The sequence below is a fragment of the Sycon ciliatum genome, chromosome 2, assembly GCF_964019385.1.
Source record: "Sycon ciliatum chromosome 2, ocSycCili1.1, whole genome shotgun sequence".
Taxonomy (NCBI): Eukaryota; Metazoa; Porifera; class Calcarea; order Leucosolenida; family Sycettidae; genus Sycon; species Sycon ciliatum.
Genome location: NC_088644.1, coordinates 41,294,171 through 41,435,250, shown reverse-complemented (window position 1 = coordinate 41,435,250; position 141,080 = coordinate 41,294,171). Strand labels below are relative to the sequence as shown.

The 141,080-nt window shown below is 47.6% G+C and overlaps 10 protein-coding genes and 1 long non-coding RNA gene across 13 annotated transcripts; 7 read left to right on the top strand and 4 right to left on the bottom strand.

Moving 5' to 3' along the window:
• Positions 1–6,456: 6,456 nt before the first annotated feature.
• LOC135810134 (uncharacterized) lies at positions 6,457–12,169 on the top strand. Its single transcript, XM_065323599.1, has 7 exons — positions 6,457–6,876; positions 7,256–7,306; positions 7,723–7,808; positions 8,340–8,559; positions 9,613–9,815; positions 10,324–10,388; positions 11,437–12,169. The coding sequence occupies exons 1-7, from the start codon at positions 6,771–6,773 to the stop codon at positions 11,642–11,644; spliced, it is 939 nt and encodes a 312-aa protein (XP_065179671.1). The 5' UTR covers positions 6,457–6,770; the 3' UTR covers positions 11,645–12,169.
• A 2,224-nt stretch (positions 12,170–14,393) lies between these two features.
• Positions 14,394–37,031, top strand: LOC135810132 (uncharacterized). The gene is made up of 15 exons (XM_065323597.1): positions 14,394–14,719; positions 19,434–19,772; positions 21,065–21,397; positions 22,000–22,199; positions 22,752–22,926; positions 24,312–24,749; positions 26,661–27,133; positions 28,959–29,136; positions 30,112–30,225; positions 30,851–31,113; positions 31,903–32,099; positions 33,052–33,092; positions 33,988–34,084; positions 35,187–35,298; positions 35,570–37,031. The coding sequence occupies exons 1-15, from the start codon at positions 14,626–14,628 to the stop codon at positions 35,912–35,914; spliced, it is 3,399 nt and encodes a 1,132-aa protein (XP_065179669.1). The 5' UTR covers positions 14,394–14,625; the 3' UTR covers positions 35,915–37,031.
• A 1,283-nt stretch (positions 37,032–38,314) lies between these two features.
• On the top strand, positions 38,315–44,277 carry LOC135810131 (progestin and adipoQ receptor family member 4-like). Its single transcript, XM_065323596.1, has 4 exons — positions 38,315–38,713; positions 40,940–41,040; positions 42,235–42,689; positions 43,084–44,277. The coding sequence occupies exons 1-4, from the start codon at positions 38,551–38,553 to the stop codon at positions 43,190–43,192; spliced, it is 828 nt and encodes a 275-aa protein (XP_065179668.1). The 5' UTR covers positions 38,315–38,550; the 3' UTR covers positions 43,193–44,277.
• A 570-nt stretch (positions 44,278–44,847) lies between these two features.
• Positions 44,848–66,923, top strand: LOC135810129 (glucose-6-phosphate isomerase-like). The gene is made up of 22 exons (XM_065323594.1): positions 44,848–45,199; positions 45,292–45,382; positions 45,862–45,930; positions 50,083–50,151; positions 50,738–50,788; positions 51,108–51,132; positions 56,214–56,272; positions 56,903–57,049; positions 57,759–57,830; positions 58,848–58,892; positions 59,514–59,567; positions 59,871–59,931; positions 60,618–60,661; positions 60,987–61,022; positions 61,170–61,253; positions 62,172–62,204; positions 62,529–62,655; positions 63,239–63,315; positions 64,287–64,415; positions 64,846–64,921; positions 65,547–65,613; positions 66,322–66,923. Exons 1-22 carry the CDS (start codon positions 45,090–45,092, stop codon positions 66,446–66,448), a joined length of 1,653 nt encoding a protein of 550 aa, XP_065179666.1. The 5' UTR covers positions 44,848–45,089; the 3' UTR covers positions 66,449–66,923.
• On the bottom strand, positions 53,875–55,865 carry LOC135810130 (uncharacterized). The gene has a single exon (XM_065323595.1). It carries the CDS (start codon positions 55,863–55,865, stop codon positions 54,276–54,278), a length of 1,590 nt encoding a protein of 529 aa, XP_065179667.1. The 3' UTR covers positions 53,875–54,275.
• A 512-nt stretch (positions 66,924–67,435) lies between the features above and the next one.
• On the bottom strand, positions 67,436–70,566 carry LOC135810128 (dnaJ homolog subfamily C member 10-like). Its single transcript, XM_065323592.1, has one exon. The coding sequence runs from the start codon at positions 70,561–70,563 to the stop codon at positions 68,023–68,025; it is 2,541 nt and encodes an 846-aa protein (XP_065179664.1). The 5' UTR covers positions 70,564–70,566; the 3' UTR covers positions 67,436–68,022.
• Positions 70,567–76,846: 6,280 nt separating this feature from the next.
• Positions 76,847–86,566, top strand: LOC135810133 (SUN domain-containing ossification factor-like). Its single transcript, XM_065323598.1, has 19 exons — positions 76,847–77,050; positions 77,134–77,164; positions 77,900–77,997; positions 78,276–78,829; positions 79,075–79,217; positions 79,597–79,664; positions 80,011–80,118; positions 80,467–80,511; positions 80,711–80,771; positions 81,102–81,219; positions 81,621–81,698; positions 81,945–82,209; positions 82,664–82,738; positions 82,883–83,644; positions 83,791–83,887; positions 84,185–84,289; positions 84,518–84,755; positions 84,982–85,079; positions 85,810–86,566. Exons 1-19 carry the CDS (start codon positions 77,004–77,006, stop codon positions 85,957–85,959), a joined length of 3,141 nt encoding a protein of 1,046 aa, XP_065179670.1. The 5' UTR covers positions 76,847–77,003; the 3' UTR covers positions 85,960–86,566.
• A 1,841-nt stretch (positions 86,567–88,407) lies between these two features.
• Positions 88,408–91,297, top strand: LOC135810127 (uncharacterized). Its single transcript, XR_010552277.1, has 2 exons — positions 88,408–88,732; positions 90,594–91,297. It is a non-coding gene; the product is annotated as an uncharacterized LOC135810127 (long non-coding RNA).
• A 1,752-nt stretch (positions 91,298–93,049) lies between these two features.
• LOC135810126 (calcium-dependent secretion activator-like) lies at positions 93,050–119,231 on the bottom strand. The gene is made up of 25 exons (XM_065323591.1): positions 117,979–119,231; positions 116,455–116,535; positions 115,398–115,616; positions 114,522–114,590; positions 114,263–114,318; positions 113,343–113,454; positions 112,813–113,025; positions 112,081–112,198; positions 106,889–107,086; positions 105,110–105,246; positions 104,554–104,741; positions 104,049–104,150; positions 103,589–103,655; positions 102,492–102,624; positions 101,257–101,378; positions 100,820–100,976; positions 100,302–100,443; positions 98,915–99,070; positions 98,343–98,460; positions 97,458–97,523; positions 96,702–96,770; positions 96,223–96,306; positions 95,256–95,360; positions 94,487–94,591; positions 93,050–93,941 (listed from the first exon to the last, which is right to left on the bottom strand). The coding sequence occupies exons 1-25, from the start codon at positions 118,828–118,830 to the stop codon at positions 93,807–93,809; spliced, it is 3,804 nt and encodes a 1,267-aa protein (XP_065179663.1). The 5' UTR covers positions 118,831–119,231; the 3' UTR covers positions 93,050–93,806.
• A 753-nt stretch (positions 119,232–119,984) lies between these two features.
• Positions 119,985–140,409, top strand: LOC135810124 (uncharacterized). 3 transcript variants are annotated; one of them, XM_065323589.1, is made up of 19 exons: positions 119,985–120,128; positions 120,268–120,365; positions 120,521–120,703; positions 122,158–122,287; positions 123,860–124,133; positions 124,553–124,639; positions 125,186–125,366; positions 126,049–126,150; positions 126,802–126,827; positions 127,092–127,230; positions 128,570–128,950; positions 129,156–129,573; positions 130,190–130,257; positions 130,887–130,946; positions 131,326–131,580; positions 132,135–132,204; positions 137,450–137,527; positions 138,089–138,144; positions 139,142–140,409. In XM_065323589.1, the coding sequence occupies exons 2-19, from the start codon at positions 120,297–120,299 to the stop codon at positions 139,511–139,513; spliced, it is 2,949 nt and encodes a 982-aa protein (XP_065179661.1). In that variant the 5' UTR covers positions 119,985–120,128; positions 120,268–120,296; the 3' UTR covers positions 139,514–140,409. The 3 variants fall into 3 exon arrangements, with proteins under 3 accessions (XP_065179661.1, XP_065179662.1, XP_065179660.1); XM_065323590.1 differs by having other exon boundaries at positions 128,567–128,950; positions 138,092–138,144; XM_065323588.1 differs by having other exon boundaries at positions 128,567–128,950.
• LOC135810980 (E3 SUMO-protein ligase ZBED1-like) lies at positions 132,607–135,214 on the bottom strand. Its single transcript, XM_065324349.1, has 3 exons — positions 134,733–135,214; positions 134,092–134,461; positions 132,607–133,802 (listed from the first exon to the last, which is right to left on the bottom strand). Exons 1-3 carry the CDS (start codon positions 135,138–135,140, stop codon positions 132,607–132,609), a joined length of 1,974 nt encoding a protein of 657 aa, XP_065180421.1. The 5' UTR covers positions 135,141–135,214.
• Positions 140,410–141,080: the final 671 nt, after the last annotated feature.

Here is a 141,080-nt window from a genome sequence, read left to right as displayed (position 1 = left end):
CTGAGCTGGTCGCAGTTATACTGTAAACCATTGATCTCAAGACAGCACTTCAGTAGTGGATCTGAACAATACAAATTGATACGTAAGCACCTGGTGCCGTCGTCAGAAGCCACCAATGGCCAACAACTTTTAAACAAGTTCCGTACCAGAACATGCCCAAATTCAGTTCGAACTTAGCTACGTATATCTTGAGGTGGTTCGTCGTGGGAGGGTGAGATCGATGAAGTAAAAGCTACTAAGCGTAGTCACTCTGGAAGCAGACGATCTAGTATTGTTCTACCCTGGGCGATACGGTCTGTGCAGCTGCCGCATCGGTGTCCCTCAACACACCTACCTCCCGCCAATATTGCCGCCATTGGAATACTCAGGAGTCAGGATTGACGTTGATCGATTCCAGGGATATCCAGGACAGTAGTTTTCCCAGTAGTGGATTCTGTTAGTCTTCAGTCATGATAATTATATGTTCATGTGAACGATCACTTCGGCCCTCGCCTAGGGTGTCAGTCTATTTAGTCTCTGGCCAACGTACATTCTGGCCAACGTACATTCTGGCCAACGTACATTCCCTGTTATTGTTCGTGTTTTATAGTTACTGCGCAGTACTGTGCACATGTGTACATGCTAGCTACAATAATCATAATATTAAACTATTTTTGGTTTTTATTGCTATAATCATCAATGCAGGCCAGCTTTACACCCGGCTTTTTGGGGGGGGGGGTTCCCGCCTCCCCGTTTTAGCAGAATAGATCACGTGCTTCGGGCGGAACAGGCACATTCCCTGTGTTGACGGAATACGTGTATTGTACGTGTACATGTAGATGAACTAGCGTTACTAGCCCAAATTACTCTCCTCTACTCGTTTGCATCGCAGTGGCTAATACTAATACTCTCTTTCATAAGTAACTAACTTATTCTAGTTGGAGACGAGATATCTATTATTGATAGAAACACAACCAATCCACAGCCAACGGACACCGATTCGTTTTGACAGAAACGTTTTTCTTCTGATCATCATTTGAAGTACTAGAATCTGGAGGTATCTGGATATATTCAAACCCAGCAGCTCAACCTCTGCAGGCAGAAGCAGAACATTGCCACGCTGTATTTGTTCAAGTCACACCTTGCTTCTCTTCCTGGTGGGTGTGAATCTATACTGGTGTTCTGTGTGTGTTTCGTTTGGCTACGTACTGTTTTTCGCATCATTTTGCCGGCTCCCGCCTTGCTGCTTTGCTTTCACTGACACCTGCAGTAAATGTATTTCCTACTGTACCATAAGCTGCTTCTTTCATTCTCACGTCATCTACCAGAAGTAATCACTGACGAATTCTGGAGAAAAGCGTTTTTGTCAAACGAATCGGTTGCGTTTCAAACAATAGTTTGTTTTACTTCAATAAGTTACAATAACACTGCCCGACCTGAAAAGGGAAACCGGGAGAACATGAAAAGGGTAATAGAGAACAATGGGAAGGTGTGTGCTACAGGGTAGCCGTGTTGGTGAGTCTGGAGGCACTCCACTGACCATTGGTCTCAGCATGAGCGTGCCACGAGAGCACCAGAAAAAGGAGACGCATGGAGAAAAGAAAACAGACGGATCCTTCCGCATCAGACGATGCACATGTAGACGGAGAAAGAAGAAGAGGGAAGAAGAGATAAGAGAAGCAAGATCCAAGAGAGGTAAGGTTATATAAGAGAGGGGAAGAAAATGTGTGATCAGAAATAATCAGTTTCCCAATCCAGCGAGTTCGCCGAAGGTGTTGGTGTGCCAGCCTTGGTTTTGAATGTCTGCAAGGACTTCAGGGACTTCAGGGTGCGTCACCAGTGGAGCGTGTAACATGTCACAGGGCAGACCATTCCAAGCTTCAAGAGATTTCTAATCGCCTGAAGTTGCACTCTCGCTTTACTGGCTTCCTTGGATACAGTGCAACTCCGATAATAGTATTATTGGTTTGGTTGGGTTGGGTTTTATAATTTCATTTCCTTGCCTCAACATTGCACAGTACAAATACTAAGCGGCCAACGAAACGAAAAGTAAAACAGAGCAGAAAGAAAGGTGTGATTGGAATTAGGGAAAAAAACGAAGAGGATGGGTGGACGGGGAGGATCCCTGGACCAACACGCCCGCCAAGACAGAATCAGAAGGGTGATCGTGCCGGTAGACAGGTCCGTACAAGAGTAAAAATTAATAAGCTCCCGGGCCGCTTATTCACTCTTGGTAGATCCACATGCTTTCAACACAAAGCCAATACGTCTCCCATGGCGTGCAAGAAATCTTGTTAAGTGTCCGACGTACTGCTACCTCTCACACAGAACACTTCAATATTATGGTGCAGTATCATACAGTGGTGTACCGGTACATATACCAGTACTACATCCATGCAGCTGACAGAGTTAGTACGTACTATCCAAGTGTATTTCTTCATAACCTAGCCACGTCCAATCAGGGTGCGTACTCTGCGTGTTGCGCCGCAGTATTAAACAGGCGATACCGGCACACTGGCCAACCTTGCCACCATTAAAAAGGAGGACACCCACAATATAATGTATACAAAGGCAATTATTGTCTCCCATGTAAATGTATACAAATGTTTTGGTCCAAAGCAGGACACGGTCCTGCTGAAAGCAGGAAGGTTGGACAGCCTGTACCCGTTACCAGTGAAAAGAGACGTTTCGCACTTTGCTACGAAACATAACTGCACTGATATGAGACTCACACTCATAGCTCAGAACAGTCGATGAGTGAAGAGACAAGCATGCAGGGAGCCCTACATAAACCGGTACAGGGCCTATTAAGTGTAGGGCCCACTGCATGCAAATATTCGTGTAGAGACCTCGTACAAATTCTAGAATAGGTAACAAACGAGCAGTCAACTCGTGTTGATCACGAACTCCTGTGAAAGGGATAAAGGATTCTTCTACCTCAACCCCTACGTTGTTCTCGGAGATGTGCGTGTGCATGTACATCAAGAGGTAGCAACTGGTACATTCCCGCAGGTGCAATAGACCATAGAACGTGCAGTACTATTATGGCAGCGGCTTCAGTCTGACAAGCGTACTTCCTCCTTTCAATTCACGACGCTAGGAGTTAAGTGCAATTCCATATGGCGAGCGGAAAATCTAAAGTGAAATGGTTTTGACCTAATTCGACCGACTATTGATTTGCAGTGGTGGCATCCTTTCCTTTTGAACGATAACCAATCGACGTTAAACAGCAACTGATAATAACAGGATCCATGGTGAAGGCTACACCACACAGATCTCGAGACCAAAATATCTGATATTTGGCATCACCAGTACAGTGAATGTAGGAGACTCAGTAAAGCTGCCAATAAAGCGACGAAATCGAGAATGGGACCAATGGCAATGGGCCTGAGTTTGCAAAACCTCAGAAAAGTGGACAGCGTTCAGTGATTCAAAGTCTCACCGCATGTGTAGCTCGCATACTAGTAATTCTGATACTGAATTCCGTATATCATTTGAGGTTGTACGTACATGGTAAAAACGGAGCAAGAGCACACTCGGAGTGGTAAGAGACTGCTCACGGTCTTCGAGGTAAGAGACTGCTCACGTCCTCGAGTTTGACACTAACTGTAATCACCTGGTGAATGGCTCTCTCGAAACGTTCCGCGAGTAGCATCCCTTGGAGCTTCCAACCCACACGGCGTTGATGTCAATACCTTGTCAACAAGAGCAAGGTTACGGATGGGCGTGAGCTCCCGATATCTGGGAAAGGTGACCACGATGGTGACATACTAAAAAATGTTCGTGTGTTCTTCTCCCAACGAGACCGGCTTACATGTACATGTATACGCATTGCAGTCTGACACGTCCTAACAGGTACGGAACTTAAGTTGTCTCGATATCACAGCTTCAAGATCTGCGCTTGTATTTTTAGCCCTTCACCCTCACGCATTGCCAATACCCTACAGTACAGAAGCTACAAGTACAACATACACATCCTTCTACGACTAGCATTTACCTTGCTAACTTAGCTCTTGTCCTTGGATCTATTGTTCTACATGATTGTACACAATGTGATAGGGGATATACTTTAGGTGATGTATGGGGCTTCTTGGCAGCGCGAGAGAGGTGTCGGCGAGCGGAAGTCGCTCGTAGTATTAACCCAACAATGCAGACGGCGAGAAGTACAGCCAGCAAGAGATCCCTTTGTTTCACACATTTCTACCCTTCCGGCAGTTCGACGCAGCGCGGCCGTCACTCAACACAGCAGCGATACCCATCCAGGTGGATATTAACCTCATACTTGGAGTAGTTGCACCACCGTAGAGTCCGCTATCGACGTGTGTACTCATCGTCGGTCATGTTCTAGCCAGAGGAAACGGGCCCGATAGCCCGATGATGCATGATGACCCCCTCGGCCTCATCTCCCAATGCTTCCCACACACTACGTCACTGCGTCTGACATACATGTTCGTACTAGTATACTATGTCCGCCTCTAGTCACGTGCATGTATATGTAGCAATAACATGAGTGTGAACTTCTTGCGATACCAAGAATTGTGATGAGGTCATGCTTGATGTCATTTCATAATTATCGTGTGGCGTTCCTAAAATGATATCCTGGGGTGAGAGTGCCCGATCGGCGAGTGCCCCAAAGCATTCCTTGAGGAGTATTTGCTTTCGGAGAACAGTGTCATGACAAGGAGCTTACAGGGATGAAGAATCTCAATTCAGTCTAGAACGAAGCGCCCAAGGCTCTCATAATCATTCAAATGATAGCATTCAAGCTGAAAATAGCTGCCAGCATTAGCTCTCTTGCCATATACCGACCATGGGTGAGATATTTACGGCATTCTTCACTGCTTGTTGTCTTGTTTGGAACGGTCAGAAAAGGCTATCGTTGTTCAACTGCAGGTGTGTTGGCTACAAGGAACACTGGCGTAACGTCGCAGTCTTCCTAGCCCAGCTGTGTGCGTTTTCTCTTTCCGTTGTGCACATACCCGAAGTCTAGCCCAAGTCTCTGATAACATTGCTTCCTAACAAGAGCCCTGTACGATTGGTACACGAACAGCTATTCGCCCCAGGCCCTCGACGAACGTGAGATAATGCCTTTTGATGCAAGCGGATTGTTAGAGTCGTCGTCCACACATTACGGGTATTGCCTATTGGATATGCCGATAAGGTAGCACTGTTTCTTTCTTACTGTGTTCTGTGCCTGGAAGCGAAAAGAAAGCATGGACTTTGCATATTCTTCCTGAAGCACGAATATACGTAATTTCCTTTCGCCGACCTTTGTGGCAGCGTGTTCTGCCTCCCTGGGTGTACGTTGACAGCTCTGGCTCAACAACGATGGAGCAGCTGTAGACGTTGGTGATCCCTCCTAGAACATGTGTTCATAACTACATACATCGAACGCTCTCAACATGTCGCATTCCACAGACCACGGCCCTGATCTTGAGCCACGGTGTTCGCCTGTGTGCGTGCATGTGTCTGAGCCGTTCTAACACCAAACTGCACAACGTCCCCAATGGCGTAAGAATGAACGCACATGCCCAGCCACAAGTACGACAAAGTGCCGCCGTTACTAACTACAACGGTTGGTGGGCTGGCTGGCCACTTTCGCTTCCGCGTCCCAGCGTTCTGTCAACTTCAATGCCAACCAGACTTACCATCGCCTTCTGGTCAAAGGCGATTGCTCCTATCGTTGGGAGCAAGAAGTATTCTAATGCAAAAGATCCACACAAGTCACGACTCGCACCACTTTCCGCCGCCGCGTGGGACGAAAAGCAATTACGTCGTCTGCATCCATGGATAAGGGTCGCGGAATTGAGACACAGACGCACACACAATGCATGTACGCAGACACACAAACTACACGCCTGCATGACATACACGATGAGATGTACTAGTAGTAGTAGGAACGACACGTCGCGTCAGCGTCATAATTATAGGCAAGCCTCTGTATGTACGGTCCTACTCAGCTATTGTTGTTGTCAGACATTTAACACAACAAGGCGAGCACCAAACTTAACCAGGAACATAGAACAAGGCGGCGGTACAGTCTTTCTTGGCTGGACCGCGCTCCCAGGTCACGCCGCACACGGTTAGACTTCACAAATTCGCGCTCACACACATGATCCCAAACACTCATCCCGCATCGGGCCGCGGGAGCGCGTTGCTACTCAATCCCTCATGAAGAGAGCTTGTGAAAAAGCTGGCGTGCGGCGCGCCTATACCTGCGTGCCGCAACGCATACAGCATGATATCGATGGCCCCGAATATAGTGCATAGCATAGTACGCGTAATAGCAGATGCCTCTCCAAGGGCCAGCTGAAGACAAGGGGATGAACAGTTTGTCTGCTTCGTCTCAGTTGTTCTTAGCGCGGCGCGACAGTTGCACCCCATGGCACGGTGTAGGCCTTACCTCAACCGGCATCGGGACTGGCATTTTTGCTCGCAGAGACACAGATATGTAGGGCCACCATGAAATCATGGTACACGGCACGGACAGCATATAAAGACCTGCAGATGGCTCGCTCCCCTTAGAGCACCATCTCCAGCTGGAAGTAAAAGGTTGAAACCTTCTTGGGCAAGCTAGCCGTAACTCAATCAGGATTGTGAAACCGTCTTGCTTGTACATTGCTGACATCGAGTAGCTGCAAAGTGGCCAACTTTACTTGTTGAGTACGTTTGCTAGGGCAGTTCAAAGTCAGTTTCATCACACTTCCGCCGGTCTCACTCGGTACAGTTGTAAGGGGGGAGAGAGTAAAGTGTGTGTGCCTCAATTGAAACATACACAGGCTTAGAATACAATGGTCATCATGATGGCGCTGTTTGAAGGACCCCTACTGTCATGGCACTTCGTCCCGCTTTGCCTCCTATGCACAATCCTGGTCGGAAGTCAAGCGACGCGCACAGGTATGCTGGCAATGCAGGCTGCTTTCACTTTATGTTATGCGTGATTATTCTCGATGTAAGAAAATACAGGGCTGCGATTGTTCGGCAACAGCGATGGGCTGGGTAGAATCACGTGATTCTCTCTTCAACGTATCTCGAACCCCATCAATCTTTGATTCTCTTTTCGGCTCATGTTTGCAAAAATGGGAATTTTATAGGCAGGGAGGCTCTTCCTATGACTGCTGCTGCTGCTTACCACAATGCCAAAGCATTGACCATGCATTTATCGCTGTGCATTTGTGTGTATCATGTATGTATGTATGTACATGTGTGTGTGTGTGCGCGTGTGTGGGTATGTGTGTGTGTGTCTGTTTGTTTGTATTGTGTTCTACTCGTCCAGTACCAGAGCGATGCTGTCGCCGTGCGTCCAATGTCATTTCCCTGGGATTCGGTACGTACATGTACATGTAGTTAATGCTGTAATTCTAGGATCACAGATTGGACTCTGGAGTAGATTTAGAGCACGAAAATGAGTCTCATCAAATGTATGACATACTTGGTGCAAGTTTCGCAATGATGCATTCTACACAGTGTCAGGAATACCATCACAAACATGGCTCAGCCCTAGGCTCGTCTACTCCCTGCTATTATATTTTTCGTTTCTGCTGCTGCTGTTGTTGTTGTTGTTGCTGCTGCTGCTGCTGTTGCTGCTGCTGTTGCTGCTGCTGCTGCAAGCCATCCTAAATACCAGGCGCTTCATACTCATGATTATTGACCGCTCCTGTCACTCTTGATCCACAAATCGGAATTGAATGTTGATGGCATTCCCTAACTGATATTTGTCCTATGTGCTCTTGTACCATGCAGATGTTACGGGGAAAACCGAAGTCACACGGGACGTAGGCAAGTGCGTTCGGAACTGCGCAGGATTGCGAGGACTCAACCACAACAAGGTTAGCTAGCCCCCCTGGTCACTTTTCTCAACCACAACAAGGTTAGCTAGCCCCCCTGGTCACCTTTGGCCACATACAGTAAAACCTCGTTAGGAAGAACACTGATAAGACAAATGTTTGCCTAAGAAGAACTAGTATTCGTAACTGTATTGGATAAAACCCTGTGTATTCACTGGGAAAAACATATGGATAAGAAGAACTCCCGTTATTGCGAACAAGAATATCATCGGTCCCTTGATGTTCGTCCTAAAGAGGTTTGACTGTAATTGCTTTGTTGTCCGTGGTTTTTTCCCTGGCCCGATATTCAAGATGCGGAACTCGACGCAGAATTTTATATTACAGTCGAATTTGTGTCGATATTCTTTCCCGACGAGATGGATGTTCACGCGCGTCTCTTCTCCCTGAAGACTGATACCCCAGGGTCACTCCGATGGCAGCTGTCTGCCCCAAGAGCACCTACCCACTGCAACTCAGCTTAGAACTGTACCTCTGACGCCATTCTATGTTGTCCTGTCTACTTCGTGTCTGCAGGGCTGCGACAAGCCAAACAAATGCTACCCGAACAGGCTGATCCAGGAGACGGTCTTCCTGGAGAATGGAACAGTGGACGTTTCCATCATTGATAGCTGCCTGTGCCAAAGCGTGCAGGACACGCCGTGCTCCGTGCATCGCCAGGAAGTGCTCTACTATGCAGGCACGTCTTTCCAGAGGTCCATCAACCGAGGTGTATGTCTTGGACAAGATTGCTCCGGTAGGTACTATTAGTATTACGCTGAGTTGTTTTTAGAATAGAGTGTAGTAATAATACGACTAATTTTGCAGCAGGATATGATTCACCGCGTCGATGTTAGGATTATTATCATCGCAGACGGTCATTCACATTGACGTTTGATGTACATGTACAGCTGCTGGTCACGCCATGCAGTCAAGCGGAACTTTGCTAGCATGCCAGCATGTACAGACATCCTCCGCTAGCTTTGTACTGTAGGGCATTTCAACGTCACGCCTCATGAATCGGACAGGATGGCTGCAAGATGCGCATCGGAATTGAGTATTGAGCCACGAAACATCTTGCGGTCACTCAAGGGCGTGATTTTCGATTTCTTCGTTATACAAAGGCACACAATGAAAACCTTGGCAAATTAATTCCGTTGTGACTCAGAGTTTCTTGGCTGAACCAATCATCAGTTCGTTGTCTGATGATTGGTTCAGCCATGAAACTCTGAGTCACAACGGAATTAATTTGCCAAGGTTTTCATTGTGTGCCTTTGTGTACGCCGCTCTGCCTCTGTGATTTCTTCGTTATAGTAATTCCTATGCTTGCATGTATGTACGTTCAAAGCTAGACGCAACCTCAGCACGGCATACGCTCGATTCCGTATAAATACGAAGTTTGGAGGTGATGGAGCTGACGCGCTCCAAGCCTATCTCTACAGGATGTGGTTGAGGTACACGCTCCGTGGAATCTGTAAATCACTAAATGGAGCCTCAACACCGAAACATTCATCTCTTCTTGATCATGAAGCTGTCACACAGCTCCTTCCTAGCACGTCCTTTTTTTGCTGGCATGCTAAAAGGTTCCGCGTGGGCTGGGGGTGGCGCTATTCTCATTCACAATTAACCGTGACATGCGAACAGTTCACGCAGGATGCCAAGATGCTAATGGGGCAGAGCACGTGTGCATGGGATGGGATTGTACTCAGTGGTACTAAGCCAATGTTTGTGTCTGTATGCATACGTGTACATCTTGGCATCGTGAATAACTATCCTGTGTTCTGCGTTATATTCGTGTTCGGATGTCCAGGGAACAGTGGCAAATGCCAGGCGTCCGCCTTCAAGACCGTCTCCATTCGCGGTCCAAACGGCAAGCGCTGCGTGAGCGTGACGGACAACTGCAGCTGCGCGCAGAGCGGCTGCGTTCGCCAGCGCCACAAGGTAGCGGTGCTGGCGTCCGTAAAGCGTCGCGACTCTGTGACGGGTGTGATGCACCTGAGCAACACCACCAAGGTGAGACTGCACTGAGAGTGAGAGAAGGGCTAATACTGTCCAGCTGCTATGGTGACAGGCTTACCCTAAATGAGACACCTGAAACGTCCATCATCCATCATACAGGGAAGTTAGTTAGGGGCGGGGGGGGGGGTTAGTTAGGGGGGGGGGGGAGTTAGTTATATCAAACTGGATCAACACTCATACAAGTCACAGAGAAAGACGCGCATCGTCCCTGTAACTAATAGCTGCATGCCCATAATGCAATAATATTATTATCAAACAACTCAAATAATGTAATTATCAAACAACCCAAATAAGGCTATTATCATAAGGCAATTATCAAATTAATTATCAAATCATCAAACAACTCAAATGAAAATGAAAACTCAAATGGCATCTATAGAATCTTGAATGAGTGTGTTCTGTGTGGCACGATACGTTACTTCTTACATACATGTACAATCATGTAATAATTATGTTGCATTGACGACAGACGCTGTGTGCAATTTGCTATGGTCGTCTACAGCTTATCGACTTGGGAGTTTGTGGTGGACAGTGCCCTGTGCGAACCGGTCGGAGATGCTTCGGCGGGTAAGAGCCAGGAACGTAGCTGCCCTTTTATTGGGGTGCACAGCCGCATACATGTATATGTATGTAGTATGCATTCTGGCTGGTGCATGTTATTTTGTACATGCTGAACCTCGATCGAACTTTTTAGGGGGTGCACGTGCCCCCCCCCCCCCCCCCCTTTGCCACATGCGGGCTACGCGCCTGAGAGCGTACTTCAGAAGTATACTGAACGAATCCCCATAATGAAGAACACTGGCTGGCACATCCGCCTTCTACTAAGTTCTAGTGTCACGCAGCTACTTTGCATCTCGAAAATATTGATCTCGAGATGCTATACAGTAAGATCGGGCGCCGAAGAACGCAGGGGCTCGAGCGCAGCCTAGGAAAGTTCTTAAATTTTTGATTCTAGCCAGACCGTTCTTATTCACGCGCGCGCGGCGAGTCGAGTGACGTCATGACGTTTGTCATGTACATGTTGTACATGTAGTGCAAACTGACTGCAATGTAGTACTTCTAAACTAGTGGGTGTCGTAAATGGGAATGACTGTACATGTAGCAGTTACTGTTTACACGTGTACATGACATGTACTCACCTCCCATACATGTAGAATGTTCCAAATTTTAAAAGTGTTCTTAAATCTGATAATTCTAGCCTGGACTGTTCTTAAATTTTGCCGGTTTTCCAGCCTGGGTGTTCTTCGGCGAGGTGTTCTTCGGCGCCCGATCTTACTGTAGCGATTGCGCACGTGTGCTCATAGGTCATGGAACAGTGAAGGATAGGGATAACGGAACGGAATATTCTGATGTGACACACACACGCGCGAGCGCGCGCACGCACACACACACAATGTATGTACATACTAGTAGTGTATCCACGGTGGACTGGGTCCTGCGTCACGGATATGATGCAGACATCGGACAGACGATCATGAAAGCGACAATGCTGTCTGTGTCACTGTGTGGGTTTGGTCCCCAAATTGTGGTGAGGCCCGGCCATTAATGGTTGAGACTTCTAGTCCTCTGTTCTAAATCCGTGTCTGCTTCTATCCTGCTGCTTCCTGTTTTCTAGGCCGACGAGATGTCTGTACTATCAGACGAATCCCAGAGCTTGCTATCCATCCCGAACAGATTCAGTCACCTACACGGACGCCAGCACGGGGAAGCTGACTCACTTAGCGCGAGTCGTCGAGTGCGCATGCGGCACTGCACCGCCCAGTCTGCTGACGGACTTCAGAGCGAAGCTACTGGAGAACTCGCAACCTCCAACCCTTCCCTGAATCGATGCAATTGCCCGGTTTAACGTTACCCATCAACATGATTGAAATATTTTGTTCATAATCCGATATTTTCAACCCAATTGTGACCTCGAATTGCTGGCAGACACGTCTAGTCTAAGTAGCACTATTCACATACGTCAGGAGTGTGCATCAGAGTTCTAACGCTCATGTGAAGACTTATCTGGTCAGGTACAGACACTGGGCTCGCTACTGAGTGCACCAGCTCTATTTCATCACTCCATTCCACAACGGACTGCCAGGTGAACCCTCCAAGATCTCTTGCGACTTCGGCGTGGAAGCTGACTGGCGTGCGAAGGTCTGCAAAGTAGTCATCCTGCATCATCGTCGTGATTTCACCGTTCGGCCTTGGCTCCTGCCTGGGCAATTCGGATTCGCAATTCGGATGTGCTCAGTTCGAACTTGATTGTGTTCTTGATTGAGATATTTTAAAAGTAAATAGCCTCCAATCCACCATTCACCAAGATTGCTCATTTCAATATTGCAAATATAAGTATATGATCACGGGATTCTGTGCGAGTAACGGTGGTAACACAGTCATGTACATGTACCACCGAATACGTACAACACAGAACCTAACTGCCCACGTTTACATTGGCCTTGACTAGACTTACAACAGACATAGAATCACAACAGACATCAACTTCTAAGTTAGACCTCACCAAATATCCCAGTTTGTGGCGCCCTAATTTAGATAGGCCCGAGGATGGCGAAATGCCGGAACGTTGCTGAAATCGATATGAAAATGGTGTTCGGTGTTTTGCAGAGTTATGGGAACGAGCTTGTACTCTCAGATGCCTTTCGTCTGTATTTTAGATACATGTAGATCTACTACGTGAATTTTAGGGGTATTGTGCAATGGACCGATTTTTATCCAGAAGGAACTGTAGCAAGTCAAGATGTGATAAGGGCTAGTTGCAAGATTTGTATCACACTACCCTCTAACGAAAAACCTGGTAGTCATTCGTGTGTGCTGTCCTGATCGAGATCCCACACTGGGACAGAGCAACACAGTTGCTACATGTACTTTCATCACCCCAGGTAAAGCTGTTTTCCCCTTCAGCTCGTCGGGAAATACATGTGACATGAACTTCAAGTTGACTGATGAAGCTATTATAAACACTAAAATACAGTCGAAACAGTCCTACATTTACTGCTGTATGTGGAAAGGAGTTCACTCAGTAGTGTGATCAAACTACTTTCCTAGCGACCTCGTTCCTCTGTGGGAAAAACGTATCGTCTCCCAATCCTTATCATAAATGTGATTCTCCTCTAACATCATGACATTGTAAATGCGTTCGGAGCCAGATGTCATTTTTTAAGCTTTATCAAGCTGAAACAAGCGGACTGTGGATATGCCAGCAGGTCTTCAATAGTTGTAGATCTACAGCTAAGAAGAACTCAAAGACTACAGTCAACTTCGCTTATAACGGCACTCGGCGGGGCATCAAAAAGGTGTCCTTATTCACGAAGTGTCGTTATACCTGAAGTCTCATTATTGTATTACAGTTGGATGGGACTTTGCTCTGGGCATGGAAATTCTGTCGTTATTCGCGAATTGTCGTTATATCCGCAGTCTTTATAAGCGAAGTTGACTGTAGTTACTTCAAAAAGTAGATCTACCAAAACACACTGAAGTCAATGAAGAATTGATACTGCAGTACGGGTAGATCTACCTCGTGATGATCTGATTTCCCTGTGTAGATTTCAACTTTGAGTGCATTTAGCACACTGCTTGGACTGGACTTGAACTTTGACCCCATCAGAAGCTGGACCGAAAGTCCAAGGATGGACTCAAAGCATCCAGGCCAGGTGAGGTATATCTACGGAGCATGCAGCCAAGTACATGTAGTTGTTAGTTAGTCCGTCGACAGCTACAGCCAGTACAGGTGCCAACAAGCAGGCGTCAACCATCTCATGTCGCTTGAACACCTCTTCTTCCCTTTGTTGCCCTCCTCGACTCATCTCAAGGCACGACTGACCAAGTGGAGACGAACTGTGTTATAAATCTACCGAACATCTTGTTATTTAGCCACAACATACAGCACACAGTGGCTACACAAGCATCACAATGACTGAGGTATGGCATTTGTCGAGTGTACTTCGAAGTAGATCTACTGGTGCAGTGGTGGCTTGTCTCGTAAAACTATCACTGCCACTGATGTGCCTCGGGAGAAAGTCTGAAACCATTTTTGGCAATGTTGCTCGTAGTCGATGCAAGTATATTCCAAGGAAGCGCATCGCATTGAGCTCACTGGCAGTATTCAGCTAACTCATGCTAGGGATGAGCAGTACAGTTAGATAGTAATAGGCACGAGTAACTCTGCGTTGCGCATTTCCATTGTTCAGTGACTGCAGCTTTCCAGGAAGGACGAGCGCTCAGCCATTTGTGCACGGCAGGAAATGAAAATTCACCACTTGTTGCACAGGTGGTTTTCTGCCAGTAGAGACGTCGACAGGATTTCCCTTGCTTGGCAGTGCGGCAGGTGGATAGCAATTGGCAGCGAGTGTGTCGCGCGTTGAAACGCCATCGCTAGCCTCTAACGTATGCTGACAACAGGCGCCACAGCCGCTGATGGCCTGGTCTCTATCCACCCGAAGTCACTCTGCTTCAGTCACGCTACAACATAGGTCAACATTAGTGTATGCAGCTACGCAGATACATGCAGACGTGCTGGCTAAGCAGCCACAGAACACGCCTTGGAACCGGGCATGCTCCTGCTTTCCTGAATACCGTTCTCGAAGGAATATTACCACCAAAACTTGGCGCTGCCTGAACAAATCTTCCCAGTTATCCTGATGTAGGCGAACCAGGTAGAGCTGCGCTTGGTGGATGACAAGGTGATATCAGCCATCCAGGAAGAATTGGGTTCATCGCCGCTGGGTTCATCTCCTCCCATCCTCTACTAACTTAGGAGCACCGTCCGAACAACGTCTTGGGGCGTTGGAAAAAGCAACCTGAAATGGAACGATTGCTGTCCATCGTGTTGCTGGTCGTGTCTGTCTTGCTCTGCTCTAACCATTTCACTGTAGACGGAAAGCTTCCTTTCAAATCAGGTAAGGTGATCCCTTCGGGAAGCTGTCGTCGCCTGTAAGGTGCATGCGGTGAGGAAGAATCGTAAACTAAGACGACTCAGTGCTTGTGTTCCGACTGTTCGTTTGCGTGTATTTTGCCTGTACAAAACCATTAAATTTTACTAGTATTTACTGGTTGTTGTGATCGTTACCCTACTGTCTTTGCTAGGAAAGAGCCTGTTCAGTGTTGGCTATAGAGCTCAGTGCGATGGATATCTTCGTCCCACTCTAGCGTGGCTGAAAGTACAGCATGACCTGTATGGGCATCCATGCTAGGCCACTGTTACTTGATGAACCACAGTCGAATTTTGGAGACTGAGAAGCTCTCACTTGCAGGAGTGAGCTGGGGAGCACTCTCCGATCTAGAGCTTAAGGGATGCTTCTGAGTTCAGCTAAGAAAATCTTCTGTAGGAGCACCGAGTTGGTTATTTGACACACATGTACTACAGTGCTGGCAACTGAAATCCAACCCCCAGGGCTAGGCCTGGGGGTCGGCCTGGGGTCGGATTTCAGTTGCCAGCACTGTATGATACTGTATTTTCCGGAGTATAAACCGCACTGGAGTATAAACCGCACTGGAGTATAAACCGCACTGGAGTATAAACCGCACTGGAGTATAAACCGCACTGGAGTATAAGCTGCACCCACATTTTTGTCACGAAATGCAGACATACACCACATTTATCATATCACCGTTGATTTGACCATCGCAGTATAAGTCGCACCGACTTGTTTTGGGTGAGTCACTGTTGTTTAAAAATGCGGCTTATACTCCTGTTAATAGGGTAATTTAGACTTGACGTCTCCCATCCATTGCTGCAAAGGCTAGATTTGTCGGGCGTGTCCCATCAAAGCCAGCATTGCGCAACGTTTGGGAACCCATGCAGACGCCATTGCAGTAGTAGGTCGATAGGCCTCGTGAGTTGGGAGGATACATCTGCGTGTGTGGGTGCTAATGCTAGCGAGTAGGGTGTGTAGTGGACTGCGGTGATACCGCCGGTGAATCATAGTGTCCAGCGTGTGTCAGTGCAAATGTACTGACAGTGAGGAGTTATCATGCGGAAAGCATAATAATTATGCAGATAGGCATGGGTCCTACTTCTAACCCTGCAGTAACCGTAATGGGCTTGGCTGAGAAACGTGACAAAGTCCCAGTGTACAAAATGAACGTAGGTCGTTGTGTTTGTGAAAATCGTGACTTTCGGTGAAACTGGAAACATATTTTCAAACTAAACAGCTCCAGGTATGCTCTCTTGGGTAGAATAGCTGTGGCCCATGGCCAGGAACATCTATGTTGGAATAGTTGCGGCCCGAGGCAGGGACTTTCTGTGTTGGATTAACTGTGGACCGAGGCAGGGAATAGTTGTGTTAGATTAGCTGTGGACCAAGGCAGGGACTATCAGGCTGGCGTATTGGACATTTGACCACACTGTAGAACTACATCGATAGTAGAGAGGTTGTGCATAACGAAAATTCGTAAAGATCTTTCGGAATCTGAGCCATCTGGAAGTGACGAAAATTCGTAACGAAAATAAGTTGTGCTCAACGAAAAACGTAGTGTGACCATGGTGACCCTTTCGAGTACGTTTTCCGCTGTTTGCGCGCGTGGTGAACAATTTTTTGAATCAAGTGTGTACTCCGGCCCACGTGTAGGCACACCACCGAACTGAGAGTTGGACTCAAGTTTTCCAGCTCACAGGCAACGATCTCCATGGCTGGAGACCCTCGTCGAAACGGTTGGTCGTGAGAACGAAGCTACCTGAGAAGGGCCAGGTCCATCGCGAGGTCAAAATTCATGTCCTTCGCTGAGACGTCGCAGGGGAAGACGAAGACGCCGAAGTGGCAGAATTCTGCTGCGGGGATTCAGCAGAATAATTTGTCACAGGGCGAGCACTGACAGGACTTCCAGATCTGACAGAACTGACAGAACTAGCCGAGCGCTGTCCAGGTGACAGAGGATCGCTGAGAGAGCGGGAAAGAGATCCATCAGCTCCACAGGATGCCGAGTAGGAAGAACTTGCAGAACGACTTGAAAAGGCCATGGCTAAAAAATCTTGACACCACGTGCATCAACACAGCTACATGTACATGTATCAGAAGCTTGCGAGAAAGAAGCGAAAGTTCAAAACGTAAGATCTTCAAGTTTCGCGATCATCCTTGCAAAAGTCCCTTTTCTTTTTCGTTACTCGTGCCCAGACTACGTCTAAGTTACGAATTTTCGTTATGCACAACCTCTCTACTGATACATCACTTGACAAACATGCCAAGCTTCTTGAGATCATGTTTGTAGAAAGCTAGAAACGACCAAGTTCTGCCTGGGAATGGATCAGTTGCGCATTGCACTGTTGATTGCCTGGGAATGGATCAGTTGCGCATTGCACTGTTGATTGCCTGGGAATGGATCAGTTGCGCATTGCACTGTTGATTGCCTGGGAATGGATCAGTTGCACATTGCACTGTTGATTGCCTGGGAATGGATCAGTTGCGCATTGCACTGTTGATTGCCTGGGAATGGATCAGTTGCACATTGCACTGTTGATTGCCTGGGAATGGATCAGTTGCGCATTGCACTGTTGATTGCCTGGGAATGGATCAGTTGCACATTGCACTGTTGATTGCCTGGGAATGGATCAGTTGCACATTGCACTGTTGATTGCCTGGGAATGGATCAGTTGCACATTGCACTGTTGATTGCCTGGGAATGGATCAGTTGCGCATTGCACTGTTGATTGCCTGGGAATGGATCAGTTGCGCATTGCACTGTTGATTGCCTGGGAATGGATCAGTTGCACATTGCACTGTTGATTGCCTGGGAATGGATCAGTTGCGCATTGCACTGTTGATTGCCTGGGAATGGATCAGTTGCGCATTGCACTGGTGATTGCCTGGGAATGGATCAGTTGCACATTGCACTGTTGATTGCCTGGGAATGGATCAGTTGCGCATTGCACTATTCATTGCCTGGGAATGGATCAGTTGCGCATTGCACTATTCATTGCCTGGGAATGGATCAGTTGCGCATTGCACTGTTCATTGCCTGGGAATGGATCAGCTGCGCATTGCACTGTTGATTGCTCTCCTATGCAGTATTACTGATAGCAAGATAGGACCCATTTGGCTTCCTGTATGTTGGAATTTCCACTTTGCTTTGTGTGTGTGTGTGTGTGTGTGTTGGGGGGGGGGGGTGCTGGATGTACATGTACATGTATATGCATGGGAAGTAGGCATGTGGTTCCATCACCCCAGCCCAGTATAGCCATGTTGTGTACACTGTACATGTACAGTGCTCCACAGTGTTGACTCAGTCATAGAATTGACATGTGTGTGTGTGTGTGTGTGTGTGTGTGTGTGTGTGTGTGTGTGTGTGTGTGTGTGTGTGTGTGTGTGTGTGTGTGTGTGTGTGTGTGTGTGTGTGTGTGTGTGTGTGTGTGTGTGTGTGTGTGTGTGTGTGTGTGTGTGTGTGTGTGTGTGTGTGTGTGTGTGTGTGTGTGTGTGTGTGTGTGTGTGTGTGTGTGTGTGTGTGTGTGTGTGTGTGTGTGTGTGTGTGTGTGTGTGTGTGTGTGTGTGTGTGTGTGTGTGTGTGTGTGTGTGTGTGTGTGTGTGTGTGTGTGTGTGTGTGTGTGTGTGTGTGTGTGTGTGTGTGTGTGTGTGTGTGTGTGTGTGTGTGTGTGTGTGTGTGTGTGTGTGTGTGTGTGTGTGTGTGTGTGTGTGTGTGTGTGTGTGTGTGTGTGTGTGTGTGTGTGTGCTGGTTCTCATAGCTATATACAGCTGCATGTCGATGGAATTTTGGCGGTGCCTGCTGAACACATGTGCGCCTCATTGAGAGCAGACGCTACCGTGAGGGCACAGGCTGCAGCTGTGTTCAGCTTAGGTCCGGATTGTTTCCTCCTCTTGTGATGCAGCACTGAACATGCTCCCAAGGGGGGGGGGGCTTTGTACCGTGCTAATCGCACTGCCCTGGAAATACGAAATTGAGGCTTGTGCATTTGGGAAGCTGCACATCCACCCAATACATCTGCTTGTCTGGATTGATATTATGTGTAATGAAGTATACATATTATGGCAATGAGCAATAATCAGGAAAGACGCTATGTAGATCTGCACTGGATAGACTGCTAGTGGAATGATACTCAAATATGTTGACATGGGATGCTGGCAGGCACGATGGAAACTCTCACGGCCATGATAGAGAGCATGCCAGAATGTCTCAGAATGCAGCGAGATGCAGTTGACTTGCACAGCAACAGCCGAGAGACAAGATGATCGAGAAACAGCAAAGACACATGCATATAATGTACATGTAAAGTGCTCCTGTCAAGTCACCCCCCCCCCCCCCCCCACACACACACATACAGGATGGTAGAACATAAACCAACACATGTTCTGAGAATCTCTGCATGGGTCAATCATCCACAGGATATGGACGCACTGCCCGATATTTTTCCAAATAAGTGTGTAGTGTAAAGTAATTGTACAGTTCTGCTCAATGAAATCCAATCATGAAAGTCACGCTGTGTACTGTGCAGCCCCAGACCTGTGAACAAGCCTTCGCTTCATGCAGAGTGGATACAAGAGCCGGTATTTGTCGATAGATTTTGACATCTGACGTCATCGCTTTTTCTTTCAAGCCATATTACTGTTCCAGACTCATGAGTTCTCTGATAGTAATGTGTAGCTTGGTGTTTTCTCTGCACAGCCAAGTCCTGGCCATCAGGTATCTCGATACAGACGAACAGGGACACGGATTGGTTGAGCTTTCACATCGGCGAGAAGATTTGCCTTGTGTGCGCAGTTCATCCCAACCCGTACAACGACAGCGTTGTTCCTGTTCTGGAGTGGAGTTTGAACGGCAACAAGCGTGCCTTGACAACGTATACACAGCAACTTGCCGCATCGTTCAATGAAACCGGAAAGAATGGATGGCTGTCAGTGGTTCAGATCGATTCTTCAACAGACCAAGACATAGGAGTGTACGAGTGCAAGGCGTCCTTTCCTTCCCTCCAGCTCCAAGCAAATGTTACACTTGAGCAAAAACGTGAGTTGACATGTGTTTTAACGCTTGTAGCCAAACATCATCTTCACGTAGAAAGAATTGTATGATTCTAAAACAGGAAAGGTTTGCTCCCCACACTGGAGCTCGCGCTTTTCCGCTGGCTTGACTTGACACTTGGTCGGCGGAAAAACGCGAGCTCCAGCGTGGAGAACGAACCCTTTCCTAACAAAACAACACCGACGTCGCTACCACTAATTCGGATGATTAAAAACATTAAAAACATTCATGATTCGCATAGAAACTCGCTACGCCGAGTTTCTGCATCAGTAGGAACGCCACTACCCTTAAAAAAGCAAACCGGCTTTCAAAAGCAAGTTTCATTCAGGCATGCGCATGTACAGCTCGCAACTAGATATGTTTGTAGCCTTATTGGCCATCATGGCAATTGCATGCCCAACCCAACCCTGTGCAAGACCACCAGACATAGACCTCTTAGTAACTGAGGCCACAGCTGCTAGGAATATCCCATAGCAAATTGTCTAGCCCACAGTGGTACCGAAAATCACGAAGTTCTTTCAAGAATGCATGCTAGATAGAGCCTAGAGCCTATGCTAGATAGCCTAGAGCCTATGCTAGATAGCCTAGAGCCTATGCTAGATAGAGCCTAGAGCCTATGCTAGATAGCCTAGAGCCTATGCTAGATGGAACCTAGAGCCTATGCTAGATAGAGCCTAGAGCCTATGCTAGATAGAACCTAGAGCCTATGCTAGATAGAGCCTAGAGCCTATGCTAGATGGAAGCTAGAGCCTATGCTAGATAGAGCCTAGAGCCTATGCTAGATGGAAGCTAGAGCCTATGCTAGATAGAGCCTAGAGCCTATGCTAGATAGAGCCTAGAGCCTATGTTAGATAGCCTAGAGCCTATGCTAGATGGAACCTAGAGCCTATGCTAGATAGAGCCTAGAGCCTATGCTAGATGGAACCTAGAGCCTATGCTAGATGGAAGCTAGAGCCTATGCTAGATGGAACCTAGAGCCTATGCTAGATGGAAGCTAGAGCCTATGCTAGATGGAACCTAGAGCCTATGCTAGATGGAACCTAGAGCCTATGCTAGATGGAACCTAGAGCCTATGCTAGATGGAACATGCTGGACAAAGTCAAGCACATGTATGCATACATGCACAAAGGTCATTTAAAAACTAGTGACCTGTTTCATAACCCTCTGCATGGCTTCATGCATGCACACTCGTACTACCCCCCCCCCCCATATACACCATTGTACGCATGTTGCTTATGAGATACTATGTCCTTGTGACATGCCATTACCTGTTACAGAGTACTACTTCAAGGAGGGATTGCCCAAATCGTACTACATTGGGGAATACGGAGACATACAGAATATCACCTGCCATTCGCAATTTAATTACTTCCCTGTTTGGTGCAAGCTCAGGAAGCTCAACCTAGACTTAAGCGAAACAAATTGGGCAGTGCAGTGTATCGAGCACAATCTGCAGTCCGATCGGCAGGCTTCGCACACTCGAGCAACATTCCCTATTATTGTCAATGATGTGACTGCTGGCTGGTGGAAATGTATGCTGAGCTTTAGCCATCAACCTTTTGTAACCCTTCCCCCAATAAACTATGTGCCAATCCAACTCAAGATCAAAGGTCAGAATTTGTGTAATGGTTAACTGAAGTACTATGGTATTATGATGTTGCTTCTTCAAAAGAACAGGATTGACTACCTTCTCACCAGACCATTGGCCTGGCTCTTATAGGATATGAAGAATATGTTGAATAGGTCAGACCCTGTGAAACAGAGAAGATGAACAGAGTACACTACATGTATGTAGTTCAGTAGTCCAGAGCAGACATATTGGAGCATGTCAGGTTTCACATGATGTGTGAGAAGGATAAGACAGGGAAAGGGAGGAGGGGCAGGGAGTGGCGTATGAATAGTGTGAATTTGGTGACTAGATGGTGTCATGCACTCGTTATGTGCATGCGTAAAAAGTGAACTAAACCAGATGTGTTCTGCTAACCTAGATCCTTGTGCTGGAATTCGAAAGTCATATCTCGCCAAATGATTGCCCTTGGGACTTCATCAGGGAGTATAAAAGGGCAGGGCATTGGCATCGCATAACATACACTAGTCTGTTGGGTGCATACTAAGTATATTACATATGTGTGGTAGATTATGCTTATTGCCCTGCTGCGAGTATGTATCTAAGTCGAGATTGCTTCTTCATGCTGGCCTATTGTGTTCTCAGAAGTGAAACCGAGGGCAATGCGTATTGAGACAAGTATAGCGGCGCACATGGAGGGTTCAACAAGTGGCCCGCAACTACTGCCCGTTGCGATAGACAATCACTCGGATCCCAATATTGTCTACATCGTCGACTGGCCCAGCAACTTCACCGCGGCCAACATCACGTGTATACTGGCCAACGCGACGTATCCCACCCCAGAGGTGTGCTACATCTATTCTCGGCTAGCTTAGTGTTATTCTGAGACATACTTGCAGTGAGGGTTTGCATGGGCTTAGGGCATCATTAGTTCGTGCGTTGAAATCCTCTAGCCCCACAGCATGTTCCACAGATGATGAAATTGGAAAATTCAGATGGATACAAATTCAACTTCATGGAGTCTTCAAAATCATTCTCCAGTGAACCATTTCATCAAAGTTACTTTCGTTAGTATTGTCTTCCCATTCAAATAAACTCGTTCATGTGATCTTTCATAACAACTGAAATCTGTACACAGCCGCTGAGAGTTACAGTGACTCTGTCCATGGCCTGCAATGTACTTCGAAGCACCGGTTGTTTGATGATATGGGCCATTGGGGCCATCTTACACATAGGAATAGGACGGGTTAAAAAGGATGTTTAACGGGTGGCAATAGTGGTTTCAAACATTTACTGGGCATGGATGACATGAGGGACTATAGACTTTTAGTACTTGTATTATGTACGGAGTGTGAACATGCTATTTATTCCGGCTTCAATGTGCTCAATGACAACAGATACGCCTGAGCTGGAGGAAGCCGGACGTGTTCAATGGCTCTACTACCACCACAGCGAGAAACCTGACCGAAACGTTCGGCCCGAGCAGCCACCTTCAGCCCGGCACCAGAGTGAAGTGCCATGCCTCAAACAAACTTGGGATGATGGAGCGTACGGTTGAGCTGAGAGCAGGACGTAAGTGTGCAGGGCAATGGCATGGCAATGGTGGTCTGTACCCTTTGATGTGATGAATGGAGGGCAGGCACGTAGCTCTTGTATATACAGCATAGTCCAGTCACCGCACCAGCAAATGGCCATCATCGGTACTGCATCGACAAAATAGGCAACTGAATGGTGGCTATGAGGTGGCCGGTGGTACATGGTCACCACACCACTGACGTACTCTGGTACATGGTCACCACACCAGCAAATGGCCACCATAGGTACTGCATCGACAAAATAGGCAACTGAATGGTGGCTATGGGGTGGCCGGTGGTACATGGTCACCACACCACTGACGTACTCTGGCACATGGTCGCCACACCACAGATGTGCGAGCTACGCCTCTGGAGGGCATCTTGAAACTTACTTATACCCTAGTGTATAGTAATATTCAGATAAGACAAACCCGGGCTAAGCCACCAATCTTCGGATAGGGTTAGAACCACTCTTTTTAGGCTTCATTAAGAAAAGCACCATCGCCCATGCACTGATGGACTTGGTTGTTCAGACAAACTCTCAGATGACACCATCCATTATGGCAATATCAAGTCCCGAGCGGCCAACACGTTAGCCAAGATGAATGTTCCGGTGGCCGGTGGCCTTTCAAACTCAACTTGCCACACACTCTTTGATTTGGGCACGGTATGTTTTTATCAAATACCGTGTTTCCCCGAATATAGGTCACACATTCTTACATTTAACTTCAAGGGCAAAGCAGGGAGTGAGACTTACAATCGAGTGCAACATCTTACCTTTGTGGCTATATTCAGGGGTGTCGCATACGCTACGGACACTACGGTATTGACCGTACCACTTTTTGCCCCGGGTACCCCTTCAATCAATAAAATGCACTCATCTGGGATCTAAATTTCCAAAATTTTCGGCTCCGCTTCCACTCCCCGACCAGTAAATTGTACTTCAGATGGCTGACCGTACCACACTATAATACCTTCCGACGCCCCTGATGTTGAAGCAATACACTGCATGGCTCAAACATCCAGCCGGGGCAGCTCTAAGCATAGCTTGCTCTGCATGGCACTTGGTACAGCTAAAGTCTTTCATTGCAAAATCCGGCTCCACTGCTCACTGCCAAGCTGCTTTAGTACTATGTATGTGTAAGTAATACGTATGTATGTATGTATGTATGTATGTAAGTTTGTGTGTATGTATGTATGTATGTATGTATGTATGTATGTATGTATGTATGTATGTATGTATGTATGTATGTGTGTGTGTGTATGTGCGTGTGTGCATGTGTGTGTGTATGTACAATGTCATGTATGCATGTGTGTGTGTTCTTGTCTTGGCCCATCACCGGCATTGACTGCGCATCCTGTTGTGTCTGTGTTGTTGACTAGGCAAGCCCAGTCTGCATATTCAGGACGTCCAGGGTGGTCCAGGACAGGACACCGTTGATACCAAGGTCGTGGTGCACGTGTTTGGAGCGCCTCTCACCGAGATCGGATCCGCCTGCGTGCGGCTGCAGGTGATGAACCGTGAGTCCCGCTGTCAGAAGAACCTCAAGGCCAATGATTCTTACATAGACCTACCTGTGCACAAGGTGGGTGACCCGGTCAAGATCTTCTTCTCGTGGTCTGCGGGCTATGAACACAATGGACATCATTATGGCATTGCTAATTGGACTATTCAAAAGGACGCCGTCGAGAGCGAAGGAATCAACCTGGCTGACACGTTCATCATGCGCGTCTTCTACGCACCCATATCCAACAAGGCTGAAAAGCTGTCATTCACTTTCAGAGCTGCTCTTAACGGATCAGATCACCTCCCTCTTCCAGGTGAGAATTTATGGTGACTTAATGGGATCAAGATCTAGACTAGGGTCTCAGATAGAGCAGTGACTAGGGAGAGACAGCCATAGACGTGCTTGGATGTGTCCTGTTTGCTTGGCTGGGGAGCTCTAGGATGATGTGGAAGCTGCAGAATCTGCGGCTTCTGTTATCGTACCAAGCTAGCATTCCACCTTGCCTTGGAATGTAGCTTGTGTTCGGCTTGATGGCGCTGTTACGGAATCTCGGCCATTCCGTTCCCCGGGACGCAGGACACAAAGGACAAGACTGGTTTGTTACATTATGCTATATTGACAAGGCGGAAAAGCAAACTGCTCTGACAGAGACGAACAAGAAGACTGACAAAAGGACTCTCGACTACAAAATCGCGCATGCTCATATCACACATGCACGCGACTAGACGAGACAGTTTGGGGAATGCCATCACACAGGAAAACAACACATCATTTTACAACACCTGCCCCCTTGATGACATTCCACAAAATAATAAACCGACACCACGTTCCACATACACAACAGCAAAAGAAACCACAGCAAAACAGGAAAACCAAAACCAACCAACAGCTTACATTGTAGCACAACAAAACTGGGCCACGACACAGGGCCAAACCAAGACACAAGAGCCGACGCTTTCAACCAAGCCGCACCACAGGGCCAAACCAAAAAACACAAGAGCCGACGCTCTAAACTCAGGCAAACAAGGCCAACCGAAACACGAAAGCCAAAGCTCCAACAAATAACAACATGCGCGCAGCAGCGCAAAATAAATCTACAACGCAAATTAATGCAGAACAACAGAACGACGAGAAGAGCAACATACCGACAACCAAACTCAACAACACAGCAACGAACTGAACAGCGAGAGAAACACGATCAGACAACACAGCGAGCAAGACAACAACAAGACGAACGACAAAGGACGACACACAGTCGGTGATGCCAGACTCATCCACTGGCCTCTGGCGCAACACAACACAACAGCGCTTACCTTCCGCTCGTTGGAACTATAACTAATATCCATTAACCTTCCAAGTTGGAAGGCTGTTGGTTAGCGCTATCGAGCAGTGCTCAAGCTCACTTCCTTGCCGTGGAATGTCTCAGTACTCCTTGTCAGTCTGGTGCTACCTTGTACACGTCTGACTGTTCAAAACCTGGTTTACGTCAGTCACGGTCTGACAGTTCAAAACCTGGTTTACGTCTGACTGTTCAAAACCTGGTTTAGTCGGTGGACTCTAAACGCACACCAGTAACTTGTGCCCTGCCGTTTTACTTGTTTCAATTTAATATTTTCCTTGGCTCTCCAAACATGTGTACATATTTATTTCTGCACCTCGTGCACCTCGTAGCATGTCCTTTGTTTCAAGTTGACTCGATCGAGTCGGATTTGTTGCAGGGCGGTTGTAGCTGCCAAGTGTAACATTTTTGACACTGATATGTGTTAGGTTAGAAACTTTAGTGGGCGTGAATCTGCGTTCAGTTTCCGTCACTACATGTATAGTTGACGGGGGCCGGACCGTCGTCAACAGCTGCATTGTTAGAGTCACGGAGGAGTGTTAATAAACTCTTCGTCCAGAAGGCGTCACTCGCTTCAAAGCAGTGTTTGATGAAATCTTTTCTACGACACACGTGCTGCCTGTCTTTTGGGAAGTTTTGCCTCGTGCACTTGGCAATTGGCAGGCTTTACATTTCAAGGTCGGTGCCCAGCATGTGCTCTCACACTGCTCTGCGGCAAAATGCGCATTTTTTCTGGAAAAGGTGACGTCTACAAAACATTCCACCGCGGGCCGGGGTATCTGCAGATTGTGCAGAAGAGATGCGGAGTTGCACACTCTTGTTTATCTACTCTTGTTATAATACATTGTTCTAAGCATGTCTTAATGCATGTTTGCCCATTTACAGACGCTGAGGACTGGCCAACACGTGAAGTACCAACAGACACTACCGATACTACTACGGACGTACCAACAGATACTACCGATACCACTACGGATGCTGATGATGGGTCTGGGAAGACAGGAAATGACGATGTGCAGACCGAGGTCGAAACAGCAGCAACGGCGGTAAAGCCTACCAGCTCGACCGTGTACATAGTCGTGTGCATCGTACTGGCTGGCGTACTGGTGATGGCTGCTGCCGGTTATGTACTGCTCAATCGCAAACACAAGTACACCGTGCCTCAGCGACTTTCGCACCTGACCAGACAGGCACCGAGACAAACAGAGCTGACTGCTCATGATCACGACCCCAGCGTCAGCACGGCGGGTAGTCAGTACGATAGGTATCAACCCAGGTCAGCAGCCGGTCGGCCCACTCTGGAGCATGCTGATAGCCGCATCAGCACCACCACCAACACATCGTGGCTGGAATTATCCGTGAGTGCCGCGCAGACTACTAACGTGCTATGAATTACCCCAGTGTTTTGAGCGTGTCATTTGTGTCATTGAGCAACCAATGACGTCGCTACGACTAACTAATTTTGTGCAGTGTGTCAAGTAGACAAAATACACACAGTATCCCGGGGTGACAGGGGTTTGTGCAAGGCATACAGTTTGTTCATCTGCGGCAAGTGCGCTATTTCCTTATCCTTTAAAAACTTTCTCTAGGAGGAGGCTGTAGATATGCTTACACTCTGTAGCTTATGGTTTCATACCTCTGGGTCACTTTCTAGGTTTGTATTTTGGTGACTACTTGAACTTACTAATGTAAGTCAACAAATATTCAGCGCATATTTATTTGCGGCTCTTTTCGGCTTGGTAATATTTGTCATGAAGTTGGTTGCTCCAACGAGGAGCACACGCTTCTTGCCGAACTTGACACTTGACTGACTCACGACTGCCATCCGGAGCACACGAGGAGCACGTCGAACCTTCCGCTCGGCAAACCTGAAAGAAAGCACCACTCCCTGCTCAATACACAGTGTTTCGGGGAATTCATCCCTCATCAGTTGAGCTTGAGTAGGCTCGTTAGAGCAACCAACTTCATGACTATTACCGCCGAAGTCGCAACTTCTAAGTTGGTAATATTTGGCCGAGATTTAGTTTTGCAAGGTTCGGTGCAACAGTATAATATTATACAGTCAGCAGCAGTGCAGGCCGAAAATTTGATGCGCCCGAAATGTGTTTTAGCCCTGGGAGGCCGAAATTTGAATGGGCCAAAAATTTGTAGACGGTGACTTACAGTATTCTAACATCAGTTGAAGAGCACTGAGTGGAAATACGTTTTAGGTGATGCTAGATGCCATCATAAGTACCACAAATTGGTGCTGTAAGGCAACAAAATTAATATTCGGTGCATATGTATTCTCAGCCATTTTCAGCCTGGTCATGTGCGGCCGAAAATTTGTTTTGCAAGGTTCAGTGTGACAATGTATACAGGCGGCAGTAGTACAGGCCAAAAATTTGATGTGGCCGAAATATGTTTTAGCGCTGGGAGGGGCCGAAAATTGAATGAGGCGAAAATTTGTAATCTGACATGAAGAAGAGCAGTGGAAATAATTTTTAGGTGACGCTAGATACCATCATAAGTACCACAAATTGGTATCTAGTAGAAGAATGTGTGCAACCGCTATATGCACTGGTACTGTTAATCGAGTTTAGTCATACAGTCAGACCTCGCTTATCCGGTCCTCTTTTATCCGGATCCCTCACCATCTGGAAGAAAATCATTGGTTATCGATTTACAACATATGCCCTGCATACATACAGTATGCGTGTTCGATTATCTGGTTCCCTCGCCTTTCCGGGTCTTTTTTTGTGGAAAACGGATGTGTGTGGTTATGCGAGGTCTGACTGTATCACCATGGTGCTCCCTGCGGGCTTTCAGGCTGATAATGGTGAATAAGATTGTGGAGTATATGATAATGTATACGGTGAACCATGTCAAGGTGATCACTCTGGTAAGATGACCACCTATCCCAGAGGACCATTCACACCATGTCACACGTGACAACCAACTAGCGCCAAGGGATGTTACTTCCAGTCAAATGACCCCTGGATGGGGAGACTGCCTGCAGTACACAGAGACCATACTTTTGAAGGTCCCTTGAGCGGTCGGCTTGGGCAGGTTTCACAATACATCACACACTGGCATTTTCCCGTCGACTAGCACTTGAGTACATGAAAATGCACGCGGCTGTACAAGAACACTAGTAACTACTATAACTGTCCTTTCTCTCTTTTGCCCGACCACAATCTACAGCCTACGTGCAAAGATCCATTCGGATTGGGAGACTTGGGTGATCTCGTCATTGACTCCAGTTTTGTATCCATCGGAGAAGAACTTGGACGAGGAGCGTTCGGCGTGGTGCACCGGGGTACAGTTCGTAACCTGGAACCGGGGCAAATAACCACGGATGTTGCCCTGAAGATTGCCAAAGGTGTGTGTGTGCGCTTATCAGTGAACTCAAACCCGAGCTATCACAGTCACAGTATGCATACTCGCAAGAGTTACACACATAGCTGGTACATCGTGGAAAGTTATTAGCGGCATACAACATTTGTCATGAGTTCGCGTGTGGGCGCAGTCAATATGTGTGTGCATGTCACAGCCCATAGCGGCATGCTCAACTAGCAAAGGCAGTGCTTCGTCACATTTTTAAGCCACGGAGTTTAAAGTATTCAAGTACCACCTATGACTTGTCCAAATGTCCAGTTTCTATTCAAGTGAGACATCTGCACAAGAAGTGACGGTATTGGGTTTGTTTCTATTGAGTATTTGCACATGCTTGTACAGTCGTCCCTCTCTAATCCGGCACTTGTTTATCCGGAACCCTTGCCAACCGGCGCACTTTCTGACGAAACCGATTTTTTTCGTTCAATTCCTACATCTTAATCCGGCACTTGAATTCCGCCTCCGGCAGTGACTTTTTGAAACGAATCGCTCAAACTGCACGTAGTTTGATTTCATAATCCGGCAGTCGTAAATCGCGTACCGTACAGGTGCACTCCTTGCCAGGCCAGGCTAGGCTTGTCCAGGAGACAACGGCAGTCAACCATACTTTCTATTTAGCAAGGAGTAGTGTCCTGCCAATTTTCAGGTGTGTGTGCGTGTGTGCGTGTGTGTGCAAGAGTACATGTGAACATGTTCTCTGTTTTACTTTATCACTGTGTATATTCCCGGAGAACAATTGAGAATATAAAGCCGTGCACCAAATACTTGGGTCGACACGGTAAAACCCTGCGTTTTGACATACATATGATACATGCATGCAATTGGGTAGGGCCGGGTCAGAGGGCAGGATTTCTTAATCCAGCACCCTCGTTAATCCAGCAGAAATGCCGTAGCAAAAGGTGCCGGATTAGAGAGGGACGACTGTATTGTGTATTTTCTTCTCGCATACTTTGTCATGCAGATGAGTCGATGGGTTCGGCATTCATGGAATTGACCAAGGAGATTGCCGCACTAAAGGACCTTGGTCGACGTGCCCATCCAAATGTCATGAGCATGCTGGGAGTCTGCTTTGGATGTAAGCTATATTGGGCACTGATTTCACCTTCCTCTTTGAATAGATTGGCCTGATAGTGTGACAAAATGAATAACTAATCAAAAAATGAGATGGCAATGACAACGTATTCCAAGTTGCTGGATGCACCCCTGTTTACTTTCCTCTGACCTGTCTTACATATGTTTGAAACGGGTTTGCTCCCCACACCGGAGCTCGCGCTATTCCGCCGACTTGACTTGACACTTGACTGACGCACGACTGCCATCCAGAGCACACACCCCCTTTTCAAACAAATCATCGCCGAAGTCGCTACCACTATTTCGTGCTGTCTTACATAAACGGTGAAACTGGAGTCTGATGTGTCCCACCCTCTACCCCATCCTCCCTTTCACCTGCTATAGTACAGTCATGGTGCTTAACTGTGTGCACATCTATGCATGTATGTGTCCGTATATGTGTGTGCGTACATGTGTATATGTGTGTATGTGCACATGTGTGCATGCATGCATGTGTGTGTGCGTGTGCGAGCGTGTGCACATGCCTCTGCATGCCCATGCATGTGTGTATATGTGTGCATGAACACGCGCACATGCTCGTGCGTGAATGTGTGTGCATGTATATACTTCTCTCGGTCATCTGCCATCAGGTCAGCCTGTTCTTATCATGGAACTGGCTGAACGCGGCAGTCTGCTGGATCTGCTGCGCAAGCGACGTGGTGCCACACAGCGGGTTAAGCAGCAGATGTCACGCATCGACAGCGTGACCAGTGACACTGAGGTATCCAACAGCCGACGATTCTCCTCGGCCTACTCCAAGATGCCAAGCGAGGAAGACGTCCTGAAGCCGAACGACATGTTCAACTTCTCCAGGCAGGTGGCCCGAGGTATGGAGTTCCTCGCCTCCAAAGCAGTGAGTTTGTTTGTTTAGATTTATTTCACTTCACCAAAATGAACAGGCGGTTTATGCCTTCTCACCGGCTGTGACGGCCGGTCCTCATAGGACGATGAAAATAGTTTATATGATTGAAAGAAGAAGGGGAGGTGAGACGTACAGAATCTGGAGTTGCTTGCGTAAATTAGATACGAATGTTCTAGCAGACATTATGTAGGCAACAACACATGATAAGAAGATATTATGTGTGTTTCTTGCTGTTATGTGCGTTTCTTGCTGTTGATGCCCCCCCCCTTAGTGTGCATTATAGCTGCTATCATCTGGGTTACTTGTCAATTGCTGTGTTCCAAAAGCCTATCCAGTGTCAGTGGTGGTGGTGGTGGCGGCGGCGGCGACAGTGGTGGTGGTGGTGGTGGTGGAGGTGGCGATGATGATTGAATCAAAGAATAATGCGGTCGGCATCACACAGGCTAGTACAGCTGTGTGTCATCCACTTTTGTCACAATTGCCAATGCTACCACCACCATCATCACCACCATTCTTAGCACCATTATGCAGGCAGGCATAGCGAGATGGTCTAAGACCATGATTGAGAAACAGGGTTCAAGCCAGGTTCAAGCCCTGCTTTAACCATTCTGCTCTCGATGATGACTGATTCCCGCCTGCAGTACATGCATTATGCAGGCAGGCATAGTGGGTTGGACTAAGACCATGATTGAGAAACATGGGACGCGCCTGCAGGGGGTGTCAGGTTCAAGTCTTGCTTTAACCATTCTGCTCTGAATAATGACTGATCACCGCCTGCAGTACATTCATCGTGACCTGGCCGCACGTAACGTGCTCATATCCAACGACTACACACTGAAGGTGTCCGACTTTGGCCACTCGCGGCACCTGGAGGGCGAGGACGGCATCTACCACCCGTCGTCCACCAAGCACGTGCCGGTCAAGTGGTACGCCGTCGAGTCACTCCAGGATGGCGTGTACACGTGCCGCAGCGATGTGTAAGTACAGTCCAGAGAACGAAAGACATGAGGAAATTTTCCCCAACATTACACTCATACCTCGGTTATCCGGACTTCGTTCTACCGGGCACCCTTTGGGCGAGTTTCAGTGGAAATACTGCTACTCTTGTCACTTTTTGTGGAAATAGTGACGTTACATGCCATATCTATCGTCTTTCCCCATCAAAATGTATGTGATTCGGAGTTCAATACGGACATTTCAAAGTTACGGGCAGTGCCCGGCCTATCCCGGGCGGCCTGGATATACAAGATATGAGTATTATAGTCTTCCAGGCTAACTTGTTACTTCTGATGGAATATTTAAATCATGTTTCAGTGGAAAGCCACCCACTGTCACAGGTTTATGTACAGGTGTGCTACACAGTAGAGGAACAGCAGTACGGCTGTGCTTTGGGAACTCCTACCCGAATTGTGAATTTGCCGCCCCGGACTGGCACGACCCCCGATACTCCAGCGGGTGTGCTACAAATGCTGCCGGATGTACACAACGACTCGTGTACAAACACACGGTACAGGCAATGGGAAGTGGGCCAGGGTGCTGCCAGCTTTGCACAGTGGATTGGATTTCACAAAGCACCACCGTGTACTATGTCTCATGATCAGAGCGACTTGATTTTATTAAAATACATGTCCACTTTATGCACATTCTTCCTCTACTACATGTATTTACTATGCACTCAGCAAGGTTAGCTTACTTCAAATGGACATTCTGCAGGCCCTCTTATACACAATACTACAGCCCAGCCAGGCACAGTGACACTGTGCATCTAGCTATCTGGAGCCTGCGAGGTTCAAGCCAGCTGCTGCCTGCGGACCACTGTGTACGGTAGGGACAGCAACATGGCTGTGACATTTCAGTGGTCTGAGATTTTGTGGAGAGTTGGCCCGACAATTTACTAATGGACTTGATGTGGCTGCTGTGACATTGCAGGTGGTCCTTTGGAGTTGTTCTTTGGGAGATAGCAACACTTGGTGAGTCCCAAGTCAATAAAAACTCACTATCAAGGAGTGTCGATGTTTGCAATATTGTAGGTGTCACTCAGGATTAGCTATCACGAATACCATGCAACCTAGCAACTCCACGTGTGCAAATCACATATGCATGTACCTGCCACAGAACTGTTCCCAAGCAGAAAATTCCCGGGAAGACGAATGCAAGAGCCAGACCCGGAAAAAAGCTGAAAATCATTGTCTTTAGCTGACCGTGTCAAGGTCGAATGCAATGCAAATGAACACAATAATAGAAAAGCTGACAGGATCGCTTTTCTAAATACAACTTGATTATACAGCACCCTGAGCTGCATGGGGTGCTGCTTTCAATGCATCACCTGCATGTGCTCTGGCATAACAGAGCATCCACGTGCCCTAAAACAAAATTGTAACTTATCGTGTCCTTTCCTGAAGGGATCTCATGATGGCAGCTAACACCCGGTAAACCCTAGCCGCTAGGGTTTGCCATGTGTCATATGCTTCTTGTAAACGACAGGCTAAGGAAGTTTTCTTTTCACGAAAAAATTTGGACATGGATGGGGAGAATCAAAAAATAAGGTACATTGTGTGTTTGGCCAAAACGGTACTTCGGTATTTGGAAATGGTGTGGAGATATTCATCAGTTTGATTGTGAAGATGAGAGGAGGCTGGTGGTTGTGTGGGTGTGTATGGTTAATCATTAGTTATCATATAGGCGTTGCATGTGAACGGTGTGGTTTGGCTATGCGTGGTTATAGTACGGTCGTGAGGGCAAGAGAGTGTGTGCAGGAGAGAAAAAGAGAGCAAAAACTAATGCACATGCATGTCTTAGCTAGCATGTTCTTGCTCTTTGTGCATCAAGTAATAATGAAGTGTTGCTCTGTCACTTTCATTTCAGGTTGTACTCCGTACCCTGGCATTGCTCCACAGAACATGCTGGCTCTGCTGGCGTCTGGAAATCGCATGGCCAAGCCAGTCTTCTGCCCTGATAGTCTGTAGGTCCCGAAAGAATGTTTACACTTTGCAGACATTTGCATGCATGTGTGTGTGTGTGTGTGTGTGTGTGTGTGTGTGTGTGTGTGTGTGTGTGTGTGTGTGTGTGTGTGTGTGTGTGTGTGTGTGTGTGTGTGTGAGTGTGTGTGTGTGTCTTCGTTGCTTGGAATTGTTGGTGCGTGTGCAATGGCTATCGAGGGTGGCAACATGTCGGGTGAAAAGCACATGGAGATGAGGAGAGATTGTTGCACATGATCATTTAAGTTAACTATGCAGTGTTCAGCAGATACCTACCTAGGTACAGTGTACTGGATCATACTACTCCCAACATTGCCGGGAACTTGGCTTAGAGGCTAACACGGCTAACGTGCAATGTGACCCCAAAGGATCCACAAGAGAATAAGATGATCACCATGACCAGATGCGCTGATGAGTCCACAAAGAACGGGACAGTACGGTGGCAGCAGAACGGGACAGTACAGTGGCAGCAGATTGCCTTATCGTGATTGGCACCTATGCTTGCAGATGAAAACGGCCTATACCGGCGGTACTGATCATCGATAACACTAGAGTGGTCGTGGTGACGGGCACAGGGGCGTCGGATACGGTACAGTCACTACGGTACAGTCACTACGGTACAGTCACTACGGTACAGTCACTACGGTACAGTCACTACGGTACAGTCACTACGGTACAGTCACTACGGTACAGTCACTACGGTACAGTCACTACGGTACAGTCACTACGGTATTGACCACACCACTTTTTGCCCCTGGTACCCCGTGAATCAAGAAAATGCACTGATCTGGGATCTAAAATTCCAAAATTTTCGGCTCAGCCACCGCTCGCTCCTCCACGAGTAAATTGTACTTCAGATAGCTGACCGTACCACACAAAAATACTTTCCGACGCCCCTGGTGCATCTACTGGGTGGTGTTTGTTGCTATGGCTAATACTTCCTTCTCTGTATGTTCCACTCCATAAACAGTCATAATCCTATAAACAGTCGGAAGTCCAGTAGGGAGTCTAGCTCGTGATCTAGTCACCATTTTATGACTCTGTCAAACAGCTGTTGTGTTTCTCACATGTTGCTGCTCGTACCAGGTATGCATTGATGGAGAAATGCTGGCAGCATGAGGGCTGTGACCGACCATCGTTCACACAGCTAGTTGAGGAGCTGGATCACATGCTGCAGGAAACGGCCAAATGCACCAAGGTAAGAGGATCAGAATCGATAATCGTAACGTTATCCGATCATGGTGGTTATTACACTAGGGTGAACTGATTTCAAAATGTGTTAACTCCGTTCCCACAATCGCTTCCATGTACACGTAAATTGGGCTTGAAGCCCGTGTATACTTGCGAATTCAATAATGAAGACATGCACACAAACATACCACCTGGTGAAACTGACAAGCGAGCACCGCGGCAACTGCTCATCCTTCTGTCCGTATGCATGCTTATATTATGTCTACCTACTCCGGCAGGGCATCGACTACATCAGCCTGGACATGCTGACAACAGATAGCGGCGGAGCGGCGATGGCGTGTGCAGCGACAGCACCACCAGCAGTGAACACTGAGAGCGCTGAATATGCAATGGCAGCGGCAGCACCACCTGTCACTATCAGGGGCTCAGGATACTCAGAGTCCAGCTTTGCCAGGGCGCAGCATCAGCAGCCCACCTTTGTTGACCTCCCGCCCATGCACGAAGTGCCTAACGAGCAAGAAGCAGAGCTGCCAGAGTCCTCGGCCTATTACAACATTCGAAAATCCGCCAGCGTGAAGACAACTGACAGCGCAATGTATGACGAGCAGGCAGATTTGTTTTGAGCTACTCAGCACAATGGTCGTGAAACAATTAGTGGAAACGATGGTCACAACGTTGTGGTAATATTAGATGAAACACTGACTGTACACCAGTGGTACTATGCGGATCCGTGATCTGAGATTCGAAGTGGTCCACATTCCACAAATGCTCTGAACACTCGGCATGGAACCCGTCCAAGTATGCTTACATCGCTGATTGCCTGTACACTTTCTGTGTGTGTGTGTGTCACAATGTGTGTGTGTGTGTGTGTGTGTGTGTGTGTGTCACAATGTGTGTGTGTGTGTGTGTGTGTGTGTGTGTGTGTGTGTGTGTGTGTGCATGTGCGCATGTGTGTGCATGTGTGTGTATGTGTGTGTGCGTACACGCGCACGAACCTGACCTCACACGTGTGACCAAATCACGGCACAATGCCAACCTCTTTGAAGAGCAAAATGCCATTCTCCTGAATTCTGCTCAAATGCATTTTCTGTGCTGCTCTCACCTATGCCATTGCCCATTTCCCAACGAACAAATAGCTCACAAACAGCACAAACACATTTCCTGTAAACAAAAGACGAAACAGCATTGCATGCATTTGCTACTGCCTTACTAAACAGTATCATTCCTGACCTCAAAGGCAAGCAAGCACCAATTTCTCAGTGCAATATACTATCAAGATTCTAGCCGGCGCTTTGCCAGCCTTCATTCGAGTGTTTCGGAGCACATGGGCATGTACTATTTTCATGGACATTTTAATAGTAGATATTTACATGTAGACTGATTGCAAGGTGACAATCACATCTGAATATCTACTGACATGAATATTGTGATTTGCAAGGTGACAATCACATCTGAATATCTACTGGCATGAATATTGTGATTTGCAAGGTGACAATCACATCTGAATATCTACTGGCATGAATATTGTGTTGGGTCCTCAACCAATCAGATGTAGTTTTTATCGTGTTCATTAAAACAAACTGGACATGATTCTAGAGGCCTGTGCGTGCACAGGTAACTGTGTATTTGAATCCCGTTTTGCTTTTTTGGACTGGAGATTTTACCTTCCGATTCCGCTTTCCTTAGTAGAGCATTTTGCCTGACACCATTCGGTTGTCCACTGTTGGATTTCTCAAGTTAGTTTCTGTGGTGACTTCAGAACTTGTCTTGTCATGCCGGGTGGCCTGTCGGGGGGGGGGGGGGGGAGGGTGCACATCTTGTACTGTATTTGAATGCACGGAAACTACAATCATGTACGAAGCCAGGCTTGATCATCGTCCAACTCCAAAGAAAGACAATTTGTCTGGTCACCCATGGATGCTGAAAGGTAAATGACACAATAGGACTAGTACATAACGGCTAACGGCTATGTACTACTCTCGATGGCTTGGAGCCGTGAAGTCCTGGCCCATGATATGGGGGGGGGGGGGGGGGGGGGATGGGCTCTTGGACTTGCTTGTACGACTCGGTGGCTTACAGTTTACGACGCTCAGTCAGCGACTCACTTCATGAAGCGTGATGAAGACAAGGACAGGCACTGTGCACTGTGCACTGTACACTGTACTTCCAGTGTGATGGAACTATTTCCTGTGCAGTCTATTCTCAGTACGTATAGACCATGTACATGTACACGTGCTGTATTTCCGGCCGGTTCCGAGAAGGAAGCCTATTTCCGGACTTCTCATGCACTGGCTGACATCCGGCGATCGACCAGATGATCAGAGACCAACGAAGCAAAGATTTGGTTTGCTTGCATTTGGGGCCAGCGAGTCCGAACGACTCTCACAGACTGAAACAGGGCAGGCAGATTCACTGCGTGAGAGGCGCTAGGCCTAGGCCTGGTATTTCTGTCTGTGCGAGCGCTTTGTCGATCTGGTAGTACAGTGGTAGAGCCACGCCCACGATGTAGCGATTTGTTCTCCTCCGTTTCCTTAGGCTAGGCTGAGGACCTTTGACTTTGTCTAAGTGAAGTTATCCACAGCTCCACCACGGCGCATGCCGCTCCGGCTCCGGCGTGTGGAACATGATTGATGCCAGCAAAAATGATGATGAACAGATTCGGCCGTTTCGGGAAGGACCAAACCACGCCGGCAAAGACCCAAATAAATGCAAATGCACAGTCAGTACAGACAATCGATGATCATGGATTGGTGATCCACCCCCTACCCCAAATGCGGACTGTTATGTCTGCTGCATGGCACATACATAAATCTACGCAAGTACGCGTCTCATACCTGCATACGCGCGATGCACAGGCCAGGTCCAGCACGTGCGCACATACACAGCAGTGCAGCCAGCATGCACAAAACGGCCCACCTGTCTGTCATGCCATGCATGGTCTACTCAGTGCGTGTTTTGAGTGTTTTTTCTTGGTAGACATCTACGAGTAGAGTATGAAAAGCAAAACAACTGTGCCTCATACGATCGTGCGTGTGCGATTGTGCAGAGGCAGGGTGGGTGGCCGTGATCAAGGTCATCTTCTCCCTTTGGATCCAATTGCATTTTCTGGTCTGCTTGGTTTGACTTTATCTTATGTCAGTAGTTTAGAACCAACCCCAGCGACTGCGTGGTTGAAAGCTAGGATCGAAGAGCTAGCTGCTGCCTTTGGAGAGATTTCAATCCAGGATTTTTGAAGGACTGTTCACGTTCAATACGAAAAATGCTGCTTTGCTCATCTTGCTGCGAGCCTCTGGAGAAGGTTGAATCTCACCGTGCATTCAATCGGCATATTCTGGCTGGGTATCGTCCTGCTACTGGCGTCTTGGGTTGCCTGAAAAGCTTGCTCTATTTTCACAACGAGACCATCAATGTATACACTCATGGTGAGGAATCATGTTAGATTCACATGTACTGCTTGTAATGTAGTACTAGTACAGATGTACATAATAATTATGCCAGTAACAACATGTATAACAACATGTAGTACATGTAAAATTTGTATACAAGTTCCGTGTATGTCCGGGGTCAGTGGCGTACTAGTACATGTACCGGTAGCTAGCTGTGTGCCCCTCCTTGTCCAGCTCTTGATTGAATTGAAGTAAGGCATTATAGGCTGCGTTTACATGAGAATTTTCAATCCGGGTCCAGTTCCACCCGAGTTGAAAGTCTGCAAGTCTTCACGGCGGAAAAATAGGCCGGTGTTTACATGAAGAGAATTGACCGGGGTCAATTACTGATATGGCGACAAAAGCCCACTTCTAGACTGTCCCTCCAGAAACTTGCGGAGATATTTCGGAAATATCGCGGAAAAAGTTGCGAGGTAAAATGCCACAAATTGCGGGGAATATTGCGGATTTTGTCAAATATTGCGGGATTATTGTGGTAAAATTGCAGGAATTGCGGCCGATTTTGGTACTTGTACTGTACTCTGTAGTGCTAGTGGTGTACGATGTACGAGTCGTACAGCATAAATCATGCATGACAAAACAGAACGTGTGCTGCGCTGACTGTGTTCAACTGCCTGACAGGACTTGCAAGACAGCTTTCCTCCATCCTCGGACAACACTCGACGCGAGCCTTATTTTGTGACTTGTCAGCCGCTGATTTGCCCAGAAACTTCTCCATTCTGGTGTCGATCTCACAAGTAAACTACTGACGAGCTTGAAGAACTAAACAACATCGAAGAAAGACTCAAATATCGCGGTTGCTTTTCGAAATATCGCGGTGCTTTTCAAGTATCAAGGACAGTTTTCTACAATAACGCGGATGATTTTTCAAATATCGCGGATATCACGGACTTTTGTTCAGATCGCGGAAAACAACGCGGCTGCGGAATCGCAAGTTCCTGGAGGGACAGTCTAGAGTCAAGTATGGTCACGTGACTACTTTCGCGAGAAATTTGCCTGTGCTGCACTGTGCTGTGCAAACCTGGCGCGAGATACACACAGAAGTACGATTTCTCGATTTCAACTGTCCCTCTGGGGGGTGTTGAAATCAACGCGGGTCAAGCGCACTTCGTCTTGTACACGATCCAGTCAATATCTCTTAATTTGCTAAATCCTATATATTGGATTTTGGTCATATTTTTCAACTCAAAATGGGTGTGGCATGAGCATAGGGAAACGTATGTGACCAATTCTTCCGCGTTAGGTCTTAGTCGATATGGAGAGTTGAATAAGATATTTTTTTCAAATACTGACATCTAAGGCTCATCTCCTTGCGCAATATTTCTAAGGCCTGTGCCCTATTTTTCGAATCCTATATATAGGATTTGAGATTTTACTGGACCTTGTTTTATCCTTAAAATTGGTAGTTTCACGACGGCATGTACGATATGTCGTCATGAAAGCACCCCGGGCCACACCTGTAATGTTCTTTTGCACATTCACTGCTCCAGTCCTTCCCATGACACCAGCTGAACAATGCTGCTCAAAATTCCAATTTTTGCTCAAAATGGGTATTCATGATGTCCTGTGAATCTAAAAAGTAAACATTCATGCCTCAAACATATTTACAGCTTCTAATAAAACCATTATGCTCCTATTATGGGTCATGAATGACTCATGATGACCAATAACAACGGCATATAAAAGGTCACGCATTTTCAAATCCTATATATAGGACTTTTTGCCAGCAAATTAAGAGATATGTTCATGGTGGGTTGAAATTTGACCCGGGCTAAACTCAATGCGGGTTGCCAACTCTCATGTAACCACAGCCTAAGTAGTTGAAGGCAAAATGTACTTATCACACATCAGATGACAGTTTCCTAGGGATGGGCCAAACATTTGTGTGTGTGTGAGGCCATGGCAAAATGATTTGTCCCAGGTGCCCATGTGTTTTGTAGCAACCAGAAACAGCTCCATTTGCTGCGTGCTGTTTCCACCATATTTCGGGGAGATTACGTGGGATTTCCAAACGCTTCTTTGCTAATAGCGTCGGAGAGGATACTAGCCAGTCACAGCAACATGCTTCAAAATAGAATGCCTGAAAAAAGGCTTTGAATTCGATCAGTGTTCTCACATGTATGGTATGTGTTGCTTTGTGTGTGTGTGTGTGTGTGTGTGTGTGTGTGTGTGTGTGTGTGGTGTGTGTGTGTGTGTGTTCAGGACTCTACATGCTATTCTTGCTGGTAGCCTTACCCCATATCATCACATGGCCTTCAGACCCGTCCCTATGGTGGTTAGTCTTCTTGAGCCTGGCTGGCCATGTGAGTTATTGCCACTGACTGGTGACGCTGTGCACGCAGGCATTGGCGGCCCTTTCCCTATGAGAATCCTTGCCTTCACGGAGGAATTGAAATCCCAACTAGCGCGCTTGTGCACACACACGACATACCACACACACCACACGCACACACCTTGAAACTGGCGATGATAGCAATGCTATAGCAGAAGCCATAGCAACTTGTGGTGGGATTGCACCATTCAACAGCTTGCATGGCTGAAGAATTGACTGCCACTATTCATCCTGGTCTACACCACACAGCTATTAAGTGGCCTTTTCTGGCCAGTGAATCCCTACTTTTTTGGTCTTTTTCATTTTTTTCGCCGCACACACATCATACCACATACTCCGGCAAGCACTGGCTGTTGGTGACCGCCCAGGAGAATGAAAGAAAAGTCAGGAGCAGTCTGAGAAAGAGAAGAAAGACGTGTGTGACCATAATCCTCCGGAATCGAACCAGCAACCTCTCAATTGGATATCGCTGCACATACCACTGCATCATATGGGACACACAAACATACACAACAGGGATGAATTTATCCTGTATCGCATCGCAGTTTGCGATGCAAAATCGATCAACTGCTACTCAAAAGTCGTCGTGACTCGCAGAACACTGCGATACATACAGACTATCCATGCCTAGCCTGTGCTGTCAAGTAACATGCATACAGTGCAGTATTATGTTGTGCAGGCACGCGTGTACATGTATGATTCAGTCGTTTTTTTTGCAAATGGGTTTTCAGGCATCACTCTCAAGAAGGACAATGTGGTAAACACCCAACCTTCAAAGAAAAATGCTAATCAAAATCAAAGACTGCTACACAATTGTGATTTTGTATAGCAGAAACTGCTATGCAAAAATATGACAATAAATTCATCCCTGCACACACACACTCTCTCTCTCTCTCTCTCACACACACACACACACACACACACGCATGCATGCATGCATGCATGTATTTCCCGTATAATTCAAGACTGGATTTGTGTCTATATTTTTGTGTGTGATTCATTCCGAGCGCTGTCTTTTTCACTCTAGTTGCGTCGGTTTTAGCCAGAACTACCACTTGTTTCTAAAAGCTTCTTTGTAGTCAGTGACTTGGGGTTAAGCGAGTTGTGACTTATGTATGTTTGTGTGTGTGTGTTTGCATGTGTGTTCCATATGCTGCTTGCACAGGTCAGTTGTATGTTTGGCAGCGTAGTCTATCATCTCTTTAACAGCCTACTGCAGTCTGCGTCTGACTACTGGACACTTCTGCAGTTTGACGTCGCCGGTATCTGGCTTGCCAACTCCATGAATACATGCATCTACGTGTATCTGTCGTTCTACTGCGATGACACGCTGCGTCGCGTCGGTAGCTCGCTGCTCCTCTTCATCTCTCTCATCACGTTCTTGCCGACGATGCGTGCACGCACTCCTGCCAAGCGTGCGGTGGTGTTTGCGCTCTTCTTGCTGGTACGTATCTTCACCACCACGTCTCGGCAGCTGTTCTCGACGGCCATTGGCAGCACGAACAACGCCTGGTTTCATTACACAATGACGGACGTGTTTCTTTTCATTGGCGCTGTGATCAACGCTGCACGCTATCCGGAGAAGAAGTGGCCTGGTTGCTTCGACTTGGTTTGCTCCAGGTATGCGAATGTTTTGAGAATAATACCATTTATTTAAAGTACCGCCTTCATTGAAAGCACTGATATGTGTTTCCTCGAGCGTCATACTTCTGGACGTTTATGTATCTGAGGTTGGGAATGTTTCCTGTTGTGCTACATTGTAGTGTTCCATCATAGGTACTGTATGTCTTTCTGCTGGTTGGTAGTAGTATCTGAGTCACAGTTCATGGTTGTGTGTGTGGGGGGGGGGGGGGGGGGGGGTGTTTGCTCGTACACACGCATATGTGTATGCAGTGGCTGATGTTGACATTGGCATTCGTTTGAAGTATGTTTCTCCTGGCGTTGTTATCGTTCACTTGTTTGATTGATTATATTGTCTTTGGTGTGTTTGTTTTGCTTGTGTGTGTGTGTGTAGCCATCAGCTGTTTCATGTCATCGTCATCATTGCCCTGATTCACAACATGACCGCCACTAGCTTGGACGTGCGGAGTGCCAGTGAGGCGGTGTGCCTGGTGCAGATGTGAACGTAATCATCACAGAATACACATCGTCATCGTCAACGACAGCTCTAGTCCACGGGTACAGCTGTCACCATCATCACCTGGCGTTCGACGGCATCAGCATGACTTAAACGGTAACTGTCTCTAGCCTTTGCAGGACATGGTCCGGATCCATCTCCAGCTGTTCCTACTATTCTTGTGGCAATGGCGTGTGTGCACGGTGTCCAACAGCACTTTGCTAAGTACTTGAATATGTCCTATTATTTCAATTTGCCTCTGTCCTGGAAAGGAAGGCAGGCCTGGCTGGATAGTCCTCCGGACCATTTCTTTCCCAATGCTGTTTTCTTTCATTGTGCCAGGACTGACACTGTGTCAGCCGGCGAAACGCAAGTGCACTTGCTTACTGGTACGCGGTGCCAGCGCATAACAACAACAGCCATGTCACAACACCAGTCTCTATACGAATTGTGCACGAATGGCACATGCTTCGTCGATGTTAGTCACTCAGCCCGATACTCTCTTCAAAATGTGTCGACACTTGAGCCACGTCTTCTATTTATTTATTTATTTATTAAATCCAACTGTCGTCGTGGACTTCTTGTCGTATTTTGATGTTGATATTTGTATTTATTTCTCCATGTCTTCACTGGATTGGAGTAGCACCATCCCCACTCCAGTACCAAATTAGTATTTATCGTGATCTCTTAGAAGTAGTTTTCCTGGCGATAGTTTTGTTTTGCGAAATTGCAGACTAATTGAGATAGCACTTGCCCCACATGATGTGAGCTAGTGCTGAGACTGGTTACTATTAGTACTCACAACACGGCGTTGAATTATCTGCGTCACTTGAATTTGCTTTCTTCTTTGTCAGCTCTCGTCTTAGGCTACTCCAAGCAACCCATTTTTTTATTTATCAGTTTTTAATATCGAACGGCATGACGTGTCGTAATGTGCTGAGCACATCGTTGATAAAATTATTATGTAAATTATATATCCCAGCTTCCACAGTCCTACCACTTGACCCACCACCCTTATCTTAATTTGAAGTTATTTGTGCCATTCTGCTTGTGAAGATGTAGGAACGGAAGCCGTGCGCGGCAACAAAACTACCATTGAGCTTATGCTTCGTGAACCGTGTTGCCATTGTTTACTCGAAACGGAAAAGGTTGACTGTTGCTTGAGACCAGAAAGAAGATGCAATTCAACCCACCAACTCAAAAACCACCAATACAATCAATGCACTATCTCTTTGATGATCCACCCCTAGCCCTAGGCTAGCCCTCTTCAACAGTTCAAGGCTCTTGTCGTCGTGATCCTGCATTGTACACAGTCACTGACTACTCCACTCCGGACTGAATCCATGACTGACTTGAGCTGAGGCAGAGGGTCCAGAGTCGACTAGTCGTAGTCCGAGCTCTGTAGTCTGCATCATCATGAATGTCAGAATGATCATGTCAGGCTGTGTTGTGCATGCAGTCACAGACGTAGACTCACTGACTCACTGCACTGCTGCGCGATCAGCTGACTGATTGGATCGACGTCATGAAAAGTATCATTAATTTTCAAAAAATTGAATGTTTTTCCCACCTCACAAATATTAAATCGATCAAGCACATGCACATATGCATGCATGCGCTGACATTATCTATATCCAGGGCTCTGCTCAGTGCTCACTCAGCTCAGGCTGGCGATTCCTTTCTCAAGTGGGCACTTGACTGCTTCCTTTATCTCTCCCCGTCCTACATCCGGGCTTGTGTCCGGCATTGGCTGTTCTATCGTGAGATATACCACTGTTCTAAGCCTTGATTTCAGCAGCACCTTGCTACCCAAGCTTCCTTTCCAATACTCTCGTTCCTTCTTGTCTTTCTAGTCGAAAGCAACTTCCCACACTGCTTGTAAAAGCTGCCAATCGCTGATCATAATGTCGACTACAACGCCAGCATGGAAGGCCTTGGAAGCCCACCGGGAGCAATTCAAATGCACCATGCGTTCCATGTTCGAGCAAGATCCGGGCAGATTTGAGAAATACCTGTGAGTGGTGTGTGAAGACGACCTCTCATTGTTTTCATGATAAACCGTCCAACCGTGTGTGTCTGGCTGTGATTTGAATGAATTCTTCGCAGTGTCAAGATGCAGTCAGAAGGTGGCGAGCTGCTGCTCGACTATTCCAAGAATATCGTAACGGAGGAGACAGTGAAGCTGCTGGTTGCTCTGGTATGACGTGGTGGAAGACCTATCACTTTCCACTGTTCAGCACTACCCCACAAACCCTTGGCTGTCATCAGACACCCACTGGCTATGCATATGCAATGTAGACTTGTCACCACGTAGCACGACATACCATAGATTCCCACAAAATTATCAAAAAACACCATGTGGTCATCCCATGCTGCCCTCTGGAATGCCGTTCCGAAGTAACTACATGACTTACAAGCGTGATCAAATGGAGCGAGCATGCTAAGTTTTCAATATTTCGGAATTCGGACAATTTTTCGTAACCAATAACCCGGACTTCGAAGTAGGATTAGTAGAAAGAATTGAAGATGTCGACTTGAGTCAGCTCCTGGTGTTTGTGCTCCTGGAGCAATACATTTTTAGTCCCCCAGCAGCCCTTAGAGGTCTTTTATATAGTTGTGGGTGCATGTGTGTGTGTGTGTGTGTGTGTGTGTGTGTGTGTGTGTGTCACGTGTTAGGCCAAGGAGCGTGGCGTGGAAGAGCACCGTGCTCGTATGTTCGGAGGAGAGCGCATCAACTTCACCGAGGTAACCTCAAGGTTTTTGTCTCTCTCTCTCTCTCTCTCTCTCTCTCTCTCTCTCTCTCTCACACACACACACACTCTCTCTCTCTCTCTTTCTCTCTCTCTCTCTCTCTCTCTCTCTCTCTCTCTCTCTCTCTCTTTCTGTTGATATAACCCGGTTACGAGGTAACAGTCACAATCATAATAATTCTGATTGTCACTGTAACCTCGTCACCAGGTTAATATTAACACACACAAAGACGAAGCCAATGTGTTTCATACACCATTACTTCTCAAATCAGTACATCAGGGTTCTAGCCAGGAAAATATGGTAGGACCGGGATAGGGGGGGGGGGGGGGGGGAACAAACAGTATACATTATAATACAGCATTGCTTTGTCACACAAACATATATATTATGTCATGTAGGTGCACCCAGAATGATTGATTTGTGGCTGTATGTTCGTTACATGAACTGAAAAAGCACAAAAAATGAAAAATGAGGGGAGGGGGTGTACCATAAGAGTGCACCATAAGAGTGCACCATAAGAGTGCACCACCCCCGTCTAGAACTCTGGTACATAGCTATGGTAAAAGTGTGTTGCATGTGCTACACATGAGTTATATGTGTTGTTTGTAATTATCATGCACAGTCATCTAGTGCCTTGCTATGCCATCGCATGACACTCCATCCATGTACGGCTTACCTGCACATGACACGCGTTCAAGATCAACCAACCTATGTGGTCTAGCTTGTCATCGTATTGTACACATCCGGTTCTGGATCCTTCTATCTTCTACTGCTTCTAGCACCTTCCGTCCAGTTCTGATAATCTGGAGTGATTTGCATTTCTTTGTTCTTGTTGTTTATGTTCCCAAGAAGTGAAGTCAAAATAGAATGCTCTCGCATGTTGGGTGTGTGTGCTCGAGATAAGTAACAAAGTTCAAAGATACTAGCCCTCAATAGTGTGCAACTCTGGCCTCACATCACGTGTTCCGAGCAACGTTCGAAGGCTAGCATGCGCACAGTCCGAACATTGCCTTGATCATGCTGATGAATCGCAAAAGCTGAGTGGGTTTCCGTCAAGGAGTGCTATTTTTACTACTCCACTGCTCGCTAAAACAAGCTGGGTAGGTACAACATGAACACCACAGCCCGTGATGTGAGCTTTCGCCTACTAATTTGTCAGTCATCACTGGTTCTTGTACCATGTGTGGAGAAAAAAATCAGTGCCGGAGGAATGCTTGAACATTTGCATAATCTAGGATGTTCTTGAAGCACAGAACACAAACATTCGAATGAAAATGTCGTCATTCAAACTTTTGAAGATTTGAATGTTGATCTGCATTCAAGTATACAATTAACAATGCACATTTGATGAGTGCACGTGCACTGTACTGTACTGAATATAGAGTACTCTAATTTCAGAAATTTTAGGTGCTCAATATTTTCGGTATGATGGCAAATGGCCAGGTTAGGTGAACAGAAAATTTAGGTACAGAGTAGAAGTTCTCTCTTGGATTATGTGTGTTAGTGTTTGTTCGGTGTATTGTAATGTTTAGGTATGAAACAGATGCACCGAAAGTACCGAAAATAATAGTACACCGAACATTTGTGAAATTACAGTATGTGTCAGGGCAGTAGCAGCAGCAGATGCATGCATGCCCAGTCGAATCGCATTGCAAAGAGTTGCCTGTTGGAGAGCTCATGGCATGCACCAGAGTGCACTTGCAGAATGTCCATGCAACATCCAAACACATTCTGCTGTCGTCAATGACAGCAGAATTTGTTCTTTTTATTGCTATTATAAAATTGTTGTCTCCGCGCCGATTATCAACGTCCAAACATTCATCCTTTGTTGAGAGGCTAACCGTATGGTTAGAGGAGAAGGCAGAAATACCCGTGTATTTGGTGAAGTTAAATAAAAACAAACAAACAAGCCGTGTTCGCGTTCTTCCCTGAATGGCTGAAGCATGCACATGTAGAAGTTTTCCCAGCTTCGTTTGTTTCTTTTGGCCAGAGCTGCGACACGAGTCATACAGTTAGCACATTTTCATTGGAAACATGGGCGAAACTGAACGTTCGTTCGATCACTCTGTGGACATTCGTTCGTAGAAAATGGTGTTCATCCTAGCACTGAGAAAATACTTCCGTTGACACACCTGTTTCTTCAAGACTTCTACATAAGATGTACCATATGTGCCTTGGACGTGCATGAGCTCAAGAAGGGGCCGTCTGTAATTATCGAAAAATTATAAAATCTGTCCTCGTTCAAAATTGTCTCCGACCCACCCGTCCACACCCATTTTTCCCATCAATTTTTTTGATTTTTCCCAATCGAAACTCTTCACTGACTGCATCTGCGTCAAGTACTGGCAGGTCTACCAACGTCCATGCACGTCCTACAACTACACCATACTGGTGTTTGCGACAATCGAACCTACACTACACTCTTCAGCACACCACACACAGTCAGTACAACAAGTGTATGAAAAATCAAAAAAAAATTAAATTCCGCCAGCGTTCTTGACAGCGTTCTTGACCACCCACCCCTTGAGGGCGGATTTTTAATTTTTCGAAAATTATGGACGACCCCTAAATCGCAATTCGTGCTTGCGGTCTCAGAAGCTGCTTTTATACCAGTATGTGGGACACCTTTTTCGCTATTGTATCCTGTAGCAACAATGCTCTCCCTGTCGACTGTCAAATGAAGTACGTATAAAGGGGTGTCATCACAAAGAATTGTTGTCTCTGAAACGAACACCGTTCTCTTTTTTGGGTGGGGGAGGGTGTTTGACCCGTAATTGAGAGTTTACGCCTCACGTTTTTTGTTTTAACTAAATTATTTCGAACGTGAGATCTCGCGGTCAAAATGGTGCATGTCATCGTTGCAACGTGAGATTTCAACGCGACAGAGGGCCAACTCACGGTGGAAAAAAAGCGATTCAACGCACGTTTTTGCTCACGTTCGAAATTGAACAACGTGAAGCGTACTCTCTATTCTCCCTAGATTACACAATAAGTTGTTGGTGACACTTCACCTGCTGAAGTGGCCTGCTCGTTTTTCAGTGTGGCCGGTGCTGCTTCAATGATTTTCACACCGAGATTCTTGTTGGCCTCCTCCTTGGTCGTCACTTTTTTTTTCTCGTCAGGCCAAGGTCGTGATGCCCTGCTCCTCTTTGTACAGTTCAGCAAGGGCATCAAGCAGCCAGTCCTTCTCCCTGTTTAACTGTTAGTTACCAGTGCAAAAATGTATGGGAATCTCACAACCTGGTGGTGATCTGAAAGTGCATCGTGGACGCAGCTGCTGCGACAATACCGTACAGCATCTACCACCCATATGACGAAAGTGCTTCCAGGCTAAATCATCTACCCAGCAAACGAATGCTTGAGGCTGGTGTTTTCCCCTTGGATATGCGATTTGACTTGGTTGTGGAACCTTTCCCTGAACGTTCTCTCGCCTGAATTTGCGAACTTGGGAATCTGCCCCTTTATGGTCTGCGCGGCCTTTCTCCAGTGGGGTGAGTTGTACCTAAACAACACACATACATATATGAAAGGTACTCCTAAATACGGGAGCGAAGCTGTATGCCCGTTTGTCTTTTTTCTAGCTTCACTAACTGAAAAGGCCTGTCGTAGGTTGATATCTCCGTGAACAGCGTTATGTCATCTCGGATGGAAAACACACCATTTTCTTTGTTGGAGTTTTCTTCGGTGTGGTAATAACAGCTACGTCCTCGGCATCAGCCATGATGACGACAAGAGAGAAGGGAGAATCAACGACTGCACGAAACTTTTAAAAGAGGGCAAAAGTGAAACCTGCCAACTTGCCACACTCCTTTCTTTCGGACAGTTCTTTCGGCCGCTCCATCTGGTCACGCTCACGACCAGCACAATGCCCTGTGCTTTCAGTCTCACTCGCGTTCTGGCGGACCGTGGATGAGCCTCCATACACCATATCCCAGGAATCAGAAAGCCTGATTCTATGTATATGAGTATCACGTTGTACATCCGTAAATGACACATAGATTACGTGCGACTAAACCTCCTATTACTACTGTTCTCATTGACAAACTGGAACTAATAGACGGGCAATGTGTGTGTGTGTGTGTGCGTGCGCGCGTGTGTATGTGTATGTGTGCATATGCCTGCGTGTGTGTGTATGTGCTATTTTAGGACCGTGCTGTACTTCACGTTGCCCTGCGCAACCGTTCCAATACCCAGATTACTGTGAACGGTGAGAATGTAAGTACCAAGGTCCCCCCCCCCCCCTTGCGCTTGTCTTATGGTGGCAATACGTGCGCCAAACAGTTTTGCACAACAGAAGAATGGTGTGCGGGCAACGTTCAGTGGATTTTGTGCAGCGTATGCAAGCTCTCTTCGTATGCTATCCCATCCCTGCACCCACCAGAACGCAGCCAGTTTTGCTCTTGTTTGTTTACATTTTTGGTATTGCTCAGGTATACGGACCACCTGTGTCCGTTTTGTAAACACAGCATGCTCTAAATGAAGGATTTTCCGTATGCCGAGGCTGCGTATGAAATTATTTTCATGCCTGAAATATTCTTACAGGGTGCGACAGAGCTGAAATATTCTTGATCACAGTAGCATCAACAGCTACATTCTCTACTGCATATTAGATAAGTTCATGTTCTTGGTGAAAGCTGTTGGTCCTCAGTCTAGTTCCACCGTGTGCGCATGTTCGCGTACGTGGACGTGTCTGCCCTCCCGACCTCGTACTACTGGTGCGTTCGGGTCCCGTCATTCGCGATTTAGGTGGATCAGTTCACATTTTGGGTTTTGTGTGGTTTGTATGCGTTGTGAACGACAGGTCATGCCCCTTGTGAATGGAGTGCTGGACAAGATGAGGACTTTCTCAGAGGTACTATGACGTGGCTGTATCTGGGTTGTTTTGCTCATGTCTGCTGAGCTGCACTCAACTCTGGTGGAGCTTTGTTGTGTGGTGTTGAGTTTGACTTGCTCATTTTGTCACATATTGCAATTCCCCGTTCCTCACTTTGTCTGAACGTTTGCTTGTTGTTCATACAGCAGCGGCACCGGAGGTTATGTTCTGCAAACTTGTAAACCCCTAACAAGCAAGACTTGAGTTGCATGGGACACAGATATCTGATTCAACCCTGGCATGATTGTGTGTTTTGTTGCCCAATGCCTTTTCCTGTGTTTCTATGCTAATTCTGCAGTCTGTCCGCAGTGGCGCGTGGAAAGGTAAGCTTCCCAAGCTGGAATAGCGTGGAGTTAATTATCTACTGGAAGTCCGGTTGTTCAAAGTGTCCTCTTGTGGGATACTGACAAGTAGGATTTGGTGCCTTATTCACTTGGTTTTGTGCAAGCTGAGCACTGTGTTTGATAACAAATGTACACAATGACCAGCAGGGTTTCATGGCGAAGGCCTATAGACCTTATTCGATCACGTGATTTTTCGGGGCGCCTTCGAGGATGCGCACGCGGCACTCGGACGCGTGATCCGGACGAGTGGCAAAAAGGCCTCAGCTGAGCATCAAGGAAATTTGTTTTGAATGTATTTTCAATATCGGAGTTCGTCTCCTTCCTTTTCTCGAAGTACTTTCATGCAGGTTTGTCAGGTGTTAGGAGCAGTAAGCAGTCTTCTTGTAGTTTTGAGTGTTCTAGCAGTGATGGCGGTTCAAGACTTGTCCGAAATCTATCGCGATTTGGATAAAGCGGGCAAGACGCGGTATGCCGAGAAGCTGGCGTTTGTCAGGTGTTAGGAGCAGTAAGCAGTCTTCTTGTAGTTTTGAGTGTTCTAGCAGTGATGGCGGTTCAAGAGTTGTCCGAAATCTATCGCGATTTGGATAGAGCGGGCAAGACGCGGTATGCCGAGAAGCTGGCGTTCATCGGCTCGGACCAGGACCCCTACGTGACGAGCAGATCTCTCACGCCTGGTGCCACACCTGATTTCCCCAGCGTGGAGTATCCTGATTTGTACCACTATCTCGTGAACGCGCCGAGTCCCTGCACGAAAGAGGAGATGAAGGCGTACAAAAGCTTGGAGGGGTACCAGTTTTTCGTTGCTGGTTGGGTTGGCAATGTCGTCACCTTTCCTGCAACTGCGGATGGCAAGAGAGCATTTGTGATGGCGAAGGTCCGTCACTCCCAGTCCGTGTCCTCTGCTGAGCTGCAGCCTTGGGTGGCAGCTGACATGGATGGGAGTGTGCTTTGTGCCCACTGTACGTGTATGGCTGGCCTGGGTGAGGCATGCTCCCACATTGCCGCCTTGCTATTTACTCTGGTGGCCAGGACGGATTTCGTGAAAGAAAATTCCGCCTGCACCTCCACGCAATGTCAGTGGATTGCCCCATCCCTGCAGCCTGTGCAGTATGCCAGGATATGCGAGATGGATTTCGCCGCGCCGAGCAGCAAGCGCACTAAGCCAGCAGCAGCCAGTGTGGAGGTCACCACACAACTGCCGACATACACTGTGCCAACCACCAGTGAAGTCAACGAGTTCTTTTCTGGTCTTGCCTCCACGCAGAGCAAGCCAGGGATACTATCAATTGTTCCTGGTTTCTGCGAGAGGTATGTCCCAACCCGCCCAGCTGGGTTCCCAGCTTATATCACCGACCTCTATGATGAGGCAATGCTAGACGCATCACTCGATGTGTTGCTGAACCGGTGTGATGATGTTTTGAAAGGCATGGGAGTGACAGCAGCAGAATCGGCTGCTGTTGAAAAGGCAACCCGCGATCAGAGCAAGAGCAAGCTGTGGTTCAGGTTCCGCGCAGGGCGTGTGACAGCTTCAAAGTTCCGTGATGCTGCTCACACACCCCCTGCGAACCCATCATCATCTCTAATTCGTGCAATTTGCTACCCCGATGCATATCAGTTTTCCTCTGCAGCGACCACTTGGGGTTTGGAGCATGAGCAGACTGCCCGAGACTGCTACGTCAAACTGTTTGAGCCTAACCACTGCGACTTCAAAGTTACTGATTCAGGATTCGTCATCTCCACCACTCATCCGTATCTCGGTGCCAGTCCTGATGGAAACATCAATTGTACTTGCTGCGGATATGGCGTCCTTGAGGTGAAATGCCCTTTCAAAGCCGTGAACAAGTCCTTCCATGATCTGGCAAAGGACACCAACTTCTGTTTGAAGGAGGTCGATGGAAAATTCCATTTGCGCCTTGGTCACAAGTATGCATACCAAGTGCAAGCACAGATGTTTGTATGCAAGGCAGCATATTCGGATTTTGTGGTGTGGAGCGTGCGGGAATGTGTAGTCATCCGCGTTCATCCAGATCCAGATTTCCACAAGACAGTCCAAGCCATCACGTCTTTCTACAAGGCTGGCGTGCTGCCAGAGATTGTCGGCAAGTATTTTACAAAATCCTTCAAATCTACTGCCGCCAATTCTGATGGAGCTGTATGCACTTGCAACGAGGATAAGGACGGCGACGTGGTGGAATGCTCACATCCAGACTGCAGAGTTAAGACGTTTCACTTGGTATGTCTTCGCATGAAGCAGAAACCAAAACGCAAGTGGATATGTGCAGCATGCAAGAAGAAGGAATAACTGTGTGTACGGGTGTGTGTGTGTGTGTGTGTGTGTGTGTGTGTGTGTGTGTGTGTGTGCAACGCCATGCTAGATTCTGTTGACTCTCGCTCTTTCTTTCCTCTCTTCTCTCTTTTAGTTGTTGTCTCCCGCTTATGATAGCGGCATGGCCCGATAGGGCAGCTGTACATAGTAGTAGTAGTAGTGTATGTGTGTGTGTGTGTGTGTGTGTGTGTGTGTGTGTGTGTGTGTGTGTGTGTGTGTGTGTGTGTGTGTGTGCATACATGCATGTATCCTGATGCAATTATGTAACTAGGAGCTATGCCCAACCCACCAAAACTCTCACTTCTCACACAAATGATTGCACCATACATGTACATAGAAATCAACAGCCATGCTCATGCATGGCTGCAGGATCATACATTCCACCATGTCAGAAATTTGAACTTGAGTCAATATGACCACTGGGGCTTGTTATTATTATGTGCAGGCAAGCGAAAAAGATGAAATCATATGATGATTTCAAGTTGTGCTTTTTGAAACATGACGTGTGTGTGTGTATGTGTCTGTGTGTGTGTGTGTGTGTGTGTGTGTGTGTGTGTGTGTGTGTGTGTGTGTGTGTGTGTGTGTGTGTGTGTGTAATGGAGTGTGATTGATTGAGATTTACACATTGGTGCTAACTAGACACAGGGACAAAAGCCGTTCTTCGAGGGAGTGGTAAAATACAAGTAACATAATTTGCATTGCACTCCTGTCCAGGTAATCTATGCAGCAACAACATGCCACACGTTCCACAATACGGGACAAAAAAAGTAAAAAACAAGTCAATACTTCAGTACTTCTACTGGAAAGGCACCACTGAGTCGCAGCAGTTGCACAGCGCAGAGCACACCAGGACAATCTTGTCGATGGTGCACACTCCTGTTGAGGCATCACTCATCAGCATGTTCACTGGCAGGGTTGACTGCAGAATAGTGTACTTCTGCCGCAAGTTGCCGATAACACGTTCCACATGGATTCGTAGCCGAGACAGCTTCCTGGCCTTCTCAATGCTGATTCTCGACAGTTGCTTCTTGCCTCTTGTGAACGGAGGTATGACCAGCTCAGCGCAGTGCAGGCCAACGGCATCACTGACCGTGAATCCCCGGTCTGCCATTAGCTGATCACCCGGCAATAGCTTGTCCAACAGCCCGCAATGCTCCGTGATGTACTTATCCGATGTCCGGCCACCCCATCCTTTGGAGATGAAGGAAATAGTGCCTTGCGGGGTGATACCAATAAGAAATTTAACCGTGTTGTGGTGTTTGTAATTAGAGAAGGTTTGAGCCCTGGCCATCAGATCATGTGGCCTTTCGCAAAACACTTCAAAACAATCAATAATGCAAATGCACTTCCCAAAATGTCCGCGAAACTCCAATGGCATCGTGCGGTACAGTTCGGAGCGCTCTGGCCAGATGATCAACGGCTGCAGCCTGCCATAAAGGACGTGGATCCATTTGTGGAAGTACTTTGAGACGGTAGACTGGCTGATGCCGAAGCGATGTGCTAGATCTTGATCGTGCAAGTTGAGGCGCAGCTTCATCAGGACAATAATAAACTGCGCAAAGGACGGAAGTGCCGCTCGGTGGTGGTCGGGGATGTCCTTGCCAGCAAATGCGAACACTTTCTCCAGCACAGCAAAAGATGGGAGGCCAGTTTCATATCTCACCATGTCATCATTGGACTTGAATCCTGATATGATGGAAGACATTGCCGCCTCTGATTTTTGATGTTTCACAGTGGCTTCCAGGTGCTGTACTTTGACGGTGAGAGCAGAAATAGCAGATTTCTGTTCCTGCAACTGACCATTCAGCTGGCATTTGTCCTCTTCCAGCTGTGCCACTCTCGCCTGAAGCAAGGCTAGATCGTCATTTTCTTGTTCAGCACTATTGTCGACATGGCTGCTGGCTTCAGTGAGCTCTGGCTGAGCTGGGGACGCTGGCTCAACAGAGTCTGACGAACATGAATCTCTCGGCGCACTCTCCTCTTCGATTTCCTTGTCAGCATTACAGTCACTTTCTCCAGTCAGCACGGGCTCATGATAGCCATGGCAGGTATCTTCAGGCTGAGCTGTTGGCTTTGAAGCTGCATGCCGTCGACGTCGGGCCTTGTGGCGATCAAATTTTACGTAAGCTTTCTCACCATTTACTCGACCCTCGTCTGAAAAAACAGACGGGACGAAATCAGGGGATAGTGGATCGTCGCTCTTCTTGAACCTTACAAAGTGATCGCAGCACACCCAACTGGAAGCGTTGGGCTGCCAGTTCTTGCGCTTCAGCGCAGCAATCCACTTTGCTCTCCTGAGCTGATTAGTTGGGAACTTATAAAAGCTCTTTCCACCGCCTTTCGCGAAACGGTTAGCGCAACCAACTGCACAGCAACTCTTCACCATACTACTACACTCCCTACCCACGTCTCCCTGACCAACGACAGTGACAGCTACCCAGAACAATTCCAAAGCTCTCCTCCAAACACACTTGCCCACAACTATCAACACGCACTTTCAAAACAAAACACTTCTTGCCACTCGTCCAGTTTTTCGTAGGTTCGTGACTGGGGTCCACGTGACCCGTGACGTGTATCGAATAAGGTCTATTGTCAATCAGCGAATTATTGTGTGTTTGGGTACAAGTTGATTTGATTTGAGAGATAGTCCTGGTCAATGTGTGCCTGTGTGTGTGCTGTGGCTGTCGACAGCAGTGTTTTTCTTCTTCTTATTGTTCTTGAATTCCTCCTGTAGGCTTCAATGGCAAGGCAATTACTGATGTCATCAACATTGGAATTGGTGGATCCGATCTGGTACGTGTATGTATGCAGGGGTGTCGCACACGGTACGGTCACTACGGTATTGACCGTACCACTATTTTCCCCGAGTACCCCGTGAATCAATAAAATGTACTGATTTGGGCTCTAACTTTCCAAAAAATCAGCTCAGCCATCCCTCCCCCACGAGTAAATTGTACTTCAGGTGGCTGACCGTACCACACTAAAATACCTTCCGACGCCCCTGGTATGGATGTCAGTGTAGGCACTATGCATGTAGACACCTGGTCTGCTCAGTAGCAGAGGCAGGCTTGCAGAATAGCAGAACCTCCAGACCTACTAACACTACTAGTGCCAGCAGCAAGAGGACACAAGCGAATAGAACCCTCCCTTCGCGGCTTCTCTAGGAAGACCGATGGTCTGTGGGAGACATTGAAGGAAAATAAGAGTGGTGTTGTTGCTGGTGCTGGTGTGACCCGTGTACAACCCCGTGTCTTCTTTCAGTCGCCGTCAGTCATCTGACCTTGGGTATAAAGTACTATGCCTATGGCTACAGAGTGCAGATTTTTCCCTGGGCGTTCGTTACACTGAAGTTCTATTGATGTTGACATGTGCACATTCGTGTGTGTGTGTGCGCGCGCGTGTGTGTGTGTGTTTGTGTTTCAGGGCCCACTCATGGTCACCCAGGCCCTGCAGCCGTACGCCAAGGAGGGACTGCGTGTCCACTACGTGTCCAATATCGACGGCACGCACTTGGCCACAACCCTCGCCAAGCTCAACCCGGAGACTGCTCTCTTTGTGGTGGCTTCCAAGGTGAGTCTGCTCCATCCTGCACGTTTTCAGGATGGCCAAGAATCCCTTTGAACAGCACGTTTTGCAGGATGGCTGGGGAGTCTCTTTGAACAGCACGTTTGCTGGGTGGCTGGGAATCCCTTTGAACAGCACGTTTTGCAGGATGGCTGGGGAGTCCCTTTTGAACGGCACATTTTGCAGGATGGCTGGGAGTCTCTTTGAACAGCATGTTTGCTGGGTGGCTGGGAATCCCTTTGAACAGCACGTTTTGCAGGATGGCCAGGAATCCCTTTGAACAACACGTTTGCTGGGTGGCTGGGAATCCCTTTGAACAGCACGTTTGCTGGGTGGCAGTGTTGCGAAATGTACTCGGAAGCATGACATGGAAAACATTGCCAGCACATCTGCTGTCTCTGACTGAAGACTGCTGTGTTCTGCTTGTTCTTGTGTTGTTAACCGTGCATGGCTGTTGTTTGATGTAACCTTGACGTTCGTTAGTATCAAGTATTGCTCCTGCTGTGCGGCTTGGTATGCAGTGTTGTATGTGGTGGATTTTCTAGTTGGACCTTTGCCGGTGTGTCATTGTGTGGAGAATCAAGCTCTTGTTTGCTGTGACTGTGTTGTTGACTGTTTTTGACATCTTTATTCCTATGATGGCCAATGGCCAATAAGAGATGTGTTGTTGACTGTGTGTGTGTGTGTCTGACTGTATTGTTGACTGTGTTTGCAGACCTTCACCACTCTGGAGACTATCACCAATGCTACCTCTGCCCGCTCCTGGTTCTTGGAGACAGCCAAGGATGTAAGTCGCCTCAAGGCTTGTACAGCGCGGTCTTTGCTTCGAAGTAGGAATGTATCGTTTGCTTCTGCATGGTGATTTCTTGCAGCTAGTGCTCAATGACTTGATGTTACAGCAGCATGTCTAGTTCCCCTTCTTTTCACCTGCTTGTACCCACATGTTATTCTTTCTTAGTAGGAACCGGAGGTTTTTCCTCTGGTTAGAAAGCAGAATTGCCTGTGCTCTAAACGAATTCAAATGAAAGAAAGAAAGAAATAAACATATGCATGTACTTCAAGTACCACAAGCAAATCTGTACAGCTTCCCAGATCTTTCGTTGCTCCGCTATCTTTCCACGGGCTGCAGTCGCCCACGCGGTTGTCATCCTGCATCATACCAACCGCACACAACCAGTGTTGTTTGTCATATTGAAGACATTGAGCTACCGTATTATCTCCCTTATAAACACGGTACTTATATTTTTTTCAACCCACCTCGCACCCGTGCTTATAGAGGAGACCGTGATAATACTGGAGACCGTGTTTATATTTTTTCAACCATGAAAAAGTCAAGAAAGTTGCATACCGGTAACACACTCAAATTGGAATTTAACTCAGATTTCATGATTAGAGAACAGAGAGAAGAAAAAGAATGATGCGGAAGTGGAAGTCACGCACGTGGAGCACTTTAATGTTTATATGACTGTATGACTGTGCACAGCTGCATTCCAGTATTATCATTGTGACTCTGTTGGAGACTGTGCGTTTGTAATCTCAACAGTTCTCCGACGTGTGCTTATAATGGAGACTGTGCTTATAATGGAGACCTGTGTTTATAAGAGAGATAATACGGTATGCGCTTTTAAGTTTTTAGCTATGGGTGCGGTGGTGAATTTCAATAGGTTCAAACACAGTCACTTGAGTTACGAAAACGAAGTGCAGGATCCTGTTCGTCAGCTTGTTGCTAATGTTGGTTGGTGCTTGCGTGCATGCTTGTGTGTGTGTGTGTGGGGGTGGGTGTTTGTGCATTGCATTTTTCTAGCAAGCAGCAGTTGCCAAGCATTTCGTCGCCCTGTCCACTAACGAGGTAAGATCTATGTAATGTAAGACAGACAGCATCGGACATTTTGGCATCTGGAACTTTCCCGTTAGCTCATACTCATCGTGATGTTCATATCAGCGAAATGATGTTCATGTGTGGATGCCATGTGATGTCTTTGATGAGACATATCCGTTCAAAGTCTGTACAGCAAAAAAAGTACAAGTATGCTCCCCCAGTGTGGATGCTGTGCAGTTCGTCTCACAAACAACAACCTCAGGTTTGTCTTGACGATGAATTACCAGTAATACAGGATTAACGACATTGAATTTTTTTTAAATTAACGACATTGTGGAACCCATTCAGGTACATAATTTCAGCCATGGACAGTCGCACATGGACAGTCGCACATGGACAGTCGTAGTACATGTGCATGCAATACAGTAGATTTGCCTCTGGCGACTACCCCATGGTGCAGCTAGACTAATCTTTGTATGCGGTTGCGGCTGGACTTCCCACACGGCTGTGGGACCTGGAAATGACCTAGTCTGTAGCGGCCACCGCATGGTGCAGTCAAATTAATTGGTCTTTGTGTCAGCATTCAGTTTGATGTTTGTTGTGTGTGCACTCTATCTTGTTGCTATGTGCTGGCTCTCTTGGCCCATGCAGAAAGAAGTGACAAAGTTTGGCATCGACAAGAACAACATGTTTGCTTTCTGGGATGTAAGCATGTCGTTACGTTCTACCAATGAGACTGCTGTGTGTGTGTGTGTGTGTGTGGGTGTGCATGTGCCCATGTGTGTGTATGCATAAGTTACATTTGCCCGTCTTTTCTCTCCCGTCTTGTTGTTCGACTTACTGTATTTCTGATTTTAGGTGTACTAGTATTGTAGCTTACTGCCATTGACCTGTCCTGGTGGTGTTTTACTGCCATTGACCTGTCCTGGTGGTGTTTATCCTTGTACAAGTATATATGATGGTCAACACGTCATGTTGTTATTGTTGGTGTTCTTGGTTTCTTCTCAGTGGGTCGGTGGTCGCTACAGCCTGTGGTCTGCTATTGGTCTCTCCATTGCCATCTACGTTGGTACGTTCAACAACTTGTTTAGTCGCCATCTCCGTCTGCCCTTGTCCATTTGGCCGATACATGACCTTTTAGTGACAGCATGGTTGGGAGAGGTTTTTTAAAAGTAGCCGAATAAACGTCATGAGCATGTGTGGGTATACTGTAGTGATGTACCATGATGTCTTTAATACCTAGCGAGTCGGCATTCAAATGCATTGTACTGTAAGGATAAATTTGTTCTAGCTTCTGTATTCTTATTCTGTGGAGGCAGCGGCCATGTTCATTTGGTCCGTGTACTACTATGCACTGGTACCAGCGAGGTACAGTACATGTATCTGTTCTCATAACACTGTTGAACGGTGTGGATTTTTGCTAGCATGGGTTCAGTCTGCACGGTCTTGTTTTGATCGGACTGCAATACGTCGAGAGTTCGAACGACTTTTTTGGGCGCTCACCTTGACGTGCTCTACTGTGCATGCTGTGCTTCACCCGTATGTTTTCCTAATTTACGTCCGTCCTGTGTGTACGTGTGTGTATGTGTGTGTACGTATGTGTGCATGTGTGTGTACGTATGTGTATGTGTGTGTACGTATGTGTATGTGTGTGTACGTATGTGTATGTTTGTGTGTGTATGTGTGTGTATGTGTGTGTGTATGTGTGTGTATGTGTGTGTATGTATGTGTATGTGTGTGTATGTGTATGCTTAGGTATGGATAACTTTGAGAAGCTGCTGGCTGGTGCACATGCCATGGTTAGTGACTTGGTTTGTTTTTTCAGTGTTGATGATTTTGCTACTCCAACTAGGCCCTAAACTTCAGTCTGTGTGTAGCCCCACCACCCATGGGTGATTGAATCAACCAAACGTGGGGGGGGGGGGGTTGCGACGTCTTGCGGTATACCCACAGGGATCAAGCCACGACACTGCTCATGAATTTGTACGTTCCACATGCGTGGCTACATGTTAGCTGCTTTCATGGTACTTCAGAAGTAGACTGTGTGTACGCTGGTTAACTGCTAAACTAGTGTTGTTCTATGTGCTGCTCCTCTCTTTCTCTCTTTTCTCCCCTATACTGTAGGACAAGCACTTCACCACTGCGCCACTGGAGCAAAATGTAAGTACCTTGTGTATATTTTGGACAGGTGTGATGCAGCTTCTTTTCCTGGATTCCTTTGCTGCTGATAGATGCAGGTTCCTAGTGAGAACATTCTAGTGTTTCGCGGTCTCAACACATTGTTTGTTTGTGCCTTGCTTGTCTCAGATCCCAGCACTTCTGGGACTTCTCGGCGTGTGGTACAACAACTTCTGGGGCGCTCAGAGCTATGGCATCATGCCATATGACCAGGTGGGTTCCTTGCTGGATAGGACTGGTATTATGTACCTGAACCCAAACACTCAGAATACAGTCTCTTTGCTGCATACGTCACTTCAAACTGTTGCCTGATTATCCTTGTGAGATTGTGAGTCTGCACCTGTGGGTATCAGTATCACCAAGAGTACATAACCCCCCAGAGTGTGCAACTCCACTATGGGTGCTGTCCCGACAGAATTTCAAGTTGACGTCATTTTGATGATGCAATGCGCACTGTACACGGATTATCAGACGAATCCGGAACCTGTGGTTGACCGAAGCCGATCGATCCTGTACAAATTATTGCAAAGAAAAACGTGTGATGCGTTGACACCCGTACACATGTTGTAAATCACTGGTGCAAGGAGCATTGCGTCATTAATAATGACGTCAACTTGAAATTCTGTCGGGACAGCAGGGTATGTGGGAGTTGCACACTCTAGGGGGGGTTATGTACTCTTGGTATCACCAAATGAGAATGCATATTGTGTACCTGAGCTGCGATGAGAACCTGCACGCCTGTTGGTCCGCGTTGGATATCTAGCAAGGCGTGGGTCCTGTATTAGTTTTGGTACCCTGTGACGATGAAGTTGAAGACGCTATGAGGTGCCACAAACACACGACAAGTGGCACGGTGTTTCGCTTACGTGCACCAAGCCTGATGTGCATGCTGTGTATGGCATTGCTCTATTGCCATGGGTGTTAGGATGAATGTTACTCAGTCTTGTTGCATGCCTGTGTAACCTGTGTAGCATGTATGTCTCTGATGCATTACAGCAGTGCTGTGGGCTGTGTGCTGTGGGCTGTGTGCTGCAATGTACACAATCTTGTACTCTCATCACTTTGTTGTACATGTACTGTCATGCTCTTCATGTTCTGTTCTCTGTTGATCTCCTCATTGATTGTCTACAGTACTTGCATCGCCTGGCAGCCTACCTGCAGCAGGTAAGGTGGTGTCACTGAATGTTACACAAACACATGTGCATGTACATGTACTTCAGTACATAGTGAATTGTATCCACTCTAAGTGTATTTGAAGTTGTGAGTCCTTTCTGTGGCCAGTGCTTTATGTAGGGGAATTGATGACTTGTTCGGCCGTCTGTAGGCCATTCATATGTCCCGAGTTCTCAGCTGATGACTGCTTCACTGTGAAGTCTGCCCTGCCGTACGTCTGTGTGGCACACATCTTTACTGTCTCTACCTAGTTCTTGCATCAGTGTGCGTGGTCTAGCTGACCGATCTGCCACTCTTTGTCCACTATGCTCACAGCTGGAGATGGAGTCGAACGGCAAGTCCGTCCAGAAGGATGGCAGCCGTGCCAGCAACACTGGTACCATTGTGTGGGGAGAGCCAGGCACTAATGGCCAGCACGCCTATTATCAGCTTATCCATCAAGGTGAGTATTGATTTAAAATGCAAGCATTTACGCACAATATTCCTCAGTTTGTTACAAGATCGACGAAAAACTCAGAATAGCGACTTGTGATGCTCACATCGGATTGCTGAATTGTATTTCTTTTTATATTGCTGTAATAGGGGATTCACACGGCGCGCAAACTCACGTGTGTGGTACTCTTTTTACTCGTGTGACCCAAGCACGTGCAAAATCTTGACAAACTTGCTCGGGAGTCCTAGGCCCACGTTTGTCCTTTGCGCGCGTGTAAAAACAGCGAACGTACTTGAGTATGGTACTCAAGTTACATGAGTACACAGATGCATGCGAGATTTGCACGGGTCTGTTGTCTGTGTGAATCCGATGGGCAGCTTGTCCACTTTTACACAAACGTGTTTTCGTTCATTTTCACGTCGTGTGAATACCCTATAAACGATATGAATACAAAGCGACTCTCTCTGTTTATCTTTCTCTCCTCTCTCTCTCTCTCTCTCTCTCTCTCTCTCTCTCTCTCTCTCTCTCTCTCTCTCTCTCTCTCTCTCTCTCTCTCTCTCTCTCCTCTACCGTCGAATAATGCGGTGCATAGGTAGCAAGCTGATTCCATGCGACTTCTTGGCACCAGTCAAGACTCACAACCCAATCAGTGGAGGTCTGCACCACAAGGTCAGCTGGACCCTGCTTGCTGTGTGTGTCATGTTTTGTATTTAACTTGTCTGTTAGAGCAATGTATGGCATGCTGTAGCAAGCAGTTTCGAGCAATCAGCTCCATAACATGCTTGCTTGCACCTGACAGGATCTCTGGCTGAGCTGTGCGATGACAAATGGCGACTCTATTGTAGGTGTGTGTGACTGTGAGCAAGTTATGACCTCAGTGTCTTGGGTTTCTTCCTGTAGCGTGAGACCATAACTATAGTTTAGCCAACTCTAAGCAGCTACAAATCAACAATTTAGTATATTTTCCTCAGCCCGACACTATTTGTAGTTGGCGAGAAATCACGAAAATTAGATCACGCAAACAAGCTGCGTATTGTGTGTATGTAAGTGTGGGTCAGTCGTGTAGTCACAGTAGGCATTGGATGTGCATACAGTGGTCCCTCTATAATCCGGCACCATTTGTGCCACGGAAATCTGCTGGATTAGGGAGGGTGCTGGATTAACAAATCTGATCTACTGCTGCAATGTGCATGAAGAGGACATTTGGCTACTGAAAATTGTGCTGGTTTATCGAGGGTGCTGGATTATAAAGTGCCGGATTAGAGAGGGACGACTGTATACGTAAATATGTAGCATAGTGTAAAGGGAGAAACTTTCGCTAGAGATTAAATTTCGCTATTTTCGCGACCATCACACATTCGCGAATATAAAACGCCGCAAACCCCTCCGTACATTGATTGTAGACAGTACAAGATTCGACTGAAGAGATAGAATCGCAACAGTTTCTCATCGTAAACCAGCCCAATTTATGAAAACGCTAAATTTGCGCGCCGCGAAAGTTTGTCGCTTTACAGTAGTGCATTGTATCAGTAGCAATGCTGTAAGCATGTGTACACGTTCCTGCGTTCAACTTGAGTATACCTTTTCTCACGGGCAGCAGTTAGCTTAGTGCCTCTGTCCGACTGTGTGCTTGTCTGCAGATCCTGCTGGCCAACTTCTTGGCCCAGACGGAGGCGTTGATGAAGGGCAAGACACCGGATGAGGCACGTGCTGAGCTGGAGGGTTCTGGAATGTCTGGTCAGCCACTGGAAGCACTGCTGCCACACAAGGTAGGAGAAGATGTTAATCTTTCTGCAGTTGCTGTACTGCGACTATGTTAGCTGTACATATACGTGTACATGTACCACCTGTAATGATAGTATCACTACATGCTGTACATATCGGCTATTGTGATCGGATCACTAAAATCACCAGCCCACGCTATGGCCAGTGCAGCGGTAGGTACATTGCGCATGGCAATGACCACCTCCATGTCTCTGTGTATTGCTTGTTGATTACCCGGTATGTGCTGCTCTGCATTCATGTGTATGCTTTTCACTGCTCTCTCTCTCTCTCTCTCTCCCTCTCTCTCTCTCTCTCTCTCTCTCTCTCTCTCTCTCTCTCTCTCTCTCTCTCTCTCCCTCTCTCTCTTTGTTGAATCTTGTATTTTCTATATCTTTGACACAGTTGACACTGTTATGATTGTCGTGTTCCGTGCAGGTCTTTGATGGCAACAAGCCAACCAACTCAATCTTGTTCACTGATCTCAACCCGTTCATGCTCGGACAGTTGATTGGTGAGGACTGCATCCGGTGTGCATGCATGTATGCATGTGTGTGGGTGCGTGTGTGTGTGTGTCACTGTGTGCATGTGTGTGTGTGTGTCACTGTGTGCATGGGTGCATGCATGCGTGTGTGCGTACGTGTATGCATGCGTGCACCGCTTGCTCTCTTAGCTGCTATATTTGTCACTGCTCTGAACTCCAAATTGCCAGATATAAGGACGTGTTTGCTGCGGCTCTTATCACGGATTGGCTAGTTATACACGTGTCTCTCTGTACCTACACTACACACAGTGTTGCTCAATGAAATCTGATTGTGTGAGTCCAGTTTGCACCCTGCACCCTTTCACAACCCAATGTTCATAGGTCTAGGGCTGCAGAGCACCTGGCACATGTTTGACTCAGGTGATCGGATCCTATTGGAACGCCAATCATCTTACATTATTAATAAAACCTTTTTTTCTTTTTTTAAATCAGCACAGGGTGAATAGAAACTGAATAGAGCGTTGTCAGTTCACAAAACCCCTCACTGCTAGCACTGGAGAAGCCCTTTTTTGTGTAGTTTCTCATCTCCAAGTGCATGTTGTAGCTATTATTACTAGCTAAGGTACTCGTTGTGTCCCCCTGCTTGTGTGCTCAGCAATGTACGAACACAAGGTCTTCACCCAGGGCGTCATTTGGAACATCAACTCCTTTGACCAGTGGGGGTAAGTGTCATGTTTGCTAGCTCACAACAACACAACGTACATTTGGGCAACATCGGCACTAACACGCATGACGCGTCAGGGGCGTCGCACCGGTACGGTCACTACGGTATGGACCGTACCACTATTTGACCCAAGTACCCTGTGAATCAATAAAATGCACTGATTTGGGCTCTAACTTTCCAAATGTTTTGGCTCAGCCACCCCTCCCCCACGAGTAAATTGTACTTGAGATGGCTGACCGTAGCACACTAAATTACCTTCCGACGGCCCTGTACGTGTAGTAATGTGTAAGAAGTGCACGGTCTCAGTCTGACTTGCAACTCAGGCAACTAGCCTGCTCATATGCAGAAGGATTGCCATTCGAGGATCAGCACACCTTGAGCAAGATAGCAAGTGGATTGGTGCTTGCATCAGAAGTGAAGTAGTTATATTACATGTAGTAATTTGTATGTGGAACATCGTTTTCGTTATTGGCTCCTTACTTCAGAGTCTAACCATTGTGCACTGGCTGGCAAATAATTCATCAACATCGTTTTAGTTATTGGCTCCTTACTTCAGAGTCTAACCATTGTGCACTGGCTGGCAAATAATTCATCCATCTACGCTGTCCACACCAGTCTAAAAGCACACAGCGAAAATTTCCGAACCTAACAACATTGATTTTCTTGGTTTCTTTTCTTCTTCTTCTTCTTCGTTTCTCTCTTGCAGCGTTGAGTTGGGCAAGCAGCTGGCTAAGGTTATCCAGCCTGAGCTTGCCGACGATGGTGCTGCCATCACCAGTCATGACTCATCCACCAACGGTCTTATTAATTACATCAAAAAGTCAAGTCAGTGAAGCGTTATCCCGGAGCCCACCTGGGGCGCGCACTCTCTGCAACTCTGCAACGATTGTCATCTTTACTTTCCGCTTTTCTTGTTGGTCCTATCAGATCACCGGCCTAATCATTCAATCATCACCACCCGTCAACAGTATGGTTGATATGTTCCTGTTGTGCCCTGCCCTCGCCTCCTCCCCCCCCCCCCCCCCCAGCATTACTTTTATATTCAGATTTCTAGAATTCAGTTCTTTAGTGTTACTTCTCCTGGATAGGGAGTACGGTTGTTTTGTTTTTTTACTTCTTTCCTGCGGAGAGCTGGTGCTGTATGCATCTATTTGACTGGCTCACTAGTTTCAGCTGTTTCTTCTCTGTGCTTTGCATTTGCTGCTCAGTGCACGGTACATCATTACTGTTGCCTAACCGTGAAGTGCAAGTTTGCTACATTCAGCTCATAGGTAACGCGATTATTTTAAATCTGCAATTTTTGCCCACGACGTGCCGTGGTTGTGTCAATGGAGGGATGGTGTAGTTCGAATAGAGATCATTATGCGTTGTTGCATTGACGAGACAAGCACAAGCCGAATGCTCATCTGTCTTCCTGGTTCAGGAACTCGTTGGAGCTCTGCCGAAGGCTTCATTCATACCGCTACAACAAACTTATCATCGTACCACTGCAGCTCTTGTTCAACCCTCAGCTAGCTTGAATGCTTCGCTGACAGTTTTAGGCTGTGTTTACATGAGAATTTTCAACCCGGGGTGAAAGTCTGTACGATGGAAACAAATCGGTGAGTGTTTACATGAAGACAGTTGACCCGGGTCGAATGCTGATATGCCGACAAAAGTCGACTTGTAGAGTCCTGTATAGTCACGTGAATACTTTCGCGCGACATTTTCCTGTGCACTGCTAGCATGCTATTCAAACCTGGCGCGAGATACGCACAAACGTACGTTAGTACGATTTTTTCAACCCGGGGCAAAATTGCCAGTGACATGCATGCACTGTATGTGACTGGTCTGTACTAGTATTCATCACTTCACGTACACACAGTTATGATCGGATGCTGGCTGGCCAATACAAATTTGCTATCAAAAAGAGATTTTTTGAGCATGCGAAAAAATATCATACAGCAAGGCCTCGCGCCAGTCCAAAGGACATCAGCAACATAATAATTATACATGTATGTTCTCCACATAAGCCAGACTAACAAGCAGAATTCGGCAGCAGCACATAGTATAGCTGGCGCATCGGTGTTTTCTAGTAGACGGGCAAAATATACCGCACACCGGGAAGTTCTAAAAATCTAAAATATTGCCCGCTATAAAACGCTTTGAAAAAAGAGAAATTTGTGGGGTTGGAATACTGTTGTGGCATAAAAAAAATAGTGATTTGGTCATGATCAGCTTGTCAGCGTTAATATAAAAGAGAAATAATAAATTAGTGTTGGCTATCAGCATCTGCATCAAGTCAGGCAATTCTCTCAGCATAAGTTATTTCTCATGGCAGATGTATTACAACTTTCATCTTCTTGCTTCAAGCAGGGAGTGGCTTGACAGGAGAATAAGTCTAGTTTCACAATTGGTTCACTTGCTCTCAGAGCTCATCCTTGGCCTGCGACGACTTCGCTTTCTTAGGTTTCCGTCGGAGGCTGTGCACATTCTGAATGACGGCGTTGTAGATCTCGTCGGGATGCTGTGAGTGAATGGGCAGACCAGTGTGCGCATAGCGTTCGTCACCTTCGTAGACCTTGAGCATGGGGTACTGGTGAATTTGTGCCTGTCCACAAGCGCCACGATGCTGATCGCAGTTGAGTACACCAAAGCCTATTATGTAGCGCTCATCCTCCATACGCCGTGCAAGTTGCTCAAACACAGGAAGGAATTGCTGGCACGGTCCGCACCAATGCCCCGCCGAGAACAGAACTAGGTAGGGACGATAGTGACGGTTGAGGACGTGACTCGTGAACGTGTTACTGTCCAGATCTTCGGACGAGCGTGGCAAGAACGACAGTGCCCAGCTGCGCAACGAGGGCAGGTTTCGCCAGCCCTGATAGTCCTGGTAATGAGATTTGCCAGTGTGGCCCATAGGATACGCTCTCATGGTCGGATAGCCGCGGGGGCCTTGCTCCTGACAAAATGATCTGTACTTAGCACAGTCTATCTTGGCCACAGGCATGTCGTCCTTGACAAGCTTTGCCAGCTTGTTCCAAACCGGGGCCAGCTCAATACAAGGTCCGCAGTGAGGCGAGTAGAAATCCACCAGAACTGTGGTTTTACGATCTCTCTTCTCGACGAGCAGTTTGAATGACTCCGGACTGAGATCAATCACGCTGGGTACCAGAACGTCCTCGGCAAACTCCACAATCTCACCAGAGCTGTGGCCGCCAGAGTACTGATGAGGCGTGCTGGCGTTGAAGAGGATCGTTGTCGGGTACGAGTGGACGTTGTACTGACGGCACAACGTACCATGCACCACGCAGTCCACCGTTCCAAACTTGACCGAAGCAATGCCCTGCGCCGCCTTGCGAAACTGCGGCAGCAGGCGACGGCATGGCGGACACCACGGAGCAAAGAAATCGACGAAAAACGGCGTTTCACCATTCGCAACCGGGCGGGGGAAATCTTCCGGACCGAGTGCACGTACCGAGCTCTGTGCACTCTCGCGAGCGAAAGCTGCTAAGTCCAATGCTTGCCGTTTGCCGTAGAACATCTCGTGGCCGGTGGCTTTCAGGAGAAGAGTGGCCTCATCGGTAACATGGTAGTCGCTGCATACCGCACCCAGCACAGCACAGTCCACAATACCAACCTCCATGTCGTCCAACAGTAGCGACAGCTTCCTAACCTCGTTGTCTTGGGCGACGCTCTCCGCCGAGCCGAACAGGATGAGGACAGGTTCAGCCTGAATGCGACTGCGCACTGCTTGGAAGGACTTCTCCGTAAAAACACGTGCCCTGGGTAGCAGCGAAATCGCGGCACCACTGATCTCACGAGCATCCAGTGACGGCGACAGCTCCACAGGGCTCGTTGCTGCCTTGTCCGATTTCCGGGGAAAGTATACGGTTGTTCCGCTGACCGCTTGATGCTGCTTGCACAGTGCCGGGTGCTGGTCGCAGTTCAGATAGCCGACGTTCATCAGGTTGCGTAACATGCCGGTCAAACGCAGCATGGTCGTGTCCGAAAGGCAGTCGGCGTCGTCATTCTCCGGCGCACAGACGTGCACTAACCACGGTAGCGTCGTGCTCTCGAAGAACTCACCCGTGCTCAAGTGAGGCACGGTCAGGTGCACACGCTGCATGACGTACTGGACAAGAGCGTCGCGCGATCGGTCACCACGGTACCGCTCTCCCTGTTGCGGGAACAGCACCAGGCTCGGGTAAGAGGTGATGCCCTGCTCGCGGCACAGCTGATTGTCATCCTGGCAATTCACGGCGCCGACGCGCACAATGCCGTCGATGTCACGCGCCACTTCTCTCCAAGTCGGTGCTAGTCGATGACACGGTGGACAGCCGGGTGAATAGAAATTAATAAACCACGTATCATTGGATGAGGACACCAGCAGATCAAAGTCTGAAGCACTCAACGTCACGATCTCTATATCATCGTCATACAGTCCGAAATCCTGCTTGTAATAGGTCCAGCTTTGATACTGGCCTCCGTGACCTCCATTGTCATTCAACCCAGCCTCACCATGAAGGTCGTACTTGCGCCGCAAGTCATCGTCTTTCAATACCTCGTATGCCCTGCTGATACGCAGAAACTTTGCGTGAGCATCAGGCTCATCATTTTTATCAGGATGATATTTTAGAGCCGCCTGCTTGAATGCTTTTCGTATTTCGCGAGCATTGGCGTCCTTTTGGATTCCTAGCGCTTCGTAGAATCCCAGCTCCGCCACTACGAACGGAACTACGGACAAACATGTTAGAATGGCAAGTAATCGGACACTAGTGCTTTCCATTCCCATTTTCCAAACGCCATTCAGCAAGACAGAATGTCTGAATGGCGGTACACGGCGAAGGAAACCAGTAGCAGGTGAAGGCGCCGACGTAGAGATACGAAAACTGATTTTTTCACTTCCACTCATCAAGCTCAGCTGACTCAAATGTTTGAAAATACGGAACAAATCGTGTGCATGCATTTTCTTCTCCTTTTTTTGTGATTTATTTTGTGGAAGTCGATCAACCACACGTACACTTACATGATCAAGCGCTTAAGCTGCAAGGTTGACGTGTGAGGAGGCGATTGGACTCAGCTCAGCCTCAGTCTGTCTCTGGCCAGCAGCATAGGGCTGCAAACAAGCACAGGCGTCGGTCAGACACACTCACACAGCTGTTTGTGCATTTATTTTAGTCAATTATTTACTGTCAGTGGAGTGAGGTCTACTTCAAGTACTGTTCACATGCACAGAAGACAGCCAGTCACTGTAGTTACAGACTAGACTTGTGGGCAGCCCAGTACCATAGTACATGTACTGGCAGTAGCCATGTGAACATGGTAAATAGATAGAGACGTCCCTGATTGACAATGACAGGAAGACAGACTCATTACATGCTCAGTTGACAAAGTGTCATGTCACTACAACAGTACAAGGCTAGGAGTACTAGATCAGACTCGATTTTACTGGCTCAGTACTAACAATATTGTAACAAGATCACAAAAAAAGAAGCAGAGAAGGCGAGAAGGGAAGGCCAGATGGTAGATGTGGAACAATTCGTCACGCCCGATCCAAGATCGCCACCTGGTGCGAACCTAGGAAGTTGCACAGCTCACGACCATCACCGCATCGCAACCACAAGCCGCCTACTCCGCATTCACGCAGGGCCTACAAAACAAGTGGTCCTTCCTCTGCCGGACCCCTTCCATCCCGCCGTCCCTTCTTGAACCGCTGGAACACGCCATCAGCGATTGGCTCATCCCGGCCATCACAGGTCAAGCTCCACCTGGGACAACTGTTCGCTGCCATGCCGACTGGGGGACTGGATATGGCAAACCCCTGTTCAATGGCTTAACAGTACACCTCGTCCAGAAGGATCACGGCTAGCCTTGTGTCTCGCTTGCTGGAGCAGGAGTCATCTCTCGGCGACTCTCTGACCCACCAGTCCGGACGGTCAAGACGACGGCCCGGTCGAGATTGCGGAGCGCAGCCAAATCCATATCTGACGCACTTCGCTCGGATCACCGAGAGCTGGCCGCCCTGTTCTCGACCTAGCCTCAGAAAAGGGTGCGTCCAGCTGGTTGACCTGCCGCCCCTCAGCCGCCATGGTTTCACCATCACCAAGGGAGACTTCCGGGGTGGCCTGTGTCTCCGGTGCGGCTGGACACCTCCTCGGCTCCCAAGCCTTTGCGTGTGCAGCAAGCCACTGAATATCAGTCACGCTCTGTCGTGAACGTTTGGTGGCTTCCTGACGCTGCGCCATAGCGAAGCGAGGGACATCACCGCCAGAGCCCTGAGGCAGGTCGCTCATAATGTGACGGTCGAACCCCACCTCCAGCCCGTCACTGGAGAGGACTTCCGCCATCGCACAGCCGTCACGGAGGAGCTGAGGCTCGGCTGGATGTTGCAGCTAGTGGTGTGTGGGGTGGCCAATTCGAGCGCATTTTTATCGATGTAGGGGTGTTCAACACTTTTGCGTCTTCGAATCGTGCCGCCTCCCTCGCTGCTAGCTACAAACGCCGACAAGAACAGCGCGGAAGTATGAAGAGTAGGTACGCGCAGTCGAGTGGCCTCCTTCGTGCCCGTTGTGTTTTCTGCCTCTGGTGACTATGGCAAGCATGCCAATGCGCTTTTCTCACGGAGTCGCCTCTCTCCTGGCTGAAAAGAGCAAGGAGTCATACGCGCAGACTATCTACTTGCTGCGCTGCCACCTTGGGTTTGCCCTGGTTCGTTGTGGTGCCATATGCCTGCGTGGCTCAAGGAGCATGTTTGCTCCTGCCGTACCTGAGTCCCCTGCACTGCTAGTGGTGGCTGAGGCACGCATCCAGTGAACCTGCAGTAATCCTACTGAGTCTGTATAATCATTTATAATACTAACATTTGTTTTATGTAATTGTGTCACAGTTGATGCTTCACAAAATGTGTTATTTTGCCCGTATGATTACAAGAGGCTCAAGGTTCGGCTGATAAAAAAGGACGGTCGCGACTAGAGCTACTTGTACATGAGCTGAACTACATGTAATTCTGAAGCCAGTGCAGCGGAATACTTGCAGAAGGAGAAGACTCGGTTTTTTTGTGTGGGTCGACTTTGTACTGTATGCGTGTATGCGTGACTATGGTAACAAGAGAGTGGACAAGAGAGTTGCTTTTCTGCTGTATTTTTTACCAGGCGTGGGCCATCCCCTAATTTCATAGGTGCCAAAAAAACAAAAACAAGAGGGTACGACTCTATAGCTGTCTAGTCTACAATGTTGTCACCTCCCCCGTGACAAGATTATCAATAATGGTGCACCGCTGTCATCAGACGACATCACCCGTCTCCTCAACACAGTCACCCAATAGGATACTGCCAGGGCATCCCCTCAAACGTCAGCACGAAAGCTAAGTATCGCTCACCTCAATGTATGTAGCCTGTATAATAAATTACATGAAATTGAAGCACTCATGCATGCTCACGATTTAGACATATTAACGTTAACGGAAACTTGGCTATCCGACAGTGTACCTGACATATGTATTACAGTACCTGGATACACCATGCATAGACTTGATCGGAACTCAAAGAGAGGAGGTGGTGTCAGTATATACGTAAGAGAAGGCTTTGATAATCGAGCACTACATCACTCCTCTCCCATTGAAGCCCTCGCAGTACACGTGAACATTCACCCCCAGCCTCTCACTATCCTCTGTGCATATAGAGCTCCAACAGTACCTGTGGCATTTTGGCAAAGCCTATCTAGCCTAACTGATGACATACTGGACTGTACACCGGCCTCCTCCGCGTGCATAATTCTAGGCGATTTCAATGTCAATGTCCAAGACCCTAGTCACGCACACTACCCTCACCTACGAACATTCTGCTCTGATTTTGATCTCCGAAACGTTGTCACGTCACCAACTAGATTCCCCAGTGCAACAACCATAGACCTAGCACTGATCTCAAGCTCCTCCTCCACCACGTCCACTGCAAGACCAGGCAGGGACGAACTGATTTACAAAGACTGCAATGTTATTCCATGTGATATTTCCGATCACCAACTTGTTCGTGTGACCTACACTATCCATGCTACCACCAGCACGCTCAAGACAAACAGACAGGTACAAGTACGAAAGCCACCGCTGCGCGCGTTGAAGATCAAGCAATTCCAAGAGACAGCTGCTAAGCATATGTATACTCTCCACCAGCAGATCACACGCAGTTCATCACAGATGTCTCTAGATAGTTATACTGAACACTGGCAGGATGCAGTCAGTGATGCCTTGAATGAGTACTGCCCACTAAAGACCGCTAACGCCAAGAAGAGCTATACTCCATCGCCTTGGATAGACGATGAGCTCCGGCAGACTTTATTCAAGCGTAAACGAGCACACCGTGCAATGATAAAACGTCCAGATCGCCCAGACCTGCTGCAACAATTCCGAACTCTACGAAGACAATGCAAACTTTTGACTAGGAAGAAACGGTCTACATACTTCCAGCAACAACTAATCAATCATCGAAACCACCCAAGAGAGCAATGGAGTGTCATGAACAATCTACTGGGTAGAATTAAAATCAACCAGGAACCTGCTGCCGAAGTAGCCGACATCACAAAGACATTTACAGACGTTGTCAACGATACATCACTTTCTGGCAGTACACTACGCACTCCCAATGGCCCTTTATCGGAATACTCACTGACACAGTTCACACCAGTCACTGTTCCACAAGTCCAACTCCATATCCAGAGAATGAACAGTCGTAAAGCCACAGGACCTGATAACATCCCCGCCCAGGCTTACAAGCTCATCAACGATGAGATCGCCCCATCTTTGGCCAAACTATTTACCATGTCTCTTACATCTGGCGATTTTCCATCGACTTACAAACTAGCAAATGTGCGGCCTATCTACAAGCGTGGAGATAAGTCAGTCCCATCCAACTATAGACCAATATCACTCCTGTCCCACATGTCTAAGCTACTGGAACATATTGTACACGACCAACTAATGTACTATATCTATAATGCACCACCACCACTGGTACCCCTACCTGCTGAGCAATTTGCCTACCGCAGAGGCCACTCCTGCGAGGACTTGCTCACTCCCGTGATCAACGACTGGATGCTCTCCTTGGACAAAGGTGATTATGTCGTAGCTGCCTTTCTAGACATGTCTAAGGCATTCGACACAGTTAGTCATGCAGTTCTACTGAGTGAACTTCTGGAGATCGGTGTCGGTGGTACTGCCTTGCAGTGGTTCTGTAGCTACCTTACCCACAGGAAGCAACGTGTAGTCACCAAGACACAACACGGCCTAGAATATAGCAGCAACAGGGGGGTTCCGCAAGGCTCCGTCTTGGGGCCCTCTCTCTTCAATCTATCAGTCAGAAAGCTCCCCTCTGTACCCCGGCACTGCAAGGCTCGACAGTACGCGGACGATGTCTCCCTTTACAAAGCTGGCAAGAACGTTGAACAGTTGTGCAAGGAGCTGACGGAAGACATTGTCAAAGTGAAAGAGTTCTTGGCGGCCAGAGGCTTACTGCTGAATCCTTCCAAGACGCAGTTTGTCGTGTTCAGGTCAAAGTGCAAGCCCCTTGACCCCAGCGTCGCTCAACAGCTGGGTGAGGTCACAATCAACCCTAGTGCACACATTCGATACCTTGGCGTTGTACTCGACGAACATCTCTCCTTCGGAGAGCACGTTAGCCAACTAGATATAGAGCGGAAAGTTGGAAGTAAGTTAGCCATGTTCAGAAAGGTCCGAGATCACATGACGGTAACTGCGAAGCGTGCATTTTACATTTGTTCCATTCAGACAGTACTCGAGTATGGGAGTAACTCATTTGCTCATTGCTTGTCAGTAACTCTTCATGACCGTCTAGTCCGTCTTAGTAATAGAGCTCTACGCATTGTGTTCAGTATGCCTCGCTTTTCTGACGTATCCCTTGTTAATGCACGCCATCACATTCTCCCTTTGTCTGTGCGCTATCAGTTCAAACTCTATATCTTAGTGTTTCGTGTCCTGAATCAGTTAACTACTACTCTCCTTAGGGGTCGTCCATAAATATCGAACTTTTTTCACAAAACGAAATAATTTCGTTATGGGGTGGGAGGGGGTTGACCAATTTCGTTTCAGAAAACATTGATACATGTACATGGCCGTTGTATATGCATGTATGTCAACATTTTTTACGTTCTGAGGGGGAGGGAGGGAGGGGTTGGGTCTAAACTAAAATAATTCGTTTGGTGAAAAAAGTTCAATATTTACGGACGGCCCCTTACTGATTGCTTTTGCCTTCGTTCTACTTCTACTCGTACCAATTCCTGCACTCGCTCTCAGGTATCTTCGTCTGTCACTCTACCAACAGCTAAAACTCGTTTCGGTCTCTTTTCAGTTTCTTTCATCGGTTCCGACCGTTGGAATGCACTCCCCGCTGCAGTCCGCTTATGCTCTTCACTGCACCTATTCCGTCATTCAGTACTTTCATTTCTAGGGTACCCTGTAAGAAGGCCTTAGGGCATGTTCGATTGGTAGGATCGGGATCCCGATCCACCGGATCCACTGGATTCGCACCCTTTCGATTGGTCGAATCCGGATCCGGATCCTTCGGATTTGGATCCGGTCAACCCACCTCGGGGAGCAGGGTTGACCGGATCCAACGGATCCAAATGTGACCTTTGTGCGTATATGGCGGGTAAAAATCATTTTTGTACACATTGTGGTACGCACACGTGGATGGAGATAGAGCTTGTTGACTTTTTGTACGACGCACGCGATGAGTACGACATTCACCCTTTTGGGTGCCTTGTGAGCGCCATTTTCAACATGGCAACAGTCAAGGTCCAAGATAAAGTGTTCAGTTGAATCTGAAGGATCCGAGGGATCTGAGATCTGGATCCCGATCCCGATCCTTACCAATCGAACATGCCCTTAGCCTAGGCCTGTGGGGATTGCCCTATCAAAAATTTGATATAAATAATAATAATAATAGAGTGGAGGTCACTTTTGTTCAAGGAGTCGTAAAAAAATGGCATGGTACTCGTACTCGTACACGATACGCTCGTACATGTACTACTACTAGTACTAGATCTACGATCGTGCGTCGTACAGCCGGCTAGCCTCCCTCGCGCTCGATATCCCGCGCTAGGGCCGCGATCCCGCAGCCTGATCCCTGTGCGCGCGCCGCGTACATGCGCGGTACTACATGTGGCATAAAATGGCCAAGATGGCTTGCGCTGACAGACACCTAGTACCTGCCGGGCCCTGGACACTGGACTGGAGTCGAGACAGGCAGCAAAGATGCATGTCATCAAGGATCAAGCCAGTTCAAGCGTCTCGCTTTCTTTGGCTCGTCACGAATCCGGTGCTGCAGCCAGGATGGTGGACGATGCTTCTTTGTCCTTGGGAATGCTGTTCCTTCATGGCGCAGGGTAGATGCTTCAATGGTGTTCTGTAATTTTTCAATTTTGCTGCTGGTCAGCATATGTTTGTAAGTGATGTCGCATTTGATGTCTTCCATTTTTCTTTTGTCCTGAATCCCTGTCATTTTTTACTTTCGTGTTGGTGATGTAGGTATGGCGGAGGCCACGTGGTGGGCATAAATGTAAGTATTCTCTTATCTCATGCACTGTTCTTTTGTGATCTTCCTCGAATCAATAGTGAAGTGCACATAACCTAATGCATTGGGGTGGCTTTTCGCCTTTTGATCCATTGGAGGAGAATGGCAGTATTCGCTTGTATTTGAATTATTAATTTTGCACGCTTTCTGTTGACCCTGTAAGGCTGTAGCGATTATTGCATTTAATACAGTAAATTAGGTGTGCCATTTCCAAGTGTGGTAGAATTCCCCAGCACTCTGTCTCGCGTTGCTGCTGCTGCTGCGGATGAAGATGGATTTGCCCAAACCAGCTAGGGCGTGTTCAGTTATTATGTAACAAAATGGCGGTTGTAATTCGGATTTTCTTTCGCATTTCACACTCGTAATGATGAGCAATCGTGGTTATCCCAGTTCATCCTTGCTCATAAGCAGCGATGCTTGTAACAATAAATTGTCATCAGTAGGCGGCTAGACGCAGATGCCCATATACGAATGCTTAGTATTGGACGTCAGTTACGGTTAGGAAGTCAGTTGGGATGTAAAGAAGTTTTTTTGTGGACACGCGTTCAATTCCGATGCATGTCATCACAAGCCTCTCTCCCATTGATTCATGATTCATGGTAGCCGCCACAAAATTCTTTGCTATGAGAGTGGTTTCATAGCTGCACACTCTGGTTTATGTGCTCTCGCTATCATTTTTTTCTCACAGTTGGCTGTGAATTTGTGTTCTGTGTTCTGTAGACTGATGATGAGCGACATTCGGTGAATACTGTTGAATCCGCTACTTCGACAGTTGCCGGAGAATTCCATCACCCTGCGGCTAGCGATAGTCCTCACATGTGAGTATTATATCCTTGAGAGTACTCTCTTACTCTTATCTTTCCGTTTGTTTACTAGTATATACATGTAAAGTACTTCTCTCTCTCTATCTCTCTCTCGCTCTCTAGCTCTATCTTTCGCTCTCTATCTTCCTCCTTCGCCCTCTTCCTCGTCTTGTCCCTCTCTTCTACAGTTTAACCCCTGCGTGGCTACAATTTAGAACTACATTTTATTGAAATTGAACACCTAGGGTGTTGGAGCAAATTTGTCTACATTATATGTATTCCCTTTTTTGCAGAGACAATGATGAGATTCGATATCAAATCCCGAAGCCGATTGCACCCACACCCACTCCAACAGTGCAGCCACTACGGCCTCCTCCGGATTACAGCAGTGCCGACCATACAGGACTTGGTGAAGTCGATCAGGACCATCAGGTGGTTGACGAAGTCGATCAGCCGGCTGTCGAGGAGCACCAATATTCTGACTCTGCACATCACCCAGACTCCACGTGTCCCAAATTAAATGAAAATAATAAATCTGATCTTGAACCACCACCAGCGCCACCAGAGCCCGTTGACATCGAGCACGACAGCCCCGAACCAGCAGCTGTTGTCAATCCGGATGCAGCGAATGACTCATCATCTGAAATTACACCGGATTCACCAATAGCTGATCCAGAACCATCTGAGCTGGCCATAGTTGTGGGTATGGGAGATGGCGCAGATGAACAGGGAGAGAATCAAACAGTAGATGTGCACCAAGATCCCACATCTGCTTCAGAGGATGAGCTGCTGTCGTTCGAGGAATGGAAGCGGAAAAAAGAAGAAGACATTGCCAAGAATGGTCAAGGTGTGTAATGTATAACTCGCTCAGTTGCTTGCTTTTTTGTGTTTGTGTATACTATAAGCTGGCCGTGTTTACTAAAAAATCCATTCTGGTAATGCCATTTTCCTTGTACCTGCTGTGTTGTGTTATGGAATGCAGTGCGGTAAAGGTACAGTAGTTCATGTGATTATGTAGCCCCATGATTGTCCTCTGCACTTTGTTGTTATTCTGTAGTTCTTAACCTTGCCTTTTCTGTTATTGCTTCGCAGATGATAGCCCATCCACCCCATCCGACTCATCCAGTGAGAAGATATCTGCCAATGACAAGTCGGCCAAGCTGGTCAGCACACAGCAGAACTTTGCGAATGTTGATTGTGGCGCCAAAGTTGTCAGTGCTAATCCCGAGGCGCAGGTGAGCCGCGTGTTGCTCTTGTGTTTTCTGCATTGGTTTCATCTGCTGTACACCGAATAGTGTTTGCCTCCTATTATCCCTGTGACAGTGTCCACACTCCAAAAAGGGGTGTAATGGGTCTGCAATCACTTGGTTCAGGAGGCTACAGTACGTTGCTAATCCTTGATACATGTTTACTCTGTCCTTGGCGTGGCTGTGTGAGTATCGAGGTTTAGTACATACCCGTTACGGGCTTTCCATTTAGACTTGATTCACACATAGGTACTTTATTCACTGTTGGCCAACATATTCGTGCTTTTACCCTCACTCTATTCTCTTGTTGTGTTCTTTTTTTTGCACTCATCATTGTGTCCATTGCTATCCTCCCGTGGTCTTGCAGAACTGGAAAGCCATACTGGACACCAATCGTGATGTGTATCTTCTGAATCCTTGCAGTGCCAGAATCTGGTGAGTACATGTCACTGTACTGGCTGGCATTTGTGATCATGATTTTCAATCCATGCCTCCTATTATCCCTGTGACAGTGTCCACATTCCAAAAAGGGGTGTAATGGGTCTGCAATCACTTGGTTCAGGAGGCTACAGTAGTTGGTGTTTTGATGAATATCCGTTGTCTCCTTGGCGTGGTTCAATGGTCATTGAAATACTGCACATGCCTATTGCACGTAAATTGCATTTTTCTTCACTCATTTTGACATTTAGATTACCATATTTTGGAAGTGTACTTGTGAAAGCACATTAGTTAGCACTGAAGTTCTGATTATGTGTATCTGTATTGTGGATTGTGTTTCCAGGTTTGTTGTGGAACTCTGTGATGATGTCCTTCTTCAATCAGTTGAAATGGCCAACTTTGAAATGTTTTCCTCCTCACCCAAACGGTTCACCATCAGCACCACAAACAGGTACTGAGTTGATTTCAGCGGCCTTTTACTGACATGTATGTGCTTGGTCATATTTTATCTGCCTCCTATTATCCCTGTGACAGTGTCCACACTCCAAAAAGGAGTGTAATGGGTCTGCAATCACTTGGTTCAGGAGGCTACAGTAGATTTTCTGTGTACTGGTGGGCTATACACTGCTGCCTTGGCGTGGTTCAGTGTCTGCTGGTCACAGTACAGAGTTGTGCGTATGGTGGTTAGCTAAGATTGTGTTAGTTTTGATTATAGTTTCATGTTAATTTAAATTACTGTATCGAAGGCATGCTGAATATACTCTTCCACTGTGTGTGCTTTGTTTACCCGCAACTTCAGGTTTCCAAGTCGCGACTGGGCCACTCTTGGGGAATTTGAGGCAAAGTGAGTAGTAGCCAGGGATCATGTGATGCGCATGTCCTGTGTCGTAAGGGCTGATGAAACTCTTTGTTATATCCATCTTTCGGGGCTGATAGCCGTGATGATAATCGACAAGCTGACCTGCGTTTGCTTCCAAAAGACCTGCTTTCCTTGTGATGCTTTGCTAAACATGCTTTGTTTTGTGGCTTTTTTGTGTTACCAGTGATACCCGGGATATTCAAGTCTTCGAGTTGCCCAAGCACGTCTATGCCAAGTACCTCAAAGTATGTACTTGATTCTTTTTCCGATTCGTTTATGAAACTGCATTCTGTGTTCTGCCTCCTATTATCCCTGTGACAGTGTCCACACTCCAAAAAGGAGTGTAATGGGTCTGCAATCACTTGGTTCAGGAGGCTACAGTAGATTTTCTGTGTATTGGCGGGCTATACACTGCTGCCTTGGCGTGGTTCAGTGTCTGCTGGTCACAGTACAGAGTAATTAATATTATCGAGTGTTTATTTTGTGTTTCTTCGTGGTCATCTGGCTGCAATTGTGTTGTTTTTCTCGCACTGCTCCCATAAATGCCCATTCTATTTCTTTGCGTGTACCTGCAGATTGAAGTATTATCCCATCATGGTGTGGAGCACTACTGTCCAATCAGCTCAATGCGTGTCATGGCAACCAGCATGGTGCAAGAATACGAGCTTGTCGAGGAGATTGAAAAAGAGCCAGGTAAGAGACTGCCCGTCTTCGTATCTACCCAGTTGTCTTGTCATTCTAAACATTTCATTATGTTTAGCTTTCATTGCCTCCTATTATCCCTGTGACAGTGTCCACACTCCAAAAAGGAGTGTAATGGGTCTGCAATCACTTGGTTCAGGAGGCTACAGTAGTTGGTGTTTTGATGAATATCCGTTGTCTCCTTGGCGTGGTTCAATGGTCATCGGAACACCGCACATGCTAAGAATGCTCTCATGCACACGTACCATCTCTGTCTGTCCAGTTTCAGTTTTCTTCTATGTAGTTTCTCCCCTTTTGGGGTACAGTACACACTGTTTCGCAGGTGTCTGTGTATCAATCGTATCAGACTTGTGTCTTTGCGTGCCGTGTTTTTGTTTTGTTAATGTTTCTAGCATCTCTCACCGATGAGGTCCTGACGGATGATTCTCAGCTACAGGAAGCCGAGGTTGATATTGTTCATCGGGCAAAACGTTAGTCCTCTGAATGTCTTTTTCTTTTTCGTTTTGTTTGCTTTTGGTGATGCCACCGCTGCTGCCTGTTGTGATTCTGAGGAATGACGAAACCTGTAGTTTATATCCATCTTTCGGGGCTGATATCCATGATGATACAACCTCTGACAACTGACCTCAGTACATTGTCTGGTTTCTCTTTCTTGGCAAGTTTGTTCTCTCCTGACGACTTCATGCACTTGTGTCTACCCATTATTCTCTATGCAGATGCTGTTTTGAACATGCTATCAAGCTTCTTGCCCGATGCTGGCAATGAGACCGAAGGGGAGAAGACAGGAAGTGAGAACGACACGGAAAATTCAACCGAGCCGGTGGTCTCCCTTCCACCTAATCTAGAGACCGTGACAGTTACTGACTCCGAGGACGTGGCTCTCAAGCCTCAGACCTCTTCAGATCAAGACGGACCAGGACCAGCACCGACTGATATACCAACTGAAGCACCTGCAGCAACGACCTCGAATTCGCCCCAGCCGTACGTTGCTTTCCATTGTTGACCATTCTACACTTTTAGTCCTAGCCAAAGGAATTCATTGAAGGTCGAGATTTCAATTCTCTTTGTACACTATTGGCATGTTTTGGTACATGTTTTTCTCTTGACCAATGTGGTGTCCGTTTGCCTCCTATTATCCCTGTGACAGTGTCCACACTCCAAAAAGGAGTGTAATGGGTCTGCAATCACTTGGTTCAGGAGGCTATAGTAGTTGGTGTTTTGATGAACGTCCATTGTTTCCTTGGCGTGGTTCAATGGTCATCGGAACACTGCACATGCTTGATTTGCTTATTGCATTGTATATTGTCATGCTAACATTGCCGTTGGATATTGATAGCCAACAGATGATCCAAACGCACCTTTGTGTGTGCATGTTCATGCACCTCCTCAAAGCACTGTTATTTATGTTATTTTGCGCTGTTGGTTTTGTTTGCAGGGATGTGCCTGCTGTCCAGACCACTTCAATGAATGAGATCATTGCTCCGACTGCCAGCACTCCAACGCCTACAAGGTATGTCCTGTGTCCAGGTCATTGCTTTTGTGTTCCCATTTGCTCTCTTGCTGTTTGAAAGCCATTCCATGTTGTTCCATGATGTTTCTATTGTGTCATGCTTATGTTGGTGCTTGTGATGTCTGTTTTGTCATGCTTCTGCAGTGTCCAGCCAGACCTCATCAGCAGTGTTTCTTTGCATTCCACCGTGGCTGTGGATACGAGTGATACAGCAACGCAATCGTCTAGTCAGCTTGCTACTGTCACTGCCAATGAGCTGCCAGTATCGGTCACCCCATCACCTGCTTTGTCACCGCCGACCGTTGCCTCTGACTCCGAGATAGCGCTGACAGTGTCCACTGCACACTCTGATACGTCAATGTGTGAACCCACCAGCCCAGCCAGTAATCAGATTGATAGCGCTGGCACTGACACCGTGTTGTCCACGCCGGTCATCTCCAGTCTTGATGTTCACCCTGTGGTGGATTCAGTCCCTATTTCGGAAGATGCTGCTGTATCAACAACCGTCCAGGAATCAGCTACCGGTACTCCTGCTGTACATGTTCCTGTCTTGCCTTCTTCTGTGCTTGCTGATGATGTACCAGTGTCGGCGACAGTGGCTGATTCCAGCAGCACGCAAACCGTAGCTGCTGCCAATGATACAGACATGGACTTGGCAGGCAAGGCGAATATCTCAGAATCTAGTGTTGAAACCAGCAACACTACAGACTTGCCAGCATCCAATGATTCACTGCCCGCTATTGGCAACGGCTCGAATAAATCCATGGACGATGCTTCCCAGAGCCATTCAACGCCGCCAAAGGAGTCCGTTTTCATTCGTCTGAACAACCGCATCAAATCTCTGGACAGCAGGCTGGATGCCAATGTTACCCTCATTCAGCATTATTTGGATGAGCTCAGTGCAAGGTGTGTATTACTATTCATCAGTACAATTGTGCTTCATTGTGTGTGTTCCTTGTGACTGTTTTCTCAACGACACTCCTCGTCTACCGCTACAATACTTGTGCCGTACTTGTGTGTACATGTATCTTTGCCTCTCCCCTTCTCTCCAGTTTCAATCGTTTCAAGAAGAACATGAGCGAGGTAATGCGCCACAATGATGCGCATCTACAACGTCTAAACGAGTCACTGATATTTACTCAGCAGGAGGTGAGCTTTTCGATGGCTTTGGACGCATTGCCTATGAGCCTGTGCTCAATACATTCATATTCTTTGTCAGTCTTGTATCTGAGCTCCGAGGAATGACGAAACCTGTAGTTTATATCCATCTTTCGGGGCTGATATCCATGATGATACAACCTCTGACAACTGACCTCATGAGCGACATCAGCATTTTTCTCAGGTTGTTTTCACATATTGTTGCCACTTTTACTGTGTATGCCTGTTGTCACATATGTTTCCTTCATACGTGTGTGTGTGCGTGTCCTATGATTTGGTATACTTTAGCTTGTACAAGCGGTGACGGCCAACCGAAATGTTGAAAGCAACGTTGCCAACCTGACGACAACTGTTTTAGCTCTGACGGAAGAGTTGCTGCACCTTCATGACCAGGTATGTCGTGAATGCTGTTTTGTACTGTCTAGCTGATAGCACGGGCAGTACCTCTTGTCTGAGGAATGACGAAACCTGTAGTTTATATCCATCTTTCGGGGCTGATATCCATGATGATACAACCTCTGACAACTGACCTCAGCATCTGCTCCTTTCTAGTGATGTGTGTACTCTGATCCTGTTTGGCCCTGCTGATAGTCGTGTCTGTTTGCCTTGCCCTCTCTGTAGACGCTCTCTCATCTGTCAACGTTTGTGGCGGCGAGTGTTACCATTATTGGTCTTCTTGTTCTCGCCTTCCTTGCTGTCGTTGGCCATCGGTTGGCTGTGGCCTGTGACCGGCAGCAGAAGACAATGGATCTAATGATCAAGGCCATCAGGCAGACTGGGTACGCAGTCCCCATGGCCGAACATCCTCTATCTAATGGTGGAGTGAGGAAACCCCTGTCTACTGACTCATCTCCTACTGGTGAGTTGCTGGGTAGTGGTGTTTTGTGTGTGTGCAGGCGACGTACATTTGAGGTATGACGAAACATTTCTTTTATCCATCTTTCGGGGCTGAGTACTCTGATGATAGCTTTAAGTCTGACCTCTAGTATGCCGCAGTAATCTTTTTAAGCGTCTCTTCTACTTCTAATGATAGTTTATTGTTGTTGCTATTGCTTGCAACTGTTGTGTGTGTGTGTGTGTTCTAGCTGAGAAAGGCAGAGCATTCAGGCCTGTGGCATCATATCCTGACTTGCCTTCAGCGGCCGCCGCTGCTGCTGCGTCTGATGAGCTAGACAGCGGCAATGTAAGTTCTCCTCTCCTCTTCATAATACCTCTAGTGGAGTGTCCATTGCGTTGTGCAGCTACTTGATTGGGTGCTCATAACCCCAAAAGTGTGTAGCAGTGTGCTCTTTTGCCATGCATTGTTGCATGGATAGTTTCATGTTGCAGAGCATGGTTGAATTTGTTTAGGTTATGCTGACAAACAGTTTCGAAAGTGATCACCAAAGAGTTAGCCAAAACAGCGCCTCCAACCCTCTATATTGCTGACATGGCCTTCCTTGGCAGACCCGCAGTTTGCAAACTTGTTTGTTACTCCTTATTCAGGCGGCCTTGTGTAGCTGTTTCGACGGTTGGTCTCATTTGCGGCGTCTTGGGGGACATCTGCACTTGGCAGTATTGATAGCTCCGTTCTATCATATTGGATGATTGTACCGTAAAGTACCGTTGATCCGCCCCCACGCCATGTCGCTTCCCAGCTGGATTTTCGACAGGGGACGGGAATTAGATCAAGGCTATCAACAACAACGTAGAAGATCAGACTCGATGTGCTGGAGTCATGCACTGGCACGTATTGTGTACAGCAGTGCATGCGTCAGTTCAACATCGTATTTCGTGATATACACCGAAGTCGCTTCTCAGACAGAAAGTGGACAGGGGGCGGATCAACGGTACTTACGGTACTGGTGGACTCCAGCCAAACCCATGGATGAGCTTTCATCTAAGTTCTTTTTTTTCTCTCTCCTTCTGTGCAGTGGATCGCGGTGACGGCAAAGTCGCGCAGCACTTTCCCCAGATCATCTTCTAATCCGCACCATGCAGCTCTTACTCGGCATAACAGCTCGCCTCTCACCACGGCCAGCTCACGGAGCCGTCAAGGCAAGCGCACCTCGCCTAAGCTTTGAGTTATCTATTACCTATTAGCACTGCTCACGGTCTTATATCTCGACTACACATCCTTGCGAAGCGTCTATTTTTAAGCAAATTATCCGTTCACCATTCGCTTGAGATCGGCTTGATATTTGTATATTATTATTATGATTATTGCAGCAGTTGACTACCTTGACACACTTTTGGTTATACTTCCAATCTCATACTTGTCCTAGCACCGTCTACCTTGACACACTTTTGGTTATACTTCCAATCTCATAATTGTCCTAGCACCGTCTACACGGGGAAGTACCCCTTGCTACGAGCAGTCTAGAACATCGCACAATTTTTTTCACACAAAAACCATATTAAACTGCACTTATTTCACTGTTCCAATCAGCTTTTTACCAGTTTTTATAGCTCTTTTCAATCTCATCTAGGCCCTTCGTTTTCTACTTCGTTTTTAAATATTAGGTTTTCTTCGTCTTATCTCAAATCCAGCAGCTCAGCGTTGCATTTTTTCCCTTGATTTTCGTCTCAGTTGAGGTCGGTCCACCGTAATCTGTGTAGTCAGCTGCTGTGTGTTTGATTGTTTGAGCATAGGCATTCTCTCATGAACAGATCTGAATGGTCCACTTGTAACACCAAGACTACATAACCAAGAGTGCAACTGCCTGCACAACCTCTATTAGGGATCTCAGCGCGTGCAGTGCGCAGGGTGTTTGCGCATACATTGCGTCATCGAGTTTTGAGTGCAGCTCGCGGACACAGCAGAAAAATGGCGACGGTCGATTTTCGACACTAGGGCCCGCGGTGGACACTAGCGGAATCGTCATCTTCATCGTCGTTCGAACATACTTTGTAATTCCCGCCGAAGGACAGCGTGGCCAAGGCGATATTGCCCCGGTTGATTTTCCTATAATTTTCCATGCGGCAAGAACCCACTTCAGAGAGGATTCAGTCAAAAATTCAGACGTTTTCTCCGGTTAGATTGTCCTAACTTCGATTTTCAGTGCATCAGCCATCGCGAACATCGCCGCCATTATCACTCGGAGAGAAGACATCGCGCTCAGTAGAAGAGGTGTTCACGCTGCGTCCAAGAGTGAAAGATTGTGCTCTTTGACCCTCCATAGTTCCTCTGAGAGAGTGTCTGGGAGATAGGTAGCTTGGAGATGGCCGTAGAACGTGCTTTCCTGGACGCAATATTCAGCCATTTCTACTGTCTTCTTCAACTTGATTTATTTCGAAAAAAATGTTCTTTTCCACGATTTCTGCACTAGACGCGTTTGGGATCGAAAATCTCACCTGCGCAGACTGGCTGCGCAGTTCACGCGCTGAGATCTAGGCCTCCGCGGAATATGCTCGTATTTTTACCGATAATTCCTTTGAGCATTGCTCAAAATTACGTCCGATAATTCCCGTAATTCTACCAATAATTCTCACAATAATGCTTTTTTTCTTCCCTTTTTGCAGATACCGTACCGCTTACGGTTTTTTTGCCACTTGTACGGGCAAAAAAATCACGGTTCGCGTGAAACTCGGCTGGAAGCTTTTTTTTCTTTCTCTTTTGAAATACCGGGCGATCAACTCATTAACCCTTTCAGTGCCAAGGGGGTCAGAAAAATTCAAATTTTTCTGAGTTGAGCTGAACTCAAATTTTTCATAGCTCAGCTGTATATCCACGGATCTTTACAAACGATGGCTCTCTGGAAAGATATCATGGCCAGGCAGACAGCTGTGAAGAGAATATGCAGCGAAAATAGTCTTCCTCGCGAGGGCGCCTGAGCGAAGTCCGTTTTCTGCATTTTCGTAGCATCCGCACTTTCTCACGCGCGCGATCGATCGCAGTGCAGTCAACTTTCAACGCACGGAATTCGGACAAAGTTGGCCTGAAAGCCGCTGAAAATCTCGATGTTTTGATACCCAATACGCATGGGTTGCCGCGAAAGAAATAGAGAAACCCGCGATGCGCATACGTCATGTTTTCTACGGGCGACAATTGTTTGTCCGAGCGCGCGCGCTTCAAGCTTCGCCCTGGCGATATCTATCCTCACGGACACAAAACGATGTGATGAGTCGATAGCCAAGGTCTTCCTGAACACGTAGAGTGGTCGTTTGTAACTCTTCTGTGTGTAGAAGTGGAGATACGAATTTATTTGTACACACATACTCATGTTGGGCGACTAAAGTCGCCCGTGGCACTGAGAGGGTTAAGGATCACAAGCTTTTTGGTACAAATCAGGGTGTTAAAATGGAAAAAAATTGAAAAAAGGGGGGCATTGCTCAAATTTTACCGATTATTCCACAAAAATTGCCAATAATTCCCGTTTTAAAAATCACACCGATAATTCCCGAAATTATGCCGGCATATTCCGCGGAGGCCTACTGAGATCCCTACCTCTATGCTGTGCTGCGACGGCAGAACTTCACATCACGTGACATGGTTCAAAAGGTTATGCTGGCAAACAGTGCACAGTCCGTGCGCCAAGGGGTACTCAAGGGCTGATTTTATTTGCAACCGCGGGAAACGAAGTCACCAAGACGCCTTCATTTGAGGCTTTTGGAATTGGAGAATTTATTGAATTTAGGTATGGCTCTCGTCCCTTCTAGAGAACTAACCAAGACCCTGTGGGGGCAGAAGGAGACTTCTTTGGCTCCGTGAATACACTAGCTATGCGGTGGTCTAGTTAGTTTGAGTGTGTGGTTCGTATTCAAAGTGTTCCAAGCCGCAGTTCACTCGAAGGTCATCGTGGATACGTCTGCACTTGAAAATCAAGGCTGGAAAGGACTGCCTGGTGTGTCCGAACGGTATGTTTTGCACTGAAGGCATTTTTTGTATGAATTGTTGAAAGTGTCTACTTGTTCGAAATGCAAAAGACATCGTCGTAGATCCTTGGCCCACAACACCCCACTAAATAAACTATGACCTGTCGTGAAATTATGTGAAATTGATCAACACAATCATACACAAATTATCCTATGGCAAAGTACTGCAAATGCAAATAATAGCATCCCTTTACCTAGGTCATGTTTGTAGGGCCTTATGCCACATCTTTGCATGATTTCCTCATGCAAATCGTGTGCCTAGCTTCGAAAACACATTGCGCTAAGTGCCGAATATATACCTGTGAATCAGAACAACAGCACTCACTATTGCTTTCATGAGTGGTAATGGTCAGCTGAAAGGAAACTTCTATCCATCAACTCACAAGTAAAGTAATGACTAATCTCCTTGCTGCGCATGTGGTTCCTTCGTATTTACATGTACCGTAAAGTACCGCCAGAGCGCCCCACCATCTCGTCCTTTCGGGGTCGTATTGTGGGGGTGGTCTCCGGTCTGTAGGTTATACGACACGAACTTTGTACACATATTGCACGTTCTGCAGACAATCTGTGCCTTCGAGCGGACACGAGCTCCACACAAAAACCTGCTTAGTGTGACCTTAGTACACTAAGTTGCTCACACCGTACGAACTTCGTTGCACTCTGCCACACGATTTTCCTTTCCCTGGCTGTATTATATAAATCTGTCGCAGCAAAACCAAGGTGGGGCGCTCTCGCGGTACTTTAAGGTATGTGCGCCTCTCTGTGTTCGGTGAATGATTTTGAATATTTGCGCACGACTTCAGGATAGTGCACATTGTATGCATGTACCTGCATATGTAATCCTTTCATGATTTAAAAATTAGGAGAGCCGTGCTTCTCATCACCGTGGACAAGTAAATGTCGGCCAATTACGTAGCGTTTGGAGATTTGCACAAGTACAGTTGCGTGTCGATTATGCGGCAACCGCGGAATAAAATGAATATTCTGGACGACTGAGGCTACGAAGCCATCTTGTGTTAACTTAACAGATAAAAAAGACAGTACTTCGAAGTACCTGTATTTATCACTAGTATTACCCTGAGACAGTCGTGCTCATCTCTAGAGACTGGCTTGTATTTAACTCTACGTAATGGCAACTTTCATGATGCTGACTGTCTACATTTACTTGAAGTAGGACTATAAATACTAAATATAAGGTCTATAAGCTGTCAGTGCGGTGCTGTTGGATACCCGACATGCCATGTGACTGACCGCCAGATACTAGTAAACGACATGCGATTGTACCGGTCACAGTGTAGCTGGGTTTTCACGACAATTTGAAACTTATACGATTGTGAGAAAAGTTCAGAAACCACACTTACACATACACACACACGCACGCGCGCACACACACACACACATGCGCGCACGCGCGCGTGTGCACACACACACCTGTCCTGTTCTGTTGAGCCACTACCACAACTTAGCACAAGGATCGCATCGGCCCCAAAGGGGCAGTAGAGCGAAAGTGAGAGGTGTTGGCTTCGAGTTCACCTATCTCTACGGTGAACGCAACCTCGATCGAAAGTCATGCCAAACGGATTTATCTACCACACGCGCGCGCGTGCGCGTATACAAAACGGAGGAAGGATTACTTACTCTCCCTGTATGATGTTTCTGTTGTATTCGTGAACAATGTCATTGATGTTTTTCCATGCATGTTTTTGAATATGCGAGCATAACTTCCAACATCAAGCACATTCTTGCTTCTCATCAGCATGTACAAGTTTATGTTGGGCAGTTATGTAGCGTTTGTTTTACCGGCTGCGTTTGTTTTACCGGCTGCGTTTGTTGGTGCTTGCAGGTCATTGGCATGCTGTCTGTTTCACAGAAGCTCGTGTAACAGGTTCACCGTACAGCTATGAATGCAATGTAGCGTGTTGAAGCCACTTCGGTATGACGTGATGCCTAATTTCCTGGTTGTACCAAAATTGCGAGTATGCAAGTGATCGTCAAGCCTGCCCCTGTACAGTAGCCGTCTTGCCTTGTTACGCCTGGTTCTGACCCTGCGTTCTCGTTTACTCCATGCAATGTTACAAGGAATACTGCTCCCTTCTCAAGCAATTCATTGGCAACAAAACGCTCGGCTATGCCCTGTAACTTTGCTGTGCGGTTTGTGCTTTGTCAATGTTGTGTACCAGTTCATGATCTGTGCTTGCTGGTCTGTTTGTTTTCTCTCGCACAATTGAGGCGCTGTAGCACAGTGTACAGTGTCGATCATCCTGCCCAGGCTCTGATTTCACGTACCACAGTACGGTTTCTCTTGTTGCTCACTGTAATGTGCATGATACAAGCTCCTTGGTACTCCATCATCACCTGGTGCTGTTGCTGCCATTGTTGGACCCTGCTGATATCCTTCTCGCAATGCCCGAACGTTGTTCCAACAAATGCACAACTCGCTCTTAGTTGTCACATTCGGTTTGGTCTCGTTCCAGTCTTTCGAATTGAGTGAGTGCGTAAACTTGTATGAAGTGGTGGAGCAAAAGCCGTGTGCCGGCAAACATTCAATGTCCGGGTGTAATGACGCACCAAGGTCCCGGGACTTGCGTCCAATTCCTGAGTGATTTTTGTGTGCCTAGCCTCTAGGTATCATACCATATTTGTTTGGTTCAACCGTTTTGGATGCCCACTGCAATACCATTCACTGTATTATGTGTGTATGTTATCCAAGAAATCTCCCATATTTTTGGGTGGACAAACCTCGCCATAAGTCAGTAACCTGGCATTTTGCACTAACAGAACTCCTAGGATATCAGCGCCGTCTCAGTACCTGGGGACAGTTGTAAAGAAAAAGAAAAAATATCCTTGGCCCACAATGCCCCACTAAATAATCCGAAGGGTGTCGCGAAGACGACAATTTCCTTACCTTTCTTTCGTGGACGAAAAAAGACACTTCGCTTCGTCCGTTGCGCATGAAACGAAACATGAGGGTAGTGTTTATCAATTAGAATAGGTATCATGCACGAAGGAATGGCGAAAAGGTACTATGCTCGAGCGCTGGTCGTCGTCTTGTTTGTCAATTTTGAGTCCCATTGAGAATTTTCTTCTCCAGACCTCTCAAATTTCCCGCGGTTGCAAATAAAAGTGCAACTTCTAGACGACTTTTTTGAATTTGGCGCACGGACTGGTGCAAAGTGACCACAAGAGAGTTGTACCCAAAGCTGGGCTGCGTACAACCCAGTACTAGCAGTATCTATCATGCACTAGAGTGCACGGGTTCATCACGTGATGTGAAGTTCTGCCGTCGCGCGCAGACCCCATGGAGTTGCACACTCTTGGGTTATGTACTCTTGGTAACACGGAAAGCTGTTTCCAGGGGGGCCTGGGATGTTCTTATTATTTTTTCAGTAATCTAGCTGGATTCTTTTTTGAAGCAATTCGTATACTGGATCACATGTACCCAAACAGGCTTACCGGTACACACAGTAACAGCTTCCGAAAACCCAACACCGTCATTCTTAGCATCTTGGGCTCCACATTCTTTGCGCGGCAACTGTATGCTTGGTTCACAGTTGCTCTGAGTACATAAGGGCTTTCTGCACTACATGTACATGTGTGATGTAAGAACGCAGCCAGATTGCAGAAAAATAAGAACGTCCCAGGCTAACCCCTTGGAAACAACGTTCTTGGGCGCGCGACTACTCTATTCAAAGTATGCAATGGCCCATGGGGAGTGCAGTCAGACCTCGCTTATCCGGAAGAAAATCGTTTGTTACCGATTTACAGCATATGGCATGCATACATAGAGATTTGAGATGTGAAAAATGTCAATGCAGAATGTTGTCAGTTTTGACTTGGCACACACAATGTACGATTTTGACCTTTTCTACAGCAAAGTTGTACAAAGGTTCAAGAGTTGCCTATAAATTTGTACAAGTTGGATCAAACCGCGCGAATATCATGGTGACGTAGCCAAATCAGCAAGATGTTGTCGCATCACTGACTTCTTCTGTGAATGGTATTTCGCGAGTTCGCATCGCACGCGTCCGTCGCAGATCGCGTCGCATCGCGTGTCGCATCGCAAAAAAGCTTCTGTGAATCCCACTTTAGTCAGGAATGTGTCCACTTTCCATCATGCAGGAAACTTTTTTTGTGCTACAGTTGCACACCAGTCTTTGGCGCGGCATGTTGCAGTCTGTGCCAAAGTTCAAAGCGAGACCGTACATAAAGTCATGAAGCTTTTATTTTCCGTTCCCGCACATTCAGTCTCTAGCATCACAGGTATCCCGTTCTAACCCTGTCGACATCAAACACACTCACTTGAGAGCTATCAGTTCGGGATAAATACCAATACGCCATGGTTCTGTAACGTGTTCGAATCACTAGTGACCAGTATTGTAAAGTGATCACACTGCTCCATCAAAGTGTTCTTGTGAAAGGACCACAACTACATGTAGCTGCTATATCCAGAATAGGCCAGATAATGTGGATACAAGGGAGCAAAAGACTGCCCGGCATGTGACTGTAGCAGACTGCAAAGGCCAGCCATAACAGAAGAGCATGATTGTTTGAAAAGAACGCCATGTAACTAATTACTTCCTGGCCTGTGTTCAACGCACACCCAGTACTGCACAACAAACAGGGGCATACTAGTACTGTACTACGCCGAGACACATGCTACTCTCTAATATTCTAGACCACCAGCCTGTTTTAATGCGAGACTGCTTTATTGTAGCATGCATGAAGATTATAATACTGTCATCTAAACGCCTGCACTTATCATATTATGCACCTTTCTATGTTGAATCCACGTACTAGTACTCAATATGAAAATGTGACCACCCTCGGTCATAGCCGTGTTTCAAGAACAAAGACAGCTTGCAAATAATTCCCTCAAGACAAGCGTCGGTGAACAAAGCCGGAGTTAGCAGTCATGACATCAGCAATCGACTTGGCCAGCACATTGGAGATACTCTCCAACTATCAATAGTTCCGTGTTCAGTAATCAAGCTGGCCCTATCTGGCCGTCATCATGGCTACCTGCCTCTCAACATGACGATGGATGCTGCATACACCACTACATCGACTTGACGGTTGCTTCCAGTTCGTGTGCCGATTGTTCCAGCCGCAGACGTTCCTCCACTGCTGTCAGAAGCGTGGTGCGAGCGTCTTGCTCCGTGTTGAAATAGATGACGAAGCGGTGCACTATAACCTGTCGACCAGCCACCAGCACGCGCATACACGCAGGCATGATTCATTAATATGTCACTACAAGGCCACTAAAGCTATCCCCGTGCATGCTCTTCCAAGCTTCTTGCACATGTACGCTCACTGCAAGGTGAACGGTTCCCAATACAGTAAAACCTGGTTTGAGCGACCACCCCCACGGTGCAAGCAAAAGCGGTTGTTAAAGCCAGGTGGTCTTTAGAACCAGGTCCCACAGTTTCTGTGTAGAACTGTTGGTGCATGGAAAACGGTCGTTAAGAATAGGTGGTCGCTAAACCCAGAGGTCGCTTACACCAGGTTTAACTGTACTTGTCTTGCTTGGTATCACAATTGTTCAGGTTTTGCATGCAAATAACGAGAGATGTGGAATTGAAGACGAAAGGTTTCATGATCAGTTTCATCAGATAGAAATAACATTCGGCTCGGGCAGGCAAAGGATGCAAGAGAGCCGACGAAATTATCAGACGACAATGCAAAGTGCACCACTTCTTTAAAAAAAATACAAAGCGCTGTGCAACGTGGTGGACTCACCTCCAAAGCACCCTGCAGCGTATCAAACTGAGGGAACTTCAGCGATCGCTGCGGTCGCTTCTCCAGCCAACCGTGAATCAACGACAACAGGGAGTCATACCAAGTCTGCGCAACACAACATTGACAATAATTGACATCATAGCGATACTATTCAATGGTTTGAGGGAAAGATGCAAACGGGAAAAGTCTGAAGAAAACAATTGACTGTCACCACCAGGATAATACTGAGTACAGCGATAAGCTTATGTTTTCTCTGAATTCTCATGCACATGCCAGTATGACAGAGGGTATCTAGATGTACAGAGAAGCAACACATTGTGCCATGCATTGTACCACACATTGTGCCACGCATTGTGCGGCATGTATCGTGCCACGCAAGTCACAGTGCAGCTCAGAAAGCAAGTGCACTGTACATTGTCAATGTGCTGCTCCAGCACCTCGGTCTGTGTGCATAGTATTTAGCTGGCTGCATGGCTGTTGTGTTTTCCTCAAAACAAACAAACACTGTATGAGTGTATGTAGCCGGCTACATGGCTGCTGTTGTGTTTTCCGCTAACCAAGCACAGACTGTAGGTCATGCAACAAGGCAGGGACTGACAGCAGAGCCAACTGAGAAGGCATACGTGATCAATAGTCGTGTGCTGCAGTGCATGCACACAACACCATGGGTATCAAGAGTACATAAGGTCCCAAGCGAGTGTGCAACTCTGATTACCCTTTCTACAGGGTTCACCGACGGCGACAACTCACACTCTGGTCACTGCCTTACCATAACAATATCAGCCACTGATGTAGCCCCCGTGCACTCTTGCAGTGCCTGCAGATTGTGTTCCACGGATAGAGACAGGTCGTCCAGATCCACACGAGACTTGCGCTGCATGCGTATAGAATAGAGGAGGCAACAGTATCGTACGTGTGTGTGCGCGTGCATACTCAGTACTACTACAGGTCTACTCTCCATATAACGTAATCTCTGGGACCACGCAAAAATTACAATTATTATATCGAGAGTTATGTTACGTAGAAAACCGTGTGAAAAATACAAGATGTACCTCAAAATGAAGGGTATTACAAGGCAGGTTCAACCGTGCAAACATATACACACTGTACCATCATCGACATCAGATACCATCAATGCCGCAGAATATATGCACAATAGGACTAAACTGGCTAGCTACGGTTACAGCTTGATTGTACCGCGCACGTGAATCTACGTTGTATCGAGAGTGCGCATGTCAGGGACCGCGCCGTAGGGTGCGTTATGCCGAGGTTTACGTTATGTAGGACTAAACTGGCCTAAACTGCCTAGCTACTGCTACCACTTGATCGTACCGTGCACATGAATTTACGTTGTATCGAGAGTGCCCACGTTAGAGACCGCGCCGTAGCGTGTGTTATGTCGAGGTTTATGTTATGTAGGATTATGTTGTGTAGAACAAAATTTGTATGGGAGTGATGCTGTTTCGGCGCGGGATTTGATTTTGTTATGTACTAGCGAGGTTTATGTACAAGTGAGAGTTGTTATATCGAGAGCAGACCTGTATCCACATTCATGTTAGTCATGGTTACGCAAGTGATGCAATCAGACATTTTAGGCTGTGGTGTGGATATGCCATAGTCTACTAATACTCCTGTTGGACATGCACAACAGAACAGCTCAACACCCTCCACAGCTTTGCTTGACAACATCAGTCCTGCTTTATGAGTTTATCATGATGCATCCTATTAAAACTTACAATCCTGTTGAGCAACGAGAAGACAATGTTGGCCGGGTCATGTAGGCTGAGCTTGACCAGGATATCATCAACCGTGAAATTGAGCTGTGAACACAGGCAACGTGCAAGCAGAACAGGCACAGCACAACCATTAGAAAGGATTACTAGTTACTGCCACGTCATCTTCGGTCACCAGTGGAAAGCAGAAATCACGGACAGGTATGTGTGCAAAGATCTGTTTTTTTGCATCGTACAACGTGTATAGCCATGGTATTATACTGAAGCCTTGCTTGATAGTTTAACATGTTTAGCATAAAGAGGGTCCTAACCGGGGGTTTTCCCCATACGGCTCAAATGGTCGCAAGACCGGGACTCTGCCAACCGGGTTATGGTTGTAGTCAGGAGCACTGCGCGTCCTCGCCTTGTAACATGCTGTCAAAGTCGAAAACATGTATAGCCATGTAGTCCCCATCACTAGCGCTACTGTATCTCTAACTCACCAGTGCAGCAGCATCAGTCATCATCTGCTCCTGGATCGACAGCAAGGACATGCGAATGTTGCCGCCATACTGCAGCATGACCAGCGACAACAAGAGAACACAAGCAGTGTCAATGCAAACAGCCGCTCAACACAGACCGACAATAAGAGAACGCAAACAGTGTCAATGCGAACAACAGCCACCCATGGACTGGTTACAGGGATGGTATATTGCTATGGTCTAATCTCATGGACTGGTTACAGGGATACTGCACTGCTGTGGTCCAATCTCATGGACTGGTTACAGGGATACTGCACTGCTGTGGTCCAATCTCATGGACTGGTTACAGGGATACTGCACTGCTCCGGTCCAATATCATGGACTGGTTACAGGGATACTGCACTGCTGTGGTCCAATCTTATGGACTGGTTACAGGGATGATATATTGCTATGGTCTAATCTCGTGGACTGGCTACAGGGATACTGTCCTGCTATGATCCAATCTCATTTGCATTTGTATTTACGGATCATAGACTGGTTACAGGGATAATATTATTGCTATGGTCTAATCTCATGGACTGGTTATAGGGATACTGTACTGCTATGGCCCAATCTTATGGACTTGGTTACAAGCTGCTGCTGCTGCTGCTGCTGCTGCTGCTGCACTCTACATGATTGTACACATAGAGGCAAAGGTAGAGCACATTTTTGTCACTGGACTCTCTCAGGCCTGCAGGCAATGAGCTGCGCATAGCCAGTAAAGCATGTTTCACTTACCTCCACCAATGCTGGCTGCGGTTCGCCGTCATCCTCGTTGTTTCTATCGACACAGAGTAGAGATGCCTGGCAGGAAGAGGGTGAGAGAGATTGTCCAACAAGCTAACAACCAGCCAACATTGTAAGTACACGTACAGTTGTACACCATAGTACTTATCAGCTTACCAACTTCAGCTCATGATGTGGGATAGCCATGAACTGATGCAAAGTAGATTATGATATCTGATGATCGTAGTGTGTGTGAAACTTCAAGTTACAGCTTACCGTTTCCTGTGCTTCTGCAAAATATTTTATTTAGAAGAATTCTACGGCGGCTATTGTAATTTTGATGTACGTTTTTAACCCATTCAGCGCTACTGGGCCTTGCCTATGGTACTCTGCATGTAAAATGCTAAAAACAGGGCCAATAGCAAGTTCTAAAACTCCAGGGTTCTGGCAACTGGGGTTCTCAAATATTTTGGAAATGATTGCCAAGACTATCAACTACAGGGTGACAGAATCGATACAGTCCCCAAAAAGAATAGCGCCTCACGATAGGGGACGCAAGTTTGCTCAAATTGCGTGAAATACGCCAAATGCGTGAAATTGCAGCTGAAAGATCGCTGAAAAGAGAAGAAAAAAAAGACGCGTAGTGTTTTCAAGCTGGATTCGTACCAACGACCTATCGTACAAGAGGCAGGATCAAAACAAATAAAACTAACAGTGCTTTTACACACCAGACAGTGCCAGAAATCACTATATATCTCATGACGTCTATAGACGTCATCCCGCGCATGGGGGGCATTTTCGATGACGTCTATAGACGTCATCAGCGTTCAATGGGTTAAAAGGTTATATATGGTAGCTGGATCTGCTGGCAATGCAGCCTGGCCGTTTGAAGCCTACCTGTTCAATGGAAGCGGTTACGACATCGATCAGCACCCAGCACTGGCGCGGCGCAATGTACAGTGCTTCGGCGTGCGGTGATTGCCTCGCCAGGACCTGCTTGAAGTAGTTGTATGTCCTGGAAGGCGGAGAGAAAGACGACATCGGTGCGGCACAGTGATGAACAGCCTTACATGTAGCCCAGCATGTAGGTCGATAGGGCATAGGTTGGGTGTGCCAAACCTCTCACGATACGAGTACAAATGCATGCACACCTACTCTACTCATGCACATGTACTATTTAAGAGAGAAAGGATCACTGGACACGAGAAGAAAGAATGGTATGTATCTACAATTTACGAGAAATTTCCACATGGAGCCCATGTGGTGTCAGTCATGTCATGTCCTCAACGTTGGCTGGAGCAATCAATTTCACTATTAGAGAGCTCGGCTATTGAGGTGATGAATGGTATAAAACATGTTAAAGGTTCTATTAGGTATCATTGGCAGCCCTTGGACACATTTATTTTGTGCAAAGAGCAGATGGCCACAGCCTACGGTAATATTCACTGCAGTGTGCACTATGCACTTACCGGGTACACAGACTAAGCAGCAGGTCGGCAATGGCACGCTGTGCTCTCTTCTCCAGATGCTCTGCAAACAGTGGCTCGGGCCAGGCCAAGCGCTGCACGAAGCGGTGCAGACCGCGCAGCTTAACAAACAGCTCTTCCGCACACTTTGCTGATGTTCTGTGCAATGTAACAGGGCAATCAGGAAGAGAGACTATTGTCAGCGTTTTTTTGTTTGTTTTTTCCTAAATCTGTATAACTCATAAGTAGCAACTAGAGCGCAGTGTGGAGAGGTGGTCGGTTCAGATTATAATCTGTAGAACGGTGTTTGTAGATCAGAAGTATAGTGAATTTGCATTTTGCTGTGGAAAGCAATTGTACGGGCGGACTCGTAAATGTAAGAAGAACACCATACTTGTACTCCGAGTGTAATTCATGTGCCCAGTGTGTACAGTGCACATTTGCTGTACAAATGAACAGGGCGACACACACGCACACACACACACACACACACACACACACACACACACACACACACACACACACACACACACACACACACACACACACACACACACACACACGCGCATATACTTGTACAGTTGCGCTCGGTGAAATCCGGCCCGAAGTGCATAACTGGCGCCCAGTACTGATGCGGCCCTTGACGCCCTCAAAGTTGTACAAGTGCTAGTGTGCACGTGTGCCGTATGAACTGTGCATGTGCTGTACTCAGATCATACGCATGCATGCTTACACCAAAGTGTAAAAACCGCGCCAAACAAAGACGTAACATTCATTTCAGTTCAGCACAAGTAAAGAAGATGGAGATCGTTTCGAAGCAGTTTATTTCATACACAGAGCAGCAATATTTTGTGTGGCCACCGTCTGCTTCGATTAGGGCTTCAACACGACGTGGCATTGACTCCACGTATGGGGAAACCGTGTCAGGAGCCAACGAGTCCCACTCCAGGTGCAGTGCCTGCACCAGCTGGTCAGCATTCTCGCAGCGATGTGGAATTATTCTCTTCTTGAGAAGAGCCCACGCATTGGGAATGGCCGTGTCCTTCTTCACTATCTCTTCTTGATCTTGAGCTGTACTTCGTGAAGTGAATGAAAGAAATTTTGAACTGCTTTTAGCATGCAACACGTGCACTCCGAACTTTTACACGAGGTGCGTACAGTTGAGTTCATACACACAAATCGCCAGTGATGTAATGGGAGCTGGCTTCGCGGCGCCGGCTTTGCACTTCGGGCCGGATTTCACCGAGCGCAACTGTAGAAGAGTGCACTGGAAATTCTTCGGTCAGGCACATGGCCAAAGCAACTGCTACATCATGCCGCAATATACGCAGCATAAACAAGACATCACATCCAATATACACTGATAATAGCGAGATGGTGTGATACGTACTGCTCTTGTCGCCACGTCTCACTTGCAATGCCCATTACCATCTCCTTCTCCAGTGCCACCGACATTAAGTCCAGGTAATTAGCCACCAGGGGCATGAACAGGCTAAGCAGATGCTTGTGAAACTTGCCATCGCGTAGTACAACTGCACCAGCACAAGCACGTGAGCAGCACAGGATATCCTGTTAGCACCCAATTAGCCGTGGCATGCATTCCCCATGTGGAGCTGTACATTGTTCGGTCACAGTGTAGTGTGCTAATGGCGTGCTCTCCGGAAACGAACCTCATCAGCCCACTCTTTAAAAGCTCAATTGATGAGAAGACATCTCCCTGATACACGGTGTACTGAGAAGGGCAGTGGAGCTTTCGAGCAGATTTGCAGAGTTGAGGGTCTGATGGGCTTTCAGAGATCAGCTGAAATGTGTGAAACTCTTTAAATGTTTAAAAGCTACATCTACGCATACACAGCCTTTCTCCTCCGTTGTACGTGTAATACCATTGGCTCTGTACTAGTGACTCACGGTGGCTGAGAAGGTAGCTGTTGATCTGCTCAAAAACCTGAAAAACTTTGCCATTCTCCATTGATGCTCCCTCGACAATAAGCTCCAAGTCCACATCGTAACACTGCCAAAACGACTCCTCGAAGGCATCAAGGGAACCTTCGTAATCGCTGAATGCCTGAATAGCAAACGCAGCAAGACATGCACACACTTGATCAGTTATCATTCAATGTGAAACGCATACATCAGATCTGGCACCAAGATGATGATGGAATACCCCCCCCCCCCCCCCCCACACACACACGTGTGCGCCTTTGGACCTTTGGAGGTCCACTGCTTTGTGCAATGATTGCATCAGAAGTTGCAGTATCCCCCCCCCCCCCACACACACACACATTGCTTTGAACGCGTCAGCAATGCTGCATAGTTACCATAGCTACCAGAATTAACATAGCTACCTTAGCATAATCCACCTGGCTCTGCCCCATCTGATCAATGCACTCCTCGGAGAGGCAAACGAGAAACTCTAGCGTGCTTGTATCTACTTCTTCAGGAAAGGCTTCTTCCTCCGGGCCCGCCACTGGGTAACAGAAAGAACAGAAGAACGACAAACACAAGCGAGCATCGGAGCGCGTTGTGATACAATGCACAAGGCTTTGATAAACCAGCACACATAGTACAACAAAAAAACATTTAGAAATCCGACCAGGCCATTCACACCATTCCTCTTCACAATCGGTAAAGCCGTGCTAGCCGCAAACTTTGTGAGCGAACAAGTCTCTTATCTTCGTGCACGGCTCTGTGGGCAGTCAGAGCCTGGGTAAACTCTGATAGGGACTCAACATTCCAGTGGTATGATGCGTGGCATGTGTTTGTTGCCACTTGTTGCATGTAGTGCAGTTTCCAGCCTACTGAGTCATGGTAGTGCACTAGTAACTCTGGTAAGTTGACCCTTCAGGGGACATCCGACATTAGAGAGGTCAAGATGCACGTTATTTCCGACATAACGCGCAATTTCACGTCAAATTTGGCGTAAAACTCCAAATTTCGATGTGAGCTGCAGATCACTCGCGTTGTTTTTCGACGCGCGAGCCTTAATAACGTGAGCTGAACTTTCACGTCACGTCAGAAATAACGTGCATCTTAACCTCTCTATTATCGATTATTTTCACGGCATGAAATACTTTAGTTCCAACCAGGCCCCGCCCACCCAACCCCTGAATGAAAAATATATATTGACTTGATAACAAAAATGGATCGATGGTAGCGTTATCAACATTTTTCAAAACAAAACTCCTCGACCCACCCACCCATAAACGAAACTTTCTCGTTTCGTGCAAAAGATCGATAATTACAGACAGCCCCTTACACATTTACCAGGAATTGAGCACCACAGCGGGATGTAACAGTCTTAATTCTCTCGACAAGGAGCATTAGTTGTCAAGACGAGTTTCATGCAAGCCTAGAATGTTATAACAGGCAGCCCCAGAGTGACCTCGTGAGCATAACCTTTCCACGTTCTCAGCGGCCCGACTTAAGTTTGCAATGATCAATCACACAACTGCAATGTAAAACTAGGCTTCGTACCTTATTCTATTATTGGCCTGGTGTGCAATGGTTAAACTAAAAGAACTGTGGCGTAATATGCAAGCTAGTTACTCTAGTTCAAAAAGAGAAGAAATGCAAAGCTTACTGCGTGCCTTCACATCCTCCACTACATCCGTGTAGCAGATGAGAGCGGCCTTGCGTAGGCAGTCGCACACCTCCGATGCCACCTTGGCCAAATCCGTGCTCAACGCATCGTTGCGACCATCTCGAGTGGAAACCTGAGCAATCATACAGGACACATAAGAGAACTGTCACTACCGTGACAGGGCCAGACACAGCTTCCGCGGAGCGGTGTGGCTGAAGGTCCAACTTAAAGGGGGGTCTGGGGGTCCTCCCCCATTTTTTCGGAATTTAGATGGAAAATCCTGCATTCTGGGCGACTCCCTGTACGAAATCATACATCGAAACTTTTTCTCCCCGGTTTTGGACGTTCCACGTGGACCGACTTTTTGGGAAGTTGGTACGGCCATGGCCGTACCGGCTGTACCAGTGGCGCCGGCCCTGCTACATGTACCTAATCGCTTGACAGCTAGCCATTTTTGACCCAGACCCGCAGTGACTGGCTGTACTGGAAATAAGGCCGGGGAAGTGAAACGTGAGTGTTGTCAAGACAACCCCACAGTTTCACAAAACCTTTCTCTAAGCAATGGATACCATTGTACAGCAGCTAAAGCAGAGCAGCCTGGCAATGGTAACGTTACATCCATTATAATTTATAAGCATGGAAATGTCTACAGTCAACTTAGCTAATAACAACTGCGGATATAACGACAATTCGCGAATAATGACAGAATTTCCATGCCCAGAGCAAAGTCCCATCCCACTGTAATACATATCATGAGACTTCGGGTATAACGACACTTCGCGAATAAGGACACTTTTCTGATGCCCCGCCGAGTGTTGTTATAAGCGAAGTTGACTATACACACTTCAGCATAATTATGCCTGCGAAGAATGATGACAAAATTCGATTGTGGAGACTGCACCACATCTCACACCAGGAGACACTGTTGATCACATTCTGGCTGATAACTATTGCTATTCCGGCATCATTCGTAGTCCTAACTGAACCCACTCAGATCCAAATTACAAGAAAATACTACTGGCGGCCTCTTTAGCATGCACAATGAAAGGATTCAGAGAGAACCGATAAGGAAACATGTACAAATGGCATGTACTTACCACGCGGGCGAACAACCGCAGTGTTGATTTCAAACCACTGTCGGGAAGGCAGAAAGGGAAGCTATGACTGCAGGTTTGAGCAAAGAATACAGGTACACACACACACACACACAAGCACACACACACACACACACACACACACACAAGCACACACATAAAATATGGACTTGCGATATTGTCCTGTAAAAAGTACATGTAAAATGCACCACGGTTGGCACTGGCTGAGTGCAGGCAAGAGGATTAACCCAAACCAAACCCCTCTGCAAACACATACATGAACATCTATTTCAAAGTTCTGATTCGAATGAGTATCAAAGACTCCATTCAAAGTATCATTCGCCAGTGGGTCTTCAAGCCAAGCAGATGCGTGCTGATCACACAAAAGTTCTGAGGTAGACATGCAGAGGGATTCAGTAATCAGTACTAATCACAGCGGACGATACCATCCGTTTCGCCGTACCTGAGGCGTGCAAGTTGAAAGCGCAGCAGGTCCTCCAGGTTCTCCAGTACTTCCAGGAAGTCCTCTCGTTCCTCCTTCGTCACACTGTTGTAATTATCCGGCCTGAGGGTAATTGAAAAGACAAGGACATGGATCTTTCGACCAGAGGCATTGAGGAAAATACGGACAGCCTAAAGGAGCATAGCTGCTAGGACTTGCAGCAAACACCTCTGCTCTCCTTCCCTCTCAAAGTGATTACCTGATTCTTCCTACAGAAACAATCATGTCCCAGTTGTACATGCTCTGCCTTGGTAAATCAACAACAGGCCATGATGATGCAAATGTGAATGATGTAATGTGGGCCAGAGGTGACACACAAGCGACCTCAATACAGCCAAGTCATGTACATGCATTGCATGTATTGTGAGGTTGTTGTTGTTGTGCTGTTGTGTGTATTTTAATCGCTGGGTGATTCAAACAGGAAAGCATGCCCAATAACAGGACTGCAAAGACGGTGAAAACCTACTTCTGTCCCTGGATATGTGCCTGGCAGAACGTGAAGCTGAACTGCATGAGACTGGCATCTATATAGGTCCCAGCGGACGCATGCTCCATCAATGTCCTGATCATGGCCAGGTGGGTGACAAAGCCTCGCAAGCAGTAGCGAGCCTGATACTCGTCCAGCACAAACTGCTGCCCTGGCGTTAGCCATCCCTGGTAAAGGTGGACACACACACACACACACACACACACACACACACACACACACACACACAGAGAGAGAGAGAGAGAGAGAGAGAGAGAGAGAGAGAGAGAGAGAGAGAGAGAGAGAGAGAGAGAGAGAGAGAGAGAGAGAGAGAGAGAGAGAGAGAGAGAGAGAGAGAGAGAGAGAGAGAGAGAGCAACTTGACGGCAAGAAAAATGATGCACGTTACGGCATGAAAGAGATGGAGAGGAAACAAACAGAAGGGCAAACAGAAAGGCAGATATAATATTATGTGTGTGTGTTGGGGGGGGGGGGGGGTGGGGATCATTATGAAGTGGAGTTTGGCGGTGCCGTCACATATTGCATGTGTTACCTACCATGGATGAAGCAGGGTCCTTCAAGCGCTGATCCAGCGTCTTGCCAAGTAGTGTTGCGTAGAGATGACCATGGTCATACCACGTGATGTCCCTGGTCAGAGCTTGTTCATCCAACTCCAACTCACGCAATGCACTGGCTATTGACGTGGACACACACACACACACACACACACACACACACACACACACACACACACACACACACACACACACACACACACACACACACACACACACACATACACACACACACATCTTTTCTGGACACACTGTACTATACTTTGACTCATCAATTCAGAACTCCTGCTCTCACACCAGCTAGTATTGGTAAGACGCAAGGTTGCATACAGAACGTCCACTATGTCATTCTCAAGTTTAATCCAATCACCCCGGCGTCACCTCAACTTAACTTAACTTAACTGAACTTCACTGAACACGTCAGTAACTTGTTCAGAAACACCACCCCTACACTACACACAGCTTTTACTGCACTGTAGAACACTTGCACTACATACACACAGTCAGTGCACTACATACACACAGTCAGTGCACTACATACACACAGTCAGTGCACTACATACACACAGTCAGTGCACTACATACACACAGTCAGTGCACTACATACACACAGTCAGTGCACTACATACACACAGTCAGTGCACTACATACACACAGTCAGTGCACTACATACACACAGTCAGTGCACTACATACACACAGTCAGTGCACTACATACACACAGTCAGTGCACTACATACACACAGTCAGTGCACTACATACACACAGTCAGTGCACTACATACACACAGTCAGTGCACTACATACACACAGTCAGTGCACTACATACACACAGTCAGTGCACTACATACACACAGTCAGTGCACTACATACACACAGTCAGTGCACTACATACACACAGTCAGTGCACTACATACACACAGTCAGTGCACTACATACACACAGTCAGTGCACTACATACACACAGTCAGTGCACTACATACACACAGTCAGTGCACTACATACACACAGTCAGTGCACTACATACACACAGTCAGTGCACTACATACACACAGTCAGTGCACTACATACACACAGTCAGTGCACTACATACACACAGTCAGTGCACTACATACACACAGTCAGTGCACTACATACACACAGTCAGTGCACTACATACACACAGTCAGTGCACTACATACACACAGTCAGTGCACTACATACACACAGTCAGTGCACTACATACACACAGTCAGTGCACTACATACACACAGTCAGTGCACTACATACACACAGTCAGTGCACTACATACACACAGTCAGTGCACTACATACACACAGTCAGTGCACTACATACACACAGTCAGTGCACTACATACACACAGTCAGTGCACTACATACACACAGTCAGTGCACTACATACACACAGTCAGTGCACTACATACACACAGTCAGTGCACTACATACACACAGTCAGTGCACTACATACACACAGTCAGTGCACTACATACACACAGTCAGTGCACTACATACACACAGTCAGTGCACTACATACACACAGTCAGTGCACTACATACACACAGTCAGTGCACTACATACACACAGTCAGTGCACTACATACACACAGTCAGTGCACTACATACACACAGTCAGTGCACTACATACACACAGTCAGTGCACTACATACACACAGTCAGTGCACTACATACACACAGTCAGTGCACTACATACACACAGTCAGTGCACTACACATAGCCGGAGCTAGGAATTGCAGATGGTGCTTACTTGTGGTCCTTGCCTGAGGCTTTGCAGCCGGTTTTGCGCCACCGCCCTGCGGAGCCTGCGGGCGCTGTGCCTGTCCGGTGGCACGCGCCAGATGATAGACCCACTGCTCCATCTGGTTCCGACTGGAGCTGCAGAAGATGACTGCGTTGTCGGAGATGAGCAGCTGGAACTGGAACTCTGTGTACCCCTCTTCTCCGACTGAGCACAGTGTTCAAGATACAAGAGAACAGGCAAGAACACAGCCATGCACACAGCACACCCACAGTTGAGCATACAGTACAGGGGCGTAGCAGCCGGTCCGGCCGGTCAGGCTTTGGCCGGACCACTTTTTCGCCCGACCACTTTTTCGCCCGACCACGACCAAAAGTGCCCAGAATGCAGGATTTTGCACCCTAATTTCAATTTTTTTTCCGGAGAGACCCCCCGAAGCCCCTCCGGCCGGACCACCTCCAATGGCAGTGCTACGCGCCTGCAGTAGCTGGTAGTAACATAGAGATGAATAATGCTCAATGCGCAGTCACTAGTAGACCCTCAACCAACGCCACAAAGGGACAATAAGGTTGAGCACACGTATATCGTTCCATAAATGAACGTTTTCTTGGGGCAATAACTTGCGGCAGCTGATAGGACAGGATATTCATCAGTATAGCTAGAAAGCAAGGGGGGGGGGGCAAGTTAGCTGAATATTCTCGTGCAGAGGTTATGCGAATGATTTCACGGGGATGAGTCAGCGGAATCGCTTATGGGTGCTGTGATGTATATGCATACTACGCTCGCGCTCCTGTCTTTGTGCTGCATGCTCGCGCACACATGTTGTGATGTCATGCGTACGCTATAATACTGATTGGATGCATGCATGCCCACCAGCTGTGATTTGAGCTGTTCTCAGTCTTCTTGTTGTTCTTGAGCTTGAGTCTCCACATTTAGTTTCGTCTCTACTCTTGTCATTCATATTCTAGGAAGTAGCAATAATAATTCAGAACCTATAACCAGTCTTTAGATTCATATCATGGCGCAGTGAACATTTTCTTACCGTGCTTTGGCTCACCCGGTTGTGATCCACCTAGACTCGTTGAATTTATTTGAACATTGTAGCAAGTTGAGTACTTCGTTTCTTTTCGTTCGTCATGAGTGATGCTGGAAGTACCCCGGTCGGTGCTGCCCAACCTGCCTTGAGCCCAGATGTACTGGCTCTCATGACCTTGATGCAGCAACAAATGAAAGCTGCTGATGATCGCGAGGCTCGCCTCACAACGTTACTCCAGAATCAGAACACTCAACCTTCGTCTACTGCCAAACAAATCTCTGTGGAGCGTCCGGTTTTGCTGTCATCTGCCACGCTTTCCGACCTCACCGCTTGGGAAGAAGCGTGGGACGACTACGCCCGATGCCAAAAACTGGCAAGCCAGGACACACAGACACAAGTTAGCGCTGTGCGACAAGCTCTTGACGAGGACCTCCGTAGGTACCTGAGGGAAGGTGTCATTCCTGTAGCTCTCAATGCTGACGTGACAGCAGTGATTGCAGCCATCAAAAAGTACATTCGTCGCCAACGGAATCCCCTGCTGGACCGCATCGATTTCTACAATAGGCGGCAACATAAAGGCGAGTCCTTCGACAGTTTTTTCACTTGTTTGAAAGAATTGTTTAGCGCCTGTGACTTTGTGGAACTACGTGTTTGTCGCACGTGCTCTGGGCGTATGTGTACTGACTGCCCCAAGATCCTAGTCACAGCTAACGAAGAGCTCCTTCGTGACCGGATCGTTGTCGGTGTCCTGGACGATGACACTCGGCACAAGTTGCTTTCTGAGCAGAACTTGACCCTTTCCAGCGCGGCCAAGATTTGTCGTGCGGAGGAAGCCGCCAAGCAGACCAATGATGGAATGCCGACTACCGGCTCCTTTAAGGCTGCCGTCGCGAAAAAGTCTTCTTACCAGAAGCAGAAGTCTCAGTTCAGTGACAGATCCGCAATAGCCCAGCCACCCAAGAAGTGTGTGAACTGTGGTCGCAGCGCTCACACAAAGTCTTCCTGTCCTGCTGCAGGCAAAACGTGTAATGGCTGTAAGGCGTCAGGCCATTTTGAAAAGATGTGCCCCAAGAAATCGCAGTCTGCGCACCGTAATGGCAAAATCGGCCAACTGAAGTTGCAGCAAGCATCGTCAGGCAACCAAGGGACCGTGACCGTCCATGCCACCCTGAATACGGAGACCACTGGTGCACCGATTGACTGGATCCCCGACACCGGTAGTGACGTGGATGCCATCGGTTTACAGCATTTGGAATTGCTTGGTGGATTCCCCGAAAATCTCGCCACCGATTATGATGTAGTGACTGGTGTGAATGGTCAACGTCTTGAGTCTGCCGGCCAGATTCACTCCTCTCTCGCCATTGGAGCTAAGTCGTACGACACGACGATCCATGTCTACCCTGATCTGTCTGATGCTCTGTTGTCTCGGACTTCTTTGCTTGCGCTTGGTCTGCTTCCAGCCAACTGGCCTTCCATTTCCCGTGTGGAAATTCAACCAGCGCAAGACCGTACTGCTGACGAGATCCGTACTGAACTGCTGCAAGAATTCGCAGACGTGTTCGATGATGGCCGTTTGAAACCCATGTCTGGCTCACCAATGGATATTGAGCTCCAAGCCGATGCTAAGCCAGCTTGCACGCATCATGCGCGGCCAGTCCCCTTTGCCTTCCGTGACCAGATCAAGGACCAGCTGGACGGGATGGTGAAGGATGACATTATCGAACCAGTTTCCACATCGAGCGAATGGTGTCACCCGATTGTGATTGTCGACAAAAAGGGCACGTCTGAGAAGCGATTGACTGTCGACTTCAAGAAGTTGAATGACCAGATTCAACGCCCTGCTCATCCGATGCAACCACCACGAGACGTCGTTTCCAGCATCAGCGGTCGTTACTTCACGAAGCTCGATGCACGTCATGGATATTGGCAAGTCCCGTTATGTGAATCTGCGCGCCCACTCACCACGTTTATCACGCCGTGGGGCCGTTTCCGCTATTTGCGCAACCCACAAGGCTTGATATCTGCCGGTGACGAGTACAACCGCCGTACTGACGCAGCATTCGACGGCATCACGAACTTCAAGAAAGTCGTGGACGACTGCCTTGTGTATGACGATGACCTAAGTGACCACGTCGCACGCGTCCGCCGAGTACTGACATGTGCACGGGACAATGGCATCACACTCAGTGCGAAGAAGTTCGTATTTGCTGCTACCCAGATTGAGTTCTGCGGGTATCGCTTGAACGCCGACGGCTGGACTGTCGATGAAGCGAAGACGTCAGCCATTCGTGACTTCTCCACGCCCAGTAACCGGACCGACCTCCGCTCGTTTTTGGGCCTGATGAATCAGTGTGCAGAGTTCACCCCGTGTTTGGCTGAGCTGAGTGCCCCGTTACGCGGTCTGCTGAAGCCTTCTACTGAGTTCCTATGGCATCACGACCACACTGCTGCTTTCAACGCCATCAAGGATGAGCTGGTATCCTTGGCGACCCTGTCTTATTTCCAAGTAGGATCCGAACTCCGCCTGGAAACGGACGCATCCAAACTGAAAGGTCTAGGCTTCGTCTTGTGGCAGAAACAAGACACCGGATGGCGCATCATCCAGTGTGGCAGTCGGTATCTCAGTGACACAGAGTCCCGCTACGCAGTGATCGAGCTCGAACTCCTGGCCATCGTCTGGGCTGTCAAGAAGTGCAAGCTGTTCTTGTCCGGCACCCAGTTTCGTGTCATCACTGATCACCGCTCATTGGTGCCCATTATCAATGCATACTCGCTTGATCAAATTGAGAACCCACGTTTGCTCAGAATGATGCTCAAGCTCCAGTCGTTCCAACTCTGTGCTGAGTGGCGGAAAGGTGCTGACAACGCCTTTGCCGATGCATTGTCTCGGAACCCAGTTGACCTCCCTTCCCCGACGGACCAGTATGGTGAAGCCCCCGCATTGGCTAACCTCGGCATCCGTGCCTGTCTCCGTCGTGATGAAGATGGGCTGATCACTGACCTCCGGTTCCAAGCCGTCCATGATGCTGCTGCCGCTGACTCTGACTATCAGCTACTGCTCCAGCACGTGCAAGATGGATTCCCCAATGATCAGCGTGATTTGCCTGATGCTCTGCGTTCATTCTGGAACGGACGAGAGCACCTATCAGTGGCCAACGGTATTGTCTTGAAAGGTCAACGGATCGTTGTGCCCGTGTCCCTCCGTCAACATGTTCTCCAAGATCTCCACGCCTCCCACCAGGGTATTGTACGTACCAAGGCTAGAGCACGTCAGGTGGTGTATTGGCCCAAGTTGAGCCAAGATCTGGAGACACTGATCCGCGCATGCCCTACGTGTCGGGAACGCCAAGCATCGCTCCCGAGGGAACCGCTGCTCAACGATCGTCACCCTACTCTGCCATTTGAGCACACCAGCGCAGATCTATTCACTTGCCAAGGCCGTGAATTTCTCGTCTATGTAGATCGCTTATCCGGATGGCCATGCCGCTGATCAACCTGCTCCTGTAGCTCCACGTCGCAGCACTCGCAACCGCCGTGCTACTGACCGTTTGGACATTTCTTCCACAAAAGGACAGTCATATGTTTGATTTCTGTCGTATTTCTACTGCTTTCCGTGTTCTTGCAGTCACATATTTCTTTATTTGATTTCTCTTGTTAGATCATACTGTTCTCGTTATCCAGTATAATCTCGAAGGGGCGTGTGATGTATATGCATACTACGCTCGCGCTCCTGTCTTTGTGCTGCATGCTCGCGCACACATGTTGTGATGTCATGCGTACGCTATAATACTGATTGGATGCATGCATGCCCACCAGCTGTGATTTGAGCTGTTCTCAGTCTTCTTGTTGTTCTTGAGCTTGAGTCTCCACATTTAGTTTCGTCTCTACTCTTGTCATTCATATTCTAGGAAGTAGCAATAATAATTCAGAACCTATAACCAGTCTTTAGATTCATATCAGGTGCCAAGTATACAGTGGAGCCGCTTATGGGCGCTATGTATACAGCGCGAGTCGCTAGTGCAGCGCCGTACCACGACTTTGCCAAAGCAACTCGACTGATGATGTGATCACATAGCCTCTATATGTGTTTTGTCAGTCTATGTTGTTCTCCACATGTTTTTCAGTTGGGCTGTGTATATGATTTTTTTTGAAGTGACCGCCATACCTCCACGCCGAGCGTCCTCTCCACAGTAGTCCACCGTGCATCCGGTCATGGTCATCACTTCCGCCGGGGTCTGTTGCTTGTCACGGAATGTGCACAGGGCAAACGCGTACGTTGTCATCTGTCACAGGGAAGTAGAATATGCACACCGCAGTGGCAACATGCCTCAGTACTTGCGCTATGCCTCGAAGCAGCGTATTTTGTAAATTATCTGACCACGTGCATTGGCGTTACACAAATTTCTGTGAACTCACAGGAATAGCATGGCGAGCTTTTAAGAGTCAATGATGGTCTATGGAACCGGTCAGCCTCTTGTAGTGCTCGTAACGTTGACCAATGTTGTTCCTTGAAGCACATCTCACCGGCTCTCACATGCCTGTACAGTATTGTGGCACTGGGCACATTAGAGATACTGAGTAGGAGTCGTCAGAGTAACATACGAGACTGTGTAGAAACCATCAAAACTAGGGCATACCATTCAATGCAGAGTGCGATGAAATGCCAGAGCCTTATTAAACTACAGTCAGACCTCGCTTAACTGCACATGTCCGTTTTCCACAAAAATATCCGGATAGGCGAGGGAATCGGATAATCGGACACACATACTGTATGTATGCATAACATGTGCTGTAACTCGGTAACCAGCGATTTTCTTGCGGATGGCGAGGGATCCGGATAAAAGAGGACCGGATAAGCGAGGTCTGACTGTACCCTGCCCTACTAGTACACTAGTACCTGAACTAGAACAAAATAGTGTTTCTTCCACTTCTTCCAGGGGTCCTTGCCGATACAGTACAGCCATCCGCTGATCTTGACGTTGTCGGCTTTGTCGATGGACACGCACGCCTGCACCTCCACATGGTGGTTCTTGTCCGGTAGAGATACCGTGGGCGTCATCTTGTACCAGCGATCTCCGTCAGACTGGCAGAGCGTCGGCTGGAGTGAAAGCTGCAGGTCGAGGGCAGTACGGTAGGGAGGAAAAAAGATGGTAGCGTTACTCACTGAGCCGCTGCGTATTAGACTGTTGTCCTACAATGACCTGAGTACTTGTACCTCCAAACATATTTTTTTTTACAAAAAATATACATATCGAATGCTACAAAGCTTACAATACAAGCATGACTACACATAATTTACTTTGGACTGCTTGTACCTAATGCATACCTATGCTATAACGCCTATAATCCAGCCTACTGTACATGTGACTCCAGTCGACAGCGGGGTCTGTGAGGTTAACTTGGCGGCACGTAATTACACTCTCGTACCTTCGCAATTTGCTTGCCGTCCGCATCCAGGATTCCCTTGCTGTCAGCCATGAGCTTGATTCGCACCAGTGGCAATGGCGTAGAGGTCGGGAACGTTGCAAATGTGTCCCAGCTGCACGAGGCCGCGGAAATTTGGCGTGACAGTGATGCGTCAATGACAAGAACATGTGAATGACCAATGCACAGAGACTAAGTTCATTCGTTTTATTCTACAGACTGCTATGGATATAGGAGTTTAGAGCGTCACAGTGATGTTGAACCATCCTCATCACTACATTCTTGTCACATCGCCGTCATCTCAGTAAACGACGCCATGATTAAACTAAGTAACCACAAGACACCTGTCCAGTGGAAAATAAGCAGTTAATTTGAGGCCAGCATCCGGCCAGGCACGAGAAATGAGTTATTAACTTATTACTCAGTCCGTCAGAACCGTTTTTCCGAAGTATAAGCTGCACTTTTAACACCCGAAATTCACCCAAACAAGGGGTGCGGCTTATACTCCGATGATCAAATTAACAATGATAAAATAGGATAGATGTCTATATGAAGTAGTGGTTGCGACTTCGGCGATGATTTGTAAGAAAGGGTGCTCGTGTGCTCTGGATGGCAGTCGTGAGTCAGTCAAGTGTCAAGTAAAGTCGGCGGAATAGCGCGAGCTCGGGTGTGGGGAGCAAACCCTTTCTTACAGATGTCTATATTTCGTGGCAAAAAATGGGGGGAGTGTGGCTTATACCAGTACTCCTGAAAATACAGTAGATTGTCACAGTATAATTTATACAATTATAGCCACTAGTGCTTGCACTGAGAAAAAATGTCGGTTCTCGGGGTGACTGAATCAACGGTTGTCGTTGTCAAGGGTAACAGTATCTAGGGCAGGAACATGCTGTGCCCTTTCATCAGTTCTGCACTGTGCTTACATGGGTCTGCTGGCTGGGTACTGTGCTGTTGCCATCCTAGACTGGTGACCATCCATCTGTAGTGCAGCATAAGGCACATGATACAAACACAGACATACACACACGCACGCACATAAACATGTACACACATACACACCCATATACATCCATTCGTCGTGGCAGATGATGTCGGAGAGGGGAAAGATCGTATACCTCTAACAACAACGCAGTGTGGAGCGCATGCAGGCATTTGCATTATCTAGTTGTCGACATTACTGACCTCCATGAGACAGAAGACTGGCTTGTCAGGTGGCAGGAACTCTACTCCACGAGCTTGTCTTACTGTTAGCTGTGAATCACACAGGGGGAGAAACCACAGCAACCAACAACATCTAAGTGCAGGTGTAGACAGCAGAGATAACAAATTATCCACAACAGAGTTCACCGACTGCGGCTCATAGGCACCTGATCAGAAAGCCTCGCGGCGAAGTGGGGTTTACCCTCACTGGACACTGATACTGCAAAGAAAACCATTTCATCCAGCAACCACTCCATGACAGTGCATCACCACATTTTTTTGTACTGATCATATGACCTCGCACAGGCACTGGCCTAACACACTTGAGTACTGCAATCTAAGCAGAGAGGAATGCACTAGTAGTACATTTTGGTCTGCGATACAAAATAAAATGTCAACAACAACAACATACTCTGATAAGACATAACCATGCTAAGTACTGTAGCATTGTCCGAGCTGCAGAGGCGTAGTCATCCATACTCTAAACGTACTCAATCTGCGGACAGAACTGTTTCGTCCTTTGTGGACTCATCAGTGCAGCACAGAGAAACTTTGATGAGGCCGAACCTGATAGCAATGAAACTACTCTAAAAGTCTGTTTGAACAAGAAGCACCTCATACACAACATGCATTCAGTTCATGCTGTCCGGCATGCAAGCATCTCTAATCAGTGTTACACAGAAAGTTTGATTTGTGGACACATGTATCTAGTTAATCATTAACTAGTGTGTGTTGCTCCCTACGTGGGAGCTTGCGCTATTCCTGCCGACTTGAATTCTCACTTGACTGACTCCCACGTATCGCCGCACTGTCACACCAACCTCTTCTTCACAATGTACCTAGATCGTTGTGACTTACTGAAACAGAAGTTGAGATTGAAATATCACTCTTGTTGACAGTGCCCGGGTCGTTCGCATCGTCGGCGAGCGGCTTAGGCCGCTTTCCAGCTTCTGGCTTTTTGCTGATGGGCATCTGGTTGAGAGTGCTGCTGAGCTTGGTGATGTGGCTATGCTGTTCAGCCAGGTACTCCTGCGCCATGTTGGGTTCCGTGGACACTAGCAGTAGACCGATCTCTTTCTGTAGCGGATCAGAGAATACGTAGTGGTGTCACGGCATGCACGTCACAGGTCTGCTCGATTTCCACAAGAGATTGTATCGGGACCTGTCTGGCACCACATACTTCGGAAGTATGTGACATAGTACTGCTTCCTTCAAACACTGTATTTGAATCAGTACTGGTACAGGTTACTGAAGTACTGGCAATACAGGACGGGGAATGCAGGACGGGCAATACGGCATGGGCAATACAGGATGGGCAATGCAGGACGGGCAATACAGGACAAGGAATATAGGACAGGCAATACAGGATGGGCAATACAGGATGGGGAATACAGGACGGGCAATGCAGGGCGGGCAATACAGGACGGGCAATGCAGGACGGGCAATATGGGAGGAGCAATACTGGACGGGCAATACAAATAGCCCCCCCCCCCCCTCCCTCCTGACACACACACCCTGGACACTGAGACCGTAGTACTTCAAAAGTACATGTACTCGGTATTATGTCTTGGCCACTGCACATTGTATTCAAGGCTAGGTTGTTGCGACTCATGAATTTAATGCACATAGTGCAATCATGAGGCAGCATGGTGGATAATAGTGTTGGTGATGCCAGTCACATGCACAAAGGAAACGAGGACGGTGCTGACAGTGACAGTGTTGAGGTCAATCAGGATTACGTGTAGATATTGAATTATTTGCATTATCCTGAATCAGCTCTGGTGCCCAATGTTGATCATCACGGGTCAAGGGTCAGTGATGCACATTGGGGAACAAGTCAACCTGTCTGTATCAGTAGGAATGATTGTAATCGGGTAACATAGAATGTACACAAAGAAAAACATCAATGCCCCACCATGTCACACTGCGCTAGGAACGTCAAACGGTGACGCAGCTCTCGGCGAATGACAGTGGCCTGCTCGTCTGCATTGTCAAGCTGCCATCCAAGCGGGCACGCACACACACACACACACACACACACACACACGCGTGTACACGCGCACACGCACACACACACACACACACACACACACACACACACATCCGTATATCCATGAGAAAAAAGTCCAGGGAGTAAGATTGGAAATCAATACATTGCATAACCCAGGGCATACACAGTACAGAAGAGGAGAAAGGCTAGTGTTTGGCAACACTGGATTTCAGGCTCGGTATAATCATCAGCCAACCGTTTGGGATCCTGCTAGCCATGATCGTATACATACATGTAGACATGGAAAAGCTAGCCGGGAATGCTGATGTGTCAGTGGTCCTGGGTGTGATGCTATGCTTCGGGTGTTGGGCTCATATTGTCTGCTGAGCTTGAGCAAGGTGGAAAATTTGTGAACGTGTATGTGAGACTGTGGCAGTTTTAAGTTTTAACGCAAACAGTCCCACATGCAAAGAACTTTCCTAGGGAGATTCCATTGTGGTGTGTTTAAAAGCAGGGCGTGTCACTTGCTGATGGCAACCAAACAGTACATAACCCCACCATACTAAGCCATGGAGGCACTGGATACAGATAGCACAGGCAGTTGTATGTTCCTGAGGTGTGGACACTTTAAAAATGCTACATTATCTACATGAGCTATCGCTGCATTTTTCATAGGCACAAGCATTGAACTGCGTTCAGTCTGCTGCTGATGCCAGATATGGTGCACAACTTTGTTCTATTGTCATACGTGCAAATGTATTGGTGCGGTCAAGGGTACATAAACCAGAGTGTGCAACTGTGCATATCAGATCTGAAACAGCGCAGTTCGGGCACTACATCACCCTGATGAGGTCAGCCAAGCCGCGACTTGCGTACAGCTCAAATTTTCGTGTTTCATAGCCCGGAAATCAGCCAAGTTTGCTTGATTTTACACGTCCTGTTTCAGGATTTCGGTGTTTTGTGTGACTGTGTACGTCCACCGACAAGTAAAATCACCAGGCTATCCGTATCAAATAACTGAAATCAGGACAAACTCAGTGACCTGCACCACCGCGACTGGTTACGCAACTTTTCACCGTACCTGTGGCTTAACATGCCATCAGAAATGCCGTACTGCACGAATTACGCTCCCACACAAACCATCCCGAGTTGCACACTCTGGTTTATGTACTCTTTGTGCGGTATATAGACTTGAAATTGGTGGATATGTTTGCATGGTCACACGTCCATGGCAGGCGTTCATACCCCCCCCCCCCCCCCCTCGTTCATGGCCGGCCGGGGTCATATACCCCCCCCCGTTCAATGCAATGTCTCTGGACGCATGCACTTGGGCATGCGCGCGCGCACACACACACACAGACACACACCCACACACACACCCACCCACGCACACACACACAGACACACACACACGCACACACACACGCATACATTTCTTGTTGCTAATACCTGAAGTTCTTTAGACAGAAGGTGGTGTTCACGTTGTGGTATGCCCAGGATTAGCTGAAACACTTTGTACAGATGGTCAGGGGCAACTGAATCATCCACACTCTGGCGCTCACGCAATATGGCCAGCGAATCTCGCCGCGCAGTCTCCATATCAAGATTACCGCGGCAAATCGCCTCGTACTTTGACATCCAGATAGCAAGTACGTGGTCGTGCTTGACGCGTTCCATCAAGGGCAGGTTCTTCAGAAACTTCTCTACGTAGTTCTGGAAGACTTTGCGCAGGTCGGCAAACGTGCACCCGCCACTGCGTACCAAGCTCAGCAAGCGCTTGCTCACTAGAAAGTTGTCGTAGTAGCAGAGGATTGCTTTGTCAAACGCTTCGTCCGACACGATCATGGGCATGTCGCCTCTGAGGAAGCCCTCGAACTGCACACAGTACTGCACCAGATCGGTTTCGGTCAGTTTAAGGTGTCGCGTGCGGCTCATGCTATTCCTTGCCTGTGCTGTGAATGGAAACGCAATGCAGCGGGCCACCAGTACGTATAGCTCCAAGATCTGGCCATGGCCAGCCTCCGCATCCATCATGCTCGGCCGCCTGGATGACGCAACGGCACCAGCACCACCGAGCGTGGCCGACGAGTCGCCAGCGCACAGTAACGACGTGCCGCCTGGGCGCGGTAACGTGACGTCGCGTTCCAGCGTACCGGGACGACTTGCGCTGGAGTTCTGCTGCTGTTGCTGCTGCTCATATCCAGCCAAGACCTTATCCAAATCATCCTCCCCAGAGTCGGACTGTTCCGTGTCGCTGCCATCTTGGGAGCTACTGTCTGAATCGGAATCGCCACGAATCATTTCCCAACGTCTGCACGTTTAGTTGTAACTGGCCTACTCCACGACAAACTTTCACCTCGGCGTTAGTAAAAAAAAACCAGCACTGAATTACGGTTCTTGGGTTACCTGGTTACTGCGGGCCCATGCAGCGATATTACAAGCGTCGCCACATCGGAACGGTACTAGCCGCGAACAACACTCCGCGATCGAACTGGACGGCGACCCTAGGCTCGGAGGCCCTTTCTGTTATCTTGCACAAACACTTCCTCTTGCAATTATCTCCTTGCAAATGATTGTATCCCTATCTAGCTAGCTAGGCTCTGGCCCACTTCAACATGACTTCATGTGACTTGTCGCGATACAAGGAATCGGCATCGCTGATACCGATCCGGACACCGAGCTCAGCCTCAGGGAGTCAGGCATGATGAGTTTTGTAGTTTTGTACAGAGCTAGAGTGTAGTCAGCTGACATGACTGGTAGACTAGTACTAGTACAGACTACAGTCGTGTGTTTTGTTTTGTTTTACTTTTCAGGCCCGGCGGAAGCAATTATTGTTGATTGGTAAGGGGTGGGCATGGGGGTCCGGCCTAGTTTTTCGCCAGCACAGCACTTGCGCACGTGTGACACAACACAACGACCTAAGTACAGTCCTTACGACAAGTAAGTTACGTCTCTTTGCTCATCTTGCAAAAGTTTTGCAAGTATTTATTACTATTACTGTATTAGTACAATCATGGGTTTTGCTGTAACTCCCCAGTGATGTTACTTAGGGTTCCCTGACCAGGTACTGTAACAAGACGGCAACGTCTGTAGGGCCTTCCCTATCAAAATAATAAATTCTACTACACATGTACTGCTATTGTACAAGTCATGTACATTACACAACAAGGCGGAGACTAACTAACTTGCTCGTACTCGTACTACGGGCTCGTACATGTAGATCTACGAGTCGGGCTCGTAGGGCTCGTGCTTTGTGAAAGCTACATGTAGATGACGTTTGTGTGACGTTTGTGTGACGTTTCTCTGTCGCATAGCAACTAGCAAGCATTTTTGCCTAGAAACGCCCAGCAACAGAACACGTGGTCACGACCGAAGAGCGCGAGTCCAGCTGATCTGACTGGTTCTCGACCTCCGCTGAAGCTCGCTCGCCCTCGTTGAACAAGGGTCCTATCCGTTCTCAATTTTGTGTTGTTTCTGCACGTACTTCTGCACTTGTTTTCTCTTTGGGGTTTTTCATTGCTTGTTTTCCTACCTCTTGGGTGCTTCGGACGCTGGTGAAGATCCTTGCAATCGGATATAATTATTGCAGTTCTTTGGCGGTAGGTGGATATTGAAGTTTTCTGTCCCGCAGCTCGCCTGTAGCTGTAAATGCAGTGGCCTTGTTTCATTCATTCTCCGTGATTGGTCACTGCATTGTTTTGTTCGTGTGCGCTGAAAACCTCGCCCCTGCACTGGCAGAATATTCTTTGGACTAAGAAGAAGGAGTTATGCCTGTTCGTGAAGATACTCGCCCACGCGCGGTCTCGCCGAGCACCCGCGGTGTAAATGGAAAACAGGTACAGTAGACGTAGTGCCACGCGTTGAGCCTTGAACGACTTACGTAACTGACGTTTTGCTGAGCAGTCATTTTTAGTCTAAAATCTTTCTGCATCAGAGCGATTCATACTTACTTACTTACTTGTAGCTTTGGCATTGTTCTCTCTGATTGTAGGCTACTGAAGAGCAAAAGAGAATGGCTGAGTTAATTGCGAACGAAGCAGTTCCCGACTTGCTGGAACGGGCTCGCCGAGTTATGGAAGTTACGAATTGCAGTGAAGATGTCGCATTGTTGGCTCTTCATGAGTTCCATTTCGACGCTGAACTTGCCGTGGACAATGTTTTGTCTACTCCGAAGGTTAGAAACAGCCTCGCACTGATACTATGTAAATTGTATGAACTGTAGATCATTGCTGTTGCTCGTGCTTCCTGAGGAAGTGCCAAACAGAGATTCTTATCAAGTTGATTGTTTATTCAAAAAAATACTCCCGATTTTTGCCCAAATTTTGCTTGAGCTTTTCTTTCAACTAGATTAGCTATAATCGCAAGTACGCTTATTAATTTTAATGATGGACATCAAAGGTGTGTTCGTGTGAGACTCCCTCAGACACTCTCGGCAAGCAAGTCTGAAAGCTAGATTTGAAATGGAGCGTATGAATTTTTGCAAGGAGCTCATCGTGACGTCAGGACAGTGAGTGCAATTCAATGTGTGCTCACAAGCTGCAGTGCCAGCAGGATTATGAGACACTTACTGAGTATAGTTGGTTGGGATCGTGAGCCGAGAGAATTTATTCCTGGACAGCTCTCACCAAGAGAGAGAGTCTTATTGTCCTTGGACCACTGGAGCAGACTGTTGATCAGCTTTGCACCGAAGAACACTTCTTTGGAATGCACACATCAACTGCAGAGGCTAGGGTCTGTCTGTGCATCATTGCTGCAGTTAATGAACATCGCTGCGTGAATGTTGTCAGCAGTGACGTTCCATTTGGGAACTGTCTAGCAGAGGCACCAAGGAGATTGATCTGCCACTTCTCGGTCACACCATCTACTGTACACTAACGTCGTTGTTGCGACGTGGGTGGTTGTGTCGGCGAGAACACGCCTGAGCAGCCCGGTCAGCGTCTTCCCAATAGTGCTGAGAGCTCGACATGCTGCGAGGTACAGCGTACTCTGGAACGCCAATATCTGCGCACGCAACATGCAGCTGATCAGGAGTGCCGGACACATTGAAGAGGTTGACTATGTGAGGCCTGCAGGAAGGAAACTCAGAGCTGCTGAGCATGGCTGCTTGAGATACTCGCTGCAGTGTGAATAAAGCGTTTTGCAAGCCGTACGAACAAGTCACGATGGTCCGGGTTCCGTGGAGTTCAGTTTGCCCTCCCCCCCCCCCCCTCCCCCTACCAGCACCCCAACGATGCGACCGCTAAGACGGACTCTTCTCTCCTGTGTAGAGCGGCCTATGCTTGGTTGGCCAATGCGGCAATGTTTGACGAGAACAAAATCTCCATTGCGAACTTTTCATCTTCATTCAGGTGGTCCCCGCATTCTACGACGTGTTGCCAAAGCTCTGTTGTGTACTGCTGTACATCTCTGCTGTACACAACTCATTGTGCTCATTCAGTTCCGTATATGTACTTGTGTAAACGCTCTGAAATGTTGACTGGGAAGAGCCTGAACCTTGTTATTTTCTTGAATGTGATCAGCACCTGTTGTTTCAATTATTCAGCCGTAGTCCCTTCTGCACGTTGCACAACTTGTTTGTCTGCATAGTGTTATCATGTTGCTACGTGTGTATTGTGCTTTTGTGTGTAGGACGAGTGGGAATGGACTACAACAGCGAAAAACAAGAAAACACCAAAGAGTGAAAGCAGCAGCTCATCTGGGCGTCGTGGTGGTGGAATGTCAGCTAGTCACAGTGGCAACACAAGGAGCGGATACCGCTGTGAGTGATAGCACTAAAGGCAGCATGTTCATTGCAAGTAGTGGTGAAATGGTTCTCATGTTTCCAGAGTATCTCTAGCTATAATGCCCATTTTGGCAAAGTACAGATGAGTCACTGTGTGTGTGTGTGTGTGTGTGTGTGTGTGTGTGTGTGTGTGTGTGTGTGTGTGTGTGTGTGTGTGTGTGTGTGTGTGTGTGTGTGTGTGTGTGTGTGTGTGTGTGTGTGTGTGTGTGTGTGTGTGTGTGTGTGTGTGTGTGTGTGTGTGTGTGTGTGTGTGTGTGTGTGTGTGTGTGTGTGTGTGTGTGTGTGTGTGTGTGTGTGTGTGTGTGTGTGTGTGTGTGTGTGTGTGTGTGTGTGTGTGTGTGTGTGTGTGTGTGTGTGTGTGTGTGTGTGTGTGTGTGTGTGTGTGTGTGTGTGTGTGTGTGTGTGTGTGTGTGTGTGTGTGTGTGTGTGTGTGTGTGTGTGTGTGTGTGTGTGTGTGTGTGTGTGTGTGTGTGTGTGTGTGTGTGTGTGTGTGTGTGTGTGTGTGTGTGTGTGTGTGTGTGTGTGTGTGTGTGTGTGTGTGTGTGTGTGTGTGTGTGTGTGTGTGTGTGTGAGGTGTCTGCCCGCATGCGTGTGTGTCTGTGTGTTGATGTCCTTGGAGGTGGATGGGATCAAGATAGATGAAACGGACCCATGAGTAGGGATCTCAGCGCGTGAACTGCGCAGCCAGTCTGCGCAGGTGAGATTTTCGATCCCAAACGCGTCCAGTGCAGAAATCGTGGAAAAGAACATTTTTTCGAAATAAATCAAGTTGAAGAAGACAGTAGAAATGGCTGAATATTGCGTCCAGTAAAGCACTTTCTACGGCCATCTCCAAGCTACCTATCTCCCAGACACTCTCTCAGAGGAACTATGGAGGGTCAAAGAGCACAATCTTTCACTCTTGGACGCAGCGTGAACACCTCTTCTACTGAGCGCGATGTCTTCTCTCTGAGTGATAATGGCGGCGATGTTCGCGATGGCTGATGCACTGAAAATCGAAGTTAGGACAATCTAACCGGAGAAAACGTCTGAATTTGTGACTGAATCCTCTCTGAAGTGGGTTCTTGCCGCATGGCAAATTATAGGAAAATCGACCGGGGCGATATCGCCTTGGCCACGCTGTCCTTCGGCGGGAATTACAAAGTATGTTCGAACATGCGACGAACAACGATGAAGATGACGATTCCGCTAGTGTCCACCGCGTCCGCTAGTGTCGAAAATCGACCGTCGCCATTTTCTGCTGTGTCCGCGAGCTGCACTCAAAACTCGATGACGCAATGTATGCGCAAGCACCCTGCGCACTGCACGCGCTGAGATCCCTACCATGAGTAAAGACTGTACTTGACCTTAACAACTGCGCTGTGCTTTGATTTTGTTTTCCTATCATCTTTTCACCTAGCTGTCTCCCTGCTATCTCTTCTCTCATCTGAGCCGTTTAGCGTAAGGGAAGCTGTAGGCTCGCTTCAACACGAACGTACAATTTTTTTTAGTTAAAAACTTATCTATCTTTTCTGTCTCTGTGTCTCTCTTTTCTATTTTTTCTCTCAGCACGAAATGAAAATACAAGTACTGATGCTACTAGCTCTGAGGGCAGGCAACAGCAACAGCAACAGCAGCAGCCTTGGCGCCCCGGCCGCAATAATGGTGACCGTACAGAGAACAACTCTAAACCAAGTCGCAATGGCAGCGACTTCCGCCAGCGCTCTGATTCGTCCAGAGGCCAGGGCTCCAGCCGGGGCCGTGGCGGCAGCTTTAATAGTCGCGGTGGCATGACCAGATCGTCATCAGGGGGACGGCCGGTCAATGGGCAGTCGACAACAGTGTAAGATGCGATTGGTGGGAAGAATGAGTGTGTGCACACTTGCGCCTGCATGTGTGTTTGCTGGGTGGTGTTTACTACGAAAAGAACAATATGTCCTATAGGGCTCCGAAATGTGACGTCAGGTCGTTGACAACTGGGTAACAACTGGGTACAAACAATGATAGCCTCCCCCAGCAGTGAAGATTTAAAAAATTCCAATGTGCTTGTATGGAATAAACTAGGTACTCGCACAAAGTATCCAAATATCTCTTCTCCTTTGGGGAGCTTCATCCTCCTGTTTTGTAATCTCTGATTTGTGTGTTCTCTCCAGCCATGTCTGATCTTGCAATGGGCCCTATGTTATGTTGCTGGCCGATGACTACAGTTATGAACGTTATCTGATGACTTGCTCCTTCACTTCCTTGCTCTTCTTCCTGCAGACCTAAAAAATCAGAAACTCGTGAAAGCGAAGCAGTTGAAAAGGAGGCCCCGTGCGTGTCAGAAATCAAATTAGAGGAATTGGCAAAGTAAGTGCTCCCCTGTCACTTTGAGCTCGTGTTGGACTGCATGCTCCCGCATGTTATGGGTTGTCCATGGTCATCATAGCTTGGCAAGGCCAGGCTATAACCGATTTATTTTATTCTATTTATTTATTCCAATCGCATAGCATATGCGAGCAACACTATTATGGGGAGCAACCCCAGAGATGAAGGCGATACCGAGCCATGGCAAAATTACTAAAAGAAAAATGAACAGGGTGCAGAGCAGAGTTCAGCTACGAAGTGAGATAATTGGTTATTACCGTAATGTCGCGTATAAAAGCAGGTGCTTACGGCCGTATAAGCCAATGTCACTGCTAGGCTTCTATTCAAACCACGTATCTCTAAACCAGCCTTATGTGCTGACAGTGTGTCTTAAAAATCAGGCTTGCATTCAAAACAGGCTTCTATACAAGGCAGGCTTTTATACAGGACACTACAGTACATTTGTGTTGTGTATGCCTGTGTTCTTGTCTGCTATTGCTTTCAATACATGTGCCACTTTGGTCGGGTTCGTTTCTTGCTTTTGTACAGGGAGCTGCCCGCGCCACAGACACCGGTACCCGAGGACGACAAACCAGTAATAGATTTAGTAAACATGCCCACGCATGTTGTTGTCGTCCATGACGACACGGATAATTCAAAATGCTTTGGCACTTTCCCCAAAAATACGCCCATGCCACCTCTGGGAGTGTGTCGCATTCGGAGATCATCGGTACGTACCTAGTCCCATTCCCTTGCATGCAATAATTGTACTTCAAAGTATATGTAACTTTAAAAATGTCAGTTTCGGTGTGCTGGGTGAGATTTAACCCAAATGCATCTTTGGTGCCCCGGACTTGCACAGCCCCTGATGCCCTGCAAGTGGTACGAATATTGCTGGACTCACACGTGTACAGAAACAATCCAGAGTGCCTATTTCGCACTTTGGGTTGGATTTTCACCTGCTCCAACTGCAGATGGTGATGGCCACATCATTTGTTTTCTTGTGCCGTGCCTTAGAAGCGTGAACCGCTGTTTTGAGTCCTGCAGCGGGTTGTGTTTTGTTTTCGTTAGCGTCAGTGCAGGCTGTGCAGGCTCCTTGCATACAACTATACATATGCGCTGTATTTACTGCAAATGGCCAATGTGCAGTCCAAGGTATCTCAATTAATTGGTGGCACAACTGGTCCGCTGTTCGCAACATGAATGCTGGCCTGTCACTGATCTTGGCGTTAGCTCACGATGCTCTGACTATTTTAGAACTCTTCCAGGCTTCCATTCTCTTTTGTATTATTAATTTTGTGTTTCTCAACGCAATTGTGTAGGCGATGGTGACATGGATGTGCGAACTTTACTTGCTTTCTCTTACTGTTGGATTTGATTTGGTTGTTTGCCTTTTCTGTGTGATGTTGCAGATCCCCCAAGAACCAGTCGTTATGCCCGCGTTGCCGTCAACTTCTGCTTGTGGTCTTCAGTTTATGGAGCCGCATGCGTACGGCGTGGCTGGACGGCAAATGGTTAGGCTCGGTGCTTGTGGTACACGTCGGTTTAATTCTCCAACTAGCTTGTGTGTGTGTGTGCGTTCGTGCCTGGGTGGGTGGGTGGGTGCGTTAGTGTGTGTTGCGTGTGCGTGCGTGTGTGTGCATGTGTGTGTGTGTGTGTGTGCAGGGGTACCTGCAGTTAGATCCCGGGACGGATACCCTGATGCCGTCAATCCTTTTTCTGCACCTTGTCTTCACCCACTTACTGAGGTGTGGTGAGCCCGTAAGTGGGATCATTTCAAGTCCACCCTAGTTTGGGGATTTCAGGGGGTGTCGGCCGCTGGGTGGTTCAATGGCCAATTGAGTCATCTTTCCAAGATTCCTTTTGAGTCTCTCTCCCCTCTCCCGGGGAGACCCACGTGACCAGTTTTGGCAGTGAGCAAGTACAAGTACAAGTACAAGTGTGTGTGTGTGCATGTATGTGTGTGCATGTGTGTGTGTGCATGTGTGTGTGCATGTGTGGGTGTGTGTGTGTGCTTGTGTGTGTGTGTGTGTGAAATATCTCCAGACATGCCTGGTTAGCACTGCACTATCTTTGTCGCTTCGCCTATTCTGATTCTGCTACATGTAGCACCAGGAATAAACTATAATTTTGCTTCTTCTTTTGTCTCTGCTGTTGCCCTTCAGCCAACTTCTCCGACAGTTTCAGATGCGTAAGTAGCATGTTCATTAGTCTCTTTACTTCTATTGTTGGCACTGGAAAGAATGTTTTGTGACATTGGTTGTAGCTCTTTCCCCTTAGATGAAGAAGTCTCTCTCTCTCTCTTTAATTTAATTTGATTTTGCCTGTATTTCATCTGGTGATAAGGCATGAAGTTCTACTAGTGAAAACTTTCGGGATGCTCAAGAGCCTGAAGCGTGTCCTTCTCAGTATGATTTCACTCTCTTCTTTTTCCTGTTGTTGTTCCCTTGTTCAGCGGTTGTGGTGGCTCATCCTCCTCGCCTGTGTCTGCAATGAGTGACCAGCTAAGCTCACCTCGTCTGAATAGACATTCACGTGGCCACTCGCGAACTCACTCCAGTGCATCCAGCACCGGTGGTGTGCTCGATACTCAGGTGAGTCAGATTTGGCGGCACGTGTGTGTGTGTGTGTCTGGGTGTGTCACTGCAGTGGTATGTGCAGTCGATTCCCAATCGAGAGGTTGCGGGTTCAATTCCCGACGATTATGGTCGCACACGTCTTTCTTCTCTTTCTCATTCTCCTAGCTCTTCTTTCATTCTCCTGGATGGTTACCAACAGCCAGTGTATGCCGGAGTATGTGGTGTGGCGTGTGTGTAAAAAATATTAAAAAAGGAAAGAAAAAATGGAAAATGGAAAAAACGAAAAATAGGGATTGACTGGCCAGAAAAAGCCACTTCAATCAGCTGTGTGGTGGATGCCAGGCTAAATTAGTGGCGGTCAATTCATCAGCCTTGCAAGCTGTTGAATGGTGTAATCCCAGCACACGTTGCTATGTCTAACATAGCTGTGCGCTATCATCGCTTCCGTGATGGGCAGGTCTGAGGTGTGTCACTGTGTGTGTCACCTGTACTGTACTGTGCTCGTGCGTGCATGTAGTCTGCCTCTTCAAGTGTTGGCAGATGCACCGTCTGTGACATATGCTTGTATTGGCACTGCACACGCACGTGCGTGCGCATACATACACACATACATGCATACGTACATACATACATACATACATACATACATACATACATACATACACACACACACACACAAAGAGAGAGACAGACAGAGAGAGAGAGAGAGAATTTGTACTTTGTCTCCGAAATGTGTTCACATCAGAGCTCAATTGTTCTCCTAGATTTCACAACTCAGGGGTGGCGATCAATGATAGGTTACTTAGTCTGTAATGGTCGCATCCTCTTTTATCTGCATTAATGTTGTTCATGTACTAAAGAAGTTGGTGTGTGTGTGCACATTCTTACGTGTGAGATATAAAAGTCGTCAGGACTTGACTTTCCACGCCCGATTCGGCTCATGACTTGAACCATCGTTCCCTTTTGGCCCTGCTATCATCCTGGGATAGACATATCGAATTGTCTCGTCTGGATAGCCTCGCAAATCGTTTTTTTTCCATTATTTTTCTTGTCCAGGGTGTTTTAGGTTATATTTGCTGATTCTCTTCATAACCCTGTATTCAGCACATAACATCAAGGGGCAAGGCTAGATTGTTAGAACTCTGAGTTTCATGCTATGCAGTCGCCAGGCAACATTTATTCCGTAGATTTTTGTGTACTAGTGACTGGCTAGTGACTGGTGCGTGAGACTCTGAGTTGCAATAGAATTCTGCTCCACGTTACTTGTAAGGAAGCTCTGCCTTTCCGGACATTGAGCACTCTGTGCGCAGAGAGGACTTAACCTACGTTGTATTATTCTGTGTGTATGCAGCAGGCACCTGTGCTGGCCCACTACTCCGCAGATGATGTTGCTAATGCCGCCGCTGCCGCACGCCAGCCTCCCGTGCAGGACCATCCGGCCGCTGCCAGTGGCGTGCTCATGCGCGCAGCCTCGCCACAGCCAGTACCCACTGCTGAAATGCAGACGGAAACTTCGTTCTCCTCGCTGCCAGAGTCTTCTCGGGCCATTCTCCAACAGGCGTCCCTTGCAAACTCGCAGCAGCAGCAGCAGCAACAGCAACACATCCTCATGCAGCAACAACATCAACAGCAACAGCAGCAACAACAACACCATATGCACTCTATGCAACACTCTTCGCAGCAGCAGCAGCAGCACACTGGTATGGCACCTAGTCAGATGCCAGCCCAACCACCGGTAAGTCCGACTGTCGGTTTGTATGGAGATGTCTTTGTACAGATGCAGTGCGCTGCTTGCTCTCGGTCGGTGGACTGGCCGTTTCTACTTCCTCTCTGCCTGTTTGTGATGCATCTTGTGGCGGATATGCCGTCTTTTCCAGGCTAGGTGTGTATCTCCGTATGCTGATACCATAATTTCTTCTCCCTTTCCTTATTATCTCCAGTCGCCCGCTCTCCAGCAGCAGCAGCAGCAGCAACAACAGCAACAACCACAGGTATCAGAACAGGCAGTACAGACTGTGCCAACACCCACATCCGTTCTGCTGCGCAACCCAAGCCAGCACAACACCTCGACCGTCACTGCCGGCGATTCGGCCGCTACGGCTGTGGCCTCGGCCACTGAAGTGGAGTCTGCCGTGGCTACTGCTCCCGAGCACAGCCAAGCAGCTTCGGCGACTGTCGACGCTCCATTCAGCCGGCCACTTCCACCGGGCGTATCCACCGCTAACCCACAGGAGCGCAGTCTGCAGGATGGCAGATCAGCTGCTATCAATGCTGCTGCCTCCTTGGCCTCGGCTCCCGTGGCTGCCGCCGCTGCTGCGTCCACTTCTGAACAACATCAGCCAACCCGCGCACCATCTGGTATGTTGGTGAAAGATTGTGGTGCGAGTGCACGTGCATCTGTTTTGTTTCTTCTCACGATAGTGTGATCTGTTGTGTCACAGGTGTGTGGCTGCTCCCTCTTGTTGGATGGTAGTCATGTAGCGGTGTGTGTGTGTTTGTGTGTGTGTTGCTATAAGAGAAAATCGGCGGGTGCGTATCCAGTGCATTTGCAGATTTGCGTGCTTCTCTTGCGACGGGCGTATACATGGTGCATGGTACATGGTGTGTGTGTCTATGTGTGCCTATGTGTTTGTGTACTTGGGAGCAATAGCACTGCCTGGCTGGTCAGTTTCCAACGGACAATGTTGGTATTTTTCATGCCAGTTGTTATAATCTAGAGTTGTCACAGTCGGTTATTTCTCAAGCCACGCTTGGTTTGATCGGCTGAATGCTGTGTAGGTGACTGTTAGTTGGCTTTGTGTAGATGGGTGTCCAGCCTGTGCAATGTTCAGCATGGTGGCAGTGCATCCTTCTTGTTGGCGGGTGTGCCTGTGTGTGACTTTGCTTTGAACTGGTGTGTCTTGACTGTCACTGGGTTTGGGTGCAATGCTCTAGTTGTTGTTTGTGTCACTGTCACTGCTGCCTATACACACAGGTAACAAGTCTGGCCCTGGTATGTACATGCAGAACCAAGCTGGGTACATGGGACCACATCACTACATGGTAAGCTGTGTGTGTGTGGGGGGGGGGGGGGGGGGGGGGTATGCGCAGGTGTTGGGTCAATGGGGGTTGGTGGGTGTATGGCATTGTGACATTGAGAGATGGGCAAGACTGGTGCCTGATGTCAGAAGTTATGCAGTGTTGGATGAGGTTAATACCTGTTGGGTGACCACCAGGAAGAACCTCTGTGGCTGGAGAAGAGAACTTCTATAGCCATGAGCTCTAGACTTGATGTGAGTGTCAGACGGACAGACTTGCTGCCAGCCTTGCTGGACTGGTCTAAACGTGAGGTGTGATATACACACCGTTCTGTTCAATTTTGTTAGATCAATCCACTCCCCGACAACATTTGGACTGACTTTGATTTATCCAGCATCTCTGAATATATTACTGGGAATGAGTTTCACCTGTATATTTTGTATCCCTGTCGGAACGTTTTGTGTTTTTCTTGCATGCTGCTGTTGGGACCTCACAGTCATGTCATACTATTTCTGGGTTTTCTTTGCGTGTGTGTGTGGTGTGTGTGTGTGTGTGTGTGTGTGTGTGTGTGTGTGTGTGTGTGTGTGTGTGTGTGTGTGTGTGTGTGTGTGTGTGTGTGCATGTTTGTGTGCGTATCTGGTGCACGTATACAGCAGCCTATGATGCAGCCCTACTCCGACTACGACAACGGGCCGCAGTCTAGAGCTCGCATGGTGAGCTGCACAGAAGTACCGAAAGCTAGCTGTTTATACAGTCTTTTCCTTTGTGAGAAGGCACATTTGCCTGTTTGGCTGAACAGCTATATTAAAAGAATAAAAGCGCGGCCGCACCGTATGGTCATGCGCCTTTGCCTTGGATGTCCATCCTGTGATGGTTTCTATACGTTGCTCGGTATGCAGAGAACCAGTATTGTCAAATATATGTGTGCAGGTGGAATGGCTATACGCACTTGTGTTGATTTTTGTTGTTGTGTTGTGTTTGTGCTTTTCCGCGGTACTTGATGATATTGTGATGGGATGGCTTTGTCTTACATGCTGCAAGTGACTCACCAGCGTATTGTTTGTGTCCTGCTGTGTTGTGTTTGCATGGCAGGGTGGCATTCACGAGGGCCCAGTCCAGACTACATACCAAGGCACGAATGGTGAACAGTCTGCCTCCTCCAGTGGGGTGCTGGGTCCTGCACCGACCGGTGCCATGTCTATGATGCAACAGCAGCCCCAGCAGCAGCAACAACAACAGCAGCAGCAACAGCAGCAGCACATCCCCCAGTATTACAGCAACATGTATGGCTTCATGTACCCACCAGTACAATTCCCCACCGGTCCAGTGCCGCACTATGGATTCCAGGTACGCCATGCTTAAGGCCGATTCACAATACAACTTTCTGCGACGCGACACGCGATTTGCGACAGTTGCGACAAGAAACTGCCTGTCGCGAGCTGTCGCAAGCTGTCGCAATGCACCTGTCGCAGAAGTTGAAGAAAGTTCAACTTTTGCGACTTGCGACACGCGACATACACAAATGGAGTACAGTTTCGACCCTGGGTGCACGTGCAGTGTACGTGCAGTGCAGTGCACGTGCATAGTACTACTTGTGCATGAGGATGTCGCAAACATGAAGAATATTGTGAACCGTGTGTCGCTGTCGCAGCTCGTCGCATGCGTCGCAAGTCGCATGTCGCGTCGCAGAAAGTTGTATTGTGAATCGGCCTTTAGCTCTTCTTCCATCTATTTGCCTATCTTTTCCCTCTTATGCTGGCCATCTTTTGTGTATGTGTGTGTATGTGGGGGTGGGGGTGCATGTGCCTTATACGCTTGTGTGCGTTCATCTCTACATGGCTCTGCATGGCTCTCTCTGCTCACACTATCGGTGTTTGGTGTATGTGCTTTACCTGCTGCAGCGTTCTCACCCGTACAGCACTCCACCGTACATTGCTGGACAACACCCGTATTCCGCAGTGGGTCTGCCAGGTCAGTAGAGGTGCTTATTGCGGTCTTCATGACTGGCATTTGTGCGCATGAAATCATGTTCTTGTGCGTATTTTTCCTGTCGTTTCAGGCGCATAGCGTATGAACAAATGCCAACATTTTCAGCACGTTCACGCACACAGAAAAATAGTAGTGTTGAAACGAGCGTATCTATAACTAAAGAGCGAGCCGTTCCACTAACGAGCGAGCTATCGAGCGAGCTAACGAGTTTTCAGTGAGGTGGCGAGGATGATATAAATTTATTTTTGATGATTTTTTTGTTGTTTTCTAAAAAAAAAAATTAAATATTTCATGGTTCTATCATTTTGTGCTTGTATTTCTGATAATATCTGTTCAATGAAACAGGTTCAAGCAGGTTCATTGAAAGAAAAGAACCAAACGATATCAGTCAAGAGAAACAGCTTCTGAAGGCAGGTCTGGCAGTGCTGGCATGTCATATTCCTCTGCAGGATCGAATAGAGGCTTGGGAGCTGGCGTAGAACGTAGCTCGACGGAGTCTACCAGCTTCAAGAGACTAGCATTCATATGTAAGAAGATGAGGGCATCAATCATCTTATGTGAAAGCTGGCACCTCCGTCGGTCCACAACAATGCCCGCAAACGAAAAGACCCGTTCAGACGGCACGGACGTAGCGGGAACGCATAGGTACTTCTTCGCCAGAAGTGCAAGCCGAGGAAACCTGGTGGTGTGTACTGCCCACCACTCGAGTGGGTCGATGCTACGCTTTGCCGGTTTCTCGTTCAAGTACGCAGTGACTTCCGCTATCACAGAATCAGCATTCGTGTCATCCTCACAGCCAAGGAGATCGTCGAGAGCAGAGTGGGCTGGCTTGCGCTTGGTGGGCGGCTCGACCTCGCTGCTACCAGCTATGGTGGCCTCGTGGACGAGTGTCTCCTCAATACTGTCACGCTGCTGTGGTGAATACTTCAGGTCCCTGAAGCGCGGATCCAAGACTGCTGCCAATACGTACAAGCTGTCCGAATGGAGACCGTTGAGATTGAAACGGTGCTCAATGCGGTCATGGAGGCGCTTCTTCAACGACGACACGGCTAGCAGCTCATCATCGCCTTCATCATCGTCACTGTCGTCATCATTGATGCAGGCCGCCTTCAGGCCGGTCAGAAGGGGAAGATACCACGACAATGTGGAGTACTTCTCCCCTCCCAGATGCGTCGTCACGGAATCAACCTTGCGTAGGATAGACAGCAGCTGCTTGGCTGTCTCCCAGCAGGTGGATGGCAGTTCCAGCGTCTTTCTTTCCTTGTCCGTCATGTCTGCAAGCAGCAGTTGGAGGGGCGACTGAAGCTCGACTAGTCTTGCCAACATACGGTAAGAGCTATTCCACCTGGTGGGGCAGTCCTGGATTACCTTCTTTGCCGGTACTATGCCCAGCAGTGCCTGCTTCTCAGCCAGCTGCGTGGTCTTCAGTGCTGAATGTTTCATGTGGCCCACCAAACGGCGACAGCGTGCAAGTAGGTTGCAGAGCTGCTTCTTGTCCAGAGCATCCTTGATGGCATTCTGGAGGCGGTGTGCAGCACATACAAGACTTGCCCATTCCAAGTCTCCCCAGAGAATTCTGCCTGAGGGCACAGAAGACAGAAGGACCAGACGAAAGCAATGTATTAGCCCTTTGTCATATTTAGATTATGTTCAGCAGCCTATAATATACTTGAACAGTGCATGTTGTCATGATGTTGAACTTGAAATGCCAATCAGGAATTTAGCCCCTGCACAACTAATGTTTACCATTGCATCAAATATTCTCCCTCAGTGCACAGTTCACACTTAGTACAAGCCAGTCAATTATAATCAATAAAACAATATTGTCATCATGAATAGAGAACGCTAGCATGCATACTGTGAACTAACCTGCCAGCTCAACGTTCGCTGCTTCATCGTGCACAACCGCTACCACTTTCGAAGTTGGTATAGCAAATCGCGCCACAGCACCCTTGAGCTGCTGGCTGATGTTGATGCCAGTGTGGGATTCGGGAAAGTGGACAGTTTCCAGGACGGCAGACACAAGTTTCCAATTCTCATCAACAAAGTGAGCTGTTGTCGTCGCATACGCTTGAGTGGCCTTGGACGTCCAAATGTCCGTCGTTAACGCAACATAGTCTGCCCTGGCGACTAACCGTTTTACTTCCTGCTCGCCATCATCGTGCTGCTTGCGCAGCAACGATGCTACGTGTGTCGTGGATGGAATCACGTAGCCTGGCTCCAAGAGCTGAAGCAATTCCTTCAACGAATGAGATGCAAACAGATTGAGAAGCAAAACATTCTTGTCAAATCCACTCTTTCCAAACGAGTCGAGTCGTGACAAACATATGTTGCAAGAAGTTGCAAGAACTAACGCACATGTTGTTGAAAACAAGGTTTATCTACTAGTATAATAAGAACTAACGAGTAACGATTCATTCCAAAATTCTGCAAATATTTATCACTAGTGACTATTCAACACATCAAGTCATCAACCACTCGAATCAACAACAACGGTGTCTCACTCTTACCTGTAAAGCTTTGTCTTTGACGAGACTGATCGGTCGACCATCGAGCCAAGGCCAACGTGACAGCACACGAGTTATTTCTCGAGAACGAACGACGGAGCAGGGCTTGGACGTTGGCTTGAGGGAGGCGAACGAATCTAAGCTCAGCTGCTTTGAACTTTCGCCGGAGTTGTTACTGCTGCTCTCGACGGGCTTCACTTCGGACGGGTGCTTCGTGTCCAGATGTCGCTTCAGGGCAGTCGTCGAGCAGCCATTATACGAATACACTATTTTGCAGAGATTGCAAGTGGCCTTATTTTTCGCCGCATCGCGGGAGAAAAACTTCCACACTACTGATCGCGACTTCCGCTCGAAAGGAGAGTTGACAACCGCGTCTCCTTGTGACAAGTCAAGAGATGCGGAAGAAGACATCTCTGTCTGAAGTGAAGCTTCAAAGACAACTGAAGTTCAGATAACTCAGTGTCCAAAGGTAAGGACTTTTATTGGTACAGAGTCAGTACGGGTGATGTGAGTTCACCAGTGTCTGCATGTGCAGCAGGTGCACAAATGTCAACTAGTACTAGACCTACGTGGCTAGCTACCCGCGCGCGCCTTGAACGGTGCACACGAGTAGATTGTCACTGGTGCAGGAGGAAGTCACAGTTGTGGTTGACTACCGGTATGTGTGCACGGTCACTGTACTACTGAGTCAGTGCAGCAAGTCCCCACACGGGCCACAGTCAGTACAGTACAGTGGACTATGTACATGTCTGTGCATGCAGTAGCTAGCTACCCGCGCGCGGGATTAGATTGTAGGTAACACTTTGTAACAGTGCCCGTGTAAACACTCTTGCCAACTGAGTCTTGCAGCAAGAAGTCACTGCGTGCATGCAGTGCAAGCATCAATGCAGCACCACTGCAGTGCGAATGGCTTTCACTTTTACGCGCGACAGGATTATGTAGACCTAGTTGACTACTACTAGTACTAGGACTAGGACTTGTGTGCGTGACCCGCATTGCAAGTGGTGCAGCAGGAGCAAAATCTACTTGCTAGTTTGAGTTTGAGCGCGACTCTGTGTACATGTTGTGGTTCAAGCATGGTTGGTGCATGCAGTGTAGACTGCATGTACCACGGTACCGGTACATCTACTAGCACATGTGATATGAGTTGCAGTGTGACTGCACTGTGTAGTGCAGACCTCGACCTACCTGTCGACATGACTGTCATGCATGCACTGACTGTCGATCTAGTGGGTACACCGTACGGTATACGGTGCTCGTTAGTGCAAACGAGCTGATCGTGTAAACGAGCCGAGTTTCTGGCGAGCGAGCTAACGAGTATCCGGTGAGATCGTTTCAACACTAAAAAATAGTACTTTTATAATCATGCAACTCGCATCATGGTATTTTGTAACAGCTCGAGTGTGCCTTAGGGCCTGGTCAGACTGCGGCAAAATCGAAATAATCCTAGGATTATAATCCGAATCTCCATAGTAACTTGCCGCCAGAGCGGCAAAAGCGAGAGTTGACGCTCCAAAAAAAAAGCAAGAACGGGCCACGCTTTTCCGCTCCAAACAGGATTTGACGCTGATACGCCATTGACGCTGATAATCACTGATTTTTTCATCTCGATATCGAGGAGCTAATTGGCCACGGACAACAACAAAACTCATAAGGATGGTTGCAAGGATTGCACTGAAGGTGTTGGCCATCCCCAAGGTGAAGGAATTTGACGTCGTTCGTGGAGATTACCACTTGACGCTCGAAATGAAGTTTGAATTTTCACTCTCCCCACATGTGTAGAGTGATCGCGATTCAAATTCTGGACGCTGTTCTGTTTTCGTCAGGCAACCAAAATTTGCCGCAGTCTGACCAGGCCCTTAGGGCCATGCATGAATTGCAAACGAATCACGTGCCAGCTATGAACACAGGCGTAGCCTGTTTTAAACTGTCATCTAACCCTCTGATATACATGTACGGGATGAAGCGAGGGGAGGGGGGGGGGGGGTGAGAGATCAACAGCACTATCTACTTGACTACCGTATTTTCCGGGGTATAAGCCGCACCCCCCCCCCCTTTTTGAGGCAAAATATTGACTAAAAGTTGGTATTCGGAGTACTGTATAAGCAGAAATATTCGTCTGGAATTTAATTTCGTCTTTTTCGTCCAAGGAGCTTTTGGACTAAATTTAATGTAGGACGAATATCGATTTGTCCAGCTTTTCTATACACTCTTATGATCCATGGACGAAGTTTTCAACCGGATGAACTCCTTTTCTTTGGAGTTGGACGAAATTATTGGCCGACGAAATTTTCTGCCTCTACAGTATAAGCCGCACCCACAAACCAAGATTTTTCACACTCATTGACAAATGGCCTTTCTACAAATTTATTATGGTTATGGAGCTAAATACCATGTTAGATCAGATTATGAAGTGTTAGTGCACCACAGGTTGCTGCAGAGATGTTGGTGTAGTGCTGTATTGACTACAGATCACTCCATGTCATCTGCACTATATTCAGTCTCGCTGCCACTGATGTTGATCAGCAACACAGGCGCGAAGCTGAGTCGAATGACATGTCACATGACGTCAGCATGCATACTGATGTATGCTAAGCATTCATTCGCGCAAGCATATTCGGTGTATAAGCCGCAGGGGCGATTTTGGTCCGATTTTTAGCGGAAAAAAGTGCGGCTTATACGCCGGAAAATACGGTATGTTGTTGTCGTTGTTGTTGCAGGGTATGATGAGGAAGCAAGCGGCTACCCTGGTAATGCCGGCCAAGGTGGACAGGTGAAAGCTGGTAGCACCAACACTGGTGAGTACTAATCTTACTCCTTGTAATCTTTTTGTCTTGCTAGGTCAGTGTAAGAACAGAACTAAATATTGCGACAGCTTTCGGCCATATTTTCTATTCATTGCATTCCCAACTCATCACAACCACGCGCTCTTCAGCCGAACCATACAGACACCAGCAAGGACACTTCCGTTGAGAGATAATATTATCTCTCAACGGAAGTGTCCTTGCTGGTGTCTGTATGGTTGGGCTGAAGAGCGCGTGGTTGTGATGAGTTGGGAATGCAATGAAGTGTAAGAACAGTACTGCTTCATCTCACCTGGGATCTGATTACTTCTGCAGTGCTAGCCAGTTAAGCTCGGCCTCCTTGGAAAGCTTTAGGATGTTGGAGGCTGCTTGACTCGGGTATTGGAAAGATGCGACCATAGTGTGTATGCGTGTGTGCGTGTGTGTGTGTTGGGGGGGGGGGGGGGGGTCACTGGTCAGCACTGTACCTGAGCCTGTCTGTTAGTCCTGCTGCCGGGTCTCTCTGCATTGTCGTGATGACTGTTCTCGCTTTGCCCCTGCCTATCTTCTCTCCAGCAGCCATGACGTCGGTGAGCTCTGCATCTGTAAGCACTGACTCCTTCAAGGGTCAAGTAAGTCCCACTGATCTGTGTGTGTGTTTCTGTGTGTTTACTTCGAAGTAGAATAGTGCACATACACTCCACACCGGATCGTTCTGAATGTACCATACTTGTATGAACTTGGCAGAGTTGTGTGCAGATAGCGTTCGCCTTGCACCATTACACCCATGCTCTATAAAAGGTTTGGAAGTGATGTCAGAAGTCCACAACAAAAACGACTTCTGGGTCGAACTGAGTCCACTTTGCCCACAGAGACATACAGAACAGTAAAAGTTGTCAAGGCGGCCATTCTGATTAGACGACCGCCTGCCCCAGACACCACTGCAACTAGGACCAAGGGGTATTATTTCCAGTCGAATGACCCTGGATAAGACGACCACCTGTGCACGGGGACTACTCCTATAAAGTCCCTTGAGCGGTCGCCTTAGACAAGTGCCACCGTATGTGGTGGGTGGGGCCCCTCGTGGCGCGTGCACGTGTGAAGTTTTCCATATCGAGAGTGGGTCCCAGGCCGTTTACTACTGGCGAATGTGGAAGTACATGTATTTCACTTTGGATTGCAGTGTCGTGTGCCTGATGACTTCAGAGCTTTGCAGAGATTGTGATGCTGAGCACCACGACTGCTTCCACGCATACACATTGGAAAGCATCTATGCACGCTCTGTGAGTACAAGGATGTATGCCAAGGGCTCCAATTCAAAACGAGATAAAGACCAAAACCGGAGCTTTTGCGTTTTTTTGTCACGAAATAATTCGTTTTCGCCCCACGGACGTCTGTGTTTCGGCTTTACGGGTCAAAACGCAATACATCCCAGTCAAAATGATGCCTGAAGTTTGTGTTCTTCTGCAAAACGTGATAAAAGCCACTGATGCTGCAGTGCAGACCGAAAAAGGAAAAATGCACTTCCTGAAATTTCCACAAAATAGATTTATCTTGTTTTGAATTCGAGTCCTTCATGTCTTCCTTGTTTGTTTCTCTGTATTCTGTCTCTGGGTGTGTGTTGTGCAGAACTTTGAGACGAAGAGCATCTACGGCGTTGGCTCCGGCCCCTACAGCCTGCCCGCTGGCGTGCAGCAGACCTACATGCACAACAACGCTGGCAACCCGGCCGCTGCAGCCGCCGCCATGATGGGCCGCAACATGGCACCACCACAGGTGCAGCCGGGAACGGCCACCCACTATTCCCAACACGGCGCCATGCACCCAGGCATGATGGACAGCATGCAGCAACAGCAGCAGCAGCAACAACAGCAACAGCAGCAGCAGCAGTCGGTGCGCACTACTGGCTCGCAAGGTGGCATGGCCAGCTCAAACAAGCACCATCAGAACAACAGCAAATACACTGCCAATCACGCACAGTACTCCGCTAACAACTGGTAAACCATGTATCTGCTGCCCCATATGCTGCTTTGACTGTTCAGCTGAATCTTTTCTTTCCTTTGGAATACTAGCCATGAGATTGCGGAGCCGTCCCCGAGCCCGTTTTTTCTTGTCTTTGCTCCTTCCTTCGGTGCGGTTCCACCAGCACGCGCCTATCTGTCTGTGCCCGGCCATGTGTTTGTGGCGCACTGCATATACAGTGACTTTATGGTTGCTATGGCATCGTGTCTATCCTGCCTGCACTCGCTTGTGTGTGTGTGTGTGTGTGTATCCAAGATCCAATGCTGTATTGTTACGCCCTTATCATCCAGCAATACAGGTGATGCGAATAGTGAGGATGATGACAATGGTCCCCGTTCTTCCCCTAACAGCCCCCGTTCTGTTACACCGGTATTAGCTGATGCATACTGCTGTACAAGGCCACCGTGCTAACACACATTCTATTGTTGATTGCTACTACTGCTTTGAGTTTCCTTCTTTTTTGCCATATGAGAATGTGTGTGTGTGCGTGTATGTGTCAGTGTGTGCCTGCGCGCGTGAGGTGCGTGTGGTTTGCTGTGGTTTGCTGTGGTTGGTAGAAGTGGCGCATGCTCTTCTTCCCCAGCTGTTTGTTTCTGAGTTTATTTAGGGCCGCTCCCGTGATACTTTATATCCCTTTCGTAGCCGCTTTCGTATTGACAGGCTGTCTGCTTGGCGTGTGGTTAGTGATCATCCTTTTGGTATTGTCTATATCTATATTTCTCTGCTTCCATTCGAACTGTCCCGCTGTTCTGTTCTTCTTGACTGTGCTGGCATACTCGGCTGTAATTTATTGTCCTATCTGAAGCTCTATGGCGTACCAAAAAGAAATCCTTGCAATAGAAAGAAAGAAAGAGAAAGATCAGCCTCTGACAGAATTTCCGTTTGCTTGTGTGTGTGTGTGTGTGTGTGTGTGTGTGTGTGTGTGTGTGTGTGTGTGTGTGTGTGTGTGTGTGTGTGGACGGATACCCTGATGCCGTCAATCCTTTTTTCTGCACCTTGTCCTCACCCACTTACTGAGGTGTGGTGAGCCCATAAGTGGGATGATTTCAAGTCCACCCTACAGTCCATTTCAAAACTATAGACGCGTACCTAGGCAAAAACCGTTATGCCAGCATCTATACCACATAAAATCTGTGATCACTTTGTGCATAATTTTTTCCAAATTGGACGTCTGTTATCCAATCGTTTAGAAACTATAATTATGAGAGTAATTGTGGAGCGGACCTGAGCAATATTCCTAAAACTATTCTCAAAAAGTTCCAGCCAAATTTGAAATATTTCAAAAACCCTACGCGTCTATAGTTTTGAAATGGACTGTAGTTTGGGGATTGCAGGGGGTGTCGGCCGTTGGGCGGTTCAATCAGGGAGTCGTAAAATAATAATATATACCCGTACTTCCGCACATATAAGCGCACGTGCTTATGTCCGGACATAAGCGCACCCCCCCCCCCCCCCCAATTATAAGCGCATGGGCTTACATGTATATGTGAACACTATTGGTGAAGCATCCGGGAGCTGGATAAACTGCTAATAATAAGCATTGTGA

What these genes read in the sequence shown, in the direction of transcription:
- LOC135810132 (XM_065323597.1), top strand. Translation starts at nt 14,626, where the DNA reads ATGGAACGATTGCTGTCCATCGTGTTGCTGGTCGTGTCTGTCTTGCTC. An exon ending in TGTTACACTTGAGCAAAAAC is followed by an intron (nt 19,773 to 21,064) that starts GTGAGTTGACAT and finishes TACCTGTTACAG; the next exon opens with AGTACTACTTCAAGGAGGGA. An exon ending in AATCCAACTCAAGATCAAAG is followed by an intron (nt 21,398 to 21,999) that starts GTCAGAATTTGT and finishes TTGTGTTCTCAG; the next exon opens with AAGTGAAACCGAGGGCAATG.
- LOC135810130 (XM_065323595.1), bottom strand. Translation starts at nt 55,865, where the DNA reads ATGGTGAAGAGTTGCTGTGCAGTTGGTTGCGCTAACCGTTTCGCGAAA.
- LOC135810124 (XM_065323588.1), top strand. Translation starts at nt 120,297, where the DNA reads ATGCCTGTTCGTGAAGATACTCGCCCACGCGCGGTCTCGCCGAGCACC. An exon ending in ATGTTTTGTCTACTCCGAAG is followed by an intron (nt 120,704 to 122,157) that starts GTTAGAAACAGC and finishes TTTTGTGTGTAG; the next exon opens with GACGAGTGGGAATGGACTAC. An exon ending in TCTCCGACAGTTTCAGATGC is followed by an intron (nt 126,828 to 127,091) that starts GTAAGTAGCATG and finishes TCCCTTGTTCAG; the next exon opens with CGGTTGTGGTGGCTCATCCT.
- LOC135810980 (XM_065324349.1), bottom strand. Translation starts at nt 135,140, where the DNA reads ATGTCTTCTTCCGCATCTCTTGACTTGTCACAAGGAGACGCGGTTGTC. An exon ending in TCAAAGACAAAGCTTTACAG is followed by an intron (nt 134,462 to 134,732) that starts GTAAGAGTGAGA and finishes CATTCGTTGAAG; the next exon opens with GAATTGCTTCAGCTCTTGGA. An exon ending in AGCGAACGTTGAGCTGGCAG is followed by an intron (nt 133,803 to 134,091) that starts GTTAGTTCACAG and finishes CTGTGCCCTCAG; the next exon opens with GCAGAATTCTCTGGGGAGAC.
- LOC135810134 (XM_065323599.1), top strand. Translation starts at nt 6,771, where the DNA reads ATGGTCATCATGATGGCGCTGTTTGAAGGACCCCTACTGTCATGGCAC. An exon ending in TCTTGGACAAGATTGCTCCG is followed by an intron (nt 8,560 to 9,612) that starts GTAGGTACTATT and finishes TCGGATGTCCAG; the next exon opens with GGAACAGTGGCAAATGCCAG. An exon ending in ACCTGAGCAACACCACCAAG is followed by an intron (nt 9,816 to 10,323) that starts GTGAGACTGCAC and finishes GGTCGTCTACAG; the next exon opens with CTTATCGACTTGGGAGTTTG.
- LOC135810128 (XM_065323592.1), bottom strand. Translation starts at nt 70,563, where the DNA reads ATGCATGCACACGATTTGTTCCGTATTTTCAAACATTTGAGTCAGCTG.
- LOC135810131 (XM_065323596.1), top strand. Translation starts at nt 38,551, where the DNA reads ATGCTGCTTTGCTCATCTTGCTGCGAGCCTCTGGAGAAGGTTGAATCT. An exon ending in CATCAATGTATACACTCATG is followed by an intron (nt 38,714 to 40,939) that starts GTGAGGAATCAT and finishes GTGTGTGTTCAG; the next exon opens with GACTCTACATGCTATTCTTG. An exon ending in TCTTGAGCCTGGCTGGCCAT is followed by an intron (nt 41,041 to 42,234) that starts GTGAGTTATTGC and finishes CTGCTTGCACAG; the next exon opens with GTCAGTTGTATGTTTGGCAG.
- LOC135810133 (XM_065323598.1), top strand. Translation starts at nt 77,004, where the DNA reads ATGGTGTTCTGTAATTTTTCAATTTTGCTGCTGGTCAGCATATGTTT. An exon ending in CATTGCCAAGAATGGTCAAG is followed by an intron (nt 78,830 to 79,074) that starts GTGTGTAATGTA and finishes ATTGCTTCGCAG; the next exon opens with ATGATAGCCCATCCACCCCA. An exon ending in TTGGATGAGCTCAGTGCAAG is followed by an intron (nt 83,645 to 83,790) that starts GTGTGTATTACT and finishes CCTTCTCTCCAG; the next exon opens with TTTCAATCGTTTCAAGAAGA.
- LOC135810129 (XM_065323594.1), top strand. Translation starts at nt 45,090, where the DNA reads ATGTCGACTACAACGCCAGCATGGAAGGCCTTGGAAGCCCACCGGGAG. An exon ending in TGAAGCTGCTGGTTGCTCTG is followed by an intron (nt 45,383 to 45,861) that starts GTATGACGTGGT and finishes GTCACGTGTTAG; the next exon opens with GCCAAGGAGCGTGGCGTGGA. An exon ending in TGGCAGCCTACCTGCAGCAG is followed by an intron (nt 62,205 to 62,528) that starts GTAAGGTGGTGT and finishes CTATGCTCACAG; the next exon opens with CTGGAGATGGAGTCGAACGG.
- LOC135810126 (XM_065323591.1), bottom strand. Translation starts at nt 118,830, where the DNA reads ATGATTCGTGGCGATTCCGATTCAGACAGTAGCTCCCAAGATGGCAGC. An exon ending in TGCGGTTGTTCGCCCGCGTG is followed by an intron (nt 102,625 to 103,588) that starts GTAAGTACATGC and finishes ATGATTGCTCAG; the next exon opens with GTTTCCACTCGAGATGGTCG. An exon ending in GAGACGTGGCGACAAGAGCA is followed by an intron (nt 99,071 to 100,301) that starts GTACGTATCACA and finishes TACATTGCACAG; the next exon opens with AACATCAGCAAAGTGTGCGG.